The following is a 115,755-nucleotide window of genomic DNA, read 5'->3' as shown; positions in this document are numbered from 1 at the left end:
CTTCAGTAAACCCACTCATCCCTTTCTTTTTTTCAATAAACCTACTCATCCCCTTCTTTTCTTCAAATAAACCCACTCATCCCTTTGTTTTTTCAGTAAAGTACAGTAACCCACTCATTCCTTTCTTTTCTTTAATAGACCCACTCATCCCTTTCTTTCCTTCAGTAAACCCACTCATCCCTTTCTTTTCTTCAGTAAACCCACTCATCCCTTTCTTTTCTTCAGTAAAGGACAGTAAACCCACTCATCCTTTTCTTTTCTTCAGTAAACCCATTCATTCCTTTCTTTTCTTCAGTAAACCCACTCATCCCTTTCTTTTCTTCAGTAAACCCACTCATCCCTTTCTTTTCTTCAGTAAACCCACTCATCCCTTTCTTTTCTTCAGTAAACCCACTCATCCCTTTCTTTTCTTCAGTAAACCCACTCATCCCTTTCTTTTCTTCAATAAACCTACTCATCTCCTTCTTTTCTTCAAATAAACCCACTCATCCCTTTGTTTTTTTCAGTAAAGTACAGTAACCCACTCATTCCTTTCTTTTCTTTAATAGACCCACTCATCCCTTTCTTTCCTTCAGTAAACCCACTCATCCCTTTCTTTTCTTCAGTAAACCCACTCATCCCTTTCTTTTCTTCAGTAAAGGACAGTAAACCCACTCATCCTTTTCTTTTCTTCAGTAAACCCACTCATTCCATTCTTTTCTTCAGTAAACCCACTCATCCCTTTCTTTTCTTCAGTAAACCCACTCATCCCTTTCTTTTCTTCAGTAAACCCACTCATCCCTTTCTTTTCTTCAGTAAAGGGCAGTAAACCCACTCATCCCTTTCTTTTCTTCAGTAAAGGACAGTAAACCCACTCATCCCTTTGTTTTTTTCAGTAAAGTACAGTAACCCACTCATTCCTTTCTTTTCTTTAATAGACCCACTCATCCCTTTCTTTCCTTCAGTAAACCCACTCATCCCTTTCTTTTCTTCAGTAAACCCACTCATCCCTTTCTTTTCTTCAGTAAACCCACTCATCCCTTTCTTTTCTTCAATAAACCTACTCATCTCCTTCTTTTCTTCAAATAAACCCACTCATCCCTTTGTTTTTTCAGTAAAGGGCAGTAAACCCACTCATCCCTTTCTTTTCTTCAGTAAAGTTCAGTTAACCCACTCATCCCTTTCTTTTCTTCAGTAAAGTACAGCAAACCCACTCATCCCTTTCCTTTCTTCAGTACAGTACAGTTAACCCACTCATCCCTTTCTTTTCTTTAGTAAATTACAGTTAACGCACTCATCCCTTTCTTTTCTTTAGTAAAGTATAGTAAACCCACTCACCCCTTTCTTTTCTTCAGCACACCCACTTATCCATTTTTTTCTTTTTTAATAAACCCACTCATCCCTTTCTGTACTTTAATAAACCCACTCATCCCTTTCTTCTCTTCAGTAAATTACAGTAAACCGACTCATCCCTTTCTTTTCTCCAGTACACCCACTCATCCCTTTTTTCTTCTTTAATAAACCTACTCTTCCTATTGTTTTCTTCAGTAAAGTAAAGCAAACCCATGTATCCCTTTCTTTTCTTCAGTAAAGTACAGTAAACCCACTTATCCCTAAACCCAGAGTAAACTGCAACCTTTAACCTTCTATTCTCACAGATACAACACAGTTCAGCATAGTGTAGCATTTTAAACTGAAATATCAACAGAGTCTCTGCCAAAGTATTGATTGTGATTTCTGCCTGATTCTAGCCAGTAGCTACCAGTCACAATCATTACCAGCACTGCACTGTCCACTGTGGGTGCTAATTATTTCCATGACATATTAATAACACAGATGTGAAACTAGTGATCAAGGAATATTAAATGCTGTTAAAACTTCAGAAATGGGATGTCCTATCCAGCTGGCACACACTTTTAAGCCTTGCTCATATTCTGATAATTCACATCATCATGTCTTGAACACCTTGGCCAGTGTTTAACCTCACTCATAAGATAACACCTCACAACCTAGGAGATAGAAATCTGGAAGATCCCAAGTCACAATGAGTCCAATGAGGTTTTACTGAGGTTGCATCCATGATCAATTTACATATCCCATGACTTTTAGCATGTCTGTGTAGGTATTAGGTTGAATGTAGTTAGCAATGTTCTACCAGTGCCCCTAGATAAGTGTCTCCAGCAGAAATGACTTGCGGGTAGAGCACAGGGGGGTCTAATCAGGTGGTGCAGTTTCTTATAGCTCGACCCCACAGTGTGCGCACACACACACACACACACACACACAGATGATTTAAACAGTCACAGACAAACAGTCCTGCAGGAAATTCTTGTAAAGGAAGACAATGTGTAAACAGCCCTTGTTATCACACACCATAAAACACACACATGCACAAATGTTGGCAAACAGAGTAAGTAAGACATCTGCATTTCATATCGGCAGTGAGCCACGTTGATCTAATGAGCGAGTGCATATTGGAGATATAGTATTTGAAAGCACATGTTAAAGAAGTGGGCATGTGTGTGCGTGTGTGTGTTTGTATGTGTGTGTGTGTGTGTGTGTGTGTGTGTGGTAATAGGTATTCTACCCATCTCTAACACACAAGTGCACTATAATGGCCAAAACTGTCAAGACACATGCTTGTTCACCTGTTTCATCTTATGAAGTCAGATAAAGGTATTAGAAATAGTTAATCATGCTTTTGTTGGAGTAACTGTCTCTACTGTCCAGTAAATGCTTTATTCTAGATTCTGGATCATTGCTGTGAGGATTTTATTGTATTTAGTGTAATTAGTGTAGTGTAATTAGTGTCTTAATTAGTAAAGTCAGGACGTTGGATAATACATACATCTCACATCTCAAAAAACTAGAACATCATTGAAAAGTAATTCAGTAATTCAGTTATATAGATTGATCTATAGAGAGTGATCTATTTTCAAGCATTTATTTCTTTTATTGTTGATGATTATGGCTTACAGCAAATAAAACCCCAAAAATCAGTGTCTTAGAAAATTAGAATATTATATAAGGCCAATTGGTTCTTTTGGCAGTGTGGGCAGTGTGCCAAGTCCTGCTGTAAAATGAAATCTGCATCTCCATAAAAGATGTCAGCAGAGGGAATCATGAAGAGCTGTAAGACACTGACCATCAGTAAATTTTGCATTTAATTTGGAAATCAAGGGAGCAGAGTCTGGAGGAAGAGTGGAGAGACACACAGTTCAAACTGCTTGAGGTCTAGTGTGAAGTTTCTACAATCAGTGATGGTTTGGAGAGACATGCCATCTGCTGGTGTTGATCTACTGTGTTTTATTATAAGTCAGTGCAGTTTTGTTTTCATGTTTCCCTCTATTGACAACTTTTATGGAAATGCAGATTTCATTTTCCAGCAGGACTTGGCACACTGCCCACACTGCCAAAAGTACCAATTACAAAGGTCTTATGTAATATTATGCATTCACTAGTAGGGGTGTCCACAAATATTTAGACATATACCAGTAGTGTAAATACACAGAGACTGGGCAGCAGAAACATTCCTACTGTGCCTCTTCATTGTTTTTTGTTCCTCATGAAGCTCTGAACCTCACCCCGAACCTTTAAAATTATATGACTCATTTATGTGTGTGTGTGTGTGTGTGTGTGTGTGTACATCTCTCTTAGTTGTGGCTTTGAGTTTATGAGACCTTCATTTTCGTCTGTAGTGTTATTAGAGAGAGAGAGAGAGAGAGAGAGAGAGAGAGAGAGAGAGAGATGGAGGGTTATAACCTGAGACAAAAGGAAATTAAAAGAGAAGAGCAGGTATAAAGGGAGATGAAAGAGAGAACGCAGGAGAGGATGATTAGTTTGGCTCATGCACTCCTCCTCCTATCACTTCTCTCTCTCCCTCTCTCTTTTGCTTCCTCTCCATGTGCCCCTATTCACTCTCTCTCTTTTTTTTATTTTCTGTTTCAAAGATAGATAGATAGAGAGAGAGAGAGAGAGAGAGAGAGAGAGAGAGAGAGAGAGAATCAACAAGCAGCTCCGGCACTTATAAACATCAGTGCATTCTAATGGGGAGAGCAACCAGTTTCCAGGACAACATGCCCCACACATGTGGCGAGATTGAGGGAAGAAGAGGAGGGGGGAAAGATGAAGAGGCAAAGACAGAGGGGGTTAAGGAAATGGCACACATTATCTCTCAATCTCTCTTTCTCCCCTCATTTCTCTTTTGTCCATCTCTATCATTCTCTTTCACTTTACGCTCCTCTTTCGCTCTTCCTAATCTCTCTCACCATCTCTCTTTTCCTTTCTATTTCTCTCTCACCAGCTATATTTTCTCTCTCTCTCTCGCAACCCTAATCTCTGACAATCTTTCCTTCTTTCTTTCTTTCCTTTTTTCTTTCTTTCTCTCCAGCTCTCTTTTCATAATCTACATTTTTTCATTTTCTTTACCACCCTCTGTCTCTTCCCCTTTCTCTCTTTCTTTTTCCACCATCTTTCTTTTCCTTTTCTCTCTAGTTTCCATCCAAATGGTTCACCGAAGAAATGGTGAAATAAGTAGTGTCTCCATTCACTATAGTCATGTAAGAAAGTATGCATAACTTTGTAGTTTGCAGTTTGCCAGTTGCAGGGGCCCGTCTAATGAGGGCTAAAATCTCTGTGCCAAACACTAACACTTGTGCAGAGTAAAGGATAATAATAGTAAAGGGAGTACAGGGTTACATAGAAAGTACAGCGAAAGGCAGCGTTCTTTAATCTTTAATCTTTCTTTATTCCTGGTGCCCCCTGCTCTGCAAATGAATGATTTCCTTTCTCCCAACACCCCAGGAAAGCAGGAAATCCTCTAAAATGTGATGACAGGGCAGCACCAGTACCAGGACCAAGAACACTGGTATAAGGAGTACAGGGTAATATAGGGTAATAAAGTGCAGTGTAGGGAGTATAATGTAGTATAGGTTAGTATAGGCATTGTAGAGCAGTATAGCCTGGTGTAGAGAGTTTATGGGAGAGTATATTGGAGGTATAGGGATTATAGAGGAATATAGAGTAGCATGTGGAGTACAGGGTAGTATGGTAGAGTATAAGAGTAGAGTAGGGAAGTATAGATTAATTTTGGGGTTGTATAGTGTAGTGTAGAAATTATAGGGAGTATAGGTTAATGTAGGGTTAGGTGTGAAGTATAGGGTAGTATAGGAGAACATAGGGTAAGGTGTGGAGTATGGGGTAGTATAGAAGGATATAGTGAGTATAAGTGGAGAGTTGGGAGTATAGCTTAATATAGGGTAGTACAGTATAGTTTAGGGAGTGTAAGGAAGTATAGACCAATATAGGTAATATATAGGTAGTATAGTGTAGTATAGAGATTATAGGGTAGTTTAGGTTATTATAGGGGAGGATGTGAAGTATAGGGCAAAATAGGAGAATATAGTGAGTATATGTGTAGAATAGGGAGTATAGGGTAGTATAAGGAGTATATGGTGTAGTATAGGGAGTATAGGGTAAAATGTGGAGTATAGGGAAGTATATGCTAGTACAGTCAATATAATCTAGTGTATATGGGTTAGCATAGGTAATAGGCAGTATAGCCTGGTGTAGAGAGTATATGGGAGAGGATATGGTAGTATAGGGATTATAGAGGAATGTAGGGTAGCATGTGGAGTATAGGGTAGTATAGTAGAATATAGTAAGAATAAGTGGAGAGTAGGGAGTATAGGTTAATAAAGGGTAGTATAATATAGTGTAGGGAGTATAAGGAAGTATAGACTAATATAGGGTAGTATAGTGCAGTGTCAGATTATGAGGGAGTATAGGTTATTATAGGGTAGTATAGTATAGTGTAGGGAGTATAAGGAAGTATAGACTAATATAGGGTAGTATAGTGCAGTGTCAGATTATGAGGGAGTATAGGTTATTATAGGGTAGTATAGTATAGTGTAGGGAGTATAAGGAAGTATAGACTAATATAGGGTAGTATAGTGCAGTGCCGAGATTATGAGGGAGTATAGGTTATTATAGGGTAGTATATAAGAGTATAGTGAGTATAAGTGTAGCATCGGGAGTATAGGGTAGTATAAAGAGTATATGGTGTAGTATAGGGAGTATAGGGTAAAATGTGTAGAGAGTATAAGGTAGTATAGGATAGTATAGTGTAGGATGTGGAGTATAGGGCAGTATAGGATAATATAGTGAGAATAAGTGGAGAGTAGGGAGTATAGGTTAATATAGGTTAGTATAGTATAGGAAGTATAGACTAATATAGGTAGTATAGTGCAGTGCCGAGATTATGAGGGAGTATAGGTTATTATAGGGTTGTATAGTATAGGAAGTATAGACTAATATATGTAGTATAGTGTAGTATAGAGATTATGAGGGAGTATAGGTTATTATAGGGTAGTATAGAAGAGTATAGTGAGTATAAGTGTGGAACAGGGAGTATAGGGAGTAGTATAAGGAGTATATGGTGTAGTATAGGGAGTATAGGGTAAAATGTGGAGTATAGGGAAGTATATGCTAGTACAGTCTAACCTCTCCACTTTGTTTTAGCATAAACATATTTTTGCAATATTTAGCAGTTTTATTTCCTTTTTTAGGCGCATTTTTCAGAATCAGCAACTTTAATTAAAATCCATATATTCTTTCTCTCTTTTCTTATAATTGTATCTACTATTCTTTCTTTCTCATCTGTCTCTCTCTTTCTCTCTGTCTTTCTCCTACTTCTGGGTTGTTTTGGCTTGGCTATGGATCTGTCCGCACAATGACCTTCCTCATATTTGCATTCATTACTTTTGTTTGTCAGTAAACATCCTGTAATGCCTGAACTTGTCTCCAGTGTCTGGCTGCTTTCCTGCCCAGGTTTCTTATTTTCCTTTCATTCTCTTTTTCACACAACACCTTCTGGTTCACACCTCCTCCGTCAGTGCACTGTTTCTAATGGTGTTCACTGCGCTGGACGTATACTGGGTTTGGAGAAGCTGTGGTGCCTTCCGGCTTTCTGCTGGTGCCCTAGGCGAGAAACCTGGTTCTGGTTGTTCCTGTTAAATGAGTCTACAAATTCCCAAGTTGGACGCTAACTGAAGCTGGCTTCTTCTATTAAAGCTGGCATTTCTGTTTAATAGGGACTGTTGTAAGAACAGTGACAGAACGTGCCAAAAAAAAAAAAAACTTAAGATGTGATTTATTGTGTTATGGTTTCATTTGTTTATTTTGCTGCAATTTACATAGAGAATACAACAATATAACACGTTTTTCATTTTTATATTTCAAAGATGAGCCAGAAACAAAAATTGGACAAAGGTAAGTGGAACACAGATCATTCTAATATTCCAAAATTAATGTAGCCAAATCACCAGTGCATATGGATCTGGTGTAATGGAAACCCGCGTTCACAGTGTGTTCCCGCACAATTCATCCATCCTCCTTAAGTGTGCAGATATCAGAAGACAGCACTTCATACAATGAAGTGAATTTGGAAAGCAAATAGCACAGATGCAATCTATTAGGGTTCCTACTTCTTGCTAATCATTTGAAAGGTATTCATGGTGATGCTTTGTGATTTGTTGTCTTGATGGAAGGGCTTGACGGACATAATTTAGCTTTTATTTCCCTTCCGATTTCGCTCGGTAGAGAGAGCCTGGTCCATTCATGTCATTTACTTTGTATGAATTATGATACGTGCAGCCACAGGTAGCCATTATTGCTAATCATTGCATACTTAGGTTGTCAAGGGAATGGAGTCAAATGAGACGGATAGCTGAGGGAGAGAAAGGGCGAGGGAGAATGAGAGCGAGAGAGAGAGAGAGAGAGAGAGAGAGAGAGAGAGAAGGAGATGGAGGGAGAGAGAACGTGGGTGGCCGAGACAGAGGAGGAAAGGTATAGCAGCAGGGGATAAAAAGAAAGAAATGAGAAAGAAAGGGAGAAAGGGTGAAGAGAGAGAGGGGGAAGAAGAAAGTGAAACAGATACTTACAGACTTATTTGCTTTCCAGACTGTCCAATATATTGACCACATGAGCTGAGGCAGGTAAATCCAGCATTGATGGCTATCAGCTCTCTCAGCCTCCTGAATCTCTGCCAGCAGCATCCTAATATCCATGCTGCCTCCATATCGCTCATGTCTGCTGAACTGAATAAAACAAACCTTTAACACCACATTTATTTTAAATAATTAAAATACACACTCAGACTATTCTTTTTAAATATGTGTTGTAAATACAGTATGTAGGGATTCTTTCAGATTCTGTCTATTGACTAGTCTGTCGAGTCTCAGAGAGCACTGTGTAAAATATAAAAAATATATGTGTAAGTCTGGGACAAAGTTAGAACCAAGGGTCATGATGTTTGTACATTGTTACACTGTATACATATCAGAATGAGTGTATCAGATGACCTCCAAATTAATTTTATTTCTGTTTAGGAATAAGGGTTAATCTACAGTTACAGTAGATACAGAAGTTGCCACCATATGCTTTTGTATCCACACTGATGAGTGACATGCATGCATAAGAAGGAAAATCGAATTTTGGCACAACACCTGTTTTGTTTCTACTTCTATTGTTTAATAGGTGACAATAGCATGCATACAGTCTGGAGATGACTTGAGCTTGATCATGTTGAGCAGGCTCTTCAGTGAAGAAGTGTTTTGGTCTACTGAGGGTGTGTTCTTTGTTTGACTAATGCTTCTTTAAAACATGCATGTTTATGCAGAAGTAATTAAACAGATGTCCATTAATGTTTGAAGGATTTTAAGCAGTTTTATGCAAGGTCTATGCAAGGTGACCAGTTTCTGATTTCAATTATGGTAAAAAAAATGGTAAATCTAAAAAAAATACATGTCCCTTTATATGTCATACACAGTAATGTCAGTAACATGTTAATTTCTGGAGTTCTCTTGAGTCAGTAGGCCAGTAGGTGGCGCTTTTAAAGGCAGCCACGTGCACTTGGGTTCTAATGAGGATTTTACCATTTTTAGTTTTTATATTGATTCAGCACTGAATTTTCTGAGAACTACATAGGAAATAAAACTGCTGAGAGTTAATATGAGTAATTTTGGGACTAAGAGCTGTGGATGTTATTCACCTTTTAAGATGCTGGATGGATTCTAGGAAACGGTGGATCATGGTGGATCTGGAGGGTGACTATTGATGGAATTTTACACTGATTTTAATCACAATTTTTTTTTTTTTTTTTTACACAATCAAGTCCAAACTTTGTAGGCCAGGGCGCCGAGTGGTCCAGCGGTCTATAGCGCTACCACTATGAGCGGGACGTCACAGGTTAGAACCCCAGCTCATGCAGCTTTGCCATCAACCTGCCGGCGTTAGAGGGAGCAAAATTGGCCCTGCTCCCTCCGGGTGGGTAGATGGCGCTCTCTTCCCACATCACTCCTAGGGTGATGTCCACAGCACAGGGCATCTGTGAGCTTATGTATCGGAACCGAGCCACTGCGATGCTGCTCAGCAATGCTGCATCAGCAGCAGTAGCTGTGTTAGTCTTCACTCTCCTGGTGTGTTGGGGCATTACTAGTGATAGGGGGAGCCCTAATGGGTTGGGTAATTGGCCGTGTAAATTGGGGAGAAAATAGAAAAAAAATTAAATAAAATTATAAAACAAACAAACAAAAAAACCTTTGGAGGCCAGGGTATGGAATTTGAAGGTCAATATGCCAGGATGTAATATATTTTTTGTGGCTAACCACATTGCTAGTTGCCCACATCAGTATAATATTTTTATCATATTTTATCGTTTTCTGGTAACCTTTATCTGACACTTCCCTCTGGGTGTATTTTTGCTAACGTTACTTTGTTTGACAGCGCATGTACAGTGGATGGGTTCTCCCTGTGAAAGTCTGTAAAGCAGAGCATTATGTCCTGTTCACTAGCGAGCGTTATCCGTGTCACTCTGCATTCCCGCGCGCGGTGTCTCCGGCTGAGTGTTAGTGTTGGTTTCTGAGCTTTTCTTTAGCAGCCTGTGTTGTGGAGTGGCGCAGTGCTGTCTGCCTATATGAGCCAGCAGTCTCTGATGAGCCCATCGAGAAATGAACTGATTTAATGAAGTGCTTTTATTACCATTGAGGGACAGACAGCTCTCCTCTGGGAGCAGACTATAATGCGGCAACACACACACACACATACACACACATACACACAGGCATAGAGAAGAGGGGAGGGGATGGAGAGGATACAGAGAATGCAGATAGTGAGACAAAGCAGAGACGAGTGAAAAGAACGAGAACAAAAATATTTAGGATATTAAGGAAACGAATGGAAGAAGGTCAGCTTGTGTAAGCAGGTGTGTGTGTGTGTTTGTGTGTGTGTCAGCGTCCATGTGTGCATGGTGTGTGTGCGCAGTAGATCATTTAGCTGGGGGCTCTGAGGCCCATAAGTGGCAGCGAGTGTCCAGGGAGGCTGATTTGTGGTGCTGCTATTTTGGATATTCATTATTAATGGACACTGGCCTAAATTAGGACCAGAACGCCCAGCCCACAGCATCACTTTCTAAATGAGATGTTCTACAGGCCACACACACACACACACACACACACACACACACATGCGCAATGAAGCAAATGCATTATTAAAGCCTGATGGAAAAGTAGAAATTTAAAAAGAAAGTTAAACATAGAAAAATGATTTTTATTTTTAGTGAACAATACACTGCCTTTCATTCCTAGCTGGGTTTGTACTTCCACACACACTCAGCATGATGACACCCTTGGAAACCTGGACACATTACAGACATGAAGAACAAAAGCCACACACACACACACACACACACACATGCGCGCAAACACACTCATACACATGCATGCACACACATATATTCACTACAGCCCAGTTCTGTCACCCAGTCACGATTCTGCCCAGATAAATACTGGCACAACACAATGCTCGGCTGATTGCTAATCAGTGCATTCACACGCACACGCACACACACACACACACACACACACACTTGTACACTTACAAGCACAATACAGTGTATTCCAATGCACCTGTTAGCTCTGCTGGAGTCATATGGCAGCACACACACACCTGCTAACTCTGCTGTTGTCACATGCAGATAAGCACACACCAAACCTCACCTTTAGTAGCTATAAAGAGAACAGAGCAAAACTAGTACTACACCCTTGTGTAGGCAAGGTTGGCAATATGGTAACATGTATACTAAACTAATAATATAATTAATAAACTATTACTTATTTAAAGCGTGTGCTGGAAGCCTAATATACGCGTCTGTACGTACTTACGTCACACGTACAGCCTCTAAAAAAGAGGATCCGGCTCAGTTTAACTGAACACTAGCGGCTGGTGGAGCAATGGGGACTTCAGAAGGGGAAACTCAATAGAGCTCAGTAGCTCATTCCCAAAGTTTAATAATATCTTAACCATCAATTATTAATTAGTTAAGACATTTTTTAACCATTTAACAATGTTTATGGCTGTTGTAAGTAAAGGTGTTTACTTATTCTTATTGTAATATGTTAAAATTTAAAGACATTTCCACAATGCATGACATTTATTGTGATAGATCATCGACAACATTCACCAGTAGTCAAGCTCTCTTACATACTTAGTACAGATATTTTTTATTCAGAATATGCTGCAATTAAACAGGACTAATTTCACTGTTTTTAATGAGATGTGCTGTTGGACAAGGTTCTAATTTATTACGTTTCTGATACAATGTGATAAAATATTGTCATAATTGAATCATTTTTAGACACTGTGGCTAGATGTTTAAGTTATACAAATTAGTTGGTTTTGACAAGAGGATATATATGTGGAAGCAATGGATCCTCCTTTTCAACATACAGTAGAACATTAATTAACACATTCTTTTAATACAGCAGATATAATACTTTTTAAACTTTTTTTAGAGTCCTGGTATACAATGTATGGACCCTCAACATCTACAATGTGTTTAGAAGGTGTTAAAAATGTTTTAACTAAATGTATTAATCTTGGACAGATGTTTAGAACATATTTTTTTAGTCGTAAAGACAATTAAAAAATGTTAAATTCCTAAAATATTGTTTAGCTTATTTTATTGTGATATTGAGTTGAGCTTAATGGGGTTAACTCTCTAGAAGCAAGTCATGTGACAGGAACTAGTAACTAGTATGTCACAGGACTTTTAATGTTTTCCATGGAATCTGAAGAATGTGGCGCTGACTAGTAATAAAGGTGTGCGCTTGTCTATTTGCACGGACAATTCTAGACAGATGCCACCAGTCACAATTATTACCTATAACCTATACTGTGCTGTCCACTGTGGGTGATAATGTCGTCTATGTCATATTCCCAGTACACTCGTGACACTGTGGATCCAGAACTGTTCCAAAAATGACCACAAAGACCAAATGATCAACTCTGATAATTAACATTGCCTTGCTATGAGCATGCTGGCCTGTGCTCAGCTTCACAACCGTAGTCACAAGATAACACCTCACAACTTATACAGGTGTGTGCATTCCCAATTCATCCCCTGAGGTAACACTTTATGATCAATATATTTATTATTTATATGCACATGACTTTGGTATGTCCGTGTGTTAAAGCGTCTTTGATTTTCCTGACTTTTTCCTCTTTTTCATAATACTTCTTTTCCTTTGTTTTGCAGCGAGGCCAATAGAAGCTTATAACTTAGCTGGCTTTATATAACCACCACCGTGCTCCTGAATGCTAAACCGTCTGACCTCGAAGGCATTTACAGTTATTTGCAGCAATAGCAGCTCAGATCAGCAGAGATTACACAAACAGACAAGGATATGCTCTCCAGCACTTTAATGTGTGAGATGCTAAGTTGTTATTATCAGACGGAAAGAGAAGTAATAAAAGAGAGGGGGGAGAGGGAGGGAGAGAGAAGGAGACGGAAAGATTGAAAGAGGGTGTGTGTGTGTGGGTGTGGGTGTGTGTGTGTGTTGGGATGGGGGTGGGGGGTAGTTGAAAGCCTTAAGCAATGAAATGCAGGTAGCCCATGGCAGCAGAAGTTAGCCAGGTGAGTCAGGTTAATCAACTATAGCGGGCAAGAAGTCAAAACGGTCACAGCCTCGTATTGGTTTCATGAGTGTTTACAAGCCTGAAAAAAGTCTGCAGGGTCAAACTGAGAGTAATACCTTATTTGCTTATCTGAGAGTGTGTTTTGCTGTCATGTTTGATTTTGGTCTACAGTGTGTTCACAGCACTATACTGTAAAAACCCCCTGAGCTTTAAATCAGCTGTGCTCTTTTATATGGTGTCTAAACCTGTATTTTTTATTCTGGTTAAAACAGACTTCAATGGAAGTACCAAGAGATGATCCCCATTCATTATTAATGTAAAAACATTAGATTTTTTTTTTTTACGTTTTAACCTATTGGATGCAACCTGTGCATCCAATCAAAAAGCTGCATACAAGCCCACAATAAATAAACACTAAACTCCAATGTGAAGAGCTCTGGAAATGTTTTAGTAAATGTGTTATCGGTTAGGTATTTACAGCCAGTGAAAAAAATAAAAATCAGTGTCTCAAAAAATTTAAATATTATATAAAACCATTTGGTACTTTTGGCAGTGTGGGCAGTGTGCCAAGTCCTGCTGGAAAATGAAATCTGCATCTCTTTAAAAGTTTTCAGCAGAGGGAAGCATGAAGTGCTGTAAGATTTTGGGGGAAAACACTGCACTGATTTTGGACTTGATATAACTTCACTGACTATCAGTTAATTCTGCATTTCATTTGGAAATCAAGGGAGTCTGGAGGAAGAGTGGAGAGATACACAGTCCAAGCTGTTTGAGGTCTAGTGTGAAGTTTCTACAGTCAGTGATGGTTTGGAGAGACATGTCATCTGCTGGTGTTGATCCACTGTGTTTTATTATCAAGTCCAAAGTTTTTGCAGTGTTTTCCCGGAAAATCTTGCAGCACTTCTTGCTTCCCTCTGCTGACAACTTTTATGGAGATGCAGATTTCATTTTCCAGCAGGACTTGGCACACTGCCCACACTGTCGAAAGAACCAATTGGTCTTATATAATATTCTAACTTTCTGAGACACAAATTTTGAGTTTTTCATTGGCTGTAAGCTATAATTTTCAACAATAAAAGCAATAAGCTCTTAAAATAGATCACTCTGTGTGTAATACATCTATATAATATATAAGTTTTACATTTTGAGCTGAATTACTGAAATAAAGTAACTTACTTTTCAATGATATTCTGTTTCTATCAAATTTCTTTATAGATTTTATTTCTATTTTTAATTGTGATTTTTAGGTGCCTGCTACCTTTTTGCACAGCTCTATCTCATACTGATTTGTTCATTTTCAGGTTCTCAGATTGGCCTGATCACTGAGTGCTGACCACCGTCACTTTACCCATTAGGTATTTAAGATTAAAAGTCATGCGAATCTAACTCTGTGTGTGTTTGGGTGGGAGTGTGTCTAATTAGGGGATTTGTGGGTGTGTGGAAATGATGGAGGGGTGTGAGAAGGGAGAGGAAGTGCTTGACCACCATGGTACTTCCAAATGTGTGTGTGTGTGTGTGTGGGTGGGTGTGAGGCAGGGGGAGATTATGGCAGTGGAATCAGTCTGCGTGTAATTGGCCTCTTGACTTTGTCATGTGCTGGGGCTCCTTACTGCTATTGGCATGTACTGGTAAGACCAGACACACGCACACACACACACACTCACACTTAAACGCACACTACGGGGTTTAGCCCCCTCATCCATTTGGGACAGATGTGGGGAGGGGGAGTGTGTGTCTGTGTGCACGTGTATGTGTGTGTGTGTGTGTGTGTGTGTGTGTGTGTGTGTGTGTGTGTGTGTGTGTGTGCTCGCTCTGTTGAATAGTTAATGAGACAAATCCATAGCATGAATATTTGATGATGACATGTGTCCCATATGGAGGGTTCAAAGTGTGCTCCGCCCACTGCTTCAGAAGCAGATCAAGTGTGTGTGTGTGTGTGTGTGAAAGAAATGAGGGAGAAATACAGTAGATAAAGATATGGTGAGTCTGTGTGTGTATCCTCATGTGTGGGAGAGATAAAGGTGTGTGTGTGTGTGTGTGTGTGTGTCCATAGTCTATATCTGTTGGTAGCTTATACTGGGTCTCAATCTTGATCTCTTTGTCTTTATAAGTCTGTCAACCTCTCTGCGTCTCTCCTCTATTTCTCTTATCAGTTGGTCTGTCTATCAGTCTCTTTCAGCCTCTGCTATCTCTCCCCTGTCTTTTTTCCTGTTCTCTCGCTCCTTCTGTTCACTGCCAGAGTCTTTTCCTCCTGCTTTTGTATCTAATGGACTGGGTGTCAGAGAAGTTCACTCTATTAGAGTGATGCTTGATTGGTTATCGTGCTGTATTGTCAATATTTTGTATTGATTGATTGTTACTGCCAGTCTGCTGTCCGTGTGTTTGCCTGTTGCTCTGTTCTCCCAGTCTGACCTCACCCTCTGTCTTTCTTTCTGTTTACTGCAATTATTTCTTGCGTTGTTTGTGTGTGTGCACAATTGAGGGGTTCTTCATGCCACCTTGACCCTCAGCTTTTCTCAGTACGTTCTGTACCTGGATTCCGGTGAAAGCTGTTGCACTGAATTGTATAAAAGCATTTGCTATAGAACACTGCTCTGACCTACAGGCTATGTGTGTGTGTTACATAAATATGCACTTTGCTCTAAAAAAATGTAAAAAAAAAAAAACCAATATTGACTACTTTTAAACCTTAATCTTATGCAAATGCTACAGAAAATTACCAGGCAACAGAAAAATAACACTAAATGTTGTATTCAACATCCAAAATACTCTTACTTAACCTCTTGAGACCCTGCCTTCCTGTGACATTACATTTCTTCTTCTCTGAACCATGAGATCTTTTTTTTAAACGTTGACCCTTTGGCTTGACATTGAAACACTGCCTATACTATCTAGTGGTCACATGACAACGTTACACTCAACTGATTAAAAAACAAGATGAAAGGAATCCCAGTCAAAAGTTTCTACAGCCAGTCCAGAACAGCCAGTACAGAAACATGGACCAGGCAACAATTGAAGTAAATTTTTTAAACTAGTTGATTTACGTACTGTAGAAAGCTAAAGTTTTTTGGACTAATTGGGTCCTTTTGATTCCAAATAGCAATTATATTGTTTTTAATATTAAAATAAACTACTGTCCCCATGTGGGAACAGTTGTTTATTATTTGTGCAAAAACAACTTCCTGTATAAAGACAAATTTTAGGTCATACTAATCCCAGATAGCTAGGAGAAACTACAAATGCACACCAAGCAAATGCCTGGTTCTCAGCAGGTTAAATCTATGGCAGTCAGATGTTGGATATAAGTAAATATTAAAAGCCAGCTAAGAAAGTTTAGGACCCTACTGTCCTGATACAACTAAAGCAAGGATGATGGTACCAGGTGGTTCCATGCTATTCTAAAGATCTCGACGACAATCTCTCGACAACAATCTGAACTAAGATCCTGTTTACACCTGGTCACTTAATCCATTTTGGGTATCAGGATTAGATATGGATAAAAAAGTGTAATCACACCCATATTACATTCAAAACACATTTGAGCCATGTTATACCCCATTTCTGAGTATATCAGTCATTTCTCTATCAGCCTAGTCTGCAGAAGCTGTTGCCTTTCCCTACATTTTTAACTCATCATCCAACAGCTAGAGGATTTAGCTCCATACATCAACAATGGAATGAGTCACCATAAAGGTCCACCGCAAGAACAAACAGGCTCAGAGGTCCTTCCTGCAGCGAAGGTACAACCATGGCTTTTCCACCTTGCCGCAAAGGTGCGCGCTCAGATCGCGCTTTGCCAGCTAGCAGAGACCATCTCTGCAATTACTGCCAGACTCACAGAATGGCTTCTGGAAAGGTCAGAGCGCAGCCGACATGCTTGTCATTCCCGACGTTGCCAAGCAGCTACAGGAGTACAAGCATCAAGTTCAACAAAACCATCCACACAACCGTTGGGCACATTCTCTGGCAGCAGCTGATGTTCTGGTTCAAGATGCCAAGCAAGTTCCACAACGTGCTCGCATCGTTCCACAGTGCAGCGTATGCCAGAGCTCTAATTAAAGGCCTTCAATCAGTGTCCTTCACTTATTTGTTACTGGAGTTAAGAAAAACTGCATTATTTCAGTGTGTACCCAGCAGCAGACACTGCCTTCCGCAGCTCCTTATGTAAGACTGATGGTATCAGCAAAGCAAAATCTGATCCAACAAAAAATTGTTATTTAAATACTTATTTAGTAATTGAGTTAACTCTACATTTTTTTAATTCATAGTGTATGAGTGCTAAACAGGCTAAATTACTGCCTCCACACCGTGGAGCTTGTATTTATTACCAAGCCTTCAAATGAATACAAGTATAAAATTAACATAAGGTCCACTGACACTTTACTGACAAGTAAAGTGATTGATTATCTTTCATGGGGTGGGATATGTATGAGTGTATAGTCCATTTTTGATGACGAAAAAGAAGAATCATGAGTCTAAGGCACTTTGATATGAGCTACAATAAATTGTGAGTCTAGATGTCTGGTTCAGAGCATGTGTTTTCTGGTATATAATGGTCAGTATCCACCAATAGTGATCCATAAAAAATGGTCATGGGCTCCAAAGGTTCAGTAATGCAATCAATAAAAAGCTCCACCTTACAACATACAGGACTTCTCCTTATAGACCTGCCAGATGGTACAGGACACTTCCAGAGGTCTTGTGGATTTCAAGCCTTGGATTTGGTGTGGCAGCATGAAGGGGACCTACTTAAGATTATGCTGGTGGTTCTAATGTCATGCCTGCTACTTTATATTGTGGTCTAAAACGAATATGCTATCTCTAAAAATAACTAAATAAAACCGACATTCTATAAACTAGAATGAGTTTTGCTATGTCCCACGGAAGCTTAAAAAACACTGCACTGACCTCCTGCACTGAATATACAGCTCTCGAAAAAAAATGAAGAGACCACTTCAGTTTCTGGATCAGTTTCTCTGATTTTGCTATTGTTTGAGTGAAATGAACATTGTTGTTTTATTCTTTAAACTACGGACAACATTTCTCCCAAATTCCAAACTAAATGATTGTCATTTAGAGCATTTATATGCCATAAATGCGAAATGGCTGAAGTAACAAAAAAAAAGATGCAGAGCTTTTAGAACTCAAATAATGCAAAGAAAAAAAGTAATTTTTATAAAGTTTTAAGAGTTCAGAAAACAATATTTGATGGAATAACCCTGTTTTTTTAATCACAGTTTTCAAGCATTTCGGGATGTTCTCCTCCACCAGTCTTACACACTGCTTTTGGATAACTGTATGTCACTCCTGATGCAAAAATTCAAGCAGTTCAGCTTGGTTTGATGGCTGGTGATCATCAATCTTCCTCTTGATTATATTCCAGAGGTTTTCAATGAGGTAAAATCAAAGAAACTTATCATCATTTTTAAGTGGTCTCTTATTTTTTTCACAAGCCACAGCCAAAAGCCACTGGCCACAATCAATAAAAAAAATGATGTAACACTTCATGATCAATGTACAATTTACATTGCATCCCATGACTTTTGGCATCTCAGTGTAATTGGGTTTATAAACAATAACAATCACAGCAGCCATCCTTCTTCCAAGCAGCGTAGTTCATTAACAGTAGGCCATGTTTACAATGCAACATTGTGGACAACCCATGTTTCATTAATTGCACAGTGTTTTTAATAACCTGCTGCATTAATACAGAGCTCAGCTGATGTGTGTGCTCATGTGTGTGCAAATTAAGTGTTTTACAATGACTCTGATTATGAACCAGCCAATCAGATTTCAGAACTCAAACAACGTCTTTAAAATGGAATGTGTTATAATTAGTTCTGTCATCGCTGTTGTGTTAACGCATGTGATTAATCTGGAAACTTAAATGCTTTTGTTTTCTTGTGCAAATTAATCACATTATCAAGTCTGGCCTCAGCTCTGACCATTTACTCTTTTTACAGAGCCTGGTGACGTATTAGGAGTTTAATACAGTGATTTTAACGCTGCCGTCTGAGTATTTTACATGAGGTAGGTTTCATTTTCTTCATGTTGAAATATGGATTAAATCTCATAACTAACTCTCTTAGTCCTCTCTCCTTTCATAGCACACACACACACACACACACACACACACTGCTGCTGCTCCAATTAATTCAGCACATTTATCTTTAAAAAGTGGTTGAAACTGGAATATAGAATAGTTTCCTCCACTTGAGCTTCGTTGTGTTTGATCTTAACACTCTCTGTATATTAACCCTTTAAGGCCCTGCATCCATTACAATGGACATCATGTTTTTTCTTTATTTTTAAATATTTTTTTGCACATAACACTGTTTAAGAGCTGTTGTCCATCAGAATATACCATGAACCAGTTAATGAACAAGTTAATAAACCAATGTTTATAGCAGTAATTTGGCCCCCTGCTTACTGCACTGGAATAAACAGTAATACTAGAGCCATTAAGACGAAGTAACAGCTATTTTTTTTATACAAAATTTAATTTAGTGATGTAGAACACTTTTTATTCATGTATTTTTTTCTGTTTAGATATGATTGTTTAAAATACAAAAGGTCAATATGAAATATAAAATATCACACAAATGCTTCCAGTGCAATGGAGATAAAAAAAATATATTAAATATTGTAGTTAATTGAATTTATTTGCTGTATAGATTTTAGAGTAGCATATTAGAGTCTTTTTTTCTGTGTGTTAGACAGAAAAAAAGCATTTTTACATTCCTTTCCCAACACTAAAGTTAATTCAGGTCTGAAAAGGTTTTTTAAAAACTGCAAATTAAAAAGCATCAAAACTGTCCTGGGATATTATAATAATAAAAAAATATATATTGTTTACCAGACACAATGATTGACACATTAACTACTGTAAATTTAATTCAATTTTGCCAATGTTATTGCCATTATTTTATTCATATTTTAATATTCAATAAAAACATTCGATTTGAGTAAGCAGAAATAAATATATATTTTGTAAGTAAGACATACATTTTTTAATCAATTGACACCAATAGTTCTTATATGTTACAACCTTTGACAAATGCTGCAGATAAAACCATGCAGATAAAGGCATATAGCACATATCCAGACACAGTCTGAAGTATAAAATGGTAACCAGCAACACCAGCAGCAAAAACTCATCCCTTTTCCACCCACCAATCAGAGGATGTCTTCATTGACTTTGATGGACAGCTGAAATGTGTACATCTAGTCTGTAATCTCGTGCCTCATTTTATGTGCTTTTTGCGATATGTCTCGTTCCCGGAGGACCTGCCGGATTCAGCACAATTACTCACATCCAAACTCACACACACCTTCTCTTAACCACCCAGAGAGAAAATACCAGTGTACCATGCAGGAGCAGAAGGAGCGAGGGAGAGAAATGGAGCGAGGAGATGTAGGGAGAGAGAGAGAGCAAGAGAGAAAAAGAGAGAGAGAGAGTGGGAGAGAGAGGGATGGAGGGATGGAGGGGGTGGAGAAAGACGTTAATTAACCCCCGCCCCGCCAATCCTGACATGCTCAGCCTGTTCCCCTGATCGTTCAGCTTTAATCCACACCTGAGCCCCCTTTTTGCTTCACACACACTGACACACACTCATTTGTTTTCATATCCTAGAAGGACACAGAGGCTATATTCAGACTGCCAGTCCAAATCTGACATTTTGCATATCTAGATTGTGTCCAGACTTTCGATCGTCTGGTTAGCCAGAAACCACAAGAAATCAGATTTTTGCTAATCAGATTCAAACCACATTTGGCATTTTGGTTTGAAATACATAGGTATAAATTACACAAGTACTAAATTTGTGCTCATATGTGCAAGGTAAATCTGATAATTGGGTTTAATCACATTCTTACCACTAATATTTCACTTCTTTTATTGTTCTGGTTTTGGTCCACATCCAAGTGTGATTACTATATTAATTCCATCCCAAAATGTAATAACAAACCAGTCTGATTTAACTGATCTTCAACTGAAATGGACTGTATCCTTGCTGATTTGTACCCTATAATCAAGGTTTAAAACATTTTTATTCAAGGATTTAAGGAGACTTTATTGTCATTTCACATCACATGTGATACATGTGTGGTGGAACAAAGAGCAATTGTTATAATAGATTAATATAAAGATAAAATAAAATAGAATAAAAATAAAATAGATATCAAGATGAGTACACAAATATAAAGAAGAGTAGGGAAGTAGCAGCAACATGAAGCTCTGCTTTTGTTGCAGAAACTGTCTTTACTGTCCAGAGAAGACTACTAGACTTTGGTGCATGTAACTATTTGATTGTAGGTGTTGTGGGGTCAAGATATCTCTAGAACTCGTTTCGAAAGTACTGGTTTTATACCCCTCTAGCCTACACTTGGCATTAGGCATGGTGCCAAAGCTTAATGTTTATCTGCTCAAGAAAGAAAACTGCCCAGTCTAATGGCAGTGCTTCTTTACAGAAACCAGGCAAGCTGTGTGTGTTTGTGTGCATTTGAACATCTGTGTCAGTAATGGGTGTATAAGTTAATAAGTTAAAGAAGCTGAATGTATTCATTTGAAGATGAGAGCACATACATTTGGATATGATCTGTACATGTGGAGTTGGCTGTATTGTTTATGTAAGCGCCTTTATCTACACTAATGGCCTGTAATAAAGGCTATGATTGATTTATGATCAGTATCAGAGGAGTTTAGTGGTATTGGGTGTAATGCATACATGCAACATGAGAGCGATGTGTGTGTTTGAACTGGCTGTTGGATTATGATTCTGTGTGTGTGTGTGTGTGTGTGTGTGTGTGTCTGTGTGTGTGTGTCTTGTTGGCTGCTACATCATCGTGACGAGCCAAAGCCTGCAGTGAGGGAGCATTCACTGACATTACCCAGCATGCAACCAGCTTCATCTGGATTTCAGCATGACAGCTGTGTGTGTGTGTGTGTGTGATTTGTTTGTTTGTGCCACTGTGTATGTGTGTAGCTCTTAGATAGAGCTCGCCAGCTTCTGAGTGACAGTTCAGCTTCACCCCTCCATCCCTCTCTCTCTCTCTCTCTCTCTCTCTCTCTCTCTCTCTCTCTCTCTCACAACCACACACACACACACACACAAACACACAGGATCCTAATTGTAACCATCACTATTCTTTGTTTTGTTCTCTTTTTCCGTTTTCCATCTAAACGCTCTATCCGGCGTTCCAGAAGTGGCTGCTCGTGTGTGTGTGTGTGTGTGTGTGAGCGCAATTACAATCCCAGGGGTTTGGAGAGCGACCAACAAACCCAGGAAAGCGACAGAGGGAGCGAGGAAAACAGAGGAGGAGAAAAACAAGAGGAAACAGTCTTCTGAGGATCCCCTGCTTTGATTGCATGTCACCTCTAGTGATTTTACTTTCATCACACAGTGTTTTAAATTTACCTCTCTCTCTTTCTCTCTCTCTTTTTCTCTTTTACTCTCTCTCGCTCTCATTGAGTGGAAGTACGCTCTCTCTTCTTTTAGGGTGTCAGTAGACATATTTTCTTTTTCTCTTTGTTTTTTTTATCACCTTTCTTCTGTCCAAATCTATTTTTCTTTATCTCATTTTTTTATATTTCATTTTGCCATTTTTACTTTGATTTCATTAGGGCTTTCTCCATTTTCTTCCCTCCTTCATTTATTTCTCTCTCAGGTCTCCACTTTCTTGTCTTTATTTCTACATTGCCTTTATTTCCTTCCTTTACTTCCTTACTTTCTCTCAACATTTCTTCCTCACCACACCTATGTCTTCCCTGTTCCCAATCTCTTTCTTTCTCTCTCTTTTCTGTTTCTGTTGAACAGTGTAGATTTGAGTGAGGGTAATATTATCCATGTATGCTGATCAGAGTAATGTGTGTGTGTGTGTGTGTCTATTGTCAGACTGAACAATTTGGAGAGAGAGTTTGATTGGTCTGAAAGCAAAGCACAGCATTCACAAAACTCACACTGACCTTGGTCAAAGAAAGCACTATTATAACACTACAGACAGACCTGATGGTGGGTGTGGGTGTGGGTGTGTTTTCTTCTTGCTTAGAGTTAAGGTAAGATATTAACAGCTATGTTGATGATGCTGTAAATTAGCTATTCAAATGTTTGCAAACAGAATGTACATGCATGTGTGTGTGTATCTGTGTGTGTGTGTGTGTGTGTGTTTATGTGCACAATGAGATTAATTACCTACAATATGGACATTTTACAGGTTCTTCACTGCTAAACTGTTTTCAATAAGTGTTATAGAGAATTTAGAATTCAAGCAGTCCAGTGAAGTGGTGTAAGAATCAGTGTAACATGGTCACATTTCCTTTCTCCTGTAAGCAGTCAGGCTTCAGCATTTTTAATTGAAATACTTCACTTAGAAAAGAGCATCTGAATGTAGAGGCAGTCATGCTCAGACAGCATCACATCACACAGTGACTGGATTAGTTTGTGGTACTTTGATTGGTTTGTATTCATTACTTTTTTAATGTGATATCTGATTTAGCATTTACTACAAACATAAACCATACATCACATAGCATTGTTGTGACTAGGGTTGCCAACCGCCCCTTGAAATCCGGAATCGTCCCGTATTTGGGCAGTAAAATACGCGTTCCGTATTGAATTGATCCGGGACGGGATTTGTCCCGTATATTTGTCGTTAGTTATTAAGGCGGGTGATTTGTTTCAGAGACACCGCTGCGGCGCTGCCCCCCTCCGCTGGAGAAAAGCCACCCCTTCTAAACAGAGTCTGCGACTCTCATTGGTCATGACACGGAGATTCACAACCGATCAGAAGTGCAGCCTCTGTTCAGGAGTGGCTGTTCTCTGAGCGGAGGAAGGGGGGGGGGGGGGGGGGGGGCAGCGCGGTGGCTTACTGCGTTCTAAATCACTCCCTACCTATCCCAGAAACAGTGCACTATAATGGTTAACACACAAAAAGTACACTTTTACCCATACTTACAATGCATAGGTTGTTACACACATGTCTGCGGTATATATATATATATATATATATATATATATAGATAGAAAGTGGGCAAACATTAATTATAGAATGGAATAATAATAATAAAGTGGGGTTAGAGATACTAGTTAAAAGTCTCCAACAATCTGCACAACTACATTATTAAATAACGGCACAATTCTACACCTACTGTTAAAGCTGTTAGAAAGTGGAGGCTGGAGGAAAGCACAGCAACCCAGCTCTGAGACATCAGCTAGGAGACAACTGTACTGATTGGCATCACACTAGAAGTGATAAGGGGAGAGAGTGCCATCCACCCACCCAGAGAGAGCAGGTCCGATAGAGGTTCTCTCTGACTCTGGCTGCTGATGACAAAAACATGATCTGGGTTTTAAACCAGTGATTCAGGAATCATAATTATGGATTTTAAATCTAAATAGCACATTATATGTTTGTAATAGAGCAGCATTTATATATTTATTCATATACTGAAAACTTTTTCCTGTGCACATGACAACACTGAAAATTATTATTTTTATTTTATATTTATCTCCAGTTTCGTTTTCAGTGACTAAATGCAGTGAGCCCAAAATGTGGACAAAATACATTAAGATAATAAAAATATATAGGGTGGGAAGTTCATGGGAAGTTCAGTGGTGTTGCAACTTCTCTGAAATTCAATTTTGCAGAGTGTGCTGTCTGTATATAGGACCCAACGTCCTCATTAGACATATAAACAAGTGTATGTGTGTGTGTGGGTGCACATGTGCCATTTGCGAGTGTGTAATTTGTTCTTCCAGTAGGTAGCTTTAAGCATTTCTGACAGATGATGTCTCAATTCAGCAATTCCAGGTGTGTGTGTGTGTGTGCATTTGTGTGTATGTATGTGTGTGTGTGTGTATGTGTGTGTGTGTTTCAGGGTCATTCTTTGCCCTGGGCTGCTGCAGAAGTAGTTGGGAGAAGACAAGCAGCAGAATGATGAAGGAATGGCGTGAGGACAGACTCACACCTCCGGAATGTCTTTACTCCTCTCTGCCTCTGGGAGTTTCTTTCACACTCGTCTTTTCCTCTCCCTCGCTCTCCTTTTCAGACGCAGAGGAACAGATGGGGGGAGACAAGGTGCGAGACACACCTGGTTTTTGTCTACAGAGAGGGAGAGAGAGTGAAAGACAATGAAAGGCAGAGTGATGGAACAAAAGGTGATTGTTCCTCTGCTTTCTTGCTTCTTGTTAATTGAGAATTTGGTGCTTTTTCCTTCACTGTATTTCTTACCTTCTGAGTCTCTGAGCCCAGAGGGAGCCGCTTTTGTTAAACATGAGGATAATACACACATCTCCAGCAAGGCTGTTCAATGACTGCTCAATGTCACCAAGTACAACAAAGACACTGTTTCTGTGCAGATGTTTGCATCTATATTACATCGCTGTTGTCATGTCAGGAATATATTTGATAGTTTTTTTTATTTTTTATGTACTTTATATAGTTTCAAAATGACAGGTGTCAGACAGTAAGCTGAAACTACATTCTAAATATTTTGTAAAAAAAAACACACTAACATGCCAAAAGTCATATAGGATATGAGTATGTACCGTATTTTTCACACTATAATGCGCACTGGATTATAAAATGCATTATGTGACACTAGTAAGGAACAGGGGTGTCGCCAAGTTTTCCTTCTAATTCAGCCACCCAGCGGTGAGACCTGTAAAGCTAATCTAAGTATAAAAAAAATGATTCTAAAACTAAAAACATTTCCTTTTAAAGTCAAACGAGGGCTGGATCATCTACATCTACCCAGGTTATTTGGGTGAGTAAAGCTCTTCTGTTTATTTACAGTAAGCTTAGTTTTCCAGATTAGCAGCTAACCATTAGCGCTAGGCTAATGCCGCCCCACAGCTCTACTCTAGGAACCCTGAGTCTTCCAGTAAGCCAGGGTGATATTAGCTGACGTTTTATCCCAAGTAGCTTGTTTTAACATGGTAAACACGCAGGTTACAGGCTGATAATACTCACCTCTGAACTGTGAAAGAAAGAGCTAGCCCTTAGCTTGGTTAGTGGCTAATGCTAAAACTGCTCCAGTAGTGCTAGCCAGGGTTAGCAGCAGGCTACAGGCTGATAATACTGAACATTGGCCAGTTGCTCATGGCAAGGCAATGTAAATTATCAGTGTATCTGTATCATCATTGGGCTTATTACAAAAATTATTACAATAATTACTTATACATCTTGTCTTTATACATTGTGATGCCAAAGGTCAAGGATAAAAATGATAGAATATGGGTTTATTAACTGATCAGCTTGGGACAGCTTGGGAACACCCACACCTGTATTAAGTTATGAGGTATTCTCTAAAGTGAGTGAGGTTGCAGCACTGGCCAGCATGATCATGGAAAGAGAGCTTCTATTTCAGAAGTTGGGTGGGAGTCACATGGGTACCAGGAATAAATCACAACGGGCATTACCTCTTACAGTGGACAGAGCAGTGGATGGTAATGATTATGATCATGTGCGTCTGGCTAGAATTGTCCTTCGTCAACAGGCAAGTGAGTTTTTGAGTGACCCTCATAGTTCTCCCTAAAACTGAGTCTGAGGACGAAGTCTGTTCCACAGTGTCATTACAACAGCCAAACCTACTGGTTCCAGAACAGCAGCGTCCATTACATTCTGCTCCCTTTCTGATTGCTACAATTCTGTCTCCCTGTCTTTCAGGACAGACTCAATCCAATCCAGTTCACTTCCTATATTGGCATGTACAAGTACGATGAAATTGACTCCAGGCCAAAAGTGTCTGCAACCACTCCAAACTCCACTCAGCGGAAATGTGACCGAGGTGAGCTGGTGCACCACTAATAAACTGTGCTCTGACAGCCTGACAAACTGCGATAGTGCGAATGAAAATACAATATTTTAGCCTGGCCATAGATTGTGGGTGTGTGTGGGTGTGCAGTGTTTTATTATGTGCATATACAGTACACCCACTGGCCACCAGTGATGGTAAAGTTACTTTGAAAAAGTAATCCGATTACTGATTACTGATTACTCCTTTAAAAAGTAACTTAGTTACTTTATGGATTACTTGATTTTAAAAGTAACTAAGTTACTTTACAAGTTACTTTATTAGTTACTTTCAGCAGCTGCAGACACCACCTCCCGCAGCCTTAACATAAACATTATAACCAGTTTTGCCAATACTCCCTTTATTGGAAAATGCATTTTTAACAGCAACAATTTATCTCTATTAAGTTGAACTATTTCCTAAAAAATATATTTTTAAATAAAAATAAAAAAATTAACTTAACATATTTACTAAACATAAATACTTGTTTTTATAAAAAATATATAAAATAAAGAAAGTCTTTCTTGACCTGACATATTTAACACTATAAAACTGAACATTGAACTTGTTGTTCTCTGCAGGGCAGCAAGGAGTGGTTTTATAAAACAGAACCGTGTATATGGTCTAGACCAGGGATCACATATTTGCAGACTGCGGTCCAGGTACGGACCCATACCGGACCCAACTACTGAGAAGAATTTAATTCTGACAGTGTTCATTTAAAGCACCGGAACTTTTCTTGTCTTTACGGTATGTGCACTCTGCGCCACAGTGAACTTCCAATCACGTGTGGTGTAAAATCTTCAAACGCTCTCCTCTGCCAATCAAATTTGTGGCAGACCGCTGCTCTGGCTAGTGAATTGGGACGCGGCCACAAAAAAACGCCTTTATAAAGAGATAGGGAGCCCGAGAACTGGCGAAAAACGAAAACGGGCGAAAACTAAAGACACGCCGAGCGCGAGAGAGAGAGACAGGGGAGAAAGCGAGACGCGTGTGATTGGGGAAGAGCGGAGGGGGAATGGGTAAGGGAGCGGCGTGTGTGTGTGTGTGTGTGTGTGGAGGAGATGAGGTGGAGAGAGAGAGAGAGAGAGAGAGTAACGCACAGTGACTTAAATAAGTAACTTTAATCTGATTACTGGATTGGAAATAGTAACGCGTTAGATTACTCGTTACTGAAAAAAAGGGTCACTGACATCACTGCTGGCCACAAAGTAAGTGTTTCTAATAAAGTGACCAGTGAGAAAAAAGTACATTGCAAATTTTCAATATATTTTATTTCCACTTTATCAAAAACACTGACACCATACTTCCTCCCACTGGTCACTTTATCAGAAACATGTGCGCTGTAGTTACACTCTCTGGTCAATTTGTTAAAAAACAATACGTTGTGCTTTCACTGATTGGCCACTTTATTAAATACACCTACATTTTGTGTCTCCTTATTGGCCACTTAAAAAACACCTACATTTTGTGTCTCCTCATTGGCCACTTTATTAAATACACCTACATTGTGTGTCTCCTCATTGGCCACTTAAAAAAAAAACACCTACATTTTGCGTCTCCTCATTGGCCACAAAAAAATTTAACTAATAATTAATTAAACTAATTGAAAACATTCTTTGGGCTTTCACCGCTGGTCATTTTATTAGAAACAACTACTTCTAATTGTACTCTTAATTACTGGCCACTTTAACAGAAACACCTACTCAGCACAAACACTGGCCACTTTAATACACCACACTTACACTCCATGAGCACTTCTTTAGAAACCACATTATTCTCCAACCCACTGGTCACTTTAATGGAAACACCTACTTACTGACCACTTTATGAAAACCTCCTAATTCGTACATCCCCCTTTCATCGCTCTTTACTTATATATCAGCCTACCCCGAGAGAAAAGGTTTGGAGACCTGTTTTTGGAGAATCTATTATTTTCTATTATAATACATTTCAACGTTCTGAAAATCCATACAGTTAAATTACCTCACGACCCTGGAGGATAGGGCTTTCCTCTGTTCTACAGAACATAGTATAATCGCGGGGTTCCTGGCTTTCAGTACTATAATTGGCTGTTTGTGTTTCTAGGGCAGTATACAATGCGTAGACTATCTGCAGTCTGGGACCAGTCTCCAAAAAGCATTATAATGTTAACAGCACTTTTCCTATGGGGACAGGTTTGAAACGAGCCCAAAAAATAAATGTGCTGATTAGAAACAGAATAAATGAACAGCGCTGCTCCCGACTGCTTTACAGTTGTTGGACGCTGCCCAGAAAAAAGGCGAGCCTAGACCTCTCCCAAAATACACAGCCAGGCCAGGCAGCACACTCGACACTGCTGCAGTAACAAGCTTCTGTTGTCTGCGCTATAAATCATTTCAGAGTTCTATTTATGTCATGCACGTGTAACCCAGGTTTAGAACACGTAGAGTCAATGCAATTCATTAATTATAATTTGTTTAAAATAAATAAATAAATTACATTATAGGCATAATAATGAGACTAAATAAAACTAAATAAATAGGTTAGAACATAAATCTAATTAATTTGAAGCATCTAATACGTAAAAGATTATTTAATTTGGGAAAATAAACATAACAGGAATTATTATTAATGATCCTTAACAATAATAATTAAAAAAAATAATTAAAACTATTATTAAAAGTCAGTGGCGATTCCAGGAACGCCCACTGCGCAAAAATCTAGCCAATAAAGGTAAATTAGAAGTTCACTGCGCAAAAATCTAGCCAATGATAAGTGTAAGTCTAGCTAGCTATGGTAGCCAATCAGCAGCCAAGTGGGAGTGGCCACGGGTTCCCGCACGGCCAGAAGCTCAGTCGGACGTCGGGGTGAAGATAGGAAGGATCGCGGTGCGGCAATCGCGCTAAAATTGAGCAAAAACGCTAAAAAATTAAGCACTTTAAGTGTGAGTACTCTTCACTAGAAGCTGCTTGCAGCCAGTATTAAAGCTTGGTTAGCTTAATAAGAGTTTGTAAAGCTAATTAAAACCGTCAGAGTAGAGGATTAAGGTGAACTGCTGAGTCAGTTGGATTTCATGTGCACAAGATCGCGTTTCATGCCGGGTTGCCAGATTGGTGAAACTTAAACATTCACGATTGGATTTGGCCATGTTTCTATGGGATGAGACTGACTGCTAAGGACATTCTGCCCAGTCACATGTATACCTGTTGCCTGGGAAAACAAGATGGCGAGCCACAGCCCATGAGGACAACTTAACTGAGCTTGAGTATTTTTTTTATTTTTTCCCCCAGGACTATATTTTTTTCTTTTTTGAGAGGGTAACTCTTTAAAGTACTGAAGGACAGAGTTCTGATAGACGGTTGAACATTTCTCTAAAGAAAAAAAGGACAGCTTTTCTCAATTTTTCCATTTTTTTTTAATCTGAAAAAAAAAACAACACTCATAAGGGGAAATTATTTGAAGCACACCAAGTAACGGTTATTGTAACTGGAATTCTTCTGTTCATTTCCAAGGTTAAGAGTTTGCACTACCTGTTTAATTGTTTTGGGTTGGAATTTTGTTAATATTGTGAGGATTCTGTGTTAAAAGGATACTACTCTGGTATTTAGTATTTCAAATGGTCACTAAGGTAAAATTCTAAACCTACAACTAAACTATATATAAGGTTTAATACAACTTACCAAATAATATATAGGAGCTAAACTATATCATATACTAAAATTAAACCCTTAAATAATGATACTATTTATATATATATATATATACTTACCTAAAGCTTCTGAAATAAAACAATACTTACCTAGATACTTACCTCCAACACTAAACCAAAATCCTAAAACCTTTTAAATGATAATACTTACCTTAATACTCACCTATATCCTAAAAGTTGTGACCATACTTACCTGAGGACTGAGTAACACCTGAAATAAGAAATAACAAACATTAGCACTGAGTGATAAGTGACACTTAATATAAAAAGAGAGTTCTAAGGTACTTACCTGTTTAAGTTCCTACTGGATGTTTATTTTATTTCTTTCTTTCTGAGCCTTTCACTTGAACCATTATTTTTTTTCTGATTTATTTATTTTTTATATATGGTGAAGTAAATACTAATTTTGTCAATACAATCACTACCTTTACCATACACACGGTCTTGTGTCTCTCCTTTCAACTGCTCCTAGAGCGAACCTAACTGGTCCAAAGTTCTTTTAGTTTCTGTACAAGTAGTTTTTTAAATTTTCTGTGAGTACAGATTGGGTTCTTGTAATCAAGCTATTAGCATAGTGTAGCTTCCTTACAGGAAGCTAGGGGTTACAACATTATTTGGCGAGCCAGCCAGGAGCAGTCAAACCCTGAGACACAGAGGCCAGGTGATTGGGACATACATATTAAAGCCAACAATCAAAATTAGAATACTTTGTCAACTAAGCTGATGCAATAGAAACCGTCAACATGGAAATAGTAGAGCGTGAAACAGTTAACATAGCTAACTCAGTCCTCGTTAGCGGTTTAACTGAAACTGAAGCCGATTCAGATCTGACCAACTACCTAGAGCAACATGGTCCTATTAGCAGGGTTCTTCGTATTGATGACCCTACTTCAACGTTCCACAAAAATGTGATAGTTGAATTTAAGAGTTCCTTTGCAATGGACACACTTAGGCCACTCCTTCCATATACTCATACTAGCCCCAGTAGAGATGTTTATCACTTGAAGGCCCTAGGAAAAGTATATGTACCCCCAGCCGCTGGAAGTGCCACACACAGTTTCTTAGATGAACTCCGAAAACTCGCTGCACAGAGCAACAAATCATTCTCTGAGCTTCTGCAAGAACATCTTTCCTTGTGCCACGAGTCCATTCTTGCCAACGAAGCAAGTGACCACACCAGTCAGGCAGATGTTGAGACCACAAGCGTCAGTGATGTCCCCGAAATCAGTCAGGCACACCCTTCTCAGACTTGCCCAAGTGCCACAATGGCTGATTCCAGAAGGTTTCCCACAATTGATCCAGTCATCTCGTTGAGTGACGTAAACCCACCTGCAGTGCAACGTGTTGTTGTTGAGCACATTGTCAAAAGTGAAGAAGCAGCATCACACGCACATGCATCAGCAAGGCTTCGAACATTTTCAGGAAAGACTCCGCATCACAATAGCGAGGTAGATTATGACACTTGGCGCAACAACGTTGAGCTTCTGTTAAAAGATCCCTCTCTGTCCGATCTACACAGATCTCGCAAGATCCTTGACAGTCTTCTGCCCCCAGCTGCAAACCTGGTGAAACACTTAGGCCCTTTGGCTACTCCAAAGGCCTATCTTGACCTGTTAGATTCTGCTTTTGCTACAGTGGAGGAGGGTGATGAACTTTTTGCCAAGTTTCTGAACACCTTGCAAGATGCTAGTGAGAGGCCTTCTGAGTATTTGCAGAGGCTGCATGCTGTGATGAGTAGAGTCACAAAACAAGGAGTCATACCTGCTACTGAGACGGACAAGCACCTGCTGCGTCAATTCTGTCGTGGTTGTTGGGACAACGGATTGATAGCAGATCTTCAGTTAGAACAGAAGAAAAACAGACCCCCACCATTCCCAGAATTGCTACTTCTACTTCGCATTGAAGAAGAAAAGCACACAGCAAAAGAACAACGAATGAAGAAGCACCTAGGTAACGTCAGGCATCGCGTTGGTTCTCATGCAGTTCAGGCTGAAATTCGTGATGCAGAAGAAAAAGAAGGCTCGTTGACAGCTATGGTGAAAGGGTTAAAGAAACAAATGGGTGAACTTCAGGGGCAAATCAAGACCTTAAAGTTCCAAAAGAGTCCTGATCCACCAGAAGATACATCTGATTTAAAGAAACAAATTGTTCAGCTTCAAAGTCAAATCACCCATCTGCAAGCTTCACACTCACAAAGGACAGGGGTGGTGAACTCTGGAGAAAGGACCAAACAGGTTTCCAAAGCTGTGTCACGTGAAACTCAGGCTAGTTCCTCCAAATCACTCAGTGGAAAGCCAAGGCCCTGGTACTGCTTTTGTTGCGGCGAAGATGGGCATATCGCTACTTCGTGCAATGCTGATCCAAACCCATCTTTGGTGGCTGTTAAAAGAAAGCAACTGCGAGAAAAGCAGCAAGCTTGGGAACTTGGGCATGACTCCCAACCTCCTTTAAACTGACCTCAGTCTCCGTTGAGGGACGAACAGAGACTGGACCAAGAAGAAGTCCCTACTCCAACAAGATGCGGATCAACAACAAAGCTGCCCATGCTACGTACCATGAACAACTGCCACATAGACTAGTGGGAACAAAGTGCACCTCTCAGGTAACCATCGATGGCCAGAGTTACAGCTGTCTCTTGGACACAGGATCCCAGGTAACCACCATCCCCCAGTCATTCCATGAAACCCATTTGCCACATGTAGAATGTAAACCTCTTAACGACCTACTTGAGGTGGAAGCTGCGAATGGACAACCTGTGCCTTATTCTGGTTACATTGAGTTAAATATCACTTTTCCTAAAGAATTCCTTGGCATCTCCATTGAAGTCCTCACCTTAGCGCTAGTGGTTTCTGACACTCATGGATCAGCTCAATCCCTTTTGCTAATAGGCACCAACACCCTGGATGCCCTCTATGAGAGTTATTGTAAGGAGAACCCAGCAAAGTGCCAATCACAGCATCATGGGTACAAGACAGTGCTAAGAACTCTGGGAGTCAGACACAAGCAGACTGAAGACAGCATGGTGGGCAATGTAAGGCTTCACAGTGATGTGCCAAAAGTCATCCCAGCACGTCAAAGTTCTGTATTAGAAGGCTCAGTGACTGCAAAAGGCCCTGAAAAGCAATTTGTTCTGCAGCAACCTACGACATCCCTTCCTGGAGGTCTTATTGTCACCAGTAGTCTGCTCACTTTACCTAGCAAACCCCACACTAAATTGCCAGTAATACTAAAAAATGAATCCGATCATGATGTAATACTCATGCCTAAGAGAGTCATAGCCGAACTTCACGCTGTGCAGCAGATAATGCCCAGTGCTGCCTTCCCAAAAAGTTCAGCTCCAAACCCTCAGCCACCTGTTCCAGCTTCCGTAATGCAATTCGACTTCGCTGACTCCCCTATTCCTGCAGAATGGAAGGAACGAGTAATTCATAAGCTGAACACTATGCCTGAGGTATTCGCCCAGCATGACCTTGATTTTGGTCACTCAAGTAAAGTGAAGCATCACATTAAGCTGAGTGATGAGACTCCTTTTAAACAAAGGGCCCGTCCTATCCATCCACAAGATATCAATGCTGTTCGTCTTCATTTAGAAGAATTGCTTGAAGCTGGGGTAATTAGGGAGTCTGAGTCCTCATTCTCATCTCCCATTGTGGTGGTCCGTAAGAAGAACGGCGACGTGAGGCTTTGTGTTGACTACCGCAAGCTGAATTTACAAACTGTGAAGGATGCTTATGCCCTACCAAATTTAGAAGAAACCTTTTCTGTACTGACTGGTTCCCAGTGGTTTTCAGTACTTGATCTGAAATCCGGCTATTACCAAATTGAACTAGAAGAAGCAGACAAACATAAGACAGCCTTTGTGTGCCCAATGGGATTCTGGGAATTCAATCGGCTTCCGCAAGGGATTACGAACGCTCCAAGCACCTTCCAAAGGCTCATGGAGAAGTGCATGTCTGACCTTCACCTCAAAGAAGTAATTGTATTCCTGGATGATCTCATAATTTTCTCTGCGACACTGGAAGAGCATGAACACCGCCTGCTCAGAGTCCTCCAACGATTGAAGGAGTACGGATTAAAGTTATCCCCTGAGAAGTGCAAGTTCTTCCAGACATCAGTCAGGTACCTGGGACATATTGTGTCAAGAAACGGTGTTGAAACTGACCCAGAAAAGATCCAATCTCTCAAAAACTGGCCAAATCCAAAGAATCTGAAAGAACTACGCTCCTTTCTAGGATTTGCAGGGTATTATAGAAGATTTATACAAGATTATTCAAAGATTGTGAAGCCCTTAAATGACCTAACTGCCGGATATGGTCCCATTAGGAAGAAGTGCAAAGTGAACAATGACAATACCCATTACTACAAACCTAAAGAGCCGTTTGGAAACCGCTGGACAGACAGTTGCCAAGAAGCATTTAACACCATCATCAGCAAGCTCACTTCAGCGCCTGTCTTGGCCTATGCCAATTCTCAGCTGCCGTACATTTTGCACACTGATGCAAGCACCACCGGTCTTGGAGCTGCACTTTATCAGGAGCAAGATGGCCAGATAAGAGCTATTGCTTTTGCCAGCCGTGGACTGTCACGTAGTGAATCCCGTTATCCAGCCCATAAACTGGAATTCTTAGCCCTTAAATGGGCTGTGACTGAAAAATTCAGCGATTATCTTTATGGGAACTCTTTTACAGTAATCACTGACAGCAACCCCCTAACTTACATCCTCACCTCAGCAAAACTGGACGCGACAAGCTACAGGTGGTTATCTGCCCTATCCACCTTCTCTTTCAAACTCCAGTATCGCCCAGGTAAACACAATTTGGACGCAGATGCTCTTTCAAGACGTCCTCATGACACTGAGCTGGACGACCCTACCTCCCAAAAAGAGCAAGACAGAATCCGCCAATTTAAACTGCAGCATCTGCCTGAGTTTGATAATGACACCCGAGTTGGTCCTGAAGTAGTTCAAGCCATTTGTGAAGCCCGTCTTGTACGTCAACCTTCTGACTCTGCATCAGAAAGCTCCAGTGTTCCATTGGTGGAGTCCCTTGCAGCCCATCCAGATTCCATGCCTGATGGTTTTGTGCAAGGAGAGCATTTTGATGGATTCCCGGTCATTTCTAAGGTGTCCAAGGAAGAAGTCCGTGAAAAACAGAGATCCGACTCTGTTATTCGGGAAGTGATCTCCTCTCTAGAACGGGGAGGGGTGCCATCTCCTTCTGTGAAGAGGGAGATTCCACAACTTTCTCTTATGTGCAGAGAGTGGAACAGATTACTTTTAATAAATGGAATACTGTACAGGAAAAGACAAGAAGGTCCAGAGGTGCAGTATCAGTTGGTTCTGCCTGAAGAATGGAGAGAAACAGTTATGACCAGCCTACACGATGACATGGGTCACTTAGGCATAGAACGCACCCTTGATCTAGTGAGGTCACGATTCTATTGGCCTAGAATGGCAGTTGAAGTTGACCAAAAGATCAAAACCTGCCGTCAATGTGTTCTCCGTAAAGCACCATTGGAGAAAGCAGCCCCCTTAGTGAATATTCGAGCCAGCAGACCTTTAGAGCTGGTATGCATGGATTTCCTTTCTATTGAACCTGACCGCAGTAACACTAAAGATGTCTTGGTAATCACTGATTTCTTTACTAAATATGCAGTAGCAGTACCTACTCCCAACCAGAAGGCAAGAACAGTTGCTAAATGCTTATGGGAGAACTTTATAGTTCACTACGGCATCCCAGAAAGACTACACAGTGATCAAGGCCCTGACTTCGAATCAAAGACCATCAAAGAGCTGTGCGAAGTCATTGGTACCCGGAAGGTGCGTACCTCACCGTATCACCCAAGGGGAAATCCAGTTGAACGCTTTAACCGAACTCTGTTGAGCATGCTCGGAACCCTGAAAGGAGAGCAGAAGTCACATTGGCGTGATTTTGTGAAGCCTTTAGTGCATGCTTATAACTGCACAAAACACGAAAGCACTGGATATACTCCCTACGAGCTCATGTTCGGAAGAAAGCCCCGATTACCAATTGACCTTGCCTTTGATGTGTCATTGAGTCAACAGAAAGGAACATCCCACTCTCAGTATGTAAAACATCTGAAAACACAACTGGAAGAGAGTTATAAGTTGGCTATGGGGAATGCTGCAAAGATGGCGGAGAAAAACAAGACCAGGTTTGATAAAAAGGTAACTGAGTCTATCCTAGACAAAGATGACCGGGTACTGGTCAGAAATGTGAAATTGAGAGGCAAGCACAAATTAGCTGATAAGTGGGAATCGACTGTCCATGTTGTGGTGCAACGTGCTGGAGAACTTCCTGTGTACACAGTCAGGCCAGAAAACAAAGAGGGACCATTGCGTACACTGCACAGGGACTTACTCCGACCTTGCAATTTCCTGTCAGTGGCCGAAGAAGATTCCCCTAAAGCTAAAGTAAGGAGGCCTCGAACACGCACAGTCTTACACAAGAGCGACTCAGAAGAATCAGAGCCCGGTTCAGATTCAGACGACAATCCTGTTTACTACTACACAGGTTCTTTAAGGCCTGAGCCAGTGGAAGTCATTCGGATCCACGAGAGCAAAGATCTGGTATCCATACCTGTTCCTGAAGTACAGCCTAAACTGATAGCCAGTCAGCCAATTCCTGACTTTTGTGCTGAAGACTCACATGAGAAAAACCCTGAACATTCACCTGAGATAAACTCTGGATACTCACCTGAGAAAATTCCTGAAAACCTACCTGATGAAATTCCTGAAAACTTACCTGAAAGAACTGAAGTTGATGCTTACTTACCTGTATCTGATCAAACTGCAACCCAGGATACACTGGAACTTATTGAGTCTGTGGAAAGAGTAGAAGAGAATGACGAGGTTCAGCAACAGTTCATGAATGCATCCGAAGACAGTGAAACTGAAATCCCTGTAAGGCATTCCACAAGGCGTAGAGAAAAGGCTAAGAGGCTAACATATCCTGAACTAGGTAATCCCCTTGTCTCCATAGTGCAATCTCTATTCCAAGGTTTAAGCACTGCCCTTACTCAATCTCTCATGGAAACCCCCTATGTAGACCCAAGCCAACCTGCTAGAAATGCCCCATCATCCCATGCACAGGGACGTGCATACAGTTTACGGCGGGAGGGTGTAACCCAGGTTTAGAACACGTAGAGTCAATGCAATTCATTAATTATAATTTGTTTAAAATAAATAAATAAATTACATTATAGGCATAATAATGAGACTAAATAAAACTAAATAAATAGGTTAGAACATAAATCTAATTAATTTGAAGCATCTAATACGTAAAAGATTATTTAATTTGGGAAAATAAACATAACAGGAATTATTATTAATGATCCTTAACAATAATAATTAAAAAAAATAATTAAAACTATTATTAAAAGTCAGTGGCGATTCCAGGAACGCCCACTGCGCAAAAATCTAGCCAATAAAGGTAAATTAGAAGTTCACTGCGCAAAAATCTAGCCAATGATAAGTGTAAGTCTAGCTAGCTATGGTAGCCAATCAGCAGCCAAGTGGGAGTGGCCACGGGTTCCCGCACGGCCAGAAGCTCAGTCGGACGTCGGGGTGAAGATAGGAAGGATCGCGGTGCGGCAATCGCGCTAAAATTGAGCAAAAACGCTAAAAAATTAAGCACTTTAAGTGTGAGTACTCTTCACTAGAAGCTGCTTGCAGCCAGTATTAAAGCTTGGTTAGCTTAATAAGAGTTTGTAAAGCTAATTAAAACCGTCAGAGTAGAGGATTAAGGTGAACTGCTGAGTCAGTTGGATTTCATGTGCACAAGATCGCGTTTCATGCCGGGTTGCCAGATTGGTGAAACTTAAACATTCACGATTGGATTTGGCCATGTTTCTATGGGATGAGACTGACTGCTAAGGACATTCTGCCCAGTCACATGTATACCTGTTGCCTGGGAAAACAAGATGGCGAGCCACAGCCCATGAGGACAACTTAACTGAGCTTGAGTATTTTTTTTATTTTTTCCCCCAGGACTATATTTTTTTCTTTTTTGAGAGGGTAACTCTTTAAAGTACTGAAGGACAGAGTTCTGATAGACGGTTGAACATTTCTCTAAAGAAAAAAAGGACAGCTTTTCTCAATTTTTCCATTTTTTTTAATCTGAAAAAAAAAACAACACTCATAAGGGGAAATTATTTGAAGCACACCAAGTAACGGTTATTGTAACTGGAATTCTTCTGTTCATTTCCAAGGTTAAGAGTTTGCACTACCTGTTTAATTGTTTTGGGTTGGAATTTTGTTAATATTGTGAGGATTCTGTGTTAAAAGGATACTACTCTGGTATTTAGTATTTCAAATGGTCACTAAGGTAAAATTCTAAACCTACAACTAAACTATATATAAGGTTTAATACAACTTACCAAATAATATATAGGAGCTAAACTATATCATATACTAAAATTAAACCCTTAAATAATGATACTATTTATATATATATATATATACTTACCTAAAGCTTCTGAAATAAAACAATACTTACCTAGATACTTACCTCCAACACTAAACCAAAATCCTAAAACCTTTTAAATGATAATACTTACCTTAATACTCACCTATATCCTAAAAGTTGTGACCATACTTACCTGAGGACTGAGTAACACCTGAAATAAGAAATAACAAACATTAGCACTGAGTGATAAGTGACACTTAATATAAAAAGAGAGTTCTAAGGTACTTACCTGTTTAAGTTCCTACTGGATGTTTATTTTATTTCTTTCTTTCTGAGCCTTTCACTTGAACCATTATTTTTTTTCTGATTTATTTATTTTTTATATATGGTGAAGTAAATACTAATTTTGTCAATACAATCACTACCTTTACCATACACACGGTCTTGTGTCTCTCCTTTCAACTGCTCCTAGAGCGAACCTAACTGGTCCAAAGTTCTTTTAGTTTCTGTACAAGTAGTTTTTTAAATTTTCTGTGAGTACAGATTGGGTTCTTGTAATCAAGCTATTAGCATAGTGTAGCTTCCTTACAGGAAGCTAGGGGTTACACACGAGTCGCTCATGTTAATAAGTTTGGAATTGAGGGGGAATTTGTGAGCATTTGCGAGAGTTACTTGCGTTTTATCTCACTCCAGCCTAATGGAAGGATCAGATGGTTGGTAATGCTGCATTACTATTAGATGACTTTCTTGAGACGCTCTGTGCCAAACTTGGAACGTTTGCAGCAGCCATGGATCTGCGGGTTCTGTGATATTTCTTTCTTTTTCTGATTTTTTTTTTTGTGTAGCAGCACAGTTGCTCTCTTTCTGCTGAGCCACTAAAGTAACAGCGAGCATCTACAGGCAGAGCGGAGATGAAGCTCGAGCCACAATAGAGCAGAAAATGGTCTGTGTTGAGGTCAGGGTCTTACCACTCAGCCAGAGAGGAAAAAAAACAGCTTTGAACAGGTCTACTCGGAAAGACTCCCAAACAACACGATGACGTCCACTATTCGTCCACAATTATACATTCAAGTACCTTCTCGCTCAAGTGTGTTTTTTTGCGTTTCCATTCTCTTGTGTTTTTCTCTCTCTCTCCCCATCCCTTTCGCTCTCATTTTTTTAATTGCATGCACTCTACCGCTCTCCCCTTCCCCTTCTCCTTGTGTTTATGTGAGGCGTGTTTGTACAGAGCTTTTGTGCTGCATCTGAAGAGCCTTTCTACATGTTGAGGAAAGTGGGGGCCAAAAATGAAACGAGAAAGAGAGAGAGAGAGAGAGAGATGAAGGAAACAAATCAAGAAACGGAATGACAGATATATGGAAAACGGGGGGGGGGGGGGGGGGGTGAATGACTCTATAAGTGAAACACAGAGTGTGTATTGTATCGGAGGCGAGTGGAGAAGAGAGATTAAGGAAGTATATGATTCATTCAGAGGGGTTTCATATTTCTACAGTATTATAAATTATCTACACTTCAAAGACAGTGATAATAAACCAGCAGTATATGAAGTTTAAACACAGCAATTATACTTCTTCTTATATTATAAGAGTAGTAGGTATTTTATAATTAATGCAGTAAAGAAATAATATAGTCAAATGATGAAATATAGTCAATATACGACCAAAGAATAACAAGCATGGTTCTTACTTAGTGATAGACAGTGTTTTTTTTATATATTTTCACCTAAGAAATGAGAAAATCCTTCAAGAACATAATAAGTCATCAAAATGAATAAATATAATAAAAACACTGCTTTATTACCAGGCTATTATTACCAGCAGTGCTGCGTAGATGAAGCTGTCAGTCTGTTGTGACAGCAGACAAACGGGAAAGATCAGTAACCTTCCTACTGCACGTTAGTTACTTACATTTAAGACCTTGTATCTCCTTAAAATGTGGAAGGGGTGGGGGTTGTGCAACAATTATTTATTATTATTCACCTGTAATTGTCAAAGTTAGATGCAGGAGCACGGAGAGGACGTGGAGAGTGGACGCAAATGCAGGTAATTTAGTTAAACATACGTATTAGTACAATAATTGACAAAAAAATAAACAGGAAACACAGGGTATAAATACACATGGAGGCAAATGGAAATGGGAGACACCTGGGGAACAGGTAACGAGGGGGTGGAGCCACAGAGAACAGTCACAAGGGGGAACACAGGTGAGAACACTCAGACAGAGACATAGGAAAAACACAGAGCCACGTGCAGGAACACAAGGGAAAATAAACAGACAGGAGGGCCGTAACGACAGAGACAGACTAGGAAAGACACAGAACAGGACCAGAACGGGACAGTAATTCCTTGTCAACAGGGACCTAAACGTAGCAATTGACTAGATTTTCTTTCATTTTAAATGCAACAGCCTCTGTAACTGCTGCTAAACCATTTAAGTAAGGAGTGGGAATTTTAGCGACCTAGTTAGCTATAGAAACATTCTAAATACATACATACTGGTCAACATACATACTGTCATGAAAAAAGAGCAACGATACACTAAAACTACATTAATGTAAGATAATGCAATGGTTATCATCTTAGTAACAAAGAAAACATTAATATCATTTACTATTTGTAACACATACAAAAAAAAATAAAAATACATTTATAAAGCAATACTTGAATATTTAGGAGTAGCTTATAAGCAAGTATGTGCAACATGACAGGATTTTGAGAAATATTTAAAGTGAGACCTGCTGTTATTATTGTGATGTTTGTGTGTTTTCTATAAATTAAGTTATAGTTATTTTGTTGTCATTTGTTGATTTCCCCATTTTAACATTTGCTTTATTTTGTCTCCTGCTGTGTCCTGTGAAGTCTACCTAATGAATGTGTGATGAAGAGGAAATGTGTTTAATCACTTTAAACACTTTAATTTAAAGGGGCTCAAAATTATTTATAAAACTGTAAGTAAGGTGTATGTTTAAACTCTCTGTCCCATGGGAATAAAGCTACATAAAAGTGTTATAAATGAAGCAAAGGAACATATGTATGTTTATGTGAATACAATCTCATGTTTTTCACTAAATGTGTGAGTGAGTAACTGAGTTGCACGAAATCATAAAATTTTAAGAAATATTCAGTTTACACACTTTATTTGAAGGCTACCTGCATAAGGGCATTATTAAACATTCAGATGCACTTATATTGCCTTTATAAAGCCATATATGAATATTTGGAAACACTTTATTTAAAGTTTACTTACATATACAATTCATAACACATTCATGAGCAATATAAAGCAATATATATATATATATATATATATATATATATGGATATTCTTGATTAGCTAATGCTATTACTTGCAACATTACAACATAGGGTCTATGAATGATAATAACACCTTCATTACGTCATGTTGCGAGCAATGGCATAAGCTGTTAAATATCCAAATATTGCTTCATAAATACATTATTTAATGCTTACAAATGTGTTATGAAGTCCATATGTAGACACCCTTTAAATATAGTGTTACCAACTATTCAAGTAATGCTATCTACATGCATTATAAGTGCTCAGAAATGTATTATAAAGCCCTGATAAAGACACCCTTCAAATATAAAGTGTTACCAAAAAATTACCAAAAAAAATGGAGGACCATTGGGTGACCATGCAAAACAAAGGGATAGGGTTAAGTGGAAGGGGTTAACATATGAAACAGGCTTTGGCCTAGGTTTCCACCATTACAGTAAGCTTGTAAAACTGTGGTAAAACTACTACCACCACTGTGGTTAATATACTGTGGCGCTGTAAAGCAAACATCACTGAGGAAAACAAACCTGTAGGTGAAACCCAGAGCGCGTAGCCAAGAAAGAGTTGTGCGGAGAGACGGAGGGAGTGAATGAAGGGGTGAAAGGAGAGGTAAAGTGGTGTAAGTGGGGGTTCGCCTCCTCTCCTCCTCCCTCGTTATCTCTATTAACACCTGCTGGGCTAACGAGGCCGCCTCGCGGTTGCCACAGCAACAGCTTGTCACATAATACCCCCTACCACACACCTACCCAAACTAACACCACACACATCCTCCAGACACACACACACACACACACACACACTTACACACACACACAAGCCCTATTTGTCTCCCTCAGGTAATGAAAAGGAGGGTAGGGAGATAGAGAACCGAGGACAAGGGTAGGAGCACTCGCTCATTCAGAGTCAAACACACACACACACATACACACGTCATTTTGTCTTTACTTTATCTGCCTGTATCTGCAGGCAACTTGACCAGATAAAGTGTAATTGTGTGTGTGTGTGTGTGTGTGTGTATGTGTTTCCTGATTCACCCTGGTGTGTAAGTAAAGCTGTCCTACATGATCAGTCAAGACCAGTGTGTGTGTGTGTGTGTGTGTGTGTGCACATTTATTTCTCCTCACTCTAAATCACTTTAGTATAAAGTAACAGTCACCATAATATATTTCCTAAGAAAACTGTGTGTGTGTGGTCTTTTATCACCAGTTCAGTCTCTTGTAGGTGCTGGTTGCAGTGTCACTGGGCTCAGATATTGCTGCTGCTGCTGAGTGATCTGTAATTGCCCTTGCTTCTGTCCATTCCTTCCTTTAACTCTACTTTCTGTAGAACTGAGAGAGTAAGAAAGAGTGTATGGATGTGTGTATGTGAGAGAGAGAGAGAGAAAGAGAGAAAGAGAGGGAGAGCTGTGGAAAGATAAGTGGTGGTAGAGAGAAAGAGCCAAGGGGAGAGGATTGCAATGTTAGATCCTTTTGTTAAATTGTGTGCGTGTTTGTGCGTGTGTGTGTGGGGGGGGGGGGGGGGGGGTGTATTAGCAATAGCAAGGAAAAACTTCTGGGAATTATCTGGGTTAGGATAATTTGATCTCAAATCAGTTCAGTCCAACACACTTTATTGGTATGACAGTTTAATTACAGTACTACACTAAATATAACAGCTACATACATCAGGTCTAATGAAATAATTATCTATGTTTATTGAAATGATGTGTGACTGAAGTTACACCATTTACTCAAATAGGCAAGTAGGTGTTCTTATGTTGCTCAGTTACGTGTACTGAAAGTACATACACTGAAAAAAGTATGACAACCATGTCATTGATTTGAAGTGTATTTTTATGTTGGTCTAATGAATAATTATGATGAATTCTGGTTTAAATGTTTTTTCTCAGTTTGCCTGAAAGCGAATACAGTCTTTAGAAGAAGTGATTTAGGGTGTGATTAGTATTTTTACTTTGTACTGAATCAGAAAATTAACTTGAGACAAGTTAATAAAATTGCCTGAAAACAAAATGAGAGCATTTTTATTAGTTTAGTCTAAAGTAAAAAACATATTTGTATTTAATAATAAATATTCATTTTCCCCAAAATAAAAAAAGTAAGTTGTAACAAAGCAAAAAAAATATATATATATATGTGGTCAAGTTCGTTGGGAAGTAATTTTTTGCTTTGGGTAAAGATCTTTTTTTTATTGAATATGAATTCAAATATAACATTTTACCCAATTATAAATATAATTTGAGAAAAATTAATACATTTAGCTGTAACAAATTAGAGTAATTTTTTTAAGTTGGTCCAAAGTATCATTTTTTTTCAGTGTAGTTCAATGCACTAAAGATACACAATAACTAAGTGTACTGAAGTTATACAATTACATGGACTAAAATTACACAATTAAGTTAACTGAAGTTACACAGTTAAGGCATAGAGTTTTATATACAGATTTATAGGTTTTGGGCATTTTGACACTTTTTGCATTTTGTTTTATTATAATACACTTTTTGCAAAATCAAGAGCATTTAAAAGAGTTTATCCTGCTTTTTGTTAGACTCTCTTTATTGTCCAGAAAAGGAAGAGAGAATCTGGGTGCATTTAGTGACAGGAGAATTATTGGGATAATTATTATGTATTGGATGGATATATATAATTCCAGAGAACATAGTTTCTCCCACAGCTCAATGAGACATGGTGCCAGTAGGTTCATGTTTATCTGCTACGAAGAGTCCTTATGCGCTCTTCAGTCACCAGACTATACTACCCAGAACACACCACACATGGACTACACTTGCTCACATGACTCTGCACACGGCACTTCCAGGAAGTAATCTCTGTAATTAGCCTCACCTATTTTCCCTGTATATATACCCCTTCAGTCCACTCTCTCATTTGCTTGAGTATTGTTTGGTTTGTCCTGCATTAAGACGCATTTAGTCTGATTGTATTTTGTTCATGATCATTTTTCTGTGTAACTCGACCCTGTCTTTTTTCCTGCTCTGTGTTGCTGTTTGCCTGTGTACTGACCCTGGACTGTCTCTCAGTGTTGGTATGTCATTCCCTGTTGGCCCTTGTTCAACAATCAGAATAAAGCAGTTTTTACACAGCCCTGCCTGATCATGACAACCGCATACAGGCCTTTTCATAGGAACACCTGTACAACACATGCTTATTTATACACAGTATGCTAGACGTATAATCCACACATATACATGTTATATATCTTTTACCAATTGTTCTTCACCTGTTGTGTGACGCTTGCCCATTTTTTCAGTCTGTAAGTTAGTGTGGTTTTAGTTTTAGTTGTTTGATTACTGTTTCTGGTTAATACAGAAGGATTTATATAGAGAAAAACAACAAGTGATGTTAATAATCATAAAACTGTAGTTCTGAGAGTCAAGGCCTAAAGTGTAGGCTTAAATACAGGTTCTATTGGGTGAAGCACTAAACACAAACAAATATATATTTTTAGAAAAATTACAGGTGGAAACTTTATAGTCCTATATATTAACAGAGGTCAGAGGTCATCTGCTGTACCACCCTAAGGTGCTTCGATTACCACCAGTGGTACACATACCACAGTTTGAGAACCACTGATATAGTATATTTCCCTTTGGAGTATACTGCTTTAGCTGATGCATTTTTCAATAAAATGCTTTTCCTAGGCTGTATTCACCTTCACTTATTACTATTATCATTTATTCAGCACTTTTCCTGGAGTATAGGTTTAGGCTGCCCTGCACACCTCTCATCTCAAAATGATAACCCTCTGTACGTCTGAAATGATGGGACACAAATGCTTTTCTCCTTCTCTCTTGCAGGCGCCGTTTGAGCTGACGGGTACAGTTCAGTAGACTGCGCGTGTGTGTATGTGTGTATGTGTGTGTGTGTGTGTGAGAGAGTGAACGACACACGTGAGTGGAAGTGGGGCTTCTTTACAGATGGACTGATACAAGCACACAGCAGGCCTGCTTAATTATTAATGAGGCAAATCCATAATATGAATATTTAATATGAATCGTTTGTGTGGCGGCGCACTCTCGAGCAGTCATACAGGGATATGGGTGTGCGGGAATGCTGCGACACAGTCCGTGTGTGTGTGTGTGTGTGTGTGTGGGTGGGTAGTTTTGGGTGTGCTGTGGATCTATATCAGGTTTGCAGTAGTGTGTGAGAGATTGAGAGAGTGAGTGAGTTAGTGAGTGTGTGTATGTATGTGCACTGTATATGCATTTATATATGTTTATGAGTGAGACGGGTAGATTGAGTGTGTGTGTGAGTAGGGAGAGCTCTGCATGTCAGGCCTAGATTACACACTCTTCATGCTCCCTCTCCCACGCTAACGCCACAAATAAACTGTCAAAAAGTTACTGAGAGGGAAAAAGAAAGGGGGAGAGAGGGCGTAAGAGAGAGAGAGAGAGAGAGAAAGAGCAAGTGACAGAAACAACAAACAGAAGAAAATAAGATTGAATGAGGGACCATGAGAGCTATGCTGTGTGTGTGTGCATGTGTGTGTGTGTGTGTGTGTGTGTGTGTGTGTGTGTGTGTGTGTGTGTGTGTGTGTGTCAGTGCTCACTGAGATGTGCAGGTGTTTTGGCTGTGATGGCAATTCCCATGACATTCTCCAATATCCCTGCGACTGGGAACACACAAACACACACACACACACACACACACACACACTGTACAGACAACAAAGCAGGATCGCCACTGACCCAAAGAGAAAAAAAAGGAAAAAAAATAAGAAAAAGAAGAGAGATCTGAGAACAGGAAAGAATAAATTAGAGGTGTAAAGTATTAGAGATCCTAGAAATCCGAAGGGTGGTTGGGTGCCGGTGCCTGCCTTCCCTGATCAGACCCTTTCAACTGTGTGAACGCACCTCACCCATTTTCCTTTTTTTCTGTTTTTAGCCTGGTTTTTGATTTTTAACCATGTTTTGACCTTAGGGTGGCAAACACATGCACTTATTAAATACTCTTAAATATGATTTTTCCAACATGACTCCTACCACCTAATGTTTACAGAGCAGGTAAAAGTGATCCAAATAAATCCAATTTTTTTTGTTTATCATATGAGACACGTGTTATTTGTGTGGCAGTGGATGACAGCAGTGAGTAAGGGGATTCAGTGCTATAATAATGCAACCGAGCTCATAAATATTTGGAGTGATGTCTCTGTGCAAACATAATTAGAACGCTTCTAATGAAGTTTCTAATAAAAAGGCCAAACAAAGCCACAAACTGCCAAAATGCAGCCGCAGCATCACAGTAAGAAATGAAAAACCTTGAAGAATGCAACCTAAAAAAGTGGGCGTGTCAAATGTTCACTTTACATATTTCTTTTAGTGATAAGTCCAGCTGTCAGTCACTGGAACTAGAACTTGTTAGCTTCTGTTATGCTAGTGAAGATGAAACTGAAACGTCACACACCTGAGCCTAGAATGTTTGAATGCTTCTAAAGGGCTTCATTACTTGGATCATGTGTCTGAGATTAGGAATCAGAATGATCTGAATTAAATGCAGCATAAACTGAACTGTTCAAGAGCTGGTCAACCAGCACGGCCAATTCATACTTATAGTTATGTCAGATTGATCATGCATCAAAATAATACATTTTAAACACTGTTTCTGCTTGTATTACAAAAGATTAAAAGAGAGAGTTTCAATCATAAAAGGAAATTCAGAATCAGCTGAGAGATGGAGGAGGGTGAAAGAGGGCATGAGAAGGAGGTCACTGTAAAGTGAAGCAGTGTAAGCCAGAGGGAAGAGGAGTCATATGCATATTTCATTGAATTGAATGCATGTTTATGTAATTTCTAATACATTCCAATATGCCTTCCTTTATAAATGATTTAGAGTAAACATGACACTCATATGAACAATAACTTTCAAGATTGAATTATTCATCCGGCGCAATCAGGTTTAGAGATATGTATGTCTATGCTGCTGCTCATTAAACCGGCTTGTTTTATTATAACAGCCAGTATATGGGGTTAATCCTAAGTCGGAGGTAAACATGTTTTTCTGTGTGTGTGTTTTTCTTCCAGGCCTTTTGCACCTGTGCCTCATGGTGCCAGATGTGCGATGGCTGTATATTGACTTGAGGGGGAAACTGATTGCACTGACGCTTCCCCATCGGCCAATCAGCAGTCGGCGTCAGACAACAGCCCACAGTGCGAAGGCAGGCTGCATTTCTGAGGCACTGTTTAATTTGAATCTGAATTTAAATGATCAGCTTCATTACGATTTCCATTATTTAATCAATTATTCATGAGATAGGCAAACGAGGAGCCTCAGCGATGCTCGGCAAACACTCAGCTAGCTCCAACGGCCTCCGACTCCAGTCTCGCTCCATTTCGTGCCTCTCTTTCGGTCTCCTTTCCACTTCTCTTTCTCTCTCCTACTCGTCCTCTTTTATTGTCATCCATTCGTTTTCCTCCCCTCTCTCCTCTCTCCTTTCCTTGCAGTGTCTTTTCTCCGAAGTGAGCTCTGACACGAGCCTCAGGAGTGTACTTCCTGCAGCTTTCATCAAAATCTTCCCCTCTAAATTCAATCATAGGAGCACGAGCGAGCGAGAGATAATATTAGAGTAAGACATAGAGAGAGATGTGAGACAAAGAGCGGGTGATGGCGGGAGAGCAGAAGGAGGAGATGAGAAGGTGGCAGATGGAAGGATATGAGAGCTTTTTGGGGGGCTCCAGGGAGGGAAATGGAGGGAAGCGCTACTGCAGTAACCAGAGTATCTCTGATCAATAATGTGTTGACAGTATGAGCGAAATGGACAAATGGGCCAACAAAAGAGGGAGATTGCTCTTCGGACATATCTCACTTTTTCCCATCTAACCCAACAGCTTTCACAGGAGGAAATTATGTTTGAATAAAAAAATCTCTCTCATTCGTCCTCTCTCTCTCTCATTCTCTCTCTCGTCCAATCCTCGGCAAGATAAATAAAGAGGTGTAATGAGAAAAGTTGCGACCCATGAGGAGAGGGAAAAAAGCGCCATTGTGTGCGTGTATTAGTAGCCACAAATTACAGACGCTAAGAGCACCTCCACGCTCCCTCGCTCCTCGCCCTCCGTTCCGGCTAAGATAAATAGCGTCCTGGAAAAAGATGGAGGAGGAAGAAAAAGAAAAAAAAAGGAACCAAGACAAGGATATTGAAAAAGAAACAAATGACCTTCTCTTGTTTTCATTACATTTGGGCCCCTGTTCCTTTGCTCCATCACTAATGGTTATTTGCCTTGGTGGAAAAGGGTAGTGCATTCTCATCGAGTGGGGTGGGAGCAGAGGGAAAATGCAACCCACCACTGGAGAGTAAAGAGACAGACTTAAGGGTGAGGGTGAGAAAAGAGAGGGAAAAAAAACAAAGAGAAGAAAAAATATTTCATTTAGTTCCATTTTTATCCCTGGTGACACGGATCCCCCTTTACCGACTGTAATAAGAGAAGAGAGATGGAGAGAGAAAGGATGGAAGGGAGAGACAGGCAGAGAGAGAAAGAGAGAATTGCCTGTCAATATTTGCTCCCTTCGGCTCCTCGGATAGAAGCTGAAACATTACCACAGCGTCTCTCCCTGTAAACCAATTCAATAATGGCGGGGTTTGTTTGGGCGTGCGAGGACTCGAGGGGTAACTGGGGGAAATAACGAGAGATGACGAGGAACGACTGGGGAGATGAATAGATGGGTAAGGAGTGCAGCGCAAGGAGGGAAAGATGCCGGTGGGCCACTAGATGGACAGATAGAACTGCTCACAGAAGGAAGTAGTGAAGGGGAAGCGGAGAAAACAAAAGACGGGAAAAAAAAAATTTGCTAATGCATTTTAAAAAATGTACCAAAATGAGCTTAGAATGAAATCAATTTAGTGTAAGTGCACCACTCTAATGATTAGCGTGTAAAAAGGAAATTAATTTAACATTAATTCAGTCCTTTCATACATTTGCTGATTTGTTGTAGATTTGTAGCGGCGATAAAGAGTTTCACTCTGAGTTTTACATGACTGGCAGAATTAGGTTGTAGCCTGAATGATAGGCTGAAGGGTTTGAATGTGAACAGGATGCAACATTATGGCTATTGTTTGAATTAAGCAAGTTTTCCTGCCTTATCAGGGTTCTGTATGTCCACAATTATCTGCACATTTTCCTTCCTCCCTTTCTGAATAAATGTTCATCTACACAGAGATAAAAAATGCTTGTAAGAGCATGCATAGACTGCATCGGTTAATAGTAGGTACATCATAAAAAGAGCCATACACCCTGAAGAGGTTTATATCAATTTAATTATGTCAATTAAAAATGATGTATTTTACATCAAAGCCAAGCACTGTATATTTATAATAGAACAGAGAAAAACCTCAGATTTTAAAATGAACTGGACAAAAATGTACTGGTCCCAAGTTTGGAGCATTAGTTTGATTGACTCTGTTTGGGTTAGTAAGGGAAATTGGCATAAATTGTATTTTTGTCCCAACTATCACTTCAATAATATCACTGCCTTTTTCCATAATTGTGACTAGGGGACTCAGGTGGGCGGGGTCATGACCTTGTCTCCCACCTTCTTAAGCTATCGCTCACACTGATTGGGGGCGGCTACTGGCTGTGTCTTGCTGTCTATCAGCCTCAGTTCGGAGGGTCAGAGGTAACTGTGGCTCCCCATCTGGCTGGGATGGGACATCACAGGGGGCTGATAGGGGTGACAATCCGGCCACGCCCCCTTCTTCCTTCTTCCATCCAAAATATTAAATGGAGAACCCCGTCCCAGCATGAACCTGATTGGGTTTCAGTCGACTGAGTGTGTGTTGGTTTGTGTGGGGTGTGGGTTGAGCTTGTTATGTTTGTGAAGACAGGGCATTAGAGGAAGACAGATGGAACCCTTTCCTAGTCTCTTCAGTACCACACACACACACACACATATACACACACAGAAGCATACCCAAACATATATATATATTCTTGCCTGTGACAAAAAAAATATTGTTTTCACCTACAAAATATGGACAAAAGAATTGGAGCACCAGCTTTTATTTATTGTTCCTTCTAACATCAAGTGGATAAATCTGCTACGTTTAGTCAGCAAATGATAGAGAGGTAAATAGCAAACCTGCCATTAGTGATATTAGATGACTTAGGTTGGCCGATCTGGGTGATAGAATATCAAACATGCACATTGGACATTGGTATTGCAAATGTAACATTCACAAATTTGGACCACCCCGGGTACCATTATTGGAGGTTCCAGGTGCCACCATTGCAAACTCTGCGTTGGACAACCTGGGTGTCGGCATTGCAAATGTGGCGTTATCAATGGTCACTGGCAATATTAATGCCACTAACTGCAGTGGAAATGCAGATAATTGTTCCAGTGGTTCTTGCGTTTAGCATCTTTTGCTTGGTTATTGGTGCCAGATCCTCTTGCATTTTTATGCATTTGGTGTAAGAACTTGAAGTTGTGTGACATGGCCAGAAAAACTCCTGCAAAAACTTACCTGACACCCCTAACGGCACCATAAATTAGTTAATCTTTGGAGACTTTTCAAATTTAACTTTCAATGCATTACTTAATGTAAAGTAACTGATTTGGAACCTGTTTGACTCATCTGCAACATGCAGTCATTCCTGTCATTCAGATGGATACCAGGAATCCTTGGGCACAAGTTAGGGACACCCTCTAAACAGGGTACTAGATGAGTTTCTTTGTTTTTACCAAATTAAAAACCTCTGGAATATAATCAAGAGGAAGATGGATAATCACAAGCCATCAAACTAAGCTGAACTGCTAGAATTTTTGCACCAGGAGTAAAGGCATAAAGATATCCAAAAGCAGTGTGTAAGACTGGTGGAGGAGAACATGCCAAGATGCATGAAAACTGTGATTAAAACCAGGATTATTTCACCAAATATTGATTTCTAAACTCTTAAAACTTTATGAATATGAACTTGTTTTCTTTGCATTATTTGAGATCTAAAAGCTCTGTATCTTTTTTGTTATTTCAGACAATAAATGCTCTAAATGACAATATATTTATTTGGAATTTGGTAGAAATGTTGTCTGTAGTTTATAGAATAAAACAGCAATGTTCATTTACTCAAACATAAACCTATAAATAGCAAAATCATAGAAACTGATTCAGAAACTGAAATGTTCTCTACATTTTTTCCAGAGATTTATATATAAATATATATAGAGTCTTTTGCTACACTCTTAAAAAAAGGCAACATATACTGAATACATTATCTGATGCTAAATAGGGTTAACACCACACCTCTCTGTGTTCTATCCAGTCTAGTATCTCCTCGTATCTCAGACCTCCTGTCAGTCATGTCCCTTCACATGCACGCTCCTTCAGTCCAGGATGATCTACAGCAGTGCAGGAGTGTAATCTGTCCTGGTGTATCTGCTGAGAGAGCTCATGAGGATGTTCACCTGTGGGGAGGAATGTCGAATGCCACCCGTGATGATGGATTCCAATGATAGAGTCTACATTAATTAAGACTGCAGCCGTTCTACCTGATGTGTACTTGCGATACGAAGCACTTCAGTCTGCCATAGGAAGTAATGGGAGTTGCCACTCCTAGCATGCTGTTTGCGGCATGCGAGTCTGTGTGTGTGTGTGTGTGTGTGTGTGTGTGTGCATAGATCACAGTGACTGCAGTGTTAGCTTCCCTTTAGATCAAAGCAGCAGCAATCTGCAGCAGTGTCTGCCACTCATCCAGACACTCACAAACACACACACAATTACACACTGCTTCAACCAAGGCAAGGTGCTGTCATTTACATGCATCAAACCTGTTTATAGCAAAGAGTCCACTAAACGCAACTGGCTGCATTTCTTGGGGGTAGGTGGTATAATAACATATCTACAGTTACTAGAAAGGTCCAGATCATGTTATTTAGCCCCAATCTGTTCCTGTGTTTTCTAATGCTGAGTATCAGCCAATACCTGTCCAATCCACTCTTTGTGTCTGTGTGAATAATACAGTTCCACTGTTGTTAATACTGTAAGAGTTTATATAATGAGACATTCTGAGCTGATTTATTCAGTTTAGTAATAACTGTTTTATAGCATATTTAATAACTTATAAACCAGTCTGACTCTCCTTGTGAATGTGAATGTGTGTGTGCCGTGCTACACACTATAAACTGATACCTGTTGAAGTTTATTGACTGCTGATGTAAAATAACAGTTATAAATACAGATGGATGAGCTATGATTTAAGTTTTGACAGTGTGCATGTATTAGCATTAGCCTCCACTCATTCTGAACATGCTGTTTAGTGCTGGTTCAAAAAGAAAAAAAGAAAGAAAAAAGACATATGTTTCTCTATCTGATAATTCAGAGCCGTAATATTTTTATATAGTTTAAGATATTTTGTTATTATGCTTTAAAGCTCCACTGTAAAACAGTTTCACACTGCAGACTCTAACCAAACTCTTTTATTGACCCTCTGAGAATTCTCCTTAATGTTACTGGCTGGGCAGTCACAGCTGTTAATGATGCCTTGAGGATACCAGATGGCACTCTCAATAAAACGAAAAATCTGTTAAAACAAAGACCTGGAAGTGGATTGGGATTAAAACAGCTGATACTCAATTCATTAAAATATGCATGAATTGGCTCTAATCCCGAGTCACTGAATCAGACAGGGACTTTGCTAACAGTTACATGTGTAGCCACAATTATTCTAAATAACACTAAATTGTCCTATAAGCTTAGTTTAATTTAACAAAGCAAACATTAGCTAGTATAGGAACATAGGACTAATTTTTTATCCCATTGCTTCTGCCATGTTCCATGGAAGCTCAAGAATGCTGCAGGATAAGGGATCTGGGCCTCCTGCTTTACATATGGAGGTGATTTCTGTGCACTATGGTTGGTTTTGCCTTCTGTGATGAAGCCCTGGTTCATCCATCACACTCTGGATAGAGGAATTGTAGTGCACACACTGTAACTGGAATGGAAATAGAATGTTCCATCCATCTAGAGTAGGACTCAGTATCAATACTCTGTCAAAATCCAGTCATGAAAAGCCAGTGTTCAACCACACTCACAAGATAACACCTCATAGCATATACATGTGAAATCATTTCTTAGCCATCCCCTCAGGTAACACTTCATAATGAATTTACATCAGCAATCAGTGTATACACAAGTGCATATTTTGTGCACCATGTCACTGCAAGGCTTCTCAGGTCATCTCTACAAGCCAGCGAATTACACTGACCTTACCTTAAACAAAGATTATTTTTATTTTAGGAGTTACCTTATTTTTTTTTTTTCACTCACAAGATCATAATTGCACCACTGGTGATTAGTGCTCTCCTTCAAGCAAATAAAGGCATTCAGCTGCTGTAGGCTTTAAAACAGGCTTATGCTGCCTTCTGTTATGATTGGGAATTGGAAATATGTTAATGACTTAATATGTGCTTAACAAACCAATTTAAAGTTGTTCCACACAAAACACACACACACACATTTAGAGTTTGTATACATGCAGTTCTATTCATTAGGTCTGTTTCTCACATCCTCAATTCTGTGCTTTTTATCATCCATACCTGTGAATGTTTGCGTGTGTGTGAGTGTGTGTGTGTTTGTGAGTGTGTGTGTTTCGTTGGCCACAGTGGAAAATCTCTACAGCCGTGGATAATGACGGGCCCAGTGTAATTAGCCTGCAGTAAACAATTAACACAGGAGAGTCATTCTAATGCAAATCAGCAAACCTCACGATAACCAGGCACAATGCAGTCCAAATACATTCACGCTTAATGTGATCACCCTCCAGGTTAGTCTGTGTGCGTCTGTGCGTTTGTGTGCATGTGTGTGTGTGTGCTTATTTGTCTTTATTTTTAATTGTTGTTTGCCTCTCTGTTCACCACCTTCATTGACGGGTTTACGGTTAAGGCCGCACCAGAGATAGAGTCAAATGAGAAACAGACGAATGGGTGTACGAACAGTGTGATGAGTGTGTGTGTGTGTGTGTGTGTTCCTGACTCTCTATCTGACTACTGCAGTTGTTTGTGTACGTTAAGCCAAAGCTCAATCACGCACGTCCGTAATCACACCATCATTTTCCTCTTTCCTTTCCTCCACCTTAATGAATCTCTCTGCATTCTTCTGCACTCTTTTACTTCTCTGGCTTTCAATTATAGCAAAAAATTTTAATTTGGGAAAAAGACACACGGTGACTGTCATAAATAGGCCTGTCACGATAATTACATTATCGAATTATATATATATATATATATATATATATATATATATATATATATATATATATATATATATATATATATATATATATATATATTTATTTATTTATTTTTTTTTTTACACTATCAATTATTTAATTTATCAAAGTATGCCCGAAACTAAATGAGCTACATTTTGAAGCCTGAAGGTGGCTAAAAAACAAAAGCTGCCATCTTGTTTGCACTTGAAGCCATAGCATGTGCAATAGATATGGGATACATGGCTGTGACCCTGCCAATATTTGATTACATATATATTTATTATATAGGGTCATTATTTATTATATAGAGTCAAAAGTTGCATGGCACGCTTTTATATTGTAAACGAAATACGACAGCTCATCAGATGGCTGCCATGTTCTGAACATTAAGCTTAAAAGCTGAATAGGCCCCTTTACCTATATCTTGTTGGAATTTTCAGATATGTCACATTCCCTTTCGTTTCTGAAATAAAAGGGTATACTCATCCTGTAAAGATTTAAACCTTATTTATTAGTTAAAGACTCCATCTCACATTTGTTGCAGGTAAAAAAATATGTGGATTTTTATGTAACGTTTATTAAATTGGTTTATTAAATTGGCTCTCCTCCACCTTTATCTATCCCTCCCCATCTCCTCTACTGTTTTCCTCTCTTCTTCTTTCTGCCCTTTAATTACAGCAAATAAATATATTTAAATTGGATCTTTTTAAAGTTTTTATGTTAAAATACATTAATTTTATGTGGTAATTGTTACCATGACTTCCCTAGATGAAAGTAGCACATTTTCCTCCAAATATACTGAAGCTGAAAGAAACAATCACTTCAAAAGTACTGTTCATCTACTGCATTTAACAAAATAAAAAAAATGATGCAGTCTCTGCTTATATCATTATGTATATATCAGCACTCTTGTGTCTGGCAGTCTCTTTAAGTAGTGCCTTTAGACTGTGGATTAATGAGCAGTCAGACAGGCCGACAGAGAAACAAAAGAAGGAAATAAAGTAGAATAAGAAGACTAAGTGGAGACAAAGGGTTAAATATGAGAGCAAATTTTAAAAGCGTTACCTCTTGAACCTTGAAACTGTGGTGTGTGTAGTGTAACCCCCTCGAGCGCGTGCTCTCCAGTGTGCGTGGGGGGTGAGCATGAGCAAGCATCTCTATCCCCATTTACAAAATTACGACAATTCATTATCATGGCATTATGTTCACAGATGAATCAACATCTCCTCAGCTTTGCCAACTAACATCTCTTTGTGCTGTTGCCCTGAACAATTTTCACTTTTACTAATTCATCTCTCATTCCGCTTACCGCTCTCTTTCTCTCTGTTCTATTTCGTGTCTCTGTGGCTTTATTGGACAAGGCCTTGTTTCTCTCTTTTGCTTTTCCTCATATTCCACTCTCTTCTCATCTCTCCTTCTCCCTCACCTCAATTTTCAGCTGATGCATAATTAATTGAAGACTGTGTTCACTATGGCTGCAATTATTCCAACTAAAAAGACGTTGACAGTGTGTGTGTGTGTGTATGTGTGTGTGTGTGTGTGTGTGTGTGTCTGGGGAGAGAGAGAGAGAGAGAGAGAGAGAGAGAGAAAGAGATAGAGAGACGAAGGGAGGGAGAGTTCTGTAAGAAAATTGTTCTATCTGAACTCGATCAAGGAAACAAGTGGCACTATTAGGTGATTAAACTTTTCTTTCATCCGAATTTTCACATATGACTTCAAAGGTGCTTCTCTGCTGCATTATGCAGAACGTGTACGGGCAGATGAAACAATACTCATCCATGTTTCTGCCAGCAGCCCTCCTGTACGGAGTGAAAGATGGAGTCCTTTCAAAAGAACACTTGTATAAAAGTGTGAACTGGACGAATGGTTAAAAAATATTTGATACACTTCGGTACTGCAATACAACCTTTACCCCGCCCAATCCTGTGTAAGTAAATAGAGCAGGAAAGACACTTCAACTTTTTTTATGATTCAAGGATCGCCAGTTCGAATCCCAGGTCATGCTGCTTGCCGTCAGTAGCCGGAGTCCAGAGAGAGCACAATTGCACATGCTCATGGGGGGGGGGGGGGGGGGGGGGGGGGGGTAGATGGTGCTCCTCCCTCACATCACATCAGTCAGCACAGATGTCTCTTAGCTGATGTGTCAGAGTCGAGCAGCTGCGCTTTTTTTTTTTCGAGCTTGCTGGCTGCCCTTTAGTACCCTTCAGAAAAGATGGCTAACTCCACTTGTGTCGGAGAAGGCATATTTTAGTCGCATAGTTTAGTAGTTATGTTAGGGCATTAATAGAGATACAAGTGAGTGAGTGTGTGTGTATGTTTGGGGGGGGGGGGGGGGGGGGTCCGGAATAGTTAAATTGGGGTGAAAAGCGTCATACATTTTATATATAAATAAAAAAAGTTTTCAGTTGTTTTTCCAAGTTGTGATTTGTCAAGTTTGCAAGATCCCCTCAAGTGGATCCTACACTCTGCTCTGCCCATACTCCCTTATATCACTGGTTATAAGCATCACAGCGTTGTATGCCACAAGGAATACAGCTCAAATTATCATTTGTGTTCACTGCTTTTATATACTAATATTAAAACAGTCATTCTTCATTCATTTTCCCCCAATTTAGCTAAACCAATTGCCCCACCCACTTAGCTGCTATTCAGCTGTAAATCCCCCTATCACTAGTGATGCCACAACATGCCTTGTGTTAATCGACCTCACCCTATAAGAGTGATGAGGGGAAAGAGTTACATCTACCCACCCAGAAAGCTGACCGGGATTTGAACCAGCGATCTCCCGATCACAGTGGCAGCGCTTTGAGCCCCTTTTAATGCTATTTAATGCTAAGATCTCCTTATGAACAGGCAAAACAGACAGAGCTGTGTCAAGCAAATAATGAAATGAATGAAAGAATGACATTTATTCAGTGTATTCTTTGCTGAAATTGTGCTAATGTTTCTAACAAAACAGACAGTACTGCACAGCTTCAAGGACGTGAGGCAGTAGATGGATTCAATCGCTAAGTCTGTGTGCCAGTTTCCTCTGAGTCTCTCAGTTTTCTACAGTTACCCAACAATGCTAAAGGTAGGTGCAACGCTGCCTCTAGGTGTGAGTGAATTGGTTTGTGCTGTACCTTCAAGTCAACTGGTGCCCCATCCATGTGGTATTCCTGAATTGTGCCCAATGATTCCAGAATTCCAAGCTTTGGATCCAGTCTAACCCTGACCAGGAAGAAGAAGACAAGAAGATAAATGAATACAAATCTGAACTGAATGAATTTTAATGCAGTGTGGCATAAGTGTCTAACTGCATGATCATCCCAAAACAGGTGATTATCCCAAAAGAGAAGAGTCTCTAAAAAGGAGGAACTCACTGTCTCTACACCTGGCGCCAAAATGTGATGGGATGAGTCCTGGCCTGTAGATGAGCACTGACTTCAGCAATACAGGAGAAAACTGAGTTAAAATCCAACTAAAATGTCAGTGTGGAAAACTTTTGACTAAAGTAAGTTGGGAGCCATTGCTTCAGACTGCTGTTCTGCTCTTACTCTGTAACAGTTTCTAGCATCCCTGAGCTTGTCTGCTTTCCTATTCAGGACCACCTGTTCCTACTTTACTTTTTCCATACCTTTTTCTCTAGCCATCTTTCTTCTTTCCTACCCGGTCCTCTGGCACCCCCTTTCTCTTTTGTCCCTCTTCTCTGCCTCCATGTCATCTCCTTCTCCTTCTTCTTCTCCTCCTCCTCCTCACCTCTCAGCCTCTCCTCCGTGCAGCCTCCTCTCCCCACTCCAGATCGAGAGCTGGTTTCTTCTAATTAAAACCCTTAATCAAGCTCCTAATTAGCCTAATCAGAGCCTTGTAAATCATTTCCGTCTCTCTCCTCTTCCCAGGCCCCGGACCAAGGGGCTTTATCAAATCACTCACTCCATTCTAATGCAGCCAAACGCATTAGAGCAGCTCTGCAGCGCGAGGAATGAGTTGAGGGAAGGAGATGAGAGAGGAACAGCGCAGGAGAGGAAGAGATTTGGTACCGGCTCATTTCTGCCACTGTATCTGGTTCTGCTGTTGAGGAAGTTAATGCTTCCTGTGGGCCCAAACTCAACTGCGGTCTATGAGTTGTTTGTGGGTGCTTTAGTTTTTGTTTCTATAGTTTCATTCATTTTACATCTGATTAAATACAAAAACTAGAAGACTTGAATATAGCTGTTATTAAATTTTTTTATGAATCATGTGTTATGTTACATTCTATTTTAAAGACTACACAATAATAACATGTCAGTAAAAAGTATTTGAGTAAGTTGCAGAGTTACAAACAAGGTTTACTTGAAAGGTCTCTATATAAAAATATACATAAAATATATTTTGTAAGATCTGTTAACAGATGCCATGTTGATCATTACAAGAACTCCCCTTCATACTGTATTTCAACCAGTGGTTGCTCTCCTCATTTTTTTCATGTCTCTGACTCAGTGCTCCATTGTAAAAAAAAAAAAAAAAAAAAAACTTCCCAGTCTGGTGATGTTATAGTAAAAGTTTCTGCAAATCTACAGAATTAAAACATAATAATGTGTCCTGTTGTTGACCAAATGTATTGTTCAGGTTTTTTTAGCCCAGTTTAGTAAAAAACAAAATAAAACAGATACCACATCTGGAATAGGAACAGAGTTTTGTGGAGTTACATTTTTAAGTCACTTTTCAATGCACCAGTACATTTGTAATACAAGATGTATGCATGCCCTGATTCCCTTGCTGCTTGTTCTCTATGTCTCGTTAGATGATCTTTTGTAGGTGATAAAGTATTCCAATGATGTGCTTCGCTGTTCTTGCTCATTACTTTGGGATTTTTTTCAGAGTTGACCCAATGACCCTAAGAAATTGCAGTTCTAGATTGTGTTCAAAGAGTCTGCTGCTCTGTATTCAACCAGGTTTAGACAGAATCTCAGAATTAGGATGCTGAGGACAGATCAGAAGCCACATCCATAAAACATCTCAAATTTCAGATACGTATCATCTGCTCCCTATCTTATTATAACACAGTTCTACTCACAGTCTATAGTCTATTCAAATCTCTAGCTATAATCACATCTGTCATCTTGGTTTCTTTTGTACAGGACCATGTGCATATGTCTATCATCTCTATATTTAGTAGTGTGGCTTTGATTATATTTGTCTATTCATGGCTATGGCTATACCAACATAGGTCTATTCATTTATGTGACTATTATTATTTTTTCTATCTACTTATACCAATGGCTCTTTTCACACCTGTCTATTTATGTCTATGACTATGTTTACATCTGTCTACTTCTCTCTATCTCTCTATGATAACATTTGTCAGTGTATACAGTATTTATGGCTAGGTTTAATATTGTCTACCTACTTAATATTTACCTGTTTAAATCTGTTTACTTAGGTCTGTGTTTATGTTCACATGTGTATACTTATACAGCTCTGGAAAAAATAAGAGACCATTTAAAAATGATGAGTTTCTTTGATTTTAAGAAAATTTAAAACCTCTGGAATATAATCAAGAGGAAGATGGATAATCACAAGCCTTCAAACCAAGCTAAACTGCTTGAATTTATGCACGAGGAGTGCCATAAAGTTATCCAAAAGCAGTGTGTAAAACTGGTGGAGGAGAACATGCCAAGATGCATGAAAACTGTGATTAAAAACCAGGGTTATTCCACCAAATATTGATTTCTTTGCATTATTTGAGCGTCTGAAATCTCTGCATCTATTTTGTTATTTCAGGCATTTCTCATTTTCTGCAAATAAATGCTCTAAATGACAATATTTTTATTTGGAATTTAGGAGAAATGTTGTCCGTAGTTTATAGAATACAATTTTACTCACATATACCTATAAATTGCAAAATCAGAGAAACTGATTTAGAAACTGAAGCGATCACTTTATTTTTTCCAGAGCTGATTTCATGGCTATGTTCACATTGCCTACTTTCTATGGTTATAATCACATCTGTCTACTTATATCTATGGCTATGGTCATATCTGTCCATTTACATCTATGGCCAATTTTGGAATTTGTCTCTATATATCTATGACTATGTTCACATATCTACTTAATGTCTATGGCTACGTTCACATCTGTTTGCTTATGTCTACAGGTATGCTTACAGCTGTCTACTTATGTCTCTGGTGGTCATCACATTTGTTGTTTATTTATAGGACTATAGTCACATCTGTATATCCGTGGCTATGGCTAAGTTCACATCTGTGTGTTTACAGCCACGGCTAAGTTCACCTCTGTCTGGTTCCTGCTCTGGACATGTTCACATCTGCTTCTTCATATTTATGGCTGTTATTCACCACATCTGTATTTTCAGTTTATTTGGTTAGCTACCTGTCTATCCGTTCACGACAATTGTTGTTTTTAGATCTTTCTATTCACGTTTCTTTTTTGTTTTGTTTTCCTGAATGGGTTATATTTGTGTTTGTAAGTAACCCATGTCTGTATTTGGTATAAATGCACCACTGCCCTTAACAGACTCACATATAGGCACATTTGATCATGATTAGCCACAATCTGACACTGATAGCAGCTCCTGTCACTGGATAATGCACATGGCCTTTGGATTAGATTAGATTAGATTAGATTAGATTTGGATCTAATCTCGGACCAGATATGAAAGTGTCTCAAACATGATTTCAAAAGATTCTATATCTTACAGCGTCTTAAAAACATCAAAACTGTCACAAAAATATGATTTGTATCAATTTAGCCTTGTGTTGTGAACATGGCCAAACTAATAATATTAGAAGATGAAAGGCAGAACCTCATCATAGATTTCCTGCTTATTAAACTGACCTACTTCACTGTGCACAAGGAATAACAGATCCAGAAACAGCAGTCTGTATTTCTATGTATTAGTGTAGTTCTGGGTGTGCAGGGTGATGAGGGAGATGAGATGCATGTTGAAATACAGAGGGACAGATCTGGGTGTGCTGTTTTCCAGCATTGGCCATGTTTTCCTGTGTTACCCTCTGCGTATTCTCTCAATAGCCTTTTAAGCTGTGCGTCTTGCTGCTTGGTATAGATAATTTCATTGTGGTTGAGAATCCAAAGCAGCAGTTTAAAGCTTTTATGGGTGAAATGATTCTTGAATATGTGTCTCATGTATTTTATGTTGTGTCATGGTTGCTGCTGTGGTGTTTCAGGTGATGCTATGGTGTTGGTAGGTGGCTGCTTTGCTATCCCAAATGGTTGATATGATGATCCTATGTGCTTGCTAGATTTGTTAAGTGGTGTAAAGTGCTGTAAAGATTGCTAGGGTGTTGCTTGGTGGTTGTCAAGTGGTATACAACATAACCTGATGTGCACTTTAGAAATGTAGCATAGCATGATGGCATGGTGACGCAGACCCCAGCAACTGTGATTGATCCACTGAGCACCTTCGTATTGCTTCATTGGCTCGACACAGAAGTATAGATCAGTCTTAGTTTTTTTTTGTTTGTTTTTTGTATGCAGTGATATACAAATTCATCCAGTTACATAATAGATTCATTGTAGTACAGTAAATTGTATAAGCTTCAAAGCCTGTAAAGCTCATTTAACTAAATCCAGCCTTTTTGCTGTCTATAAAAGGAGTTATCACACATCCGTCTCAGAGTCTCAGTGCTTTCGCTGAACTTCTGCTTCGCTACTAAAATGCAGCTTAAGCCCAATATCTCCACTCCTCTCTTTCATTATACTGACCGCTCAAATCTCCTCCCGTCTGCTCTCCATTCTAACACCATATGTCAAATGATCTTTCAGCCTAAAGCAACAGCCATGGGAACTCAATAACTTTAAATCCATTTATGGAGTGAGTGTAATCTAATTGCTGTGACTGGGAGTAATATACACTGCCGAGTGTGTGCTGACCCCTGCCATAGCTAATGGTTTAAATCTCACTGCTGATTCTGATGGCACTGCATGTGGAATGAAGCTTTTAATATATTTTAATACACTCCAAATGCAGTGCAGCTTTGTGTAGGCCTGGGATAAAGTGTAAAGGATGGAGGCTTAAGACTCGGAAGGATGGAGGGATAATGGAAAACTAGCGTTTCTTGTTTTTCCTCTTTCTTCACTCTTGCAAAAAAAAAAAAACAGACAGACAAAATCTCTCTCTCACACTCTTTCGCAATTCTTTCTTCCGTTCCCCTGCTCTTTATGAGGCTCTGTCTAATACCCCAGAAACGCATTGCACCATCTCGCCTTCTCGACGGTAGCTGAAGTCATTATTTGGATAAATGACATCACCTGTTGATTTTCTCTAGCTCCTCTGGGGCACGTATCTCTCTCTTTTCTCCCTCCATCTTTCCTTCTCCTGTCTGTCTGTCTTCTATTCACTCTCTCTTTCTCTCTCACTTTCTCGACGTTTTTGGGACTGTGAGAAGCAGTTTGAAAGCGGCCTGCACTTTTTTTTTTTTTTTTCCAAACCACCCTCCCCTCGTCCCATTCTCTCCATTTTAATCCGTGAGTGATGGCGGAGGTGTAAAAGGCCCTGAAAATGACTGTCTCTCTCACAGACATTAGCTATCAATCATAGCACTGCTGCATAAAACCAAACACGGAGCTCTGCTTTCAACTGTACCTGCCGGTGAAGCGCACTCGCGCACACACTCACACACACGTAAATTAAACATGGCCCGTAACGTGTTTGCCTACACGTGTGTGAGCGAGAGACAGAGAGAGAGAGACCATCATTTGTAGTTTTTCGCAGTGAGGTGTGAATGAGGTGTCTATTCTTACCCGTGTGTTATGCGACATTAGGCTTCATGTTCAAATATTAAGAGCATCTGCTTTTTATGCTCTGCCCAGAATACAGCCAGCATGAGCACTCCCACATCACCACACCACACTGTGCCTTTTTCTCCCTCTCCTACACTCTTCATAATGTGACCATTATGTCTCTCGCCCTTATACTTCCTACCCAGCTCTCTCTTTCTCCTGTATGCTTTTCTCCATCCTCTGTACATTTCTCCTTCTCTCTTACACCTTTCATAACATGGCCAATATGTCTCTAAACCCTCTTCTGTCCACCATGTTTTTACTTCATTCTCTGTCTCTTGTTGCTCTCTCTTTCTTACCTTTATCATATGCATTTATGCCTTGTACGGCTCTCATCCCTCTTCTCTACCTAGTCCTTTCTTTCTACCTTTCTCCAATCTGTCTCTTTTTGCTCTCTCTTTCTTTCTCCCTCTCTTACACCTTTCAAAATGTGGCTAGTATGTCTCCCATTTCTCCTCTCTCCATTCTGTGCCTTTTCTTCTACATCCTGTGTCATGTTGAGTCTCTCATTTTTCCCTATTTGTATTTTCCCCTTCTCTGTCCCTTGCTTCCTATTTTGTAGCTTTCAAAATCTAGACATCATGTCTTTTACGCCTCTTCTCTTAATACCACCTTTATTCCTTTTTCTCCTCTTTTCCCTGGCTCAATCTTTCTCTGCCTCTCTCTCTCTTGCACACTTTGATAATGTGGCCATTATTTCTCTCATCCCTCTTTTTTCCCTTTTCTATTATAACATGGCCAATAAGCAGAGTGCCCCTATTCTTTCTACCCAATTTTCACTTTCTTTCTCTATTCTCTGACTCATTGCTCTCTTTTTCTCCATCACTTAGACCTTTTATAATATGCCCATTATGTCTCTTGCTCCTCTTCTTTTCATCCACATCTTTATTTCTGTCTCTTTTCCTTCCCACTCTATTTAATTTCTCTTGGTGCTCCATTCTTTCTCTCTCTTTCTCTCTCCCCTGGTAGTTTCCCCCTTTTCTCTCCATCCCATCTTTCCTTCTTTCTCTGATTGCACTCTCCTACCAATTCTTCCACTCTTGTACCACTTTCTTACTGATAATGTGACCTGATGAGATTTGTCTCTCATCCCTCTTTTCTTTATGTAATCTTTTCCTTTCTTTCCTATTCTTGCCTGTCATCCCTCATTCTGTCCTTCTCTTACATAAATATGTCTCTTTATCTCATCACCTCTCCTTCTCTCTCATTCAGTCTCTTTTCTTTGTGTCCCTCCTTTTTTTAATTCTCTCACCAACCTTCTCATTTTTTATCTTTCTCTTCTCTTTCTTTGCACACCCTCTTTTTCTCTTTCAGTCTTTTTTCTTTTTGTTCCTTTCTCCTTGTATTGCATTGGTGGGATGAATGGATATGTGATTTTTTTCCTGCTTGTCTCACTAAAGTTCTCCTTTTAATCTTTCTCTCCTCTTTCTTTACCCTCTCTCTCGTTCTCTCTCTCAGGTTTAGACGGAAATGTAGGTCCTACTCACTCACCTCTCAGTGCCGGAGGGGTGTATACTCATACTCAACACCTCGAATCAAACACACACCCACCACACACCCAAAACGCACCCCCTCCCACACTCTGCTCCCTCCTGTATCTCAATAATGCATAATGTGTGTGGCGTTGTAGCCGTTTGCTAGCTCTTCCCACCCAGCCTGCTCTGTGTCTCTGTTCCAGGCTATCAGATATGACAGTGCCAGCTGCGCTCCTGGCAGCAGCTTTGCGGGCAGGGGGGGGGGGGGGGGGGGGGGAGGGGGGAGGGGGGGGTTGGGTTGCTGAGGATGGGGTGATGGAGGAGGAGGAGGAGGAGATGAGGGGAAAGAAGGAGGAGTGAAAGAGAAGAATGGAAATGAGAGGAGAAAGCAGAAGGGCAGTCGGTGTGTGTGTTTGTCTGAGGAGGTGGGGTGGGGGTTATGTTGGGGGGTGTATTAGAGAGTACAGATTGCATGCAGTAGCGTGTGTTAGATTCCCTGCTGCTCTGAGTCATGTTTAAGAGAGCTTCTGTGCTGGCACTTTTTTGGACGGCGGGCCCATCCGGGCTGAGCCGCACTTGATTTATATAAAGACAGCTGTCAGCGCTGGCATTTGTGCCACTTCCAAACACCGCACTCATCACTGACTCACACCCTGCGCAATTAACTGCTCCAGTTAACCTTGTTTATGCTGTGTGAGAGAGAGAGAGAGAGAGAGAGAGAGAGAGAGAGAGAGAGATAAAGATAGACAGACAGAGAGACAGAATGAGTAAAGAGAGAAGGAGATTGAAGGAAGAAAAAAGGAAATGAAATAAAGACAGAGATAGAAAGACACTTTAAAAGAAACAAAGAGATGGAAAGCAAATGGAGAGTGTAGAGAGTGGAATAAAGCAAAAACAGGTATAGAAAGTCAAGGGAGACAGACAAAGAAAGAAACAGTGAAAATAAAGATATAAAGAAACAGACAGAGATTTAAAAAAGGGAGAGCGAGAATAAATAGAGAAATAGAAAAACAGAATCACAGAAATCAATGGTGGACAGAGTGACAGAAGAGAGAACAAAAGATAGAGGGAGATAAGGTGGATAGTCAGAATTGAATTGAATTGAATTGAATTAAAGTGTAGTGAGAGAAGTAAAGTGAGAGATGGAAAGATGGAAACAGTATATACAGAGAAATGTTATAGAGAGATATACAGGAATTATATAAAGAATATGATTAGATATGAGTGATAAGAATGACAAAAACTGGTAAATAAGGAAATATGTGAAAGGAGATAGGAAAGGAAAGAACAAAACAGATTAAAAGACAATAGAGAAAAAAACAAGAGAGGGATAGAATAGCTTAGAATGGTAATAAAAGAAAAAGATGGAATGAGAGTGGAGAAAGACAGAGAGTACAGAGAAAGAGAAACAATTAGCAAGACAGGGGGAAAAATAGTCGATAAAAAAGCCTCACAGATAAAACTTTTTTTTGTACTTGTAGAATTGTAGAATTATATATGGCATTATTATTACTATCACAATTCCTACATTTTGCTATATTGCAATATTCATCACTGAATGCCAAAATATTGCAATGTAATTTGAAAATTTGAAAGAAAGCAAAAAAGCATAGAAAGACAGTGGAGAGAGGTAGTGAGTGTAGAAGAAGAGACTGGATTAAAAATACATATAGACATACAGTACAAAGAAAGAGAGTATTTATGTGTGTGTGTGTGTGTGTGTGTGTGTGTGTGTGTGTGTGTGTGTGTGTGTGTGTGAACCAGTGAAGCAAGTGTGTGCGTACAGTTTATTCAAATCAAAGTCTTTTCATGATTGTTTAGAGTATACACAAGCGCAGTGTGTTGGAAACAGTGCTGTCCACTGGTGAAAGCATGTGTGTGCCTGTCTGAATGTGTGTGTTTAAGCAGAAGGTGGGTGTGGGTTTTGTTTGTCTTGTGCACCGTCGTGTCTTATTTTCTTCATTGAGCTTCAGCATATGTCTGGGTTTGTGACAGCGTGCGTGTAAGCACATGCATGTTAACCAGACAGATAAAGAACACAGTCAGAGGTCTTCTTCCAGCATCATCTCCCACCCTGAGGCGTGTCCTGACTGTGCAGGAAAAGTTTCTTCATTTTTCATTTGGTAAATTAAAAGCATAGGATCATTTCTTTATATTACTGAGAGTACGATTAAAGTTTAGAAAATACTCATTATCAGTGTTGGGAAGTAACGGATTACATGTAACGGCGTTACGTAATCAGATTACAAATTATGAGTAACTGTAATCCGTTACAGTTACTGCTTCAGTAAATGGTAATCAGATTACAGTTACTCTGCTAAAATAAATGGATTACATTGCGGTACTTTTCTATTTTTGGTCTTCCGATCCAACACTGACATAACGCAATCACATTCACATAAATCACAACATCAGAATATTCTATGATTCACAACCTCCTGCTCAGAATGTTTTCACTGCAGAAGCGCCCCCTAGCCCGTCGGCGGGCCCGTTCTGACTATGTAAAGTTGAATGCTTATAAGCGTCAAATATTCTAAACACACCGACCAAATAACCGAGTCATATTCTTTGGTACTAATTTAACTACCTGCATGCAAATTTACAACCATCTACATGAAACCAGTCGCCAGAAATCGCCAACTGAAACAGCCTGTTTTTTCACATTGTTTACATGGGGAACACGCCTCCCCAACAAAATAGCCTTATAAAATATTATTAGTATATAAAATAACATCATATTACATTATAGAAAATTCACTTACTATCACAGCATCCACAGTACAGCACTGAACCGCAGATAAAATATCCATAAAGTCCTTTATTCGCCTGCTCACTTCTCCTCACAAACATGCGTTTATTTTCAGCGGTCCACAAACCACTATTTTTCTTGAGTGATCGTCTTTTGAACCAATAACGTGAGCGCTGGATCAATCCAATCCAATCAAATCAGGTCATAGCCTTTCTCCAGCGTCACAAAAGTGATTGACACCTATTTCAACCAATAGTCCACCCTTAGACGAAAACATTGGTACATAATTTTCCCTGATTGGTCTCCTAATGGCTGGGGGAGGGGCATGCCTAACCGCTGTCACCAAATTCCCTCTGCTAAACATAAGTGCGCCCACAGCGCGCATACGTGTGATTTTGTTTGTCATTTCATCAAAAAGTATTAGTATTACTCTGAAATAGACTTACATTCATTTATTTTATCACAAACAAACAAAAAAATTACAAACTCTGGCTGTATAGAGACCGATTTACTGGAGAGGTTTTGAACACTTTGGAGACGCCTGGTGGACACCTAATATAATGCAGTGTAACTCTTCAATGCATTGTGATATAAATTACAAATTTTGTAATTTGTTTGTCAAGACCCTACTGAATCAGGAAATGTAGAGAATGATTGACTATTCATCACCAACATCCATACACACATTTTTTTTACATTTTCTTCTGCATTTGATGTTCTCAAATGGAACTTAAATAATGGAAATTAAAGTGTTGAAGTAATTATTGTTTACTGTTTATGAATACACTGCATTTGACATTTAATAATAAAACATTCAAATTATATTTTGTTTGCATTTGTGAGTTCTTAGAAAAGGAACAGATTGTAATCGCATTAAATCCTATTGGACCGAATTGTATCGTATAAAGACATAATTTGAGGTATCGTACATTATCGTATCGCTGACTAAAATAATCGTATTGTATCGTATCGTAATGAATCTTGTGATTTACACCCCTAGATAATCCTGGCAAAAAATCCACCTGCAGAAAGTGGCAAACCTGCAAATAGTTAGCTTACAGTTGTTGTTCCATTGTTTGGTTTTTAATGATTTTATCATCAATTTATAGAAGTGTTTTATAAAATTGTTTGATTAAATGGTTTCATAAGTATTTTTATAGAGTGATTGAAAAGGCTGTTTTATTTGTCTATCTATTAACTGGAAGGAAAAATAAAACAATAATATGCAAGATGTGGTTGCTACATTCATTCAGGCTTAAAAAAAACGACAATATTGTAAGTAATCCAAAGTAATCAGATTACGTTACTCACTTGAAGTAATGTAACTGATTACGTTACAAATTACATTTTGAGTGATGTAATCAGTAATCTGTAAGGGATTACATTTTAAAAGTAACCTTCCCAACACTGCTCATTATATCATCACTTGTCTATCAAAAATTTTATCTCTGAAACATTATCTTCACAGGAGACTTTTAATTTTATTCCAAGTAATTTCAGAGAAATTCTATTTGTCTATGAATGAGGATATTTTAAGGAACATACAGAACTAACAGATTTGAATTATTTCAACAACAAATAAAAACGTAAGTAAGGATGATACATTTTTTTTTTAACTTACACTGGCTTGCCACATGCAAGTTAAGCTAAACTAATGCCATGTCCCATGACTTTTGCCATTTTCCACTAGGACATGACACCAGCAAACACATGACACTGTGAATCGAGGAATTGCATTGTAAATGCACCTGCTATCAGGCCGAACTCAAAATCAGTCAGAAATGTGGTACAGGTTACAGTAGATCAACACCTTTTTCAGAAGGGGCAGCCATAAACATTAGGACATAATAGTGCATCTCAAAAAATGTGAATATCATCGACAATTTGCTTAATTTCAGTAATTCGATTCAATGCCCATTACATTAGAGACTGCTTTAGGTCTAGCGTGAATTTTCCATAATCAGTGATGATTTGGAGAGACATGTCATCTGCTGGTGTTGATCCACTGTGTTAAATCAAGTCTAAAGTCAGTGCAGTGATTTCCCACAAAATCTTACAGCACTTCACGCTTCCAACTTTTATGGAGATGCGGATTTCATTTTCTAGCAGGACTTGGAACACGGCCCACACTGCCAAAAGTACCAATGGGCCTTATATAATATAAACACTTACAATAGATCAGTCTGTGTGTAATACAACTATATAATATGTGAGTTTAACATTTTTGAACTTAATTACTGAGATAAAGTAACTTTTCAATGATAATTAATTTTTTTGAGATGCACTAGTATAATGTAGCTACATGTATGGAATACAGGTACCATTGTCATATTAACCAACGGTCTCTATTTGTGTGCGTGTGGCTCACTCTGGGGTCACCCCAATCCATCTACCCTTATAGGTTTCAGCCTGAAAATATTTGAGATGGCGAGCAGATGGGGCTGTAATTTCTGACTGTGGTGAACATGAGTGAGTGAGTGACTGCATGAGAGAGGTCTGTGTGTGTGTGTTTCTCAGTCTATTAAAATGATCCCCCCCAGCTCCCTTCCTCTTTGCCTGCTTAGAATACATCTCTGAGGGCCAGACATGGATGTGTGGATGTATGTGGATGTGAGTGTGACTGAGTGTGAGACAGGGAGAGTTGTGAGTGTATGTGTGAGTGAGGGTGTGTGTGTACTCTGGTGTGCTAAGCTGCAGCTCCTTAGGGGCATATTCAGCAGGCTGAAGCATTCCTGGGTCGGTTTCGTTTTAAAAGCTTCTGGAAGGCAGCCGTTGGCCCGTCACTCAGCACTTGCAAGTCAAGCCATGTGAGACAGGGTGCTGATGGAAGCTTCCCTTCAGCTGATCTCAGACCTGCCTCACTGGCTTCTGTTATTGCAGTTAGACTTTGGCAAAACTGTTCTCACGTCAGCAGAAAAGAGACGAGACGAGCTCTGCGCTGAGAACGGACACAGCTTCGTTAGATTCTAGTGGCCAAGAGCGATTACGAATAGAACTCTCCAATGTTTGTCCTGAAACACCTTCCTAACAAAGACCCAGGGGCGCGGGGGTGGGAGTGAGTTAAAACCGTAACTCACACACATACGGAATCTCAATCAGGCCCTGACAGTACTGTAAATGTCATTCACCCTGTTTCTTGTCTCATGTCACTGGCAGAGTGCATTGTGGGATTTCAGTGTTATGAGGCTGGAATGACACCAGGAGTCAAACCCAAATTTGAGGAGGTGTCCAGGAAGTTCTGGAAGAGTCCTGTGCACAAAAGATGATCTGAGAGCATAGGGCCTGGTGTGTGAGTGTGTGTGTGAGTTTTACAAGACAGCGTTCATAAGGAAAGTCAATCAAGCTTGTGGTGGTAAATGTCATTTCTACCTGCTTATTGTCTCTCAACACTGGCACCGTGCTAAAATGAACAATAGACGTTGCCAAGGCTCTGAGCGAAAGAGAGAAAGGAAAAAAGATGAGTGGGAGTCAAAAATGCTCCCCCCAGCTTTTTAACACCAGGAATTAGTGGAAGTGATGGTTTTGGATCCAACATTCAAAATCAAACATAGTTTATTATAATTCCAGTCATTATAAGTGTTACATTTTGCAGCAATGTCAAAAATCTAAGCCTGATTGATCCAAGCCAACACATCTGCCAGAAGCCTTTACATATTTCAGAAGAATGTACTGTACTTGTTACTGACTTGAACTTGAAATAACCTTGTTTTATCCCAGTGGTCCAGGTTTTATGCCAGTTTTGTGGTGCTTTGAGATGCTATTGCCTGGAAATTGCAGCTAAACATAGCTTAACCAGGTCAACTATTTATCAAGGCTACACCCAAGGGCTATTTCTTGGACTCATAGCCTGAAATCTTACGCTACAAAAAAGTGTTTGACGAGAACATCAAATCAGACAGCACTTTATTTCAAGGTGAAGTTTAATCTGTGGCTTAAACCCTTAATCAGAAAATGTTGGGACAGAAAAGTTTATTAGTGTTTCTTGCATTCACATGGGCTTTTGATTCATTGAGACCAGTATGAACTCAACATATTTAATGTTTTGTATGCTCAGCTTCATTCATTCCACTTCATTCATGTCATTCACTCATTCGTTCCTACATTTCAGGCCTGCTATACATTCCAAAAATGTTGGGAAGGTATAACATTTACTTCTAAATGCTATATTTTTATTTGCAAACACATTTAAACTGTGCCTTTATAATGTTGCACATTTTCCCTTCATGCACTTAAATTCCCCTGGATTATTTTAATGATTTTATGATATTAAGCTCTGTAATAATATAAATATGCAAATCTCTTCCAGTTGTTCTTTGAGGAACATTTCAATTAATTTCTCATGCATTTGTTGACAAATAAAGATCATTTGCCCATCTTTGTTGCTTAAAGACTTGTGTGTGTACAGCATTTGTATCAAATCATGTTTACAGCCACCTGTTTGAGCAAACATCATTATTTTTACTTTTTAACCTCCATTTCTAGCCCTAAATTGCCCTTGTCCCAACTAGGTTGGAATGTATTGCAGGATGAGATTCAGGAATGGATGCATATTAACAAACTGAATGACATTTATGAGACAAAACATGACATATCTTGGGTTCATACTGTCTGCAATCAAATAAAAGTCAAGAGGTTTGGATTGTGAAATACAGTATATCGTACAAACACACTTCACCTATAAATTCACTTTAACTGCTCTTTCAGGAACAGTTTTTTGTTTATATTAAACGTAAGAATGACTTCTATTACATCTTTAAAGGCCTTATTTTCCTCTTTTGGCCCATTTATATGCCAGTATTGTAGATTTTGGTTCTGAACAATGCATCCATAAACCAACCGCTTAGAGCTTTGGAGCAGGGTCTTTATGTCAGTGACTACTCGTGTGATATGTCTGATGTTTTCAAGGCTACGTCTGAACATTTCTGTGGCGCAATATGCCTTGGTTCCTTGCCTTTAGCACTTCAGAAATTTCAGTGGGTGGCCTGCTTTGTTGTTTCAGAACCTCGGCTTGAGGTTTTTGAACATTTAAGACATTTTAGCAGGATAACAACAAAGGGCTTTCTTTTCTAGCTTAATTCCATTCACTGTAGGGTGGCTGCTGGATTCGATAGCGTCACTGGTTTGCCAAGCCCATATGCGCTCAGAGCAGCTATGCCCTCAGGCTAATCACCTAAACTCTACTTCTGTTGCAAACGTAATGTATAAAAGCTGTGCGTGAGCATGACCCGGTAAGTGTTAGCCATGGAAATAGTGCATGAAGCAGCAACCACCATGCTTTAAATATGAGACAAGAGCACGGTTGGAGGAGGCCACATCTGGGGGGGTTGAAGGTGACATGCAGCAGGAGCAGTGGGAGTGGTAAAGGTGTTGCATAGTGAAAGGCGAGACACAAGAAGACAAAAATCCACTACACAGTGTCTCGGATTTCCCTGCGTGGCTTCCCAAGGGACTCGTTTAACCGTGACACGGCCCTGGGCAGATGAATCACCTACGTTGGAGTATCCGCGTCACTGCTTATTATAGGCTTCAGTGAGTGTGATGGGCCAGGAGAGGGGTGAGGGGAGAGGTTACTCTGGCCTGGTGCTCTGAGACTGGTCTATTTGGTTGCTTATGATGATTAGGGTTAGGGATTGGGACAGATAAACTGGTCTCAGGTCAGTGTAAAGGTCTTCTTGTTATTTGCTCAATTGAGTGTAATGGGCATTGAGAAGCTCCTCGGATGCAATTCCCTTTGCACCGGTTAAGGCGTATCTCGTTGCACACACAAATCCTCCCCCTGCCAGCAAACCCCAAAGAAAACACTACTCATCATTATTAGTGTGTGCTTCGAAGTCCCTTGGGTTGTAAATACAGTATGAGTGCATTTATGCTGACTTAATTATGTATTGCCACCAGAGAGGCTTGTGGCAGCTTTAGCTCTACAAGCATGTGTACAGACAGTTTGAATATGATTAATTAGATGTCAGAACATGTACAATTGTACAAGCCAGCATTCAGGCTATAGCTAGACTACGTAGGCTAAAATAATTGTGTGCGTGTGTCAGTCTCTCAGTGTGTGTGTTTTTTGTGTGCGAGAGTGTGTGTGCTTGTGTGTCTTCTGCTGATGACTATCTGTGTGAGTGTGATATTGATTAGGGAGGGGAGTAATTGGGCCGGTCTATGGGCTGTCATGTCCAGGCTGATTGTTCTGTATTGGTGGTTGTCTGCCATTATCAGAGCTCCATCTCCAAGCCTGATCCTCTCTCGGCTTTTACTACTTTCTGTATATCAATCGATCATGTCTGCCACTGGTACCTGCCTATTGATCAATTTGCAGTCAGACCTGGACAAATATTGAGCCTGCATACTTTTAAGAAGCAGATTCCTGCGGCACAGCACTGAAAGAAAGGAGGAGAAATGGATCAAAAAGGACAAACAAGGCAAAGGGACACTTGTTCATTCAGACATACAGTGAGTTGCAGGGTTTCTACATGAAGAGCACAGGCTTCACAGAGTTCAACCACACCCCGACACGCAAAGCGCTGGTGACACCACTCGGTCACTGCAGGAACTGCATGGCCATTTACCTCAGTCTGAGAGGAGACAGACTCTAAATGAAAAACACGGCTGTTGCACTGGCGAATGATTCATATCTTTCCACTTAGTGGAAAAATGTGAACCAAATCCCCCCGTAACAAGTTGCCGCAGAACTGAAGTGGCATAGCGCTGGCACAAAGCCTGCTGCCTCGTAAACAACTGGTTTATTGTTTAGCAGTGGTGGAGGCTAGTAACATAAAAATACACTATTTTACTGTGCACTGTTCCGTTGTCCTGCTGTGTCGAACAGGCAATAACTGTGTGTGTGACTGATTTGATTATTGGACCTTTCTGACTATTTGCTCCACAGGACGGCAGGAGAATTACAGCAACACTTAATAGTCACATATTAACATACCAATGGTTATAAAAATGTATTTTATCCATCAGTAGATGCAGTAGGCGACAGTATCTTGATGTAAAGCCATCATGGAAGGTCACCGACAGTTTAAGATAAGAAACATGTTAAAGAAATACATACCATTTTAAAAACAAATTCTCAGAATTAATTCACTTTTCGACCTATCAGACACAAGTTGTCTTTTTGCACACACAGACATGGATGCTAAATTATTTCTGTGTTATTAAAAAACTATTGTCATTGTATTATACATTGTATATACAGTCTGGTGAGTAATATATTAGGGAAATCTTGGGTTTAATGTAAGGTAAATGTAATGAAAATGTAAACATAAAGTATGCTGTACTAAGCACACGTTTCCTTGACTACAGCTATCTTACATTTGCTGTTAGGAGCCGGACTGTTTTGTTTCGGTCTTTCAGCTGAAATGGAAAAAGATTCTACACCCTTGAAATATCTGTTGGTTTTATAGCTCAGTTTTTGAAGTGTCTATGTGTGTAAACAGAAGCTGGATGCAGCAGAAATGGCATTCCAGCTGGTTGAAGTCAGGCAGTATGGATCAGATGACAATTAATCCAAAGAAAATCCCTGGAATCCTTGCTCTGCTTGTTTCAGGTCATATCTCATCACATTGTTTCTGTTTCTCCACTTTTATTGCTTTCAGTGCTTAGAAGATTATAGTAGGTCGGTTTATGCTACTTTCACTGCACAGCTCACAGTAACAATACCTTCGACATTGGCGCTTTGAAGAAGTTCCGCATAGTAAACTCACATGACTGACAGAGATCGATAGGAGCCCTTCTGTCTGTTGATAACTTTAAATCAACTGTCTTTGGCTTCGTTTTAGGTCTTGGAATCCAGTAAAACTTTAAAAAGGTAGTGTTCAATCTCATTTGTCCTACAACCCAAAAAGAAACAGCTTTTTTTTTGGAATATTTGCCATTTAGTTTAAAACAAATAATACAAAATCTGCAGAGTTCTTATACCCTACGGCATGGGCGTGGCTTACACACACTTTGTGCAGGTAACAGACCAATTCTTGTGGCGAGAGATACATAAAATTCAAAACACTGTATACACTTTTATAGAAGAGAACATGCCTTGGAGAAAGAACACATCACCATCATACTAATTTCATTAAAATAGCCCATGTTTATGTTTCAGTCATCTAACTTTCGTTTTTCTTTTCTTGTGTTAGGGCTATTTATCATATCCTCCTTATTCTACCACGCCCACTTTCAAAAGTTGGTTTCTTCTGTATTTGTGTTAGAATATCCGGCCATAGTTTTATTTACAGCTGTTTACACTAGCATACCTAACCAGCTTTCACACAACAAACAAAAAGATAGGAGTGCTGTGTGAAGCTAGCTCTATAACTAAGCTAGGTAACTTATATCCACTGCCTTCCACAGAAGAGGAGCTGCGTCTGTGGTTGAAAGACCTATATTTAACACATCCACTCCAACGTTCATACGTCTGCTCTTACCATTCTGTTGTGGTTCTGAAGCTCTGGGGTGAAGCAGACGAGGTCAGGTGCTGAGAGTTTCTCTAGATTAGGATGTTCTGATGTTGTTTTATCCTCTGTAAAATAGCAAGAGTAGATGTTTGAGTATTTTGTTGAATGTGCTAAATTTAACTTTCAACAACAGACACAGCTCCATTGGACTTCATAGTGTAAAACAAAACCATTTCAGTAATTTTCAAAAACTTTATAAAACACACGATAATGAGAAGCTCTAAATATTTATTTATTAGTTAACTAGCTAACTTACCAGCTCCTCTTATGTAAAAGGTAGTGGATATAAGTTAAATGGAACTGTGGTGCAAGCAAAATTCTCCTCATCTTTTAAATTAAAGTGATAAAAGTTAAATAACAGCATATAGTTAAATAGGGGCACCTAACTGGTCTGTAGGGGATCAAATACTTATTTCTCTCTGCAAAATGCAAATACATTTATTTAATTTATACTATTTGATTTTCTGAATTTTATTATTGATATTCTATCTCTCACTGTTAAAATCAGTTAAAAATTTAGACTGTTCATGTCTTTGTCAGTGGGAAAAATTACAAAATCAGCAAGGGATCAAATAATTATTTCCTTCACTGTAAATATACAATTTATATATAAAAAAAACATGTAAACCATTTATTTATCAACATCTAACATAACATTTAACATTTATATTTTAAATTTGAATTTGCCTGTTTGAATCCTTAAATTTGTATATGCATATTTTTACTTCTGAAAGGTGGCAATCCTAGTATTGATGTTACATTGTTTTAGAAGTTTGAGAACCACTGACAGTTAAGTGGAGTATCTATTATATTCTGGTACAGTGTTTCTAGTGTTTCTCAAACTATGGAACGGGTGGCAATCAATGAATCCCAAGCTGGTACCCTTAATTACGTTATTAAACAATGTAGTTTACTGTTTGTCACTCGTGTTGTTTTCCTCTGTCTAAATGCTGCTTATATGTCTTAGTAAGAATACAGTATTAACCAGAACAATTTACCATACAAACTAAATTACAGAGTGCAAAAGCTGGCAAGCTCCACAAAACGAAAAAAAAAAAAAAATTTGCTAAGTGCGGACCACGCCTTATAGAAGTAGAAAAGGAGGAAGAAAAAAGGGGAGGGAACTCGGGGAAATTTGGGCTGGAGTTCTGAACTGCGTGCTGAAGAAGCGTGCAGTTATATCCCCCCCTTTTTATTTAATGAGAAGTGGAAGAGTAGAAAAAGGGGGTTGTTGGGGAGGAGGTGGGTTGCGAAGTTTTCGTCACGAGAGGTAGTTAGTTAGGGGAGGTATTTATAGGACGGTTGATTGATACGGGGTGGAGTTAGAACGTAGAGTTCGGGCGTGGTCCTTCTCCCAAACTTTTGTTATTACATAACATCATCAATTGGCAAAAGAAATGCCATGTAACGTTAAATGAGTGAATCTAGCTTTTTGTGTATCAGTATGTGTGTGGTAACTTACATGTGTTCTTGTGAAATAGCTTCTAGGTGGTAACTTACTTGGAGGTTTTAGTTTGGTCAATTGGTGGTACCTGGTCTAAAATGTTTGAGAACCTCTGTTCTGGTATATGTAGCTGTTAAGTTACTGTTACTAGCACTGTTGTGTTTTTAGCAGTTAGCTAACTAGCTTAGCTAGTTACCGGTAGCTAGGTTACCCTGCCCCTCGACCCCCCGGCAGCCCTGCAGTCAGACAGCGCGGGCGGTCTGCACCATGGTCCGTCTGCTCAGCTAGGGGCTGGAATGTTAGAAATTTCGGGAAGGAGCAAAAATTCCCGGACTGGAACAGCAGCAGACTGGATCTGGATTACAGGAAAAAGTTAGCAGGAAAAAACTCACTTCCTCTGCCACGTTGGGATCCCTGCCTGCCTGCCTCTCTGCCTGCTTCCTTCCCTGCGTGCCGTGTATTCCGCCGGTGCTCTCCGTGTTTCCCGGAGGAGTCTGAGGACAGAGGAGGACTGTAATTGATTAACGGTAAAGCGCCTCTTTCCTCCCGCTGCACATCAGTAAGACCACACAGCTGTGCGAGAGAAGCTGTCTGCTGGATACCGCTCAGAGAGCTCGATCAAAGGCCTGAGGGAGAGAAACTCCATCGCTTTTCCGCTCCTCTTAACTTTCATGGGCTCTTGGACATCTTTTGGTGTTGGGTGGTTTATGTAAACGGCCGTTTTATTTGCTAATTGGGTAGAAAAGTGTGTGTTTTTGCGAGAAAAGGGTTGAATTGATGCATGCTAATAGGAAAGGACGAGCTCAGCTGCACGTCTGAACAGGAAAAGAAGCCCAAAACCTAAAATAACTTCAAAACTAGTGTCTGCATAGTCAAGTAGAGTGCTATAAAATACAAAATAAACTTTGCTGTCTTTTTATTAGACCTGTAATGATAACAGTTTTTTGGATGCTACAGCACTGGAACAAAATAAGAGACCACTTCAGTTTCTGAATCAGTTTCTCTGATTTTGATATTTATAGGTATATGTTTGAGTAAAATAAACATTGCAGCATTTCTCCCAAATTCAAAATAAAAATATTTTCATTTACAGCATTTATTTGCAGAAAATGAGAAATGGCTGAAATAAAAAAAAGATGCAGAGCTTTCAAACTTCATAAAGTTTTAGAAGTTCAGAAATCAATATTTGTTGGAATAGCCCTGTTTTTTAATCATAGTTTTCATGTATCTTGACATGTTTTCTTCCACCAGTCTTACACACTGCCTTTGGATAACTATACTCCTGGTGCAAAAAGTCAAGCAGTTCAGATTGCTTTGATGGCTTGTGATCATTCATGTTCCTCTTGATTATATTTCAGAGTTTTTCAATTTGGTAAAATCAAAGAAACTATCATTTTAAGTGGTCTTATTTTTTTTTCCAGAGCTGTACACTTCCCCAAAAAACCCTTACAATAAACAATATATTTTCATTTTAGAAATGTGTAATTGCATAATAATGAAATTGCATTCTTCTATAAAGCACTTAAATATTAACCCTCTATGGCATGAAATATATTTATTGGGAGGAAACATATCATTTTTTAAATCTTGTGAGGTCTTGCAAGTTTACAACAAAATTATCATAATAATATAAACATACAGATATATATTATATTAAAAATAAATCAACAAATAAATGCATACAAAATAAGGTATGGTGTAATAACCCAAAATTTGGTTTGTTGTCTGTTGTTATTACAGGCCCATAAAAAGAGGATTAAAATGGTTATTTATTATTATTGTTTTGATTTTTTTTTGGCACTTTATACTGGCTGTCAGACATTTTTGGCATGTTATAACATATAAAACTATTAGCAACATGTTGTTTTCCTTATGCCAGGTGGGCTAGAGGGGTATAAAGCCTCCCAGCATTAAGCTGAGGAGGAGTGGAAAATTCTAATAGAAAGTATTTCCTGGACACTAGAGAAAAGTAAAATAAGTTAAATGCCCTTCATTTTGGTAAAAAAAAAAAAAGAAAATAATAATAATGTGCAGGTGTCCCAATACTTTTGTCTATATAGTGTATCTGTATCGGTGTTTGCAAATTAAATGTTTCTAACTTCATGAAACAATTGTACAAAATATACAAGGGATAAAGTTTGTCAGAGTGGTTTGGTGGGATGTTTTATTGTGGAGGATTGTTTTACAGTGTTGATGAGAACCAGGGGTCATAACAGCCATTTTATGTACTGTAAAATGTACATGTAAAAAAAAAAAGATGATTGTAAAATAGCTGTGAATGTAAAAATCTGTCATTTAAGTACACTGACATGCCTAGAAGATAATTGGACGGGTACCATGACATTTGCCAGATCCTGTGGAACCTATAGAACACACCACTGACCTGTGGGATAAGCTTATGGGGCAAATTGACACTGTAGATAGAGAGTGTTAAATGCCTACCCAGCTTCAAAAATGGAATGCCCCATCCATCTGACACCCACTGTCAGCCTACGCTTGGACTCATATCAATTCATATCTCACTCACAAGATTACACCTCACAGCTTATACAGGTTTGGTCATTACCAAGCCATCCCTGTAGGTAACATTTTATGATCAATTTACATATTGCTATCTCATTAAGGGCGTTTTCACACCAGCACTATTTGGTCCGGTTAAAACGAACTCTGGTCCGTTTGTAACTTTAGTGTGGTTTGATTGAGCAGGTGTGAAAACAGTAATCGTAATCGTAAACAGTAATGTCTGCATAATGGAAGCTAAATAAGGGATTACTCAAAATCAAGTCAAATTGACATGATGTATTGATTTTAGATTGTACTGGCTGGTGTTACTTTATACATTTTTGGTTTTAGACCAAAATGTAATTTTAAAAATATTATAGAACCATGATGTGATCTAGCTTTTAGAGACTTTCAATTTTTTTTCTTTTCTTTTTCCCCATATCCACTGCATCCGAGACAAAATCACTTCTGACTCTTTTGAGTAACACCACGTCACTCTAAATGACTTTGTTTACATCTTAACGATTGAATTATGCAGAATTGTTGAAACATCGCTGAAATCCTTCTTAATGTCTTGGTGTGAACATGCATTATTTTTCTCTCCTCAGCTCTGCCATGCTGTCGGCTGCTGTTTTGTATCTATCACTGTTAAATCTGCTGATCGTGGGGGTCGGCTCCTCTAGCTCCAAGGCACCTCCAGCCACAGGTGAACCCCCACAGCCTCAGCAGGCCAGTTCCTCCTTTGGGCACCCCAGCTGGTCCTTGGGGCTGCAGCTCTATCGGGCCCTGAGGAAAGAAGGCTCCAACACTAACACTCTCATCTCCCCTGCCCTGCTTGCCAGCTCCCTGAGCGCTTTAAGCCGCACAGCCAAAGGAACCACAGCTGAACAGCTCCAGGAGCTCCTGAAGAATGCCAAAGTAGAGAAGAAAACTGAGGAAGCTTTATCCGACACACTGAAATCCATGCGTGAGGGGAATGGAACCAGCTACACTCTGCATGGCTCCTCAGCTCTCTTCTCCAAACAGGTTCCCACACTGGAGAAGAGCCTCCTGGAGGAGCTCCAGGCCCAGTTTGGGCTGGGCCATGTGGCTCTGGGAGCAGGGGGTAAAGAGGCAGATATGGAGAAGCTCCGCTCTTGGGCTAAAGGTGGAATGGGAGGACTGGAGGGGTCGCTGTTGAAGGAAGGACCAGATGCCAAAGACGGTGCTGTGATCCTGGCTAATGCACTGCACTTTAAAGGTAAGACAGACAGGTGGGCCTGTATAAATGTGTATGGTTTTTGATGGCCTATTAAATTTAAAACACTATTTAAAAAAATAACCCTTTTCATTTTAAAACTCTTTAATTTAAGTGGAAGGCAGTATAAAAAAATAATTTATTGATTATGTTGTAGAGAGGTTTAGTGTCTCCAGAACCGGGGCTGGAGTAGCATTAGCATTAGCCGCTAACCACGCTAAGTGCTAGCTCTTTTACCATTCAGAGGTGAGTTTTAATGGCATGTAGCACTGCACCCAACCCCAACTAGCACTGCTGGAACTGCAGTAGCATCACTGGCTAACCCCCAATAAAGCTAAGTGCTAGCTTTTTTGCTGTTCAGAAGTGAGTTAGCTTCTAATGCTAATGTAGTGCTGCAGAAATTCGGGAATCTAAGCTTACTGTAAATTAACAGAAGCGCTTTACTCACCCAAATAAACAGTTTTCAGAAGAGAAATCTGTGTAGATTAACATCTAGCGCTCGTTTGACTTCGAAAGAAAACTTTTTTTTTAAAGAATTAAAGTTTTGTGAATTAGCTTAACTTAACTTAGCCTTACAAACCCCCTCTTTGGCAGCGAGACCTGCAGAATTAGAAGGAAAACATGGCGACACCCCTGTTCCTTACTAATGTTGCCTAAATGTACCTTATAATATGGTGCACCTTATGTTTTAAAAAAGAAGTTCATTGATAGTGTGCCTTATAATCTGGTGTGCCTCATAATGCACAAAATACAATATGTATTGGTTTTATGTCCACTGGACAATTATTGGCACAGGATCAGAAACAGGGACAGGGTCGTTGCATCTGTGTTGCACTGTCCAGAATAAGATGAACGGATAACGCAGTTAGCTGTATCCTTATGCGAGTGAGTGTTGGAAATTGGTCCAGTACAGATTGTGCTCATGATGACACTAGATGTAGATTGATCGTGCGCTGTCGCTTGATGAATGGACTACAAACAAGCGCACGTCTGCTCTGTTCCTTTCAGATTTGATTAGCTGTTGCAGAATTGCGTCTCAGGGAGTATGTGTTGTGCGGGGCTGATTAAACTGTGTACCCACTAAAATCACTAGTTCTAAATGAACTCCAGTCGAGCCAAATGTGCTACAGGTTAATTCTGTCACAAGTAATTCTGCAGCACTTGTGATTTTTTGGTGTGAATGTGCAAGTCTGTGTTTGGACTGGCTCTAGCTCTGTGCACATGTTCATACATGTGATAGAAAGCCTTTGTGTGCATGTTTCATTGTGCGCGCATGCAAACGTTTAGGCTTTATTTTTGTGCGTGTATCTGTTTGTGCCCTATGCCTCTGTGCCTGTGTGTGAGTGTATTCCCTCAGCTAGTCTGCACAGTTGATAACTAATGATTCTCCAGTCTATCATGGAGAGCTTATTTATCTTCCTATGGGGGGTGATGTGTCATCCTGAATAATTTAGTAACAAGTGTCGAGATCCCTTTCCCCCCAGTGAACACCTCATATCTGCACATGGTGAGCAGGATTGCTTTCGGCCCTCGCTAGACATCAGCTTTAGTCTCAGTATATGTGTTTTGGGCAGCTTGCAGAGTCACCTATTTACCGCATCATATAACTTTAAATGTTACTCAGCATTTTATGGTACTTATTTCACATTAAGGCATTTTAAATGTATATCTAAGGTGACAGGTCCACAGTGTCTGTTGAAAACCTTTTGCAAAATGGTGTAAATGTAGTATTGAAGCAGTATGGAAAATGGAAAAGAGTAAATAAATAAATAAAGCAGTGTTTCTTACATTTTTTTTGGCACTATAAAATAAATGTTTTGTCTGGCCAACTTTATTAGATTTTTTTGATATATCCATTCCTGCATTTCAAGCCAGCACTGTTTTTCTCAGAATTACAGGCTGAATTACCTACTGTCGCGGAACTCTGTGGTTCCCCTGGTAGTTTCGTCACCTCTTTTTAAATAAAATATCTATTTGTACACTGCTACACACCGTAATTACACTTTGGGCACGTGCTTTCTTGAAGATCCACGTAAAATAACAGCGAGTGGAAATGGAGGAGCTACTGATCGCAATGTCATGTGACCAAGAAAGCCAAAACATTTACTGGTCCTCCTGTTTTTTTCAGTTGCAGTCCGGATGCAACAGTTTTATCAATGAGTGGAAGTGTGAAATATTTTTCTCCGACGTCCCCCTGAGAAACTAATCCCGTCTGGATAGGGCTTAAGTTTAAAAATTACATCAACAATTGTTTTACAGTTTGATACATAAGTAGTATCCACACAAAAAAATATTGAATATGGTTTGTACATTTCTGCCTGTACGTAAGTGCATAATTTCCATGATTTTTCTCTTTCCAGAATTTCCCTCTGGGATCAATAAAGTGTCTGTCTGTCTATCTATCTATATAATTCAAGGAATTCCAGTGTGTTAAGCTAAATTAACACTGTAATCGCTGATCCCTCAGATGGCACTGCTTCAAGAACCAACACATAACAATAGCTGATAGAATCACAAAGGATTACTTTAGCAAACATTTATCAGGCACTACAATGTGGAGTAACATTTACAAATGCCTCTTAAAACATTAATTTGAAGCCTGATGTTCACCATGTACAGTAGTGGCATCAACATCTTTGTGCTTGGAGACATCTGGGATAAAAGTCTAAATAAATGTAAGAAACTTCTTATACCATTTTTTGTCCGATTTGCTGTTTTATACTTACCATAAATGAGCTTCTCATGAAGAACAGGTATAGCAAGCTTATTCAATTTTTGCTGGATTAATTTATTCTCCATATTTTAAGAACTTTTTCGCCAGTATGTGCTGTGAACTCTTGTCTCCAACTGTGCATACTTAAGAGCCGTCTTACAACCACCCATAACGAGCATTACTTTTTTACCTTCATACCTCTTACTCGCCAGTTTCTTTGTCTTGATAACATTGGCAGTACTTTTGATGCCGTTTTAAACTCTAGGAGGAGGGTGTGAGGTGAGATTGTCTTTTCATTAGAACGTGCAACGGAAAATAAGTTATGATTGACTGTGGATTGATAAGCAATCTAATTAATTTCTTTTGTCTCATGTTGCAGCTTAATTATGAAATTATAATATATTTCTTTCCTTCACGTACAGCAGGAGTTGGTTGGTCCTGTTAATTTAGTGCTGAAATATACAAATGAGATTAGACTGTAGATTAGGCCGCATGAATGAGATTATGAAAATTGACTTCAAGAGTTTGGATTTATAATTTAGCTGCAGTAAATGATCCTACTGCTGCAGGGTCCAATAGTAATTCATTTATGTACATGCACTGCTTCTCACATCTGTAAAGTGTGGCAGATCTGTCTTGTGGTATTTTTAATCATGGCTGATGATTCACAGATAAATGTGACTTTCATGCCAGATCTGGCTGATCCACTTTCTAAGGCCATTTTCACACTTGTAGTTGGTTTCTCTGGTCTGAATCAGTTGATGAGTTTGTTTACTTGGAGCGTTTTCTCCCTAAACGCTCCCTAAATGCACCAAAATGCGTGCGTATAAACCACACAAGCACATTGTCTCCTCTGATTGGTAAGAGCTGTCTGGTGTGGGAGCAAGAAAATAAATATAGCTAGAAGATTCTGTATTCCAGCCTGTATATCTGTGCAGTGTAAAGCTGCTTAACACAGAATACTGAAAAGCTGCACATAAATACAGTGTTTGGATGTGCAGATGAACACGTGGTAAACGGAATTGCGCAGCTGCGATTAGTGAACGCAGCACAGACTGTGCATGTAAACCGCATGGAACACAGTGTTTGTCCATTGCTGTGGTAATTAATGTTATCTGGGTAATATATCAGATCAAAACTGCATCCTATCAGCATTTTAGCTTAAATAAAATAAGTATATTTGATATCTGGGTTGGATTAAGACCAGATCACGTTCTCACCACTCCAAAGTTTGGGACCGGACCACCTGCACTAGCTGTTCTTGGTCCGTTTGTTTTGATCCACACCCAAGTGCGATTAGTGGTTTTTTTTACTGCTGCTTAATTGAACCCCACTAAGGGTACAAACAAACCGGAGTCTGTTTTAACCGGACCAAATATTGCGGGTGTGAAAATGCCCTGAGACTACATTCACATTACAGTCCTAATTAATTGATTTCAATTTTTTGCCCAGATGCAATTTTCCCACATGCAGTCTTGTTGGTTTACATTCATAAATGTAAGCAATTTGCATCTGTGTGTAAATGAATCTGTCCCTGAAACAGCACACATGAGCATAATGTTACATTTATGCATTTGTTTGTCATCACCTAGTTCACATGTTCACATTTTTAAGCTAAAGTGATTAAAATGTGAATTTCTGTTAGTGCTGTTGTTTTCAGCACTGTACTAAATTCTGATGTGTGTTTGCTGTTTCAGGAACAGGTTCCCTCACATTACCTGGCAAAAGGACACATGAAGTTTAAGCTTTTATATTCATGTTGCACACCCAGATTTTAGATAATGTATCAGATCTAGAACCACATTAACTTAAGAAACTTGAATCTTAAATGATTGGGGAAAAAACAGATCTGTATCACATTAGCCAAAAATATCAGATTTAAATAATTTAATTTAATGGACACATTTAATGGAGTCTGGGTCATAGTATGTAACTCAAAAAATGTCCAGGGTAGACTATTTTCAGTAACAATTCTACTGCAGTTGCATTCATGTTATTTGGCAGATGCCCACTAGCACCCAATCCCACTGGCAAAAGCCTGTCAAGGATGATTGCAGCAGCTGCTTTGGGAGAATATGGAAGCGAGGCTAAAAAGGCTAAAAGCTAACTGCTGTCCACAAAGCACTGCTCTAAGAATGAGGGAAGCACTGCTGCGGTACCAACGTCTGTGTGTTTTTACAGTTGTGGGCCATTGAAAGAAATTTTTATTAAGACATACCTTGTCAGACTGACACACAATGTAGTGAATATTGGGCCATTTCTACTCTTTCTGAAATTCCTAGTGTTTCTGGTCCTCCATCAGCCTCTAGTGCTCTGGCACCTTAAGTATCTGCAACAGCAGATAAATACTGTGAGGAACTGACATGGTAAATAAGCAGCATCCTTCCTCCAGTCACAAAGTCTGATCGAAAGTGGTCACTGGAGGCACATTTGAAACAGATGGAAATGCCATTTAAAATGTGAAAGGCAATTCATGGAGCTGTCCACTTGTGATCCGATCACTTGAGACAGATGTTAATACCAGTTTCTAGCTAATGAGATTGGAGCTGTGAGGAATGATATGAACTGGGTGGAGTGAGTGGATTGTTGGTTGGTGCTGCTGGTTTGCATTACAAGCTTTTGAGGTTGAGAAATTCAATGCATAAGATATTAGAATGAACAGAATGCCCAGAATTCTCCATGTTTGTCCTATCTCCGTTAAGTGTATAGGAACATGATGCATAGAAGACTGATTGCAAGCCGTTAAACACAGTAAATATTTGACCGATTTTAAAGGGAAGAAGAAAACCAGAGCACTGGTATTGGGTTGCTACTCTGCATCAGCCTGTATTCTGGGTTCAGGTACTGAAATCGGTGTAGAGAGAGAGAGAAAAAGTGGGTTTGATGCATCCCTAATGACTATGGATGAGCTCTGGCTAGGGAAGGCCGGACTTTGTGCAATTCAAGAGTGCTTTTTGTGACATTGTGTAAATCCCAAATGGCTCCCTAAATTGGGGCATTTAGTATAGTGCACTTTTACGGGCTGCGACTATGCCATTATTTCAGGACCCATGTAGTGCACTGCTTAAGGAGTAGGTAGCCATTTGAGACACACCCATTGGATTCTTTTAGTGCTTCACCTCATCTGTCTCAGCATGACCTTTCTTGTTCTCTTCGTCTTGTCTTGCTGAAACACCAGAACCATCTTTTGTGCTCTTTCTCTTCTTCTTCCTCTTTCTTTCTTTTCTTTTATTCTTTTTTATAATAAAAAGACTGCCCTCTTTCTGTACACAGTCTTGGTTTTGTCTGTTTACTTCTTTCTATGCTTTCTTTCTTTTTTTATTCCTCTCTGAGGCACTCTCCTTATCCTCAAAAGGGGTCCTTGAAGGTCACAGCATTTTGGGTTGGTGTTTTTTTTTTCACCAGGCTCACCAAATAATTATCACCCCCCCAGCACCTTTATCAGTTGAATCAGTGAATCAGGTCTGTAAAAGGAACATTACTTAACTACGCTGTGAAGCCCCAGAAGAAAAGCACTAGAGAGTGGTAGGGCCTGCGCTACTCTCAGCCTCTTTTTGACTGTTTTGTCTCCGTTTCCTCTCCTCTTCTGCTAATTATCCCACTCCATCCTCCATATGCTGATCTTTTACACTGCCTCTGTACTGTTAAGAGAGTACTCGAAGACAGAATGGTGGAAAGGGAGGGGCCGGGGGTGGACAGACAGAAGGACAGCGGCGGTCTTACTCAGGCAGAGTGCCTATCCCCAGCCGTTAATTAATTCAGCCTTTGTTTCTCTTGTGCCACAAACAAACAGCAAAGAGGAAAGAAATCATCACTTCTGCCAATAGACACCCACACACGAAACACAATAACGGAGGCAAAAAACCCACAACAAGTGCACGCCCATGTAAGCCGTAATAATAGCACCTCCCAGAGCAGCGCACTGTTCCGTAATCACAGAGTTGATGAGAGAAGAGGAAAAGTGGCTTACCTAATTTAGGCCTTTATTTTTCTCCCTGTGCATCGTTTGTGGTCAGGTCTTTGGGTTATTATTTAAAGAGGGTGTGGGAGTGGAATGGAGATGTGGACCTGCACAATGGTGGCATTGTTTTTTGTGTAGTGTAATTAATGGAAGAGATACTGCATGTCTCTCTCTGTGGTTGCAGCGTCTCTCTCTCTCTCTCTCTCTCTCTCTCTCTCTTTCTCTTCAGCGTTAGATGCGACTTGCACGGACACGGACCCAGATAGAGATCCGGGCTCAATCTTCTCTTCTGATCGGCAGCCAAGACTGTGGTGGCGAAACCTTGCATGGCATTTTAGGCACTCGCATGGGAGAATTCCCCCTTAATGCTTTCTGTTCCAAGAAGCTTTGCTAGCCCTTAATAACAGGCAGATACCAGCGCTCGTGTTTTGTACTTTAGAGCGATCAGGTTTCATCCCCACTATAATCAGTGAAACTGAGGAGCGCGCCTTCACTTGTGTTCACAAGCCTCAGAGAAGTGCCTCGCATGCCACTGGGCTGTATGCTTTGCTTGGCACACGTCCGACAAATGAGTATATAGCTCCCCCCCTGCAGGGTCAGGTGTTTCTCATAATGACTAGCTATAGAGCAACTCATATCAAATTTACCCAATAAAGCCCCTTTGTTTGAAGGAGAATTCCATCCAAACATCGCTTGTTTGGGGCCATTTTGATTAGGCTCTGAGGAGGATGAGTCTCAGACATACACTACACAGTATGTCCAAATGTTTGTGGACACCACTTCTAAAGAATGATACTTCCAGATACTTTAGATTCTTTCACCCCTGTAGAAAATTGCCAATAAAATAGTCTCCACAACAGATAAACTGAGCTTATTGAGCTTACAGGCTTACATCTCCAGTGGCAGATGTGCGCCAGAGGGGTATAAAGCCCCCCAGGATTTAGTTGTATAGCAGTGTGGCTGTGTTCTCTGCAACAGTGGTACGTGTTCCATACAATACAAGGCAAAAAAATTTGCAAGACACTTCCGTTGCTCACCTTTAAATCACCCACTCCAGTTTTGGGAAAATAATGCAAAAATGGGAACTAATGAACATAAACCTAAAGTTCAGTCTAAAAATCAAATGTTAAGGTTCCACTCAATATTCAATGCTCTTCCAATGCATACATTTTAATTCACTAAATTGAGTGTTGGTAACAATTAGAAAAGAATTAGTAAAATAAAGGACAGTAATGGGTTATCTTGGGAAACATGTTTTGAAGTAGTGTAAATTATCTAAATATACACATTAATATACATAATTCCCAACTCTGACATCCAACTTCTCAAGGTAAATGGAAAGCAGTATAATGATCAGAAAAAAAAAACATGCTTTGATCCCAGCAATACAAGAAGAATTATCATTTTAGTCATAGATCAGACAGTACGCATGATTATTAGAATTTTAGATCATTTAAAATAGTTTCTGTGTTCATCAGGCCCCGGCTGATATTTTTATATGTTTTTTTTTTTTTTTTTTTTTTATTAAATAATAGAAAACAATGTGTTTAAAGGTTTACAGACAGACTCTTATCCAACATCACGGACCGAAACATACCGCAAACATTTAAGATAGCAAACTGCAGCTGGGTGGATTTCCCATTTCAAAGTATATACCATTAAAGCCAAATTTAAGTATAGGGCTTTCATTATTATTCAGCACAACACCAGCTACTGTATAATAAAAAGCTGTAATGAGGGAAATGGGTGGTGAAGTAGCACTTAGCTGCAAAGTAATGGGGAGTTAAAGATCTGCAGTGACTGACTGCATCATATAGACCCAGTCAGCGTCGGCCCGTAAATCACCCTCGCGTCTACATAAAGGAGACAGACTTCACACTGAATTATAGCAGCCGCTGACTGATAATGAAGACTGTCTCCTCTAACCCCATAAGCGGACCAGAGTGGATTTGATGTAGTGGGTCACAATAATGGGGTGAAATATTGTAACCTCGCATTGTGTGAAGCTGTCATCCCATTATAGTAATATTGGATATTTCTTCTGCCTCCCTCTCTTTCTTTCTCTCTTTCTGTCGGTCTGTCCGCGCCGCGCAAACACACACACACTGTCGCTGGCACAATTTTCTGCTGCTAATTCAGCAAGGAGAAAAGACTCTGGAGAAAAAAAGCATATGTGACTATAATTCTGCTAATAGTCTCTTTATCGAATCCCATCTTTGTTATAGAACGTAATGGGTTTAATGGACTGCAATAATACGTCCTGTGCCTCCCCTCCCTCGTGTGAGCAGCCCCCTTTTTCTCGCTCTTCTCTATTGCCTTGTCTTCCTTTCATCTCTCTCCCCTCTCTCTGTCACTGTGTCCCTAATGTAGCTCTGTATGATTTCAGCCTAATAGGATCTAATCTGTCAAGTCCATAGTGGAGGCTGTCTTTGTTGTAATGTAGGATGGCCTCATTTGGTGGCACAAAACATGATTAGCTGACGCTCTCGTGGAACAGCCGTGTGTGTCTCTGAATATTTTGCGTTTATTGTATGCGAACATACAACATATATTTATATTTTTAATGTGCACATACACTGACATGCCAAACATTGTGGGATAGCTGTATGTAAATTAATGATTAAATGTTACCTCAGGGGATGGGAACAGGTTCTTGCAGAATTCATATTCACATTCAGTGCAGGAGACCCACAAACACATATCCCACAGGTCACATGGCGCTTAATACTAGTCACATGTGTTATCACATTTGACATGTCTGTGTGTAGTTCAGGGCAAAAAGTTTCGGTTTTGGAAATTCAGCCTCAAGTGTAAATCACAAAATTGTACTGCTCTGTTAGTTTGTCATTTACAGTATAAATGTGGCCTGTGCTAAGGTTTGGCTACCCTACAGAATTGGAGTAAAAAAAAAAAACGATTTGTAAATGCTTTTTCTGGCAGCTACAATCTGTGGGTTGTACATGATACTGTAGATCCATCTACATGCTTCACAGTTGGTATAGGGGCTGACCTCCACAGTTCCCCTGAACTGTCATTTAGTAACAGTCCACACTACGGCTCTGTATTGGAAGGAAGTTGGCCAAGCAATACCTATCACGATACCAGTGTTCCGATTTAATATATGACAACCAAAACATTGCGAAATTAAAACTGATATTTTCTTACACCCGTACAGAATCAGAGATTTAATAAAACTTGAACTTGAAAGTTTGTTTCAGCTGCCCATTCCCTATTATAATTAGTGGCATGCCTCAGGCCTGATGTGCTAATTGTGCCCAGATTTGTGCAGAGGTCACATTGATGTGCTTTTTTAATAAAAGATGATTTGATTTAATAAAAAAATATGGAGTACGTGTGCATTATGTTTATGTTTCATGTTTGTTTAACTACTGAGGCTGTGTTTACCACTTCTTCTTGTGCTGTGTTTGTAATAATGGATTTAACCTTTTACTCCAGGACTTTGGGACCGAAGCTTTGAGACAGAAAATCAAGACCTGCGAACCTTTTTGGGGACCAAGTACACCAAAGTGACTATGATGCACAGAGCAGGTACTTAACATATTCTTTGTAGTTTTAGCTTGTTCTCTTAGGTAATTTCTCTCAACACAAATAAATTATTATTTTTAAGTATTACCATTCTGTTTTGGATTTGGAAATATAAAATATAATAACAAACATAATGTGACATTAATTGGTATTTGCATCAGGTCAGTATTATATAGTTTATTTAAAAATGTATATAATTTACTATACTAAATATCTATAGGTTTCTGAATGTTCTGAAAGTTTTAACATTGGCCTTTATATCTGTATAATGGTATAATATAGACATCATCTGTTGAAAGCATGAGTTCTTGAACATTCGGCTGTAGAATGGATCAGAACTAATACAGAATTGCTGAAATTACCATTAGACAGCTTGTTCTTGATTGTGCACTTTTGACTCACTATTCAGAAAGAGGTAGAGGAAAGTGAAGTGGTCTATTTTCCTTTGGGGGCTCTTTGTCTGCGAAATCAAAATCAGATGGCTTAAACATGTAGGATTGGTGCTGCCTGCTGTGTGGAACATCTCTATCATCTTTCAGCAGTACTGCTCACCGCTGGATCATTTACATTGCCTGGGAGACACTACTGTCAATCATTACACGATTTGACATGCCCACATAACTATACAACTTTTATGGTGATGCGGATTTCATTTTTTAGCAGGACTTGGCACACTGACAAAAGTACCAATTGGTATTATATAATATTCTAATTTTCTGAGATACTGATTTTTGGGTGTTGGCTTTAAGCCATGATCATCAAAAATAAAATAAATAAATGCTTAAATTAGATCACTCTGTGTGCAATACATTTATATAATATATTAGTTTCTCATTAATTACTGAAATAAAACTTTTTAATGATATTCTATTTTTTGAGATGCCCTAGTATTTACATATATGCATATGAATTAACTGCATTCACACACACACACAGACACACACATGTACACTTTCCATCTTTTTAAATTGAGAAAGAAATCAGACAATGGAGCAAAGGAAACCCTAGCCAGTATTTGTGTAATAAATTGCTTGGTGGGTAAATAATATTTTTAACTGCACCTGTATTTATTTCTCTAGGTGTGTATCGTCACTATGAGGACATGGAGAATATGGTGCAGGTGATAGAGTTGGGCCTTTGGAGTGGAAAGGCCAGCATGCTGCTGATTCTGCCCTTCCATGTTGAGAGTCTGGCCAGAGTGGATCGCTTGCTGACCCTGCAACAGCTGGAGACGTGGATGGGGAAGCTAAGCAGCATGAGCATGGCACTGTCGCTGCCCCGGGTCAATATCAGCAGCACACTCAGCCTACAGGTAATCGCCATCTTTCACGGAAATACACCTTTGTTTTACACTTATTTTGGATAATGCTATCTTTCATTTTCATCCATTATTTATATATATATATATATATATATATATATATATATATATATATATATATATATATATATATGCAAGCTTAAGGGATACTAGGGTGGAAAGATTTAGGTTATATCAATTATATTAATTCAGATTGTATATAGTATCCACAGAAGTACTGGTTTATGAATAGTTAAGAAAATCATAGCATACTGGAACATCTTAAATGAATAAAGGACCTTTGCATTAAGTAAGCTATTTTTGTTTGGACAATATTTGTCCTAGAATTAACTGCAATAATCATTTTATTGGGATATAAATATTATTTAATGCAAAATAATTAATTTAAACATGACTTTTTAATCACAGTAAATATATGTTTTTAATTATTAAGAACATTTAGGTAATTGCAATATAATAATTTATAAATATCCTAAAAAAGCCACTAGGTTAAAATAAATTATGGCAGACCAGCTCATTCACATTTGTGGGCCCTCCAAAAATTATTTAAGTCCTGTCCATATATTGTACAATATGTAAATAATGTAATTATTGCAGCATGCGTATCTACACTTTATTATCTCTATTCCAAACAATTTTAAATGATTCCTTTATAAAACCACAGGTGTGGTAATTCTCTTTTGTTTTAAAAGTGTATATTCATAAAAGTAGCAAATCCTGTCCAAATACCTAGACAGGGCTTACAAATGTTTTTTTTAATTCATCCTTTTAACTGCCAAATGTGTTTATTCTTGTAGTTGGCACCTATGGCTTTAGAATCTATGACTGCAAGACTTTATAGGTTGGTGTCTTCCCTGCTTCAAGGTTTGGCTCAGTTGCTGAGTGATAATGCAAAAAGCTGCTTTTGTTGCTGTCTTTACTGCATTCCTCTTACATGCCAGTGGATCCAGCGCCTCATTAAAGCTCTTTTTTCCCCTCATGCCCCTGAACCCCAGAACTGCTTTCCATAGAGAGTAAGCACAGCCAGGTCTCCTGGAACCCATGAGTTCTGTCCCAGTGCTCTCACAGGCTTGAGTAAAGCCTGGGCAAAGGCATGGACAGCTAGCTGCTCAAGGCCTGGAAGGCAGAGGCCATACTGGGTCAGATGGCCAGCCAGGGCCACCTCAACCTGCCCTGCTCCAGGGAGAAGCCTGGGCTCTGACACCAAAGACTGGTGCGGCTTTAGAGAAGAGTGAATGGCTCTTTTTTGCACTGTCCAACAAATGTGGGTATGTAGGCTAATATGAACCTTGGTTTTGTATTTGTCAGAAGCATTATATAAAATGTTAGACACTAGTAAACAAAACAGTAATTCTCTTCCAAAATCAAATAAGCACGATGTTAATCTATACAGATTTTTCCCCTAAAAAATGTGTATTTGCGTCATCAAAGCGCTTCAATTTAAGCTTAGATTTCCGAAATATTTCCAACATCGTGGTTAGCAACAGTACTAGCCACGGTTAGCAGCAGCATTAGCAGCGTTTAGTGCTAGTAAATGCCACCGGACAGTGCTGCACTAAGGAACCCTAAGTGTTCTGGTAAGCCAGGCCCCTATCAGCTAACGGTTCATCCCAAATAGCTGGTTTTAATACGATTTACACACAGGCTACAATCAGATGTACTTACCTCTGAACAGCGGAAGAGCTAAGCGCTTAGTGCGGTTAGTACTGCTCCAGCCTTAGTGCTGGAGAAACTTTACTGAAAGTCCTTTATAATGCTGTACTTCAGCGGAGTGGTTTTACTACTCCTTACAACCTGACTGCTAGAATTAATACATAATGTGCACCGGATTATAAGGCACACTTAATTTTAGTAAAAATTTAAAGTATTTAAGTGCACCCTATAGTGCGAAAAATATGGTAAATTAGGAAACCGCCTAATAAGAAGCTCACTTTAACTTCGTACAGTCATAGTTGAAAAAGTTTGAACAATTTAAAGCAGGAAAAGTAAAAACACAGCAAAAAGAACTAGAAACTTTTTTGATTACTTTTTGTGCTCAGTTTGATCAGGAAGCCAAAACACTTAATCTTTACCCCTCACACACTACTCAATTCCCTTTTTATAAACTGCTGACTCTGACAGCTGAGTAAAAATCTAAAGACTAAAGCTAACTTGCACAGACTCATTCAGACTAACTTTTATCTTCCCTTAAGCCTTTTACTGTTTTATTTTTTATACTGTTAAGAACATTATACAGTTGCGTGTCATTTTGATGTAGCAAAGCCTCAAGAAGCTTTAACCCACTCTGAAAATCATCAACTTCTTCTTCCCCCACATTCTTACTACTTTCCCTCTGCTGGCCCTCATTTCTTTTCCATTTCTTTCGCTCCTGTCCTCTCCTCCGTCACCTCTCTTTCCATTCACCTCTTCTTCCTTCCCCCCTTCGGCTGACCTTAGCTCATCTATCTCCAGCCTTAGGTCTACCTATTCCTCCCACTCATTCCCTGTCTCCCTCTTTCCATTTATCACTCTTCATCTTCTACCTCAATTTCTTTCCGTCTGCCCTCACACGCTCTTTGAGTCCTACATGGACAAGATGTTGTTCTGTACTGTTTTGGTGGATGCCTCCTCCACAGGCTCCTGGTTGCTTTTTCTTGCTTTCTCCTCATTATCTTCACTACATGCATCTCTGTTCTCTTTGTCTACATTGCCATCCTTTCTTTCTTTATCCCTTTGTTCCTTTGTGCCCGTTTCTTCATTCTCGTCTTCATCGTTAAAGCCCTTAGTCTCCTCGAGGGGTCTCGCACCTATGACCTTTTCAACATTAATAAAGCAGGGGTCAAAAGCTAATCCCTGTTCTCCATTTCTCAAGCTCACCTCACAGCACTGTGACACTGCATCCAGTGTGGAAGCTCCCAGTCTGGGTTCACGTGTGGGGAATAAATCTCTCAGTCGGCGGCTACTTCCTGTTCATTTTGAGGGTTCTTCAGCATGGAAGATCAGTGACAGTGCGTTTCTCTCCATCAGCTGTAGACCCTTCTGCAGGGCCAGTCTATAGCCATGCTATATCTCCTCTACCTTTGGCCCCAGAGGGCACAGTTTCTAGGGCTTCTCCAGCAGAGTAGACCCCAGCAGCAGTGCTGATCATTAGCCCCATCTCCTTGCTTCCTTACTGCAGCTCAATGGCAGATTCAGACTGTTTGAAGGGCTTTTATTACACATTACACTTCACATATAACTGTAGGAGAACTCTATATATCATGGCATCCTGTAGGGGCGCAATAGAGAGCAATTAAAACACTAGCCACTAATTAGGACACATTATCAAATGTTCTTGCACTAGAAGGCACATCATGTATTTTGTATATAATGTATTGCAAGACTTAGTCATTTTTTACCATGTACAGGGCAGTCAGTAGGGAGTTTAGTCTCATTTTTGCCACTTCTGAGGGCACTTTAGCTGTGTTTTGTCAGCCATAGTAGCACAAGGGGGGCAGTTGCCCCCCATGCTTACCTCCCTAAAGTCACCAGTTTGTGGATGAGGGTCATCCAGGCTTATTTGAGCCAGAACAGAGGTAGTGTCTGAACGATAAAGTGGTGGACATAAGCAGCCATGCATGAAGCAGATAAGGCAGGGCTGTGACGGGTGTGGACATTTTTAACTCTGCATAGGGTTCCTTCAGGTGGATATCACATGATCTTTTACAACATTTGTAGTAGAATGACAGAGGAAGAGATGCACTTGTATTTTAGAAATAAAAGGTAAAAGAAGATTGGAAAAAGCTAACAAGACTGGGGGGGGGGGTGTGAGTGGAAGGGTTGGGGGGCGGAGTAGCAGAGTGACGAGGACAGAGGTTAGCTCAACACGACAGTTACAGATTAAAGTGAGTGAAGCTATTCCCTCAGCGCCAGCCGAGCTGAATAGATCCCTGGTGTAGGACAGCGTGTCGTTAGGCGTCGTAATTCAAGGTGAGAAGTACAAGGTGCATCAGATGTCAGCGGGCCCTGGCTGCCATGTTCAAGTGCTCAGGCCTGGTCTGAGGAACAAGACTCTGACATTAACATGAGCGCACGAGTAGAAAAAGGCCATCCATAGGGAACCAAGGCCCATCTTTAAGGAAAAAAAAAACTACAGACAGAAAGACTTTTTTTTTTTGGATCGCTTCATACACACACAGCCTCGTGCACGCTCACACACACACAGACACTCTTGTGATGTTTTCATAAGTGATGCCCCAGCACTAAAAGAGAGGCCAAGCATCCCCCTTGACTGCATGACATGAATAGAGCTGTATTACTCCTTTTGACAAGATTCCCTGCTGCTTCAGCTTCTCTCGCCGTATCTTTCTTGCCCTGCTGTCTCGGCCTTTCTCTTTTATGCTCTCTCTCTCTTTCTGTCTTTTCTATTTCTATATTTCTCTTTAGTATTTGAGGGAATATTACTGCAGGCCAGAGGCTCTGTTAACCCTCCACCCTTCCAGTGACAGTGATCTGCTGAGTGCATCCCTCTCTCTTTCTCCACTCCCATTGGTTATTGGTACCGTATAGCCTGGAGTTCAGAGTCAATGAAATTAATTTTCTTATTCAATTTTCCAGTTGAGGTCAGGACCATGAACAGGAGCAAAATGGCTGCATTTGGAGTTAGTCCTCCTTTAGAATGCACTCTTCATGTAAATGAGTTACTTTAATCAGTTATCATCAACCTACTCAGAACAAAATTTACCTCCAGACTCCGCTATCAAGCAGGGAAAGAAAGTGATTAATTACACACGGCGCCAGGTCAGCAACTTTAAAGGATTTAAAAGGACTTTTAGGAATTTTCTGGCTCAGACAGTTCAGGGGTGCCTTTCCTGATGATGGTTAGATCTTAGTGATTTACAAACAATTTAAAAAATATATATAATTTTTACAGATGCCAGTTTGCAAGTATTTCCAAAAAGCCTTAGTCTCCGAAATTAAACATGAGTTTTAAGTAATTCTTGGCACCACAGTTGAAAACTTAATCACAGATATACATTTTCTTCTTATTCTTATTATTATTATTATACCACAAAAGCATCATTAGGAAAATAATTGTTAATTGATTTAAAAAAATAGGCAATGTGTTTTAAATGTGTTAAATTACTGATATAAAAATACTCTTGCTAGAATTTTGGTATAGCAAGTCTATTTGATTACCGTATTTTTCACACTGTAAGGCGCACTTAAAATCATTTAATTTTCTCAAAAATTGACAGTGCAACGTGCTACATGGGACAAACCACTAGCTCATGTCCCCCTGGCTTACTGGAACACTCAGGGTTCCTCAGTGTAGCGCTGACACGCTGCATTTACTAGTGGTAAGCGCTGCTAACCGTGGCTAGCGCTGCTGCTAACCGTGCCCAGCGCTGCTGCTAACCATAATAAAATACTGGAAATCTAAGCTTACTGTAAGTAAACAGAAGGTCTTTACTCACCCAAATAAACAGTTTTCAGGAGAGAAATCTGTGTAGATTAACATTCAGCACTCGTTTGACTTTGAAAGAATTTATTTTGTTTGTTGTTTTGTTTTGTTTTGTTTACTAAACCTCTCCCCAGTGGTGAAACCTGATTAATTAGAAGGGAAACATGGCGACAGCCTTGTTCCTTACTGTTGTCGCTTAAAATGCTCCTCATAGTCAGGTCTCCTTTATAATCCGGTGCACTTTATGTATGAAAATAGACCAGAAAATAGACGTTCATTAATAATGTGCCTTATAGTCTGTAAAATACGATAATTAGGTGACAACAGACTTAGTGGATCAATTTGTATCCATTGCCATAGCAGAGAACACATTTATTTACTACTACTACTTCTAGTACTACTACTTCTCATAATACACTGTATTTCAGTCAAGTTAAATTATTAGTTTTACATGAATAAAATAAAGCCTGGAAAAAAATTAAACACTACATACATTTATGATTAGGATAAAACTTAGCAGCCCATGTTGTCTGTGAGATAGAACTGCATGTGACATGCAATTAAGTGCATAGTAAGTTACTAATGAGTCAGAATAATCTTAATTCCCCAAATAGGATTACATGCTAAGTAAATTACAGTGGGTTTCGTGAAAATGTTCATAATTAAGAATAATGTTCTTAAGAATGAGGTTATGAAGTATGTAGCATTACAAACCTATTGGGAAAGCCATCCCAGAGCATTCTACATTCATCCACAAAATGCAGCCCTCTGGTTTGGTGCCATTAAACAAAACCATTACCCAGGCAAGTCTGCCTTGCTTAAGTCTTTGCACATCCTATAATGTGTACCTTGGGAACATCAGTGATTTAGTCATTTGTGTTTGTGCCTGGGAAAGTTTGAAGCAGTTCCTAAACAACACATTTTAGCGTCTCATAAGCCAGACGATTTTAAAACATTTAAAAAAAAATGTAAAGATTTAAAAAAAAATGTAAAGATAAAAACCTTAAACGTTTATTTTTTCTTAAGTAATTAATCTATAATTAATTCATTCACTATTCATCTGTGGGTGGGGAACAAATGTAAAGGTCCTAAAGTGGCCCAATTACAGCTTGACCTAAACTAAACTAATAGTTAGATCAGGTCGTGAGCTGAAGATTGATGTTCATGACGAATCAGAAAGCAGTGTAACAGTACAAGAGCTGTGTGGTTAATAAATGTCCAAATATCATTAAATAAATAAAATATAAAATATAAAAAATATACTGGTCGCTGCTACAAAACTGTCCACGTAACAGCTTTAGGTGCCAATTAACTCACTTGCATCTCTTGGAGAGTTCTGTACCCTTGAAGGGTGAGAACAGGCACATGCCCCCTCTGATGCGTGTGAAATTAGCCACCAACCCTTTTTCAACTGCCTCCAGTGCAGCACCGCTGCGGGGCATGTGTCTCAATTATAAACAGTGGTTTTGAATTTTTGGCTCCAATTAACTCTACACGTGGATTTAGGAAGACTGGGTTGGCCATCATTACATATCTCCACTTCCTGTGTCTGTTCTGAGTTCTGAGTTTTGTTGTGATTTTATGACGTTTAAAATATATGTAGTGGAATCACAACATATATACATTACATAGTTTCTGCTGTCTGATTTTGTTTCACTTGCATTATCTCACTTTTTGGATCACATCTTAAAAGCCCATATGAACTTAAGGGTGCACAGTGCATTGATTCAGCATGTGGGCATGTGTAATAGTCACTTGTGGTGTTTTATAAGGCAAGTTAAATCATGCACATCCTGCTATAACATGATTGATACACAGGAAAAATCTACACTGTTCTTATTTTCTATTATATGTCTAAAAGAGGTACAATATACCTGCCAAAAATTGTTTATTATACTCAAATCTTTGACACGCAGACTTTGTTATTAGCCTTTCAACATGCTGGATCATTGACTTTAGAAATATCGCAAAAAGTTAGCACTGAACACCAAAATATCACAAAGTCAATTTGCCTCAGTATCATCCTGCCCTACTGTGGGCACCTGTGCAAATTCAACAATTGTTTCCTTTGTAAAAGAAAAGTGCATTCAAGCATATTTTTAAAAGTAAACTTTGAAAAGTACATTCTTTTAGCACTAATACGAATTAATACACACCTAAATACATATCAAATGTACTATTTTGGAACAACTTATGACAACTTAAGTATATTTTAGTTGTTACTGAGCTATATTTAAATACAACATAAAAGCATTAGGTGGTGCTTTTGAGGGTTTTTTTCTCGTATATCTTCTTTGAACTAAAGTAGATTTAAGTATGTGTTTTTTTTAAACATCATTTTTAATGCATTTGAAGTTTTTGTAAATGCACTACTTTGCATATTGATGCAAACATTGTGAACACCTTAATGACACTGGAAAAAAAACTACACCAAAGTACACTTTAAATATATTTAATGTGTATTTTTATTCAGTATATTAAATAGAAAATGCACTTTTTGTATTCTTTAACTAATTAAACATACTTTCAATGCTCTTAAGTATACTTCTTTTTCACAAGTATTACCTTCCAGATCTCCTTAATTTGTCATGAAAACAATGGAACAGTGTCCATGCCTGTATAATTATGGACCATATAGTACACTTATAGCACTTGAGATGCAAAAGCAGACATACAAATAAATAAAAATACACATTATTCCATTATTCTTGCCACTTTTTGTTTCAGTGTATCATGGAAGATTACTGCAAGCCAGTGGCTCATGTGACAGTGAAGCGATCTGCTGAGTGCTGCCCCACCACCCTCTCGCTCTCTTTAGCTTCTGTCTCTCTCTCTGACACTCTCCTTCTCTCCATGATTGGGTTGAGCTGTGCAAACACACCCTCCATCTCTGCGCGTTAATAGTGTTTACACCCCCGTCTTTCAGCATGCCTCGCAGCTCCGGCCGTCCTCCAGGGCTGCTGATGCTCGCTCGCTTCCAGTTCAGCATGAGCTTCTCTCTCTCTCTCTCTTCTTCCCTCTCTCCCTCCCTCTCCCTCTGTCTCTCCGTTAGGCTCGCTGACTCGCCCCATTCTTGCGGATCTGTCGGCTCAGTGGAGGAGCTGCCATTATCCTGATTCCTGTCCGCCACTGCTGAGCCGCCCTGTTGGCATCCACATGCGTGCTAATGCAGCAGTGTGCTGCTTCCCAGGCCCGGCCCGGGGGCTGCATGACCCAGATAGGAGTGGCGTGCAGCATGGAGAGCGAGTGGGTGGGTGGGAGGGAGGTGGAGCGGGGCACGGGGGTCGAAAGAAGGAACAAGTGGGCTGTGAGAGAGAGAGAGAGAGAGAGAGAGAGTAGCAACGTGAAATGGGAGAGGTGGGTAAAAATAGCCCCGTCCGACAGCAGCAACACAGGACAGGAGCTCAGGAACAGTTAGTGCCAGTCGCCTCCCGCTAACAAGAGACCAAGGCTGGACTTCCCTAACAAGCAAGAGGGGTCACGGGATCATGCATTGCCTGAAGCTGAGCGGCTAGACTCACACATGTACACAGACATACAGCCAGAGCCATGCTGTAATAAGAAAAGGCCATCTACTTAGATATTTATTTAATTTCACCCAAGATATTTCTTGTTTTGTCTGGTTCACTTCATATTATTTATTAATATACATCCATTTCTGCATTTCAAGCCTTCTAAACCTGTAAAAAAGAGGGCTAATAATGAGGTATACTTTTTATATCATCAGGTGATTGTAATCTTGACTAATCTCAAAAGTTTGACTGCTTGAGGAGCAGAGATAGTTTGTCCCAAATGCTTGAGAAAATGAATTACATTTTTAAGGAATCAGGAGGAACTTCAGTGAACACCCATGATCTCCAATCTCTCAGATAGGACTTATCAATAACAGTCATTCTGCAATTGCAGGTAGAACCACATTGTCAAGTGATTACTTTGGCATAACTTTCTCAAGCACTGCAATACAGAATTTTGTGAAACAGAAGCTTTATGTTAATTCTGATAAAAGTGGCTTCGACTTCTTTGGGCAAAGGACATCACAAAGTGGAAGGCAAATCTGTATCCCAATTTTTTTTAGGAAGAAATGTACACTGTGTTCTAAGGACCAAAGATTAAAAAGGACCACTCAGACTGTTAAAAGCAACAAGTCCAAAATCCAGGGTGTGTCATGGCTAAGGGTGTGTCGTGTCGTATCGTATCGTACGCAATAATATCGCCAACATTTTTAAATATCATGAGCAATATTATACCCTGAAGTATGGTGCCATATCACCCACCCCTAATTATCACATCAGGAGACTACTACTTAAGCTAAAGGAAAATCACACTGTTCTCATTTCTCATTATATATCTACTAGTGACAGATTATATCTGTGTAGTATCATTTATTTTACTTTAATCCTGGATATATGGAGATACATGGAGTGCATTATTAGTATCAAGACATTCTGGATTATTGACTTCTGTTATAAATCTGATAAAATTCTTGTATTTTTTAATATCTCAGTGAGGAGTGTGCCATATTATCGTACGCAATAATTAAATTGAATTTTCATTTTGTTGCAGTAGTGTATTCTTGAAATTTATATTTTTTTAATTCAGTGTTTTGTCATATCACCAAGAGTACCGTTATAGCGAAAATACCATGAAATAACATGATATTATTTTAGGGCCATATTGCCCACCCTTTATCATGGTATGGGGTTGTGTCAGGACACTTTTGTGATGGCAGCGTTGCTGCAGAAAAGTACATTTAGAATAGGGGTGTGCCATATCGTATCGTACGCAATAATATTGCCAACATTTTTGAATATCGTGAACGATATTATACCCTGATATATCGTGCCATAGCACTCACCCCTATTCATCACAGCAGGGTCCTACTTTTTTGCTGTTGAAGCAAAAGACAAAAATCACACATTTCTCATTTACAATTAAATATCTACTAGAGACAGATTATATTTGTCCAGTATAATTTATTTTACTTAAGTCCTGAATATGTGGAGATATTTGGAATGCATTATTATTATTGTAACATTCTGGATCTTTGACTTCTGTTAGAAATCTGCTAAAATTATTGTATAATTTTATATCTCAGTTAGGGGTGTGCCATATCATATCGTATACAATAATAAAATGTAAGTTTTGTTTTGTTGCAGTAGTGTATTTTTAATTTTTTGATCATATTGCCAAGAGTATCGTTATCACGATAATACCATGAAATATCGTGATATTATTTTAGGGCCATATCGCCCACCCCTAATTGAGAACTAAGAGCAACATGTGCTGTTTTCAAGATGACATCTTTTCTATGGACAGCCATGCATTTTTAACAAGACAAGTGTAACAAGTGTAAAACCACATGCTGCACACATAACAAAGACATGGTGGTTCAACAAGAAGGTACGGGTAGCGAATTGGCCTGCCTGGAGCCCTTTGACCTGTTCCTAGTAGAGAATGTGTTTTTAGTAAGAATGAGATAAAAAAAGACCTTAAACACTTTGGCACTCTGCATCACCTGTGCCAAAACATCTTTATTTTGTAAAATGTTGTAGGAAGGAATGGCATTAAAATAAAGTGGTGTCCCAACTTTTATTGGAATGTGTTGTGAGCCTGAAATGCAGGAATGGATGTATATTAATACATAAAATGAAGTTGACCAGACACATTTAAATATCATGGGTTCATGCTATTCAATGAAATAAAATTGAAATTACATGTCAGAAATCATTTTTTAACCATAATTTTTTTTATTTGGGGTTGTACTATTCTAGAAAAAATCTTAAGGATGCATATCTGTAATGGCAAAGCTCTGTTTCTGTGACAAAGGTACAGGACTGAAGCAAACGTACTCTCCCTGATCGGGTCGTGCAGCCTAGTGCAGCGAGCCTGCCTCACTAGTGCACGGCGCAGAGCTAACGACTTCCCTTATGTTGCGGCACTGCAGGGCAGCCTGCTGTTTTTCTTAAGCACAGGTAGCTTATTTACTGCCCTTTCTGTTCGGTATGTACAGTATAATGAGAACTAAATTACCCACAACCCAGGGCACAGATTGAGCTGTCTGTAACAGTCAATGCTCTTATTGTAGATGAATTCGGACAGATAACTCGACATGTAAGTAATTGCTTGCCTCTGTTTTTTTTTTTTTATGAAGTCTCCTCATAATCACTAATGAACAGCAAGCTTACAGGACCCCCTGTCATCTCTCCTGTTCAAGCTCAGGGCTGGCGAGTAATTTACAGACTAATTGACCTATGCATGCCCTGTCTGCTCTTTATAGCAGTTGTTGTCACACCAGTACGCTCAGACAGTCCAGATTTTTGCTCCACCCCAGCATGCAAGTTCTTCAACTTTATGTAATTAGAGGAACTGTTTTTGTGATGCAGTATTTAAAAAAAACAAGCTTTTTGTTAAAGGGGCTCTGGGTAAGATTGGGTAAGATTGATATTTTTGCTCGTGTGCTGCCACTACTGTTGCAGAGAGTAATTCAAGTGTACAGAACTGTTGTGAACCCAAGTTTAAGCCTCTCCCCTCCCGGCACAAAATGCAGTATAGCTAAAATCCTCTATTAAAAAGCCTGCAACAACCTTTCTCTCTTCTGTCTGTATAAAATCTGTCGAGCCAGATTTCAAACGCGCTGTTTCTTGATGTAAACTCTCACAACCAATCAGATTTAACCTTGGCTGTTTGAGCGTGAACCAAAGGCATTAAGGGATGTGTGAAATACTGTATTTTTCGTACTATAGGGTGCACTTATTTTAAGGCACATTATCAATTCACGTCTATTTTCTGGTCTTTTTTATACATAAGGCGGACTGGATTATAAGGGGCATTTTAAAGAGACACTATAAGGAACTTTTAATCAGGAGTGCCACCACATGGTATCTAAATAAATTAAGTAAACAAAAAAGACTTTCTTTTAAAGTCAAACAATGGCTGGATGTAAATCTACACAGATTTCTCTCCTGAAAACTTTATTTGGGTGAGTAAAGGAGAGTAAGCTCAGATTCCAAAATTTCTCCAGAACTAAGGCTGGAACATTAATATTAGTGGCTAACAGCTCTAGCAGTGCTAGCTGGGGTTAGGTGCAGGCTACAGGCCGATAACTCTCCCCTCTGAACGGGGAAATGGAGAGTGTGATTAGCGGATAATGCTAACGCTACTCTAGCAGTGCTAGCCGGGGTTAGAAGCAGGCTACAGGCCGATAACACTCCCCTCTGAACAGGGAAATGGAGAGCGTGGGTTAGCGGATAATGCTAACGCTACTCTAGCAGTGCTAGCCGGGGTCAGGAGCAGGCTACAGGCCGATAACACTCCCCTCTGAACGGGGAAATGGAGAGCGTGGTTAGCGGGTAATGCTAATGCTACTCTAGCAGTGCTAGCCGGGGTTAGGAGCAGGCTACAGGGCGATGCTAATGCTAATGCTACTCCAGCCCCAGTGCTGGAGAACTAAACTGAAACTCCTGTATAACGCTGTACTTCAGTGAAGTGGCTTATCTGCTCCTTAATACCTGACTGGTAAAATTCATACATAAGATGCACTGGATTAATGCCTTGCATTGATGATTTTTGGGAAAATTAAAGGATTTTAAGTGGTGGAAGGGCAGAGAGCCAACACAAGAGAGCTATCTGAACTATATCACTAATTTGTCTCGTTTTGCATTAAATGTTTTCATTATGGACTACAACTCCAAAATGTAACGTTAAGACTTAGGAGGCAAGCTAGACTAGATTATATAACACAGCAAAAGATCAGAGCAACAAAATAAGATTTTACTTACAAGTCCAACAAGAAGCTGGCCAGCTCTGTCTGTTTAGTAGTTACCCTCACTCTAGCTCAACAAGTAAAAGCCAGTTCAGTATTAATCCTCCCCTAGTCTCTAACTTGTTTACTCTCTCTTTTCTTCTGTCTTGCTTCTTCAGACATCTGGTCTGGTTACATAGTCTGGTTTCAGCGCTCAGTGAAGCCCAGATCAGGCATGAGAGGGATGCTTTTCTGCCCGTTACACCTCAATAAAGTGGCTGAAGAACTAGTATAATGTTTGTGCGATGTCACATTGAAGCTAAAGTACACTGCACTGACCACTGGGATATGTGTGTGAGCTCTCCTGCATTAAATGTGGATGTGATTTTTGTCAGAGTTGCCTGTCTGTTCACACGGACAGTTTTAGCTAGACACTGTCAGACAAAATCATTACCACCCACAGCGCTGTCCACTATGGGTGGTAATGCCTTTTATGTTGTATTCTTTGAGTGTGTGTTTTTCTTTTTTTACTTTATTTAATATATTTTCTACATTGTAGATTATTATTTAAGGCATTATAAAAAAATAAGGGACACGTATGGAATTACATAGTAAACAAATAAATGCTTGTCATCCCCTGATTTAAACCTCATCAACTGTGAGATGGTGATTTGGGATAAGCTGGAGCTTCACAGCATGAAGAAAAAGCAGCAACTATTGTTCAGCACATCCAGGAACCTTTAGGTGACTCTACCTTAAAAGACACTGAGATTAAAATGCTAAGAGTGTGCAGATCTGTCCTCAATGATAAAGGTGTTACTTAGAAGAATCTAAAGTATAAAACATGTTCTGGTTTGTTTAACACTTCTTTTTAAATAAATCCATATGTATTCCTGTATAGATAAAGTACTTTAAATAATATATATATACTGACCGACTGGGGTAACCGGCTGTAACTGCTAGACAGGTGACTGTGATAGAAATCACATCCACATTCACTGCATACTATCTAGTGCTATCTAGTTCTTGCCATGACATTTGTCATTTTAGTGTGTGTGTGTGTGTGTGTGTGTAGTAGCTCAATGCGTTAAGCCGCAGAGGAGGCATCATCAGAGGAGGGCTGGCATAATGAACCTTACAATTCATATCTCCTTTTTCTACCAGTCTTCCGTTTCTGTTTTCCTTTTTTTTTTCTTTTTCATGATGTTGATAAACGCTGCAAAATTGGCCCTGGTGCAACAAGATGTGAGAGGGATAAAAAAATAAATGAAGGTATTGACAGGAGGATTGGGACAGAGAAAAGGAAAAGAGACAAGATGAGACACATGGTGAGCTCTCGGTCCAGCGTGAATAAGACATGAATGACAAAGAACCCTGAATAATCTTGGAGGCGTTTTTTTTTTTATTATGCTTTTTTTTCTTTTCATATGAAAGGAGGGTTTTTCGAGGTGACTGCTGCTTAGCTGCTGTAACACTAAATAAAACATGTGGTCTGAGGCTGGAAAAAATGCTCCGATATGCAATCTCCGCTATTCTGCTCTTTTGAGCTGCAGTTTCCTGCCCCAGCAACATAATGTAGAAGTGCAGCAACCGGCCCAGGTGCTGTGACTATGGTGCTCATGTGTTGCTTGTGCTGTATGTTTTGGTTGTTGTGGAACGATGTTGATTGTGATATCAGTAACAGTACACCGCTACTGTTTATTGTGTAATGCAGGGGTGTCCAAACTACGGCCCACGGGCCATTTGCGGCCCGTTTCCTTTTTTGGAGTGGCCCGAGAGGTATTTTAGAAATAGAATGAAAGTTGGCCCGCTGTTAAGCAGGTTTTTATAATGTGAGATTCAAAGTTTGAACGCTAGGTGTCAGAAACGGGCCAAAGAGTCTAAAAGTGGAGAGAGTGCGCATTTCTAGCAGAGAAAAGCGGGTCAAAAAGTCTAAAAGCGGAGAGAATGCGCATTTCTAGCTCAGAAAAACGGGCCAAAGTGTCTAAAAGCTGAGAAAATGCGCATTTCTAGCACAGAAAAACAGGCCAATGAGTCTAAAAGCGGAGAGGGTGCGCATTTCTAGCGCAGAAAAACAGGCCAAAGTGTCTAAAAGCTGAGAGGGTGCGCATTTCTAGCGCAGAAAAACAGGCCAAAGTGTCTAAAAGCTGAGAGGGTGCGCATTTCTAGTGCAGAAAAACGGGCCAAAGTGTCTAAAAGCTGAGAAAATGCGCATTTCTAGCACAGAAAAACAGGCCAATGAGTCTAAAAGCGGAGAGGGTGCGCATTTCTAGCGCAGAAAAACGGTCCAAAGAGTCTAAAAGTTGCCGTAATTAGGGATTTTAATATTAAGAGACATCATGAAATGAAACATCAATTTGAAAAATCTTAGTTTACATAACACTGTCAAAGATAAAGATAGTAAGTTAAGTAAAATGGTCTGTAAATGAAAATAATCAGGAAAAAAAAGTATTATTTAAAGTGGTATATTTCATTATTTGTTTTATTACAGAGTGTGGCCCGTGACTTCAAATATATTTCTCCTTTTGGCCCCAACAGAAAATGTTTGGACACCCCTGGTGTAATGTGTAAGGCTTTAGTGTTTGTTGTAGATGCAGAGGAGGAGACGTATAGTGGGACAAAGTATGTTGGCGAAGTTCTACTTTTGCAGAACACAGAAGAGGAGGGAAAGTTTAGAAGAAGTCTGCTCAGGAAGTGTGTGTGTGTGTGTGTGTGTGTAGAGGGAGGAAAGAGATGGAGAGCAAGAGTGACATGCTCCATTTCCATCCAATGAGCAGCATTAGAGTTGAACCATGTTTACTTAGGCTTCCTCTCTCTGCCTCTCTCTCTATCCCCCCCTCTTTTTCCCTTTCCCTTTTCTCTGCTCCCTTTCTGTCCTTCCACCTGTCAGTCGGTTTGGTGCATTAGCGGGCAGTCTAGGGTGACGCATTACGGCGTGACACATCACACACTTTCCCCATTTATTTCCAGAAAACCGCAGCCCTGTAGCGCTACACTTGTGCTGCAGGTCCTTCCGCTCCCTCCCTTCTGCTGGGCTCATCTAGCAAACTCACTCTCTCCTCCGCAAATGTGCTGTTAATTAAATAGCAAACTCCCCTGCTTCTCACCCAGGTTTAACATCCTCCTTCAGGACAGCCCTTAAGCTTTGAGCCGGGTTGAGATTGAGCTAAATTAGTACTAGCATAGAATGGCTATGAGTTGGAACAGCTGTGTAGCTTTAGTAAAAGCTATAGCAGGCCCGACTTTGCCAGTAACCTGCTGCGAATGTGTACGTTTCTCACATATGGCCGTGGAGAAAAGTCATGAGGTATCGGTGCGAAGCATGGCTCACGTCCATCACCGCAGCTTCCATGCCCCGCCACCACCCACGGTGCTGTCACATGGTGGCGGTGAGCGCTGAATATTGCAACACTGATTGTTTTAAAAAATTAAGTGACCCCCCCCCACCCCCTCCCCAACACCGCCATTCCATCTCTGCATGCTGTTCTGTCCCATGAAGAGACAAATTTAGAGAGAGGAAGAGGGTTCTATTTATAGAGCCTGACATAACGCAAGCTGGGAGATGTCTGCTAATGTTGCATGTGACTCTAATTGCCGGCGACAGCATTGTCGGAGCAGCACATGCAGCCATGTCAGCGGCGTGGCAACAAGCTGCTCCAGGTCAGGCCTGTACGGGCCGTGCAGCCGAGAGCAGGAGAGACGATCGTCACATTTCGCATTTTTTGTGCGAAAATGACAAACCTGTACACGTCCCTCAGGACCTGGAAAGTGTCTAGCCTGAGATAATTAATGTGGAGGAATTCTGCACCTCTACACTGATATCCCTGCGTAGGGCTGACTATCGTTTCAAAATGTTTAATACCGATATAGATACGATACTTTGAAGTCATTGATACCGACACCCAAACAATATATTTTCCGATACCTTTTTTCAAAATGTACACAACGGATTTATTTAAAAGTCGACATGAGTAATCTCTTTCTCATACTGTCACCATGAGTGGCTCCATTTTTATGGATCTTGTTGGAACAAACTAAATAATGTGCATGCTTGTTTGTGGTGCTTTATTGGGAATATTTTCCCTGACAATATTACTGGAAGCCTTTCAGTTTTTAAGAGTTCATTTTAAGTAATATCAGCATTAGATTGGTAAAAAAAATGTATTATATTTATATTAGTGGTAACAATCAATTAAAAATTATTCTTTTTTTTATTATTACTTCCAGCAGACTATTAACCTTTTTTACTGTATTATGGTATATCAGGGTAGAGAAAGAGAAAGAGGGAGAGAGAAAGAGACAGGAAGGCAGCTTGATTGAGCAAGAGACAGAGTGAGTGATAGAGAAAGGGGGAGACAGTGTCCAAAAACAGGCAACAATTCTACTCTGTAGTACCAAGACATTCTTGTCTGTGCCTTTTTGGTAATGAATTTTGATACCCAGCCCTATCCCTGCGAACAACCCCAATTCAAAAAAGAAGTTGGGACAGTAAAGCATGATAGTAAGGTTTCCATTCAGGACTGCAGTCAGGCCATTCCAGCCCCTATATTCTCTTTTTTTACAGACACCCCTTTGTAGCCAGTCCTCTACAAAAGTACTAGAACAGTGAGACCAATCCAATTATTTACATCTAGATCTGACGCACCATTCATTGGAAGATGGCACCCTATATGTTAACCCTCCCATTTATTTTTTGTGAGAAAATGTATTGAAACAGATAAACTTCAGTGTGTTACAGGTAGGGACATATTACTGACAAGGTCTGCAGTACATGGCAGAAGTCAGAATTTGTATCCATTTAGCATTCAGTGAGTCTGAAGTGTTTTGACATTGAAGCATTAAATTTAATTTAAACTGTCGGCAACAGCAATGTTATGAAAAGGGTCAATACGCTCTCATTTGCCTGCTCTTCTGATCTGGACAGAGGTTTAGCTGACGAGCTGATTCATTTCAGATCATTAATTAAGGATGAACAGGACATATCAGATCAGGGTGAGGGACAGGTTGGCTGCCTTGGTTCGTGTGTGTGGCTGTGGAGGGGAGGGCTGTATTGCTTAATGCCCAGGGGGCAATGATTTATTAATCCTTCCCTGGTTGCAGGTCTGAAATGCAGAAAGAAATTTAATGAAGTTGACCAGACAAAACATGAAAAATCTTGTGCTTACTGTCTGCAATTGAATCAAAGCCAAAGTAAATGTAAGAACCACTGTGCTTTGTAGTGGTTTGTAGTGGTAGTTTTTCCACCAACAGAAGGATGGAGCTTTGGTGCGAATGCTGAAAAACAAAGGATGAGGTCTTGGTGATGGGTTGAAAAAGATTGTCCCTCATTGTAGTACAAACGCGAGCATCTACGGGAGAAACAGGTTACACAGGTTACAGTGAGAAAAAGCCAGTGTGAGAAATGGACAGAGCTGGAATGAGTGTGTGGTGGTGAAACGAGTGTAGAAGGGCAGATGAGGGATGAGGACGCCACAGAAGTGGCAGAGCAGAGGACAAAGACAGTGATAAAGTGGAGGAAGTAAGGAAGAATAATAGATGAAGACAATAGAAGTGCATTAGAGCAGAGCTGTGTGTGTGTGTGTGTGTGTGTGTGTGTGTGTGTGTGTGTGTGTGTGTGTGTGTGAGAGTTAGCGAGTGAGGGAGAGTCAGTGTGTGAGAGAGAGAGAGAGAGAGAGAGAGAGAAAGAAAGAGAGAAAAAAAGAACAAGACTAAGAGAAGTTGGGTAGTTGAGGAGCCGTGGTGGGGTTGTACCATGTTAGCACAGGTGACAAGCAGTCACTGACTTCTCCTCCTCCTCCTCTCTCTCTCTCTCTCTCTCATTATCTACCTCCCCCTCTCTGTCTCTTTCTCTCTCTCTAACAACCTCTCCTTCTCCTTCATTCAAATCAGCCTGCAAGCATGTTCGCGCTGGTACTCCCACTGATTATTATTTTGTTTCTTCTCATTTAGAGTTTGTCATATGACAGAACACACACGGGCGCGGGCGCGTGTCTTTTCCTCTTTAATTATGAGAGTCATCACTTTTTAAATGCTTAATCATGTACAGTTAAACCATTTGCTATTAAATTTCAGCTTTCACCAACACGGTGGGAGTCTCTCAATCTTCCCATATTCTTATTACACTGCTCTTCCCTCCCTCTCTCCCTCCCTCTCTCCCTCCCGCACGCACTCACTCACACACACACACACTCTCACGCAAACACACTCACGCACACACTCGCACGCATAAACAGACTCCCCCCCCCGCTCTCTGTGGGGGCTGTCGTTTCCACCGGATCTCATCTGCAGGAATATAAACTACCTGTCAGACGGCGTCTTTCTGCCGAATTCATATCAGAAAGGAAAACAAAGGAGGGCCGAGGTCAGAGGGATCATTTTTAAATTATTCATAAGCGACTCTCCCCCGGCCACCGTTTTCAACTCCTGTCGCCCAGTTTGTACCGCCCGCACTGCCAGCAAGGGCATCTGTCACGCTTTAAGAGAAATGGGAGACAATAAAGAAGAGAGAGAGCAAACTTTTGAAATCGTATTGATTTATTGTGACGCCCTCTATGTTTGTGTTTTCATTTGCCCATTTCATCTCGTCTGGAGAATCAGGCGGGTTTCTATGCAGCCATTTACTGTCAAGAGGGCCATAAATGTTTAATCTTTAGAGTTCTCCTTTGGCTGATATTTAAGCTGCGATTTTTTGAAATTTAATTTCGTCTGCATAATTGATTCAGACCATTTTGGAAGCCCTCCGTGGCCCTTTCAGAACACAGTAATTTGAGGTAAAGGGTTTTGAGTGATCTCTTTGTTAAGAATTACATGAGCTTATACTGTATCTTCCTCTCTCCCTGTCTCTGTCTTGTCTCTGTCTTGTCTCTGACTCTTTTTCTTTCTCCAACTTCCCTCCTACAGAAACAGTTGGCTGTGCTGGGCGTGGCAGATGCGTGGGACCAGAAGGTGGCAGATTTCTCTGGCTTGTCCAGCAAGGGGAAGGGGAAGCTTCACCTGGGAGGCGTTCTACACTGGGCCTCTTTGGAGCTGGCATCAGAATCAGGCAGTAAGGACGGATCCAATGAGGACGAGCATCTGGATAAACCCAAACTTTTCTATGCAGATCATTCCTTCGTCATCCTGGTGAAGGAGAACAGCACTGGAGCCCTGGTTCTGCTGGGTGCTCTGGACATGGCTGAGGGGGCTGCCCTGCATGATGAGCTGTAGGGCCTGAATGGGTAACACACACATACTGCAGATGAGGTTACATGGACAAAAGACATTGACAGTGAGCTGAGCCACTTCTGTTTAGTGACACCTGTAATGCTGTCTGGCACATTTTGAATTTAGAGTTGATCATCACAGTCTATTGTAGTGAAATACTGTAAAGTCTACACTAGTGAGCTGTTCATAGTGTGCTTTTTATTTTTAATTTTTTTACAAACCAATCTTGCTTAAATTTGCTTGGTTGTCATTTATGTCAAAATATAGTCAATCAGTCCAGACCCCAGACAGTATGTGCTGAGTTTTTTTTTTTTTTTTTTTTTTCTTCAGGTACTTTAAAAAATGCTGTTTTTTTGGCTTTTGCTCTGGAGGTGTGAGCTAACGAGTAAATAAATCTTACAGATACTGCAAAGAACTGACACAGAACTGATGCAGACACTGTCTCCCAACTATGCATTTATAAACGGACAGTGTATTTTTATTTGGTAAAAGCTGGGCAGGGCAGAGTCCTGTGACTAAGCATGCAGTAGTAGGTTTTTAAGGGGAAATTGCATGAATACACTGTATTACAAACCATAACAGAATTAGAGCGTTTATATATATATAATTTAGCAACCAGGTTTGACACCAACTTCTGCCGTAATCTGTCCCACCCCTGCCCAATGGATCAACACCAGCAAAAGACATGTCTCCCCAAACCATCACTGGTCATCAGTAAATTTTACATTTCATTTGGAAATAAAGGGAGCAGAGTCTGGAGGAAGAGTGGAGAGACACACAGTCCGAGCTGCTTGAGGTCTAGTGTGAAGTTTGCACAATCAGTGATGGTTCGGAGAGGCATGTCATCTGCTGGTGTTGATCCACTGTGTTTTATCAAGTCCAAAATCAGTGCAGTTTTTGTTTTTCTCCAAAATCTTACAGCACTTCATGCTTCCTTCTGCTGGCAACTTTTATGGAGATATGGATTTCATTTTCCAGCAGGATTTGGCACACTGCCCACACTGCCAAAAGTACCAATTGGTTTTATATACAGTCATATTCAAATTTTCTGAGACACTGATGTTTGCTTGTTTTTTTTTTAATTTGCTGTAAGCCATAATCAACAACAATAAAAGAAAAGTTTGGAATGTCAGTTTCTATTCGTTTCAGTTGATCAATACCCCAGACCTACCTGCAGCACTTATGATACATTAGTATTGTATATTCAGTGCAAATTTAAAGATGCCAACTGTATACATCAGAGACATATAATTTCAGGCAAAACATCATTTTGGATAAAACTGAAATAATATTACACCCTTCCAGAAAAGCATGGCATAAAAGCACTGCATTCGAAACAAGTGAAAATACACCAGCAGTTGTACCTGGCCAAGACCTGCAGCTCATTTCCATTATTATAACAAACAGGCACCAGGGCAGGCACTGACTGACGTTCCCACTGAGAGAGATAGACTTTTGCTGTAGTGCAGAAGGCAGTGGATTGTTCTGGAATTTCTGTCAGAGTGTGTCACTTTGACTTACACTCATATTGGCACCCTGACACTACTCGTTCTCTGAGTCACTATCAAACACCAACACTGTACTGACAGCCATGGGCACAGATGCTGACACTAACATAGGGACGGAGACACGCAGGACAGGGCATAACACACACCGCGAGATCCGCACACAAACCAATGCTAAGAGGATACACAGCCAACAACGGAACATGATCCCCGCTGCCAGCATAAATGCCTGACACTGGCATTTTCAAAAGTGGCATTCTTTTTCCAAGCCCAGACCAAGAGTAAACCAGCTTTCAGACCATACCACACACGCACGCACACACACTCCACTACAGT

The 115,755-nt window shown here is 39.7% G+C and overlaps 1 protein-coding gene and 1 long non-coding RNA gene across 2 annotated transcripts; one reads left to right on the top strand and one right to left on the bottom strand.

Moving 5' to 3' along the window:
• Positions 1 to 23,802: 23,802 nt before the first annotated feature.
• Positions 23,803 to 76,974, bottom strand: LOC125803937 (uncharacterized). Its single transcript, XR_007440426.1, has 3 exons — positions 76,795 to 76,974; positions 58,489 to 58,576; positions 23,803 to 25,050 (listed from the first exon to the last, which is right to left on the bottom strand). It is a non-coding gene; the product is annotated as an uncharacterized LOC125803937 (long non-coding RNA).
• A 1,533-nt stretch (positions 76,975 to 78,507) lies between these two features.
• serpinh2 (serine (or cysteine) peptidase inhibitor, clade H, member 2) lies at positions 78,508 to 115,046 on the top strand. The gene is made up of 5 exons (XM_007250149.4): positions 78,508 to 78,795; positions 81,379 to 82,010; positions 92,138 to 92,230; positions 93,307 to 93,539; positions 113,612 to 115,046. The coding sequence occupies exons 2-5, from the start codon at positions 81,386 to 81,388 to the stop codon at positions 113,915 to 113,917; spliced, it is 1,257 nt and encodes a 418-aa protein (XP_007250211.3). The 5' UTR covers positions 78,508 to 78,795; positions 81,379 to 81,385; the 3' UTR covers positions 113,918 to 115,046.
• Positions 115,047 to 115,755: the final 709 nt, after the last annotated feature.

The sequence above is a fragment of the Astyanax mexicanus genome, chromosome 8 (assembly GCF_023375975.1).
Source record: "Astyanax mexicanus isolate ESR-SI-001 chromosome 8, AstMex3_surface, whole genome shotgun sequence".
NCBI lineage: Eukaryota > Metazoa > Chordata > Actinopteri > Characiformes > Acestrorhamphidae > Astyanax > Astyanax mexicanus.
This window is presented reverse-complemented; position numbering and strand designations above follow the sequence as displayed.

Coding starts and splice junctions, on each gene's coding strand:
- serpinh2 (XM_007250149.4), top strand. CDS start 81,386: ATGCTGTCGGCTGCTGTTTTGTATCTATCACTGTTAAATCTGCTGATC. Junction 92,231..93,306: donor GACTATGATGCACAGAGCAG/GTACTTAACATA, acceptor TTATTTCTCTAG/GTGTGTATCGTCACTATGAG. Junction 93,540..113,611: donor GCAGCACACTCAGCCTACAG/GTAATCGCCATC, acceptor TCCCTCCTACAG/AAACAGTTGGCTGTGCTGGG.